The sequence below is a fragment of the Ambystoma mexicanum genome, chromosome 6q (assembly GCF_040938575.1).
Source record: "Ambystoma mexicanum isolate Mex_15411 chromosome 6q, UKY_AmexF1_1, whole genome shotgun sequence".
Lineage (NCBI taxonomy): Eukaryota > Metazoa > Chordata > Amphibia > Caudata > Ambystomatidae > Ambystoma > Ambystoma mexicanum.
In genome coordinates this window covers 73,739,810-73,883,988 of record NC_090937.1, presented here as the reverse complement: position 1 = coordinate 73,883,988, position 144,179 = coordinate 73,739,810, and positions in this window count along the sequence as shown.

Below are 144,179 nucleotides of genomic sequence, written 5' to 3'. Positions count from 1 at the left end.
AAACTGCGTCTAAATGCCTGCAGAACAAAAGATCAACTATTCAGAACACACGCCAAGGATACAGGTGACAATCTATGCAGAGTATGTAAGGGCGAAGTAGAAACTACCAAACATTTAATAATTGAATGTGCAGACCTTAAGAGCCAACGAACACTACACCTAGGGAAATACGCCCCGAGGAACTCAAATATGGAAGATTGGTGGTTTTATATCCTTGGAGGGAAAAACGTACCGCTGACCTGTCGAATAATTGACTATTTGGATGAAATCCTGAAAGACGATGTCAAAGGGGATGCTGAAAACAAAAGACAATGCTAAAGTCTGTGACAAGTGATTGCGTTTTGTATCTTGTGGTAAAATCTGTGAGAAGAGTTTTTTTTTTGTTTTAAAAAGTTTGTAAACCAAACTATAAAATCACAAAATAAAAAAAAAATAAAAAAAATAAGTGTCTAGTCAATAAAGTACATTTGGCTTTGCTCCAACTACGATCATATTCATTTTCGACAGGGCAAGAAGAGCAGGTGTTTGAACGCAGAAAGGTGTAATGTTCAGAAGAGTGACAGGGCTATATCAGCAATCAAGAACCCATTGGGCAGTGGTCGAAATGAGCAGGAGCGGTTGTGAGCAGTCCTCTTATGCTTAGTTTTTTCACTTTCACCATTTCTATACTTTTATTTTGAAAAGAAACTGCTCCAGAACACTTTCTTTCTAAGATAGAAAAATTGAGAGTAGGCAGCAAACGTAATCAATAATAAAGCGAGGGTCGCTTTGCCGTTTAGACTTTACTGGAACCTTTCGTTCTTGGACTTATGACAGCGTTGGATCAAACGTAGAAGACTTTAAACTTCTGCCACTGAGGGACCGATTCTTATGTTGGTGCAGTGAGCGTGCTCAGAGGCCCAGTCACCACGCTGATTCTCAGGTGGGCCTGGGCGTCATCACAGTGCACAACAGCGCACTGCCTGCAATCTGCCTGTTTCTATAGAGAACTGGTGGATTGCAAAATCTCTTTAGTACTTTTATAAAATAGTGAGGTCAAAGTTTATGAAAGTGCTGCCAAGATCACGGCAGCACACAAACCTTTGGGAGACTAGAGGGAAAATTTAACTTGACCACCTTAAAACAACCCTCTTTGAGACAAGAGACTAAAACTAAAACAATAATGTTTGAAAGGGTTCCTTGCTTCTCCAGAACCTTTTTCTTCTGGCTCAATCACGTATGTTGTTAATTAATTAAATTCCAACACACTCGTTCAAATTTTGTAGCAAAAATATCAATTTATTATTATTTTTAAAAAAAGCAAACTTTCCATAAAAATACCTTTGCCATCATTTCTAGGATCAATTTGCAAGCTCTATACTATTAGTTTAGATCATGCTATCCCAAAAATACATACACAACCCTCTATTGATTAGTACATTAATTCTCTATTAATCAAAGAGACAGGTTTTTCAATAAAAATCTATTGTAAAATATTGTCTATCTACACAGGGGAATCCATTATTCCCAACACTCTCTGTTCATCCGTACTTCTGTCACTCATACATACAATCATTCAGCAATCAACGCTACCCAACATGTTTCTTTCCTTTTGTTATTTGTCATGAATCAAGGAAATTCTTCAGGTTTTTTTATCTGTACTATCACAGTTTGTCATGTATTGACCGTAGTGTTCTTCTTGCACATAATGGATTTCTTGATGGATACTCTTATGCTCTATTCCCATCCATCTTGTGTCTGGGCCAGAATTTCAAGGGGGCCTCTCCTAGTTCTGGTTTCACAATCTATGGTCTATGTTCTTCATTATAGACATGTGAAGCTAATTTTCATGGTCCATCACACCTTTGCGTTTTTTTCTTTTTTACTCTGCCTTTATTAGATAGTTCTTATCACACAGAACCTCCTAGTCTAATTTCATCTCCGGGTTTGGGATTTTTCAGCCACCCCGATTTTGGTTTAGTCGCATGGATGGGTTCCTTTTCTTTAGCCAAATATTCTTGTATTCCTTTTTTGGGCTCAGAGCTAAGGATCAGTTCCCCAGTCTTCCTTACTGCCCCAACATGTGTTCTGAGGTTACTTTGTCACAAGCCTAATTGGGCTTCGAGCAGTCGTGGAATCAGGCACCACCTTGACCTGCGAGTTGACTTCGGTGTTGTCTTGCTCCTCTGTGCCTTCGTTCGGTTTCACTCTTACCAGAAGTGTGAGTTCACCTGCGGGGTACTTCACCACAGAACTCACATGCTGTGAGCTGAGGCCAGGCAGAAGGTGAAGAAAGCTGCAAAGGCCTTACAGCTCACAGCACAGGGTCCAATGAGCTTCCACTTCAGCTGCCTCTAAATCATTGTGTTCATGGTGAATGGGGAGCGGAGGGATTTTAGGGAGAAACAAGGGCTGTGCCTTTGGCCTGTGGAAATGAGGCTGAGGAGGTGCTTCTGCTTCCATAGGGAGATGTGGGTGAATTTTGTGACCCGCAGGCTAACAGCTTTCAGGAGGCCAACAAGGGAGAGACGAGTTTGATAGGAAATATGAGCTCAGGTAGGGGCAGCTAATCTTCTGCAAACCTCTTACCATTGCCATTGCCAAATGTGAGAAGAGCACCATTTCACGCTTTTTTCATTAGTGACGACTTTCCCACACGGCAGTTATTTCTGTGAAAACATCAACGCCCTTGCATCATTCATGCCACCCTTAACATCCCATAAAAATGAGCAATCTACTTCTTCTTCGTGAAACCTCCCCTGAAGTGTACTGCTTATTATATCCATGAAGGCAGATTTAATAAAAACGAGGAAAAAAAGGCACACTGTGACACTCCTCCATAACAGCGACACCAAAGTGGTGCTATACATTGGCACCACTTTTTTCCATTTGCTAAAATGGAGGAGTGCCACTGGAATCCGAATGTAAACTGCCTCATACCAAAAGTGCTGGTTGCTAGGTTGCTTTATCGCCCTTCCTAACAAATGGCACATATATTCCGAAAGTGATGCATTCTTTCTGACTTCGGAACAATGCGCCACCTTCAGAATAGGTGTTAAGTACCGAAACTGCCTCTAACGCTTTCTGCCGCTTTTTCGGTACTTAATACCTCCTTCAGGGCCCGATTCTCATCATGGCGCAGTGAGGGTGCTAGATAGCATGACTCACTGCGCCATTTCTTGACGACCAAGCACCACTGCTATTCTCATGAGGGCCAGTGCTTTCCCTGGAATCTGCCTGTTTCTAATGGAAACAGGCGGATTGCAGAATCTCGGCAGCATTTTCGTTAAATAACGAGGAAATCGTTATTTAACGAAAATGCTGCCAAGATGAAAACAAAAAAGCACTTGCTGTTTGGGTGTGCAGATCGTGACAGGTGGGTCCTGCACTGCATTTTTATTTATCTTTGTTTGCAGACGAGTGCATAGAACCATGGATGGCAGTATGCACTCTTCTGCAAACTAAGATGCAGTGCAGGACCCACCTGTCACCATCTGCACACCCAAACAGATGTGTGCTTCTTGTGGCACTACTCGTGTGCATGTGCTTCTTGTGGCACTCTTCCTGTACGACACCAATTTGGTACCGTACTTCGGCGCCAATTTCAGGCAGTTCCGAAATTGGAGGAGTGCCACAAGAATACCCATGCAAAAGGAGAGATAACGAAAGTGCCGGTTGCTAGGTCAGTTTTCAGCCCTTCCTAACAACCGGCATCCATATTCCGAAAGTGGCGCAATCAGTCCGACTTCGGAAGATTGCGCCACCTTCAGAATAGGTCGTAATTACCAAAAATGTCGTTAGCACTTTTTACAACATTTTCGGTAATTAACACCAACTTGAGAATCAGGCCCTCAGAATCGGGACATGCGTCGACACATGTAAAGAAGAGGCAGCAAGTTCACAAAACTGAGTCCCAATCTCTTTTGTATTTGTTGTTACACACCATGCGCTACATTTGTACTTATGTAATTGTCTGCGTGTTGGCATCTGTTGTCCATTTTTGGGTTTGTATAATACCTGAAATGAAGAGGTGATGAATGGCTGACTAAACACAGCATGATGTGCAGCCTTCTCTCTGTCCAATACATTTTCGTGACCTTGATATTATAAAACAAGTATTAGGCATTTGCCAGGCACAGCTATTAGATGTCCAGGTACTGGCATGGGTTTACACCTGCTATCATCAATGGCCAGTTAATACCACTACAGCAATGCCTGGCAAATGCCCTTTGCATGCCCACACAAAAGCCACAACTGTTGGCATTGCCAATGCTTGTTTTCCCTGGACTTGTCCTAGGAAGCACGTGTGGACTCAGACTGGAGGCATGGCCTACGGAAGAAAAAGAAAATGAAATGCGCTGGTGTGAGACATCACCAAAAGAGAACAATGTATCTCGGAGTGAGTCAAAGCCACTAGCCTTTAGCATGACAGAGGTAGGTAATAATAGTCACAGCTGAGAGCCAGTTACTGCGACATATTACTGCTGGATTGTACGGTCCGGCCACGTGTGTCCAGATTATATGCTTAGTGTAGCACCGGAGGGCAGCTGTGTGTTAATCAAAAGAATGATGTTTCTGCTATCATTGTTTTTACCAAATATCTACAGTTAATCCGCATTGTGCTCTAGTCAGCAGCTTGTGGGGATGCAGGGGTGCGAGGAGGGTGCTACAGCCAGCCATGAGGGTTGATTGTGTATGTGTGTATGACCGCCATTTCTCATGCACGCTGTCCTTAGCGCTTGAAGGAAACATTACTATTTACTGGAGCAGGAAATACTAGTCCCCTCTGTCCACTGAAATGTCAAACGTGTGAATCTGTTCATTTTTCTTGGATCTTCCATAGTTCATCTTTAAATCTTTGAGGCTGATGAAATTGAACTGTGATGAATCTGTTCATTTGTGAAACGTGTCTTTAATCACAATTAGTTTGCACTCTGGTTGGAGTGCAGTGTCGTGCGTACTTGTTAACGAGCTTCGCTGTCTAGGCCATTTCTTGTGCTGTGCTTGCCTGTCTTTTTCGTTGATCTCGTCCTACTACGGCGCTGCTCCCAGATCATTAACATGCAGGCACTAAGCAGAGACTGCCCCAGAATGACAGACACCGCCATGTTCCTTTTCCTGCAATGAGGGAAGGTGTGCTTGTTCTGTTCTCCTTAAGGTGAGTGTATTTTAGTTGGTACGCACAGCTGCCCCATTTGGTATGCCCTCGCTATAATCTCTGAAGTACTGAAGTATCCATTTACCTGGGGGGAGAGGGGTGCCTGCTGAAATCCCAGCCGTGAGCTCATCAGAGCGAGGAAAGAAAAAAACACACGCTGGAAAGCATGAATGAAAACATGCTCCTCGCTGCATATTTTCCCAGTCATAGAGTTTCTTCTTTTTTTAACTGAAAGGTGTCTGCTAAGGGTGATGTGTTACCCGCAGAGTGTATTGGTCACCACACATTATTTCAAGATGCCGAGGAATGCAGCTCACTAGGCCACACAAGAGTGCTAATGAGCAATTATCTTAATGTGGGCAATTGGGCACAGCTGAGTGGCTCTTTATACACAATCATGCAAACTGTCCATCATCCAGCATTCTGCCAGAATTCCTGGTTGTGAGAAGCCTGATTATTGCATGCAAAACGATCAAGCACACGATCGGACGCTAGGCTCCTTACTACGCGCTTATTCCTCAGAGAACAACCTCTTTGATATCAGCGTCCTCCTCACTTTTAGCAACCTCTCCAGCACACCACGAGGATGCTGGTACATCCTTCCAAGTCCTTTAGATGCTATTTGAGCATAACCAGCGGCCAGGATAGGCTGACCAGGCCCATCTTAAGCACTTTTGGGGCCCTGGGCAGAGACATCTTTGGGGCCCCCTCCACCAAACCAAAGGAATCAAGTGATCAAGAATATCTGCCCCTCCCTGACGCGATCACAACCCATAGGTTGATATGCTTCCTCACAGCATTAAAAATAAGCATGTTTACTCCCTTTAAGTCCCCTTACCCTCTTCATTCTTGTTCTAATCAGAATGATAAACAAGTACAATTTGAAGGCCAACATTATCAACCTACCAAGAGGTTACTTTTGTTCTAGCATAGATACAGGAGACTTTTTATCAATGGCATCCAGGACGGTATGCAGCCTGTAGTATTAATGCAGGACTGTATGTAAAAAGGTACATGTAACCCAGAGTAGACAGATAACTCACAGTTGCTGCCTCACAGAACGGAAACGTGCTCAAGCATGGATAGAGGAGAACAATTGGGAGGAAGGAGAAAGCTACACATACCATAGCATGGATAGTGGATGCAGAGTAGAAGCTACCAGGAAGGTGTCTATATCCAGACTGATATAAGTGGGACATGGTTTTCAAATAGTTTTAATATGATTGGCTATTTAGATCAAATAGAGATCAAAATAATAAGTGCCTGTGGTGTGCAATATATCAATGCTGACTATTATACTGGAAGCAACACTATAGCCAGTGACACCATGAGTGAGAGTGTTTTGAATATCATACCCTGAGAAAGAAATCATTCTGAAGGGCTGACAATTTTGAAAGGTTTAGGAACTGGCAATTTAGACAGGCTAGGCAATACATGATTAAATTAGATGCCCAGTATTACACACACTGGTTAAGCAGTGAATCTGGGATTTGTGCCAACTCTGCAATTTCTGCATTTGAATACTTTCACTACCAGTTCTTACCATGAACTAAAATAATCTCATTTTATAAAACTGACTTGGAAAGTACACCAATCACATTACCAAACAAGACCATTTTTTAAAACAAAATATTATAGAAGGGTGTAAAAGAAAGATTCTAGGGTCCTTCTTTCCATCATCAAGTGAAGTATATAAGTAACAGCATACCGGTGTGATTTAAGAGATTTAATCTGGGTTTGTCTTCTGTATTTTAAAACTTTACATACTTCGAAAACACTGGCTTGTGAAATTGTCATAGTAAACGTGCAGAAAAACCTTTGACTTTTACAAAAATACAAAGCGTTTTTTTTTGTGTCAAACGAGCAGACTTTAAAATATGCTTGCCCAAGTCCTGCACCATCTGGTCCGCTCCCTTCTCTCTACCACCCCTTCCACTCAAATGACCTACTAAGGAAGAAAGACCAAGTAATGGGCTAAATGATGCCACAAGCATGCGAGAAGGCAAACTTCACAGAAGACAGTACAGTAATGTACGAGGTATTAGAAGGTTTGACCAGAATCACTGTATTGTCTGCTGGCAAAGCCAGGATACAAGCATGAATGCTTTGGTTCCACATTTGGATACTTATTCATCTCTTGGACTAACAGTTTATGCTCATCATTGGAGGTGATTGCCTAGGTTTTACAACACCCCATCTGAACAAACCAATTTATATACCTTCACCATAAGGATGACATGTTTGTTCTTATTGCAAATGCTATCTGGTGCAGGTGCATTGCTGATAATACCACCTGTTGTGCTGCAAGACCAAGTTCATATGCAGGCAGGTTTATAAACATCAGACATAGGAAAGGCTCAGCCAGCCTTAGAGGAATATGCTATTCTAATCTTGAATAGGAACACATATCTCTGCAATGAGTGCTTAACACACTGAGCAAACCTCTGAACCATTGTGGCACACAATCAACCAATATGCATTTCGAATGTGGCTATTGCACATGATCAACATCATTCCCACAGGAAGGACAGAATGCTACAGGAGTTGTGCTGCAAGGAACACACAAACTATACATACCACAGTGTACCCAGAAAGCATTACATGGTGAATTGATCGAGGCAGAATGTACTTGCCAAAACAGACAGGCAATAGGTTTAGAGCCTCAGCACCGTGCCATAAAATATCATGATGTGTGCATTTAATTCTGGTGAACAAAGGAATCTTACTTCTTTAGATCAGGCAGCTTGTGGGGCCCCCTCCAAGGTGGGGGCCCTGGGCAAGTGCCTCTTTTGCCCTCCCATAAAAACGTCTCTGATGCTGACCCCCATTTTTCTACACTTTTGCCAAGAAAATGAATCATGCTTACGATTTGAAACAAGCTTTGTGTCCCTCCGCATATGTCGTTTTTCCCTAGCTGTTCTCTAATGTAATAGTTCCGGCTTAGAGCAGCACCTAAAAGTTCGATCTTTTGGTCACCACGTATGGCTCGCAACCAAGACACTTAAATGAAACAAGCCTTCCGGGCTTGCACTATTCACATAGGACAGGGGTGGAGTTGTAGTGTAGCAGCTAAACTGTCACATTTGTAAACAAGAAATCTCAGCTCTAACCACAGTTTTAACATTTAATCAGAAACTATGCGAGCGAAGGGCAAACCTCAGAGTATTCTGTGTATCTCAATCCCTCATCGGGAAAGCTAAGCCGACGCTGACTTTCACTTAGTTAAACTAACATTGCAAATAGGTGCCGGCAGCATGTTAAGAACATTAATCCACCATTGTGACATATTTGCAACATTAATAAATCAAAGTGAAAGTCGTCAGTGGCATCGGGAAAGTCAAGCCGCCGCTGTCTTTCTTTCACTTTGTTTAACTAACATTGCAAATAGGACCCGGCAGTGGGTTAACAGCATTAATATGCCGCCAGGACACATTTGCACCGTTAGTAAAACAAAGTGAAAGTCTTTGTCAGCGGTATTGGGAAAGCCAAGCCGCCACTGACATTACATTCATTTCACTGACATTGCAAAAAGGTGCCAGCGGCGGGTTAACTAAATGAATCTGCTGCAGCACATATTTCTGACGTTAGTAAAAAGAAATCCAATGTCTTGGTGGCTTAAAGCCACTAACACAAATAAAAAACAAAACTAACAATGCAAACAAAACACATAGCTTTCAGCTATGGCTTACCAGAAACAAAATGGCTTAGGTGGACAAACAAACACACACTGCATATCCAATGACAGCACTAACTGCACAGCCAATCAGGTGCTACATGCATCAAAAACACATAACCAATCCTCCACAAGTCACAAGATGTACATTTTCACAGCCATTTTAAACCCAAACGAAACTATTACAGTACCTTGTTAATTTTAATAGACAATACTGTAAAATGTGTAACATAACTTGAAAGCTGCAGTAACTATATTTAAAAGCATCAATCAACTCAAATTAATTAAAAATAACATCAACAGGTGGTGGCTGCCATTTTGGAAGTAAAAATGGCTTACAAATTCACCACACAGTATCAATTCAGCCAAAGAGTGCAAAAAGAGGTGTGTTGTGGGTGGAGATGGGTTGGAATGGGAGGAAAAACCTATAGATTTCACTTAGCAATGGGCGTTAAATGTGTGGGACACATAGCCAAACTACATAAATCCATGCTCATATGTCAACATGCATTGAAACGCTTTACAAACCTAGATTAAAAGCCCCTATTTCAAGCTCTCATATTAAAGCTCTTATTTTAATGAGAATCGTTTGTGCTTTATCGGTAGCACTTTCAGTGCCACCTAATAGTCAAAACTAAAAAGAAAAGGCAGTGCCTGGCTGGTAAAATTTTTGATCTGCAAAGGTTCAATTAGGAATGCCTTTATTTTCTGAACCAGCAAGCCATGCGTACTGATAACTCTAATGTGGTTTCTTTGGTCACAGACCATGTGGGCTAAATGTCCACCCATTCTGTATCTCTCAGGTGCTTTCTGAAAAGGGGAGTCATGCACATAATCCTAGTACCCCTCTCAATAAAAAATCCATGAAAAAATAATACAATGTTTCCACAGCATAGCAAATACTAATCAACATTAGGAAGTAAGTGTCAATTTACCAACTTTGCTTTCAGTCTGTGTTTATTGGCATAAGTACCGGAAGAGCTCAATCCCCTTGGGCCTTCCACTGCACAGCCGGAAAGTGCAGTGCACAGAGGACTGTTATTCTTTCTTTGCAGACCAGTTTACTCTAACAAAACATTCACACATCCAGTTTTGACAATACAGAAATGTAATAGTGAGTTGCAAGGAGCCGTCCCAGTGTGCAAATGCAGTTATGGACAGTAAAGGGCAGCAGTAGTGGAGTGTAGTACAGAACACATTGCACCGTTAAGTAGTCTGCTGAAAAGTTTAGAATAGGGCTTTGCGGTGTCAGACATAGAAACTGATGCCAGGTCATTGAACATTGCCATAGTGTTTATTGTTGCAAGGTGGTTCACAATGCATTTTACCATGCACCTTTTCACCCTCTTCATACTCCTCATAATGTTTATATGTCAGCCCTAGACATGCAAATTTCATACCAATGCTTTTGTCAGGTGACCCGCACATCTTTTTCAAATTAGCTAAATATTTTTGTCTACTGCGTCTATTAAAGGGGATTCACCGTACCCATTGATCCTTCTGTGTGTAAGATGGGAGCTAAAGCTGATTCACAGCCTTACTTGCCAATGATGTCAGATTGTAACATCAACTCCAGACTAACCGGAGTAAACGTGCAGTGAAAAATGCAGTACAATTGTACTGTTTTCGATCTGTGTTCTTGAAGATGTATGCTATGGTTTCACTGCTGCATTCTTGAATTGGATTGTATTACTCTATAATGCTCCATTGACAGGAGTGTACGCCAATGTAATAATCTTACAAACTTCTTCATCCTGAAGAGAAACTAGACACGGTTGTCCGCTGTCACCCATGTTATTCATCAGAGCAATGGAGCCTCTGGTTACCCTAAACAGATCTCCTGACTACGGAAAGCGTATAGGGTACTGGGGTACTGATCCTAAATTGGGGCTTCACGCTGATGACCTGCCATTTATTCCATTTGCTACTCATCGCTAGATTCCCTAATGACCATCAAATGTTTTCCTGCATTTCTGGACACAACATAAATTGATCAAAATTAGAAGTGCTACCTCTCTCAAGAACATATCAAAAACATCCCTTTTGAAATTGCAACTTAAAATGGTGCTGTCATTTGATGAAATAGAAATGTGCATGAATATGTGTGGGAGTCACTGATATAGTGCAAGTAAATTCAATTCATATCAATTGATGGTACAGATTAAGAACTACTATTAGTCCATATATGAAGATTCTCCACTCCCATCTCTGCTTCTTCTGGATTTCAGGATCTGCTTCCACTTGGACCAATTCCTTACTCTCAGCCAGATTCAAAATGTTAGCTTTTCTCCCTTTCATTCTTAAATTCAACCCTTCACCTGTAGAGTTTCTTTTGGATACTCACTTCCCCTTCCATTTCCATTACTTACATCCATCCTTTGGCCTCTCCTATTTGCTCTTTTGGCCTCCCTTTGTACTTCTATGCTGACAAAACACAAATCCTACAAGGAACAACATAGGTAAGGGTAGCGCACACCTTATTCCACAATACGTAATGAAAACAATGAGAGGACATAAGATGACTAAGGGGCAAAAAGAAGACAACAAACTAGTGGTTAACATTTCTAACCGGATATTGTCTGAACAGGAAATGCACCTACTTCATCTAGGATTATATTTTGTTCCAACCAACAATACCACTCTCTTTGATGAACATGAAAACATATCTAAATTAACAAGAAAGATGAGACTAAAGGTGTTTTTCGACTCAGTACTTCCGATAGAAGAAAGGTCAAGAACATTTGATTACTTGGAAATGAAATCAAAACGTAAATTTAATCCTAGTGTATAAAATTCCGCATTGGATTTATTTGAAAATCCCATGATTAAATATTTGAAATCTATAAAATACTTTGATATCAAAGCACACAACTTAAGACAAAGAACACGTTACTTAGACAACTATCCAATGACACATCCATAACAATGAAACCAGCAGACAAAGGAGGCGTGATTGTGATCATGGACACTGCTTTTTATAATGAAAGTTGGCTCACCCTTTTGAATGATAACGATACTTATTTAGTGGTAGATCAGGATCCAACACACACTCTTAAAATGATCATTGAATAAGTATTGCAGAAAGCTCTACACCATCTTTAAGGCCCATTGTGGCTGCTACTAACAGTATATTTGACCTCCTAGCCAGATATGTGGACAAATTACTCCAACCAATTGTACAGAAGACCACCACCTACCTACATGACACCACCTACTTCCTGTTACGCTCACCTAGTCTCTGCAGAGGCATGGGGGCACGATTGCAGCCCTCCCAGGGATGAAACTCCTCTTGTCTGTTCCTCCCTCTGCGGCTGTGTGGGGAACTGCATTAATGAGCAGTGAGGTTCCTGCGTGAATATTAGGGGGGGTCATATGAGTATGCAGCCTGTGGTCCCTGAACCCTTCTCCAGACCTCTTCTCCCTGGATGTGGCTTCCCTAGGGTTGGACTACTCTTGAGGCTCACCTGCTGAATGATGATGATGAGCTCTCCACCCTGCTGCTTCTGGCAGGGGCGCATGTTGAAGGGAACCGAGTTCCTTCACTGGTCCCTTGTCGTGGAAGTCCAGGCCACCTGCGACTAGTCCACCTCTCTTGTAGGTAAGTGTTTCAGTTGTTTCCACTTGCCCGCTTGTCTTCCGACTGTTGTAATTGTATTTGTAAAGTTTGTTCTCTGTCCTTTGTATGTAATGTCTCTTTTCTCTGCTCTCTCCCCTTGCAGGTAGTGTAGCGGTGCCGGCGGTAGCTGCAGTCGAAGAAGCAGAGCCGGCGGTACGGAGCAGTGGGGCTGAAATGATCCGACAGCTGGTAAGTAGCCTTTAATGGTGCCTTAGGGTGCGCGTTAGGTTTTGAATGTGGCGCGACCCTGGGTTGGGTGTTTTCAGAAGTTCTAACCTTGTCTTGTCTCCTTTTCTCATTTCAGGACTTCAGCTTCGTGGGACAGAGAGCGCAGGTGCTGCAGCGTCAATTTGGGATCTGCCAAGAAGATGGACCGTTGCCGTGAGATGCGAGCCAGTGTCCAGGTAAGGATGCTGTTGTTGCAGGATCACGAGGTAAGTAGCTGGTCCAGGTGGCAGTGAGTGTCGCGTTGCACGGAGGTGCAAAGTAACGCAAAGCATTTGCTTTAGGGGTTGGTGGGTTTATATAGTCTTGTTCCTGGCCACGCCCAGTAGCTCTGGGCTGCCTGCTGCCACGCCCTGCCACACCCGATGAGCCGGCACCTGAAGACCAGGCCTAGGGAGCCACACATGATGAGTCAGCACATGCGAATGTTCTCTGGAATAAAGGCTTTTAGCACCTGGAAAGTTCTTGTAAAATAAAAGCACTCCAGCACTGAAGTAAAATAAAAGCACTCCTGCACTGATATAAAGTGTACATTGAAGTAAAATAAACACACTCCTGCACCGAAATAAAGTGTTCCTGCTCACATCTCTATATGTGCCTGCCGCCAAAGGCACCAGGACTGAGTCCAGCCAGGGCTCCTGTGTTTATGAGTCCCAAAGGGACATAAGTGAGTCAAGTGACTCAATGCCTCTGTCACTAGATGGTGTGATTTTAGTGTTCTGGGGCCCGTGGCCATGACACTTCCTTAACATATTGGAGGAACCTACTGATTTTAGTCAAGAATGGACTTAATTCACTCTGGATGTAAAGAGTCTGTACACATCCATCCCACACATTGATGGTTTGGAATGGGCTCTCCTATGGGAAGACTTATTTCCATCTAAAAAAGTATTCACCCTAGAGTTGGCCAAGATCATTCTTCATAATAACTATTTTCTATCTACAAATATCGGGCACCTCAATGGGATCATCTATGGCCCCAGCCTACTGCAATCTATTCATGTATGAATTCGAGCGAGAACACATACTGGAACATCATATATGGAAAACCAAATTACACCTGTGGAAAAGATATATTTATAATATCTTTTGATCTGCATGGGTCCTAAAAATGAATTTGAAACATTTCTTGAATATCTTGATGCACAGCATCCACAGATAAAATGTACATTGGCAATCAGAACACCCAGCATTAACGTTTTAGACATACTCATAACACAGAGGGACAATAAGCTAATCACCTCCATCTATCAAAACCCTACTGATGTGAATAACACATTGTACTATACAAGCTACCATCCTGACCATCTGAGAAACAACCTCTCGTTGAGTCAGTACTTGACAATGCAGAGAATCACTTCGGAAGATCAGACCTATTATGCAAGCTTTGAGAATGTTTCTAAACAATTTAAAGACAGTGATTATCCTGACACAGTACTATAAAAAGCCAAAAGTATGTGTGCTGCCCAGACCAGAATGAACTTATTGACACCCAAAATATGGCACAAAGATCCATCTTTTGTACACTTAATGCACTTCTTCAAACAGAGCGGTCAAATCAACCACACGATGAAGAAAAACTGGAAGATAATGGGACTAGACCCTCGACTCTGCAAATTATTTCCCAAACCACCAATGACAGCTTATACTTATGGCAGGAATCTGGGAGACAACTTGATAAAGGTGGAAAAAGCGGATCATATTAAACAAACATTTACGGGTAAACCAAAATGTGGCACCTACCACTGTTTACATTGCAGTCATTGTGACAATATCCAAGAGGTGATCGCATAAGGCATCCCATAACTGGCCAAATAAGTGATCTCCAACAGTTCACCACCTGCGATTGCAAATTCCTAATAAATTATGTTATCAGTCCATGTGGTACATTTTATGTTGGTAAGACCACTCACAAAATTAAAGAAAGACTCACATACCACAAATCCAATATTAGGACACACAATCAGAAATCTCCAGTGGCCAAATATTTGACACAAATTTGACACTCGATAGCTCAGTTGATGTATGTAATATTGTAAATTCCTAAATATCCCACAAGAGGGGGTGACATGAATACTTTGTTAGCAAAAAGAGAAATGTTCTGGATTTACAAATTGGACTCAGTGGCCCCAATAGGACTCAATAAAGATTTTTCTCTGACACAGTTCCTTTGTGTTTTCCTTAAGATCAATGTACCATTGGTTTAATTGGTTTACTGTGTATTGACATGTTAACATGAGACTTAATCATGAATTTTCTGTACATTTCCAGAGGATTAGAAATTGGTTAACATTTAGCATGTGTTATACGGATTGAATTACTACTGAGGTATAAAGATCTTTTCTGCTGTTACAGCATACATAAGGAATTATGGACAATGTACACACCGGTTTACACTTTGTATCCGTATTCCAAACTGGATATTGTATAAATTATGTTGGACACGCAGAGTCACTGCCGAAAAATGATGGCTATAATTTAGGTATCACGGGCAATGTATGCAATGGTTTACACTTTGTAGCTGGTTTCCACACTGGATATTGTATTACTAATGTATAGGGCCCCTCCCCACCCCCACACACCTCCATCAGACATCCATGGATTCTCATACTCTGATCTATAGGCAGAGACAGGAAAAGACACAGGCCTGGGAGTATGTGTTAATCATCAGGAACAAAGAACGCACTCAAATGCATGTCTGCATCCAGCCTATCTTTATAGATGTTTCAAAATTACGCAACACTTTTATGCAAATTAGCACCTTCTAAAATCATAGCTTTTGATAGGCCAAGTTAGTCAAAGGGCAAACATCCCTTGATTACCATTGGATAACTTATCGCACATGCACAATAATTCCACATCTAGCATAACTGGCATCCACAGTTTTTCTCTGATGCACAAAAATAATATGCCTATTTTAGACTTGGCTGGACACAACTGTGAAAGTGCTCAAATCGTGCCAAGGACATTCCTTCATGAGTCAATGCCTGCACTGTATCTATTTCCTGAGATTATGCCAAGTTTTTTAAAAACTGTCTCCAAGTGCATCAGTCCCTCTTGCTTATCTGAAAACCCTTGGCATGGTTTATAGTTATGGAACCGTTTGCACTTGAGTATCCATTTTTAAATATATATGTATCTGACACTGTGCTTTCCTTCTTATCAGGGAGCTATATTCTGCATTTAATTAAGAATTTTCATTTTGTAAACACATTCTTCATAATATATCCTTGTGCACTTTTGGAGTGTGTGTAATATAAACACACCCTTCATTTCCCATGCCTCCTCAAACCAATTGTGTGCAGTGTCTAATGAACGTTTTACTTTTAATAAAGGCGATCTAATCGTGCTTTCTACAATGATGGACAGGAGAGTAAACTATTTGACCTACCTACCATTTTATCTATATTCAGTTGAAAGGGGGAAGTGTTGGCACGCCCTCTACAGTAATGTTTGACATGATGAGTTACTGCTGAAAGATGATTATGTAATTTATAATTTTGTGCATTACAAACATGAAATGATGTATTTACTGTACTTTGTCAGGTACATTTATATGAAAAATAAGACCTAATGTCTATCGACTTCAAGGCAGTGTTGGAGGTTAGATTGTTGACTACAGGCGACCAATTTATGCCTCATAGTCATGTACATCTTATTCTCACAGATGGGGATTTAAATATATTCACACTTCCAGTGAGCGATCTATACTTCTTAGTTTAAAGACAAGCTTACATTTAAATACATTCTGATGTCTGCTGTGCAGACACCACTATTCATGCAGATCTAGGGACATCCAGGCTCGCCCAGCATGTTTGTTTACACATGACATCATTACATCCATCTGGATGTTCTGGACGGCAGTACCCTCAAATTACGGACTGTGAGTCTAAACTCCCAGAGACTTGGAACCACCGGATGCTGTTCCGCGCGCACCCTGCTAGTAAGTACTGATACATAAAAGCACTTTCAACATTCAGAATCCGTATTTTCTATGCCGGTTATCCATTTAAGAGGGAAGCCATTAAACTCCTGCATTTCGCTTAACTTACAGAACACATGCTCAGAGAAGAAGCACTTTGGGCCCAAACAAGTTCTTTTCTCATGCGCTCCACTAGCACCCGTAAGGTGGGTAACATTACATCCTTTATTATATATTTTTTGGATGCTCATACAACATTTCTGATTACAGATGCCTTTGCAGCACTCTCCATAAGGACATTTTCCCATTTCTTACTCTCCCCACAGCTAGCTTCAGAGTGGTACACAGAGAATGACACTACCTCTGGGATCCGACACCAAATACTATTGGAGATCGAATTGCACCTCCAGTTGCCTTATTCGCCTAATAGGTATGCAAATAGACCTTTCGTTATAGTCTCAATATAGCATTATACTGTCTATAGATACTTAATGGTTCTTTATGAACAAGTGCATTTGTGTCTCATAGATTTAACGGGAATGAGGCACCGTGGATTTATGACCATTACAGTGATACTACTTGGTCCTAAACTTCTGTTTTCACACAACTTATGTATGTTCAATGCACGTTCATTCAATCAATATAGACTTAACAACTGTGACTATTAGACATTCTAGACAAATGCTATTTTTTTGTTAGATCTTTGTAATTCTGCTCACTAATCTGAATTTTGGTTGGTCCTTGAGACCTATTTGTACAGCATTGTTTGGGTATACAGGACTGCAAGTCTTGTCCTCGGCCTGAAGCCCAGGGAACGTATCTCTCCAGGACTAAAATCTCTGCACTGGCTCCCAGTGGCTTCGATGATTAAGTTCAAACCCTCTGCATTGTCCACTAGGCCCTATGGGGCCTAGGGCCTCAATACCTTCAACTTTCTCTTCCAAAATATCTTCCTTCTCGAGCTCTTCGCTCATCCGCCTCCAACTCCCTCTGTGTCAGTCGCTTCTCCAAGCAACAGGTTTGTGGTAGATCTCTTTCTTCGGCTGGGCCCTCCCTCTGGAACAGCCTCCCTGAAACTTGAGGAGAACCACCTCTGGTTCCGGAAGCACCACAAAACCTTCCTTTTTGCTTCTGTTACGCTCACCTGGTCTCTGCGGGGGTGTTGGGGCATGGTTGCAGCCCTCCCAGGAAGTAGATTCCCTCTGCCTACCTTCTTCCTCTACAAATTGGCTGTGGGCTACAGTGAATTGTAGCACTGCTCCTGCGTAGATATGAGAGGACATGAGTTTGCCAGCCTGCGATTGATTCCCCTCTCAACCGCTTCTTCCCATAGCGTGGTTTCCATGAGCATGCATTAACCCATTAAGGCTCACCTGCTGATTCTTAATGGCGAGCTCTCCGTCCTGCTACTTCTGGCAGGGGCGCTTTTATGATGAGGACCGAGTTCCTTCACAGGCCCTTCACACGTGGTTGTCCAGTCCAGCTGCAACTATTCCACACCTCTCTGGTAAGTGTATTTTAGTTTTCTCTTCTCTCCCCTTTCTTGGTACCCTTCGTTTGTCGTGAGGTATTTGTGTTGTTCTTTCCACAACCCGTTGTCCGCTCGTTATTAATGTCTATCTCTCCATTCTCCCAAATATATGTAATTGCGGCCCAGCAGAGCTACGGAGCACGAGGCGGCGCCAGAAGAGAAAGGGATGCCCCCATGGTGGTCCGTCAGCAGGTAAGTGGGTGTGTAAGGATGAGCACGAAAAATCGTGCAAGCGTGACCTTAAATTGAATGTTCGTTATGTCTAACCTTGTCATTCGCCCTTTTACATGGTCTGCCTTCGGAGATGAAGAATGCATCGTGCTACGGTGTCAAGAGCAGGAGTCCTGTGTTCTGGAGGATGAAGATGATGGAAGAATGGACGTCAGGTTTGACGAGTGAAGAATGCAGGTGAATGCTGGTTCTAGGGTGCAAGCGCGTAGGCAGGAGGCTGGATTCCCAAGGTAAGTCTGCTTTATCCCAGGTGGCGGAGAGCGTTACGCTGCGCGGGAATGCAGATTAACGCGAAGCACTGGCCTGTGGATGGGAGCGGCTTATATAGCCGAGTTCGTGAGGCCACGCCCATCAGGCTGGCTTGCCTGCCACACCTTGCCACTCCCTGAGTTAGCACGTGCACAGTAACTCAGGGAGGCCACACCTGAACAATGTGCACATGGAGCTGCTTCAGAAAAATGAAGTTCCAGAGTAAAAACATTTTTACACAAAATAAAGTGTTCCTGTTTACTGACTTTCATGAGCCTGGCGCCAAAGGTGTCAGGACTGTGTCTGCCCGGGCTCCCTGTGACTGTGACCCTTTGTCCTCTTCCCCTGATGGCACGATGTTAAGGTCCTTGGGACCATTGGACCAGTGACCATGACAGCTTCTGCTTTCTCTCCTCCTCTCCCCTGCTGAACTGTTTGCTGAAACTGAAGCTGCACTGGTTACCTGCCCACCCTCTGATCTCGGGCCCAGGTCCCCTCCCCTGCCAGTTGCACACCTGCACTGCCTCTCTGTCAACCCCTGCACTTGGGGACTGTTTTCTGTATCCCTTCAATCCCCTACCAGCACTTGACACCTGATGTCTGCACTTACCCCTGCACTTGCTAAGAGCGGGCCGCACTTTTATTTATTGCTGTTATATATTCTATTTATTTTTTATTGTCGATCCCATGCACTGCACTGTCCCCTTCCCCTTACCCCTTGCACTTTTCCCCTTCCCCCTTTCCGCGATCTCAATGACACCTGGCCTAGTACGATCGTTGTCTCTGTCTTCCCTCTGTTCCCCCTCCCTTGCTTCGTTGCCCCTTGAAACACTTGTGTATAGGCACGTTATAAATGCCATATCATATCATATATCATGTACCAGCGCTAAGGATGCTTACTTGACTTGCAATCAAAATTACCTTCAAAACAATGTGCATAACATACAGAGTATTCACAGCCAAGGAGCGAAATTCATACAAAAGAAAATCAGCATCTCCCAGCCGACTAGACACCTTCTTAGAACCAAAACCATACACAAGAAAAATACTTGGAGGATCAGCATTCTCTTGCTTAGTCACAAAACCTTGGAACACTCTCCCCATAAAAATACGAAATATGAAGGACCATCTAAAATTCAGTACACCTCCCAATACTTGGCTGTTCAGCTCTCAATGTGATGCAAATGAATGAACAACATCCATGCAGCATGAAATGAGCACAAAACTGAAAAGTATTTGGGAGTAGGCCAGACCTTAGTGGAGGGCAGAGGAAATAAGAGGCGTCTGACTGGGAAGAAGGTTGGTTTTGAGACCTGAAGGTACTCATCCCGACAAAGGCCCAAAGATGGAAATAGAGGAGGCAGAAGTGTGTTAACGTTACCTGACCACTGTAAGAGGGACTAAGGTGGAAACATGGGAGGGAGACTTGCCCCACTTAATCAAGCCACCAAGGGTGTGAAACACATCACACATAAAGGAATAGGGCTAAATGTGGAACCCAAGCCACCCACGAGCTGATCACAGGGCAGAAGGAACAAACCTTCGCTGGAGGAAATCATGGGGTGGTAATTCCCATACTCTAGATAGGCAATGTACTGCCACTAACCCAACCGTACTAATAAGTAACCCTTCTGCATACACCTCTCAAACTAAACACAACCATACCTCTACAGCACCACAAACCACACATACTTCACCAATTCACAACAATGAAACAAACCACACATAATCTCACTCAACACCACATGGCGGCCACCAACCAAAACTCACAACTGCAATCAGTGAACAGTGTAAGCTGAACTGAAGTTGTCCAATGCATATCACAGCTCTCATGCTCTCTTCCCGCTCAATCCTACTAATCCACCCCTCCATCCCCCTGTATTACAGATCTACCAGAGTGGACATTATTAACTCCCTTCTCGCTCCTGTCCAGTTCTCATTAACAACGGGCAGATTTTTCCATCAATGGAAGAGACTAGTAATGAACATCTCGGCAACCGATAGAAGAGGAAACAGCAGAGGAACAAAGCGAAGACATGACAGCCTTCTGCCAAATCTGCCAACACTAAATACAAATTAATAGGCACATAAAATAGTGCCTATGATATTAGTGAAGTAAACTGAGCCAAGAAAAAACACAAGAAAAGGAGGAAGAACACTTTGGATAATTGGTAGGTAACATCTTAGGTGAACACAGTCAGATATGGAGCTTGATATTTGTGCAGATGTAGAGAAGGAACCTCTTTCAACAAATTCCTTTGGCCTGGCTAGAGATCTACCTGTAACTGAGTAAATCGAGGTCAATGTTGAGGAATGGCCGAGAGTAGAAAAAACAGTGGAAATAGTGGAAAAAACAATCTAGCAAGAAGGAAAAGAAAATTGCAGTCTGTTTAAAATGACATATGTTTTTCTTGAAACAGACATAGCTCCTTTAAATCATTCTACTATTCTGAATATTCTGAGCATTTTACCGCAGCTGTGGGTAATCGCCCTCTCTGATATGGATGTTATGGAATTTATTCATACTCAAAGCATGTTGCAGATTTAATTATGAAATTTGGAACACATTTTCTTTTATGGTTTTATAATAGAAAGAACATATAGTCCAGAGATAAATTGGTGGTCTAATGCTAAAGTCCAAAAATCCATTAAGGTTATACGAGAGGCGTTTGGATGACATGTTTCCTTTAAAAATCAGGCTTGAGAGGATGAACCAATGAGGGGCAGTCCCTTGCAAGACTGGACTCCAAGAGCCATTGCAAGTAAGGATGGTGAAACAAACAGGATAACCAAGTCGAGCACCACATAGTATTTTATCTTGGAATAGAAGTGGAGACTCATACTTTACTCATAGAATTGAGGGTTATAACATTTAAAAAAACACAACCTGTCTCTACTGCAAGAGACCTGGTCACGGATAATATTCATATAGACAACGTCTCTGTAAATCAGTGTGGGGCATGGAAGGGGATGATAGAGCAGTCTTATAGTGGTTTGGTGATTGAGTAAATATACCATTAAACAATATATTCAAAGATTTAATAATGCATATCTACTATGTGGTGAAGTTGACTTGGGTATCACAAAGACAGGAAATAACATGTTGATTATCAATGTGTGTATGCCACCCAGGTGTGGGGTGGGGGAGAGATTGATTTGTTACTCCAACAAGTGAAACATATTATCTGTAGATGGATAGAGGAGCTGGGATACACACCTAGTACAATGGCTAATGATTTTAATTCTCATGATATTCATACCATGGATAGAATATTAGGATGTTATTGAGAAGAAAATTGCCCTATTTATTCCTCAAAAAGGGTTGGTGAGGAATTGAGCAGCAAATGGAGTGAGTTCATGTTCACACACAACTTGGTTAATGCTGGGAGCCTGTTGGAATAAATCAGCTAGCCCAACTTGTTGAAACACTCATTACATTAGCACCATAGGCTATTTCTTTTAGACAAAACTATAACTACTTGCCTAAACAAACAGGTCATGTTTAATAGCCTAAGTGACCACGATACTTTGTCCTTGGCTTTAGAACTAGCTAACAGAAAAAAAATGTCTCTTCTTAATGAATACGTCGAAAATTGTCAGTCACATCTTATAGCATGTGCGGATTAATCAAATACAGATTGCATTGTGCAAGTCAACCAGTCGCTTGCTCAATACTACAGAATTGGTAGACAATTTCAGACTGCCTGATATGATAATAAAAAGATAATTCTGTACGATACGATTAATGCAGCCAACAGAAAAACTCCTTGCAGAAAGATAAGAATGATTAAGAGAAATTAAATCCTCCCAAATCTTGTAAGGATGGTTGAGTTACGCAAATTGAGAGATTGCATTAGAAACTTGATGAAAAATAAAAAATCATCTATTCACTCAGCACGAATGAACAGAATGTATAAGGCTTTACAAGCAAGAGATGCCAAAACATTCTGCTTAATTTATAATAGTTACAATCAACTTGGAAATCTGATGACCATCAATATGATTGATGATGAGGCGTGGGCAGCGAATTTAAAACAGAAATGCTTCGGCAGTAAGTGCAATACCACGGTGACAGTGACTTACAATGTAACTGTGTCTGAGGCCCTACCTCAATCATACTTCAAAAAAGCTTCATCAGACAAGGGATCTGTACACACAGGAAGGTTTATTTTCAGTCAGCTGGAAGCCATACTGCAGCCACAGTTGGTCAGCCAAAAATGCGGGAACTACAGCATGTTTATTTGAAACACACGTTCTATAGCAAATACAGGATTGCACAATATTTATATGCAAATCTGGACCTTACTCTTAATACCTTTTTCATTGGTCCCTCTACAAAGGCGTAAAACTATCATTGACTCCCCATTGGACAAAACACTTCCTGCTTAGGATGACTGGCTGTTTCCCAAATTAGAAAATGGCAGCTCTGAACGCATGACTGCTTATTCAAATTAGCAAATCTAGGTAATTTTCCAAGTTTCACTTTGACCATGAAATAGGTTGCAATTCTGAGAATTATGCTTTGTGTTCCAGAACTTTGTAGCACATGATATTCAGGACATAGTTTAGACTGTCTGATTCCTAGTAGCTAATTTTCCCACCTTTTGTCAAGGCTTCTTAATACATTTTGTTCACAGTCATCGCCCTGCTTATCTACTTTTAAACCTTTATTTGTGAGGCAACTGTGGAGTTCATTTTAAAATGATAAATATCTAGTGATTGTGAATAACCTTCTTCATTTTTAAACACATTGTGACCGAATGTCTTATGTTATGCTTGTTTGTACAAAATGTAAACAGGCTTTTTATATCCTATGACATCCTAAATAAATCTGTGCAGTGTTTCCTATTTCCAATGTACTTTTACCTTAAATACGGCAACCTAATTTATCTAAACTGATCAGAATCCTGATTTCTACAATGTTGAACAGGAGAGTGAAGTATTGGCCCTAATTCCCATATTTGTCTGTCTATCATAAGGGGGAGTGTAAAAACCTCCTATACAAAACATTCAATGTTGAATACACTATTGAAGACATAGTAGATATGATTATAAAGTGTAACCCCTCCAGAGCTCAAGGTCTGGATGGTCTGGATAACTCAATCTTTAAAAATGATCTTTGCTGTTAGGCTCCAATACTTTGGCGGGTGTTCCAAAGAATCTACACCAACATGCAGATACCAGCATCATGGAAAATACCACAAATCACCCACATACACAAGAAAGGGAAAAGAATGGACCCAGATAATGACCGACTTCTGGCTATATGGCAAATTGTATGCCAATGTTTTACTTAAAGATTTAAGATTATGGGAAACAGGCAAACACATTGTATATCAATTTTAAACTGGGTTTAAACTTGATATGGAACGCTTCTGTCACAAGTCTCTCCCCTTCTCACCTGTTTCTCTTTACTTGCGACCTTCATGGAAGTGACTTCCTTCTTTCATACAGTTCGGGATTTATACAGGCCCGTGTGCAAGTCTTCGGATTCCAGCGTGAGGTTTGCAATGTCCTACGCTGGGTAGCGTTCAAACATCCAGGACCGGGAACCAGGAAGGGAACAGTGTCCTGACTCGGAGGTACGGAAAGCGTTGTAGGACCGAGTACAGAAAGGATCCAGGAAATGAAGCGCGGAAAGTAGGTAGGGCAGGGAAAGGGAACAAACGGGAAATATAATCAGGAAGATGGGAACAAGGACTCAAAAGAACACCGAGCGGACTCCGGCAACACACGTCTGACTACTCCAAGCAGTAGCATTGAGATGCGCAGAGCCGAAGGGGCATGGCTGTTTAGTAGGAAGTTGAACGTAACGCGCAAGGGCTGGTAAGCAGCGTTCGAAATTGACGGCCATGTTGGAAGGATCACGGAGTTCAGACCTCGATGCATCATGGACCACGAAGTCCAGAATGGACGTAATCAGCGGTTCATGACAGCTTCACAATGTTTTTTATCGAACAACAGCTTATTGAAATCAACAGGGCAAATAGAGATTCTAACCTCTATAATGCACTGGTTGAATTAACAGCTGCTCTTGACACTACACATCACAGAAATGTGTGGCATAAGCTTATTAAATGAAAAATTCCTACTGGTTTACTAAAGATGATCCAGTGTTTGTATTGGATACCTTAGTCCAAGTAAGGGTGGACACAGATGACGCTCTTGAATCCAATTAATACAAATAGATGTCTTAAACAGGGGTGTGTGCTCACTCTGGCACTGTTAACATATATCTGGCAGATCTAAATGAATCATTATGTTGGGCGCACAATTTCCCACCTAAACTTGGTTCACAGCCTATCCTATGGCTAAACTATGCTGACGACCTGGTGATTTGCGGCCTTGGCATCCTATTCCAAGGACATTTACTTTATAATTAACCAGGACAATACTAAAATAATGTCCTTTGAAAAGACCAATAGGGAAAGGGTTAGCTCTTGGTACATAGAAAATGAGAAAATAGAACAAGTTCCTAATTTCAAATATTTAGGGGTAACAATCTGCGATGGTAAACCTCTGCCAATCATACAACAAAATGTTACTAGTAGTGCCTTAAGTAAGTTTGTAGCAATAAAGCATTTTGTTAGGACACAGGGAGGCAACTCCTTTGAGGGAATGTTAAAGGTATATAAGGAGAGCATCCCTCAATGTATCCTCTATGGCCTGAAGTCATATACAGACTTAAAAACCCATTGGTTGAGTGTTATCGAAGGAAAATTGTGGTGTCCCACACTTTGTCTTGGACTGGGTGTTCATATGCAAGCAATTTGACTGAAAATAGACATTCCCTCACTAGAAATTTTGTTGGAAATCTGGAAACACATTCTGTATTTAAATATGATGTATGTTGAGGAAGACCCTATTATGTTGTTGTTTCACTGTCTAATCAAGACACATTGAAACAGTACCAAGCCACTATGCCTATTTGTACAGAGCGGGATCATTTTCATGCTATTATAGAATGGCAGTCTGAAAAAATGAGTATCTTGGGCTGCATGATCAAAGATCTCAAGAACAAAGCTTTTATATGGGAACCAATATTGAACATCTGTCGAGTAAAGTTATGTTAACTCAATATGCCCCGCAAGCATCAGATTACACTAGCCGCAAATATATTTAAGTGTGGTACCTTTACCGAGTTCATGCAGATTCATTAGGCTTCTCTGTTTAAATCAGCTCCCTTCACTGATGTCGATGGGTTCAAGGTCAGGCATCCCCATAGATAAGCACATTTGTAGGTTGTGCAATTTGACCTTGGAAACAACCGTTCTATATGGAAGTTATTTAAAAGGCTACAAAAATATGTTTCCTAAATAGATAACATTGTGTCTGATTCTTTCTCCTACTGTATAGCTGGTTCCTCAATGATATTATCTGCGGCTGTAAGTGATATATGGACAAAGGTAGTGATAATGAATATTGAGAGCAAAGATACAGCTTTATCCTGCCGGGGTAATGAAAGATCAAATCTCTAGTCTGAAAGGATTTACCTGAGGATATTTTATTTGTATACAAATTAATTTCATAGGGGTAATACTGTATTCGGATGCATGGATTTAGTTGAATTACTGTGATTTTTGGACGATATAGAATATTAATTATTGTTATAATAGTATTACTGTTATAGTAGTTGTTGCAATATTTGTTAGAAAGGTTTTTTTATTGAAACTCACTAAATAAAAAAAGACATGAAAAGCACATTCGGGTCCTGCATTGTTTTCTTGAGCAGAAGGTTTGTGAGACAGACATTGGAAAGGGCATCATCTTGCACAGAATACCATACAACAATAAAGGAAACTATCCAATAGCCTTCCTGAGTATGCAGGTTACTGAGATGCTCGAGACTAATGTGCTTTATCAAATACAGCTGCAGAGAGTGCATTTGGTCCAGATAATGCATTCCTTAACCAGAAACAGACCAAGAACTTTAGTGGTGATCCCAACAATCAGGCCAAATAGAACATAAAACTATCATTCGTATTAATATTGTTAGAGATTTTACAGCATATTGTAGGGGTGCATGCTCTGTGTAACATTCCCTCGTTTCTATATGATTTCACAATATTTTAATATTATTTTTAGTGTTTAATGTTATGAATTCTGGTTGTGCTTTTTCATTTTTTTGTACATTTTGTCTAAAGAAAAAAAACACGCTACAGTGTTTTTGTATTTTCCCAGCTCTTGGTTTGCTTTTATTAAAGCATCTATTAGATGCATAATTCTTAACCTTTTTACTGGGGCAAGGGCAAGACTGCTCACCTACGGTGCTGTCGTTATGAGTTGCCAGCATGTGGAGAGCCACATCCCTGTGAAACCTTCTGTAATTGCGAGTGCATCAGTGACGCAGGACTCAACACAGCAGTAAGGCGGCTAAAGCAGAATTATTACCTGATATTGACAGAGAGTGAGCGAGGGAGGAATAGAGCGAGGGAGACAGGGAGAGCAAGCAGAGAGAGATTGACAGAGATGTAGGTAAAGACACGGAGAGAAAGAGCGAGAATGACTGTAGAGAGAGGTGAGAAATTGCATAACAGAACATATGAAAGAGAGAATGATAAGGAGAGACGAGAATGAGAGAACAGGTGAAAGGAAGTGCAAGATGGCGGATGCATGAGGAAGATGGAAGTTAGGCACTGCAGGAAAACGTCCCCACGTCCCCAGCTTATCTCGTCATCACAATTGAAATCGAAACCATCCGCTTCCATTCAGCCCCTTCCACCTGTGGAAATGTCATTCGTGAAGCCTGCATGGAACCACAATCTATGGAGCTGTGGAAGGCAAAGGGGCAATGGTTAGGTAAGGAGGAAAGAGAACACAGCTGCTGCAGGTGCTAGAAAATAAAGAAACATGTAAGACTGCAACAGAGTCAACAACAATTGCTACTATGCCTGGACAAACGTCTCTAAAGCACACTCACAGCGAGCAGTCCGACACATCTTTCGGAGTAGATTTGACTCTACCACGATAACACAATGGTTTTTCATGGCAACTGATCCCTGATTAACTTGCTGTGGACTTCTATGCCTCCCACATTCAGTCATTGCCCAGTAAGGAGTTGTGGATTTCGTGATGAACAAGAGGCTTGTCGCGCTTGCACAAGGAATAATCAGAAACCTCTCCGGTCATTTGTTGAGAATATCTGAGTCTGTTTAGCCAATCAGTGGCCATGAATATCCATTTACCCCTCTGTTGAATCGGCATGTGACCCTCACAATCCAAGCGCACTTCATATTCCTTTGTGGGTTTTTTCTAGATAGCGAAGAGAGGAGTTGCACAGGCTCACACTTGGAGGGAGATTGGTGCATTTTGGACCCTTTGAGAAGTCAGATCATGAGTTTAGAGGTGTGCTATCTGTTTGTTGATGGTAATTTGAGCTTTTTCTTGGTGCTTAGTGTCTCAAGACGTTTTTTGTTCCCCTTTGTCTAAGGAGCGAATTTTCATAGGGGCGTAACATGATAGAAAGACGTAAAAGACCTGCATACGGCTTTTACTTCTTCCATTCATGTCATGCCCCATTTTTCATTCATTTGTATGATGGAGAGATAGGAACGGAACATAACTTACATTTCCGCCTCTCCCTTCTTCTCGGTCATACAAATACACCAAATCATTTGCACCGGCATGGATTTTCATACCAGTGCAAATTCGTTGGATCCCTATGGAGTCTACTGGCTTATTGCACCAACAAAATATAGGCAGACTCTATAGGAATCCATTGTAAAAGCTGCATGCCATGCATAGATAGCAGGCAGCGTTCCATACATTTTCACGGCGAAGTATAAAAAGGGCGGCATAGTGGCATGTGCGCTGCCTATCCGCACGCTGCCATGCAAATGAGGAATATTCAGCGGTGGGGATCTTTTCAAATGAAGGAGTTCCCTGCTGCCAAATACAGCGATACTCAAAAATGAACTCCTAGGTAGTCAGTGTATAGTGCCTTCTACTACGTTCCCTGTATTATATCAAAGATTTGCCTTTCCTCTTCTACCTCTCCCCTTTTGCGCCCATTTATGAACGTTAAAAAAGCAAAGTTTCACATACCTATTTGTATCCCTGAAAAAATACAAAAACGATTGGTTTCACTTTCTCCTCTTAGTTTTTATTGTGTACTGTTATGTACTGTTTTGTAGTGAGTAGCATTTTACTTTTAGCAATAGTTTCTAAGAGTAGGATTTTTGTTCCCTTGCTTGTTCACTTGGGTTGCTTGGCGTTGTGCTCTAGTTCTCTATAGTTATAAGGTGTAAACCTTTGGGTTAGCAGGCGGAGCACACGCACACAGGGTTCTCCGCATTGTCATATATGGCCATTGTAATGCATGTTGGCTGTAACCCTGGGGCCGGGGGAACAAAGGAGAAGAAGCCCGGGGACGAGGAGGAGGAGCTGCATTTCCCCTCATAGGAGAAGTGTGCCCCCATGAATGATGAGGACTCCTTTTGTGTGCCAGTGCATGGGCCTGGGACACACAGCACCGCCAATTCTCTGAGTCCGTGTACAGTCTGAGGCATTCAGGAAAGCCTCAGGAGTGAGAATGGAAGCAGGGCCATCTGAGGAGGATCCGGCGGTGAGAAGCCCAGTGGCAGGGGATACCCCAATAGAGGCAGGGGAGGAGCAGGAGGGCATGTTCATCATTTAGGAGTAGAGGGCGGCCTCCTCAAGAACTCTGAAGTAGATGTTACGAATGGATCCTGAATGGGGGTAAGGGGGCAAGTGGAGGAAATGGACTACAGCCAGCAAGGGAAGAGTGCTGTTGTGTTTGAGAGAGAGGCCTGTCAGAAGAAGGCTCAGGGGGAGGCCCAACCTGTGGCATAGAAGCAATTGGCACAGTGTATTTTAAGCATGCTAAGCCTGGCTGAAAAGGGAACTGATATTCTGGGCTACAGTAACCATTTCTTTCACAGGCTCACAATTGCTGATAACGTGTGTGGCCATGAGGTGAAGGAGATGTGCAAGGCAGGGGACATGCATTATCTTGACAATACATAATGGAGGACAGATGTTTCCTAAATTGTTTGCTGTAATAATGTCCAAATGCAAAGTTCAAGGCCTCATTCACTTTGCTTCCACCTCCTCAACTTTCTCCCAGATGTCAACTAAATGTGTGACGTATGCCACTTGAATGCACACGTTTTTCTGTTTCTGAACTGCACATACCTACTAACCCCTTGAATAAATCGGGACCCCTCTTGGTTTTTGGAGAATGGAAGGCCACCCAGTGTGCTGTGACAGCCATGTAGTCAATCTCTGACCACTCGTGTACATGTCCATGGTGAACTGGATTGATTGCCCTACTGACTGCTGTGAGTGCTGTCCTACTACCATCATTTGTGAACTTGTGACCAGTATTTGACTTTTCCCATAAAGTGCTGGAATCGACAGGTTTCTGCACATGATATGGGCAGGAGATCTGTTGCCAACATAACAGCCAGGTTAGCTTAGAGCAGGTTCTACCTGTTAGTGGGCCTGTGTGTTTTTTTGCCATGATCAAATGCTTCTATAACACTGCCCTAATGCAACAGGGATCACTGATGTGCACCACTGAGATACAGGTGGTCGGGCTTACTAACAAGCACTGAAACAGGTGAATTATACTCAGTAGTTGTCAAAAGCGACTGCGCACAGCTGCAGGGTGTGCTATTATTAATTCTACAGCATCAGTGTTGTCATTCTTTTTGGCCTCCTCAGTAATGATTTCCAACAACAATGTTTGATCCGGTCCCGAGTCTGATGGAATGTAACCTTTGTCTTGATCATTCATCTCTTCATCATTATTGCCTGATCCAGTAGAAGGGGATGATGGAGATCGCCTCGAAGTGTTCAAGTACTCCCTCTGTTGATTTTCCCTGATCTTTCGTAGATATGATTTTTCACACTTCCCCATTCCACCCCTGAGTTAGTGGGCAGAACTCAAAGTGGAAAATCCTCTATCAGTCTCAATTCACTGTCGTGGTGCAACACCTGCATATTTCTTAGACGGGTGCATGTAACCCTAAATTAGTTGTGATAGCGGTTGTAGAATGTGAGTTGGAAGATTCCCACAATTAACCTCATCTAATTCTGGCGTCCCCAATGCACACCCAAGTGCAGCTGCAGGAGTGAAAAGATCACTAGCTGCATGTGACCCTCTTTCTCTAGCTCATTCGCGTGCTGAGGTGTTATCCCAAATGTGTTTTGGTCTTTTGATTTTTAAGGGAGGTTGCTCATTTTGTGAACTATTTAAAAAGATATTTTTTATTTATTCACCACATCTTATTTTTGGGACATGATGGCCGTTTTGTTACACTAGCTGTGTGTGCCTTGCTGTATCAGGTTATATAGAGTCATGTTTCATCATGTCATTTCATATTATTGCCAAATGTCAAGCACTTTGAAGCAATCATAAGGTGGCAGGTTGCACTCCACAAACCCGCCAAAATAGAGAAATAATAAACAGGAACAGCACTCATTTTATGAGTATGGACTAAGATCACAAAGTTGCCCTCGATTAGCAGGACATGGTAACTGCGGCCCAGGTTGTGAAGGGGATACAAGGCTGGGTTATTAAGGTTACTTCCCAGGTCTCAGCCTCAGCCCAACAGGAATGCTAGAATCCCCCACCACTACAACCACTCCCATAAAGATCCTAGCAGCAGACCTCAAGAACTTCCCGGATGCATGGTCCAGGGTTGTGTTCCCAGAGGAGCCAGTGTTCAAATCCAAACTTCAGTTAAAGGTACCCAGATTGCCTACCAGCTTTCCAGCTCATGTCACGTGATTATTGATTTCAGAAGAATAGAATGATGGCTGGGTCATGGGTCACACCAGATCTCTGCATGCGTCCACAGATCGTCGATGTACTTCATAGGTTGAATTTACCTAACATTAGTAAATGTTTGTATTCTCTCACACACTAGCAATCTTCATGCACAGTAACTGCTTTGTAAGTAAATAGTAAAGGCCATTTCTTCTATCCATATTGTTTACTACTGTGAATTTCTTTAACATAATATCACTTCATATCTAACAACTATTTCTTACGAATTATGCATAAATAGAATTTGCAAATTATATTCTTTAAGTCCAGTATTTTAAACTCATGTCATATTGCGCTACTTTACTATACTTGTAGCGTTATGTCTCATCATAAAGGTAGGAGTATAAGCTCGAAAATTCTAATTGAGGTGAGCCAAAAAGCCAGAACCGAATAAATAAATAATGTCAGATACATAGCAACTTCAGACATCTGCAAATCCTCCTCTGTTCACTACCACTGACATTTAAATACAGAATGGAGAGAAACTGACAGGTTACCATCATTTAGACATTGCCATAAGAAGGTATGCAGCTTGCTGATGACAAAGGGCGCTGCCACATTATGTGTGCGGCAGAGCCGGGAAAAAAAGTTACAGTAAGGGAATTACCACGACTTTTCCCGCTCTGTCAAACTCCAAGTTTGGCCTTGGAGTGGAGGATTTCCCTCCAACATCATGCTGGAGGTGAATCCTCCTAATTTCCACCGAAAAACTGCAAAATTACTACCAGGGCCATTATCCCCAATGGAAATTTGACCAAAATCCCTAAGGAGTCCAATCGCTGCCTTCCACCGCTTGTAATCGGGCAGTAAATCCTCCCGACCAAGTGGCAGTTACGGTGACCCCGTTTGGTGGTCTTCCAGTGGATTTACCGTCGGGACATTGCCAAACTCGTAATTAGGGTTTTGTTTAGATTTTGAAATGGAAATGTGCCTACCCCATTCTATTGACCCAAACAGTAAAGTGTCTCATTCTTCTGCCACTCATTCCAGTCTCTGGGCCTCATTACGACCCAGGCGGTAAGGGGTTTACGGCAGCGTAAACAGCGCCGACCCTTACCGCCTGAGTACGAGGTCCCTTAGCGCCATGGCGGATTTAACACCTGCTTTTAGCAGGTGTTAAAATCCATGGCGCTAAGGGACCATGGAGTTAATTACGCCACCGTAATTTACGGTGGCGTAATTAACGCCTTCCCCACTCCCATTATGCCCTATGGGGCAAAAATGGGAATGGGGAAGGGTAAATGGGGATTGGGGACTTACCGCCCCGCCAAGGTCGGAATGGGGCGGTAAGTCCGCCAACCACCATGGCGTAAACATAGTTTACGCCATGGTGGTAAAGTCACGCCCCAGGCGGTAACTTACCGCCTGGATCGTAATGAGGCCCTCTATGTTAGTCTTTGAGACACAACCCAGAAGGCCATGGGCCTCATTACGACCCAGGCGGTAAGGAGTTAACGGCGCCGTAAAAGGTTGCAGCGCCGTTAACCCCTTACCGCCTAATTACGAGGTCCCTTTGCGGGTCCCTACCTTAACGGCTGGTCTTGACCAGCCGTTGAGGAATGGACCCGCAAAGGGACCTTGGAGGTAATTACGGTACCGCAATTTGCGTAATTACCGCCTTCCCCATTCCCATTATGCCCTATGGGGGCAAAGATGGGAATGGGGAAGGGCCAATGGTGAATGGGGAATTACCGCCTCGCCAACCTTGGAATGGGGCGGTAATACCGCCATCCACCATGGCGCAATCGTTAAAATACCGGCGTCAACCATGGCGCTAATAGCGCCATGGTTAAAGCCTGGGTCGTAATGAGCCCCTATGTGTTACAGTTACTAAAACCAAAGAAAGTTACAAAGTACCCCTCCAACCTTTGGGAAAGGGTCTGATACTGGGCCTTGGGAATTCATATTTGTTCAGACTCTATGGTGAACGTTCAATAGCCAGGCCTATAACCATTGGTAAAGCCAATTGATGAGACCTTTTATTTGTGTTAGTGTTTGCTTATGGGTGGTTCGGAGATTGATGGGTGATTTTGATCATGTGATTGAGGATAGTCTGGTGGATGTGCATGATTGGTATCCCATTGCTTTCTCAACAGTAATTACTTTGTGGTGATTTACTACAAAGTATTTACTTCGAAATTAAGTCGACAAACATGGAATTTGTAGGTAGGGGCAGTAATGAAGGGGAGGGGAAATGGGGGGACCCACCAAAATAAAAAATAAACATTTGAAGTAAAATTTCAAAGTCATTACTTCATAGTAAATTATCACAAAGTCATTACTGTCGATGAAATGACATGGAACAGCATGATTGTTTAGAGAGATGCGGGATTGTCAGTGTGTAAATTGTCTTGATTGGGTGAATCTATATTGTGCTGCATTTTACAGCATTGTTAGGCGTATGTACTTGCCACATAAGGTTGGTGGAGGGCCTGGAACAAACCACATAGCTGGTTTGTGGGGATGGAACAAGCTGAACAAGGTTGGTATGAGAGAATCAAGGTGTCAAACTTAACGTGGTTGGTGTAAGTGGGGTGGAGGGCACATGCCACAGGGAGTTGCTGTATGGGGATAGCATGGACTGGAGTGGGGGCCTACTGCTGTGGTGTTCAATTTTTCAGACCAATGGGGTAACAAACTACTCAATTTAACACAGGTCCCCTAGGGTAGCACATCAACAAAAAATGTCAATAGATGCTGAGTCACCAACAGTACAGAGGAGCATTTTACAACATTTGAATGATGCCTGTGCCCAAGAAGATTTCCTAGTATCAGATAGCGAAAGAATCTCCTCCAATGATTTTTATTTAAATAACTCTGACCCTATAGAAAGGCTAGTCTTACCCTAAATGTTAGTGTAGTTCTCTACTGTATAGGTGATGTGCCGCCTATCTAAAAAAACGGTCAGAAGAAGAAACTCGTCCTCACTAATTCTACAACAGTGTTTTAATCAAACTGCGATTCAACAGACCTATCTAAAGACGTAAAATAACATTTATCTAGAGAACTTTGAATTAACATTCTATATAGCGGGATAGGAAGGAAAATGTTTTCCTCCCTCTGTGCCCCCAGGAAAAGAAAGGAAAAACTATGTATTCAATTATAACACTGAAAAGGAACAAACTCTCTTAGAGTATCTCAGATACTATAAGGTATACCTATACTTATATTAAGTTAACCGGTTTCACTAACAGCCAAAGATTGGGTGGCCTTCTTCAGGACAATCTACAGCCCCAATAGGTGGAGCGTATTGTATCTTATTCATGGGTCTGTAATGCGGTTACTTTCGTAAAACGACATTTGTTTATTTTTAGGCATCCTTTCTCATTTTGTCTTATCTTTTTTCTGTATTATTCTTCAATTTCTTTACTCTTACTTCGACTCCCACTCCAGCCATCATAACTTTCTTCATTTGCTGGACAGGAAAACATGGCACCAATAAAGCAGAAGGAATCGTTTCCAGGTCGTCGAGTCGGAGGGGAGTTGAAAGAATCAGTGGCACCCCGATGGCCGTTACTATGATACCAACAACATTTGCTAACATTTCCTCTGTAAAACACTTTCCTGATGTTACCTCTTCAATATAGCAGCTATCCCACTATACAAAACCGTCATCATGGTGCCCACAATATCCGCGAGTAATGGCCACTTCAAAGCACACATACATGATGGATTGTGTCCAAGACATTTGCCAGCATGGCATGCAAAACTATTTTTCACGCTGCTTGTAAAAAAATGTATGCCAGAATCACCATGGTAAATACATTTGTTATGGCTATTTGGTTACACAGTATATGCTAGACATATATTCCTGGTCGCCATTACATCCACGCTCCTCTTCCTCATCCCAGGATTAAGATATGAAAGATCTCTGCCATCCCCACAGGAATTCCCAAAATACATGTATTGATGTATTCACCACGCGGCCCCCACTTATGAAAGAGGGCAATTAAACCCGTACTTCTTGTTTTTTTCTGCCCTTCTGACAGTGGATGTCTTGGTGGACCCACATATGCCTGAGCTGAGTCGGGTAGGCTGAGGATTTGGTCAAAAAAGTGGCATGGATTAGAGGCACCACAAATAACATCATGGAGAGCAGCTCTCCCTCAAACTACAGTGGGACAGAGCAGGGATTCAGGAAACAAATCCATGCAAGTCATCTTGTAGCTGTGTGCAGCACGCTGGAAGCGTCTACATGCCAATTCCAGGATCAGTCAATTCTGAATGGGTGGAGCCGCCAGGGCTCGGAGGTGCTGGTTTCTGCATCTCTTGACCCCAGATGAAGAGAAAGGGTAGCCGGGACCAGCCACACTTTTGAATATGAATAAGGGGTGAAGAAGGGGTGCGTGCGACGTACGTTGATTTGTTTTAAAGTAATGGAATGAAAACCTGGTTTGTCCCAAATGTAAGAAAACTGGGACAGGCGTTAAAAGGAGAGGGTCATGCACGAGCCAGCGTTGTTAGGATGCCGGTGGTGGTGGATAATCCTCGCCCTAAATTATTGCTTATGCAAAACGGGCAGATCCAACACCAAAACCAAGAATGTTGTGCACTTTTTTTCTTCATCAGACACTTCGGACTCTCTTCTGCTAAGAGAAAATGTACAAGGGAGGACAGAGCTGATTAGTTGAGCAATCTCATAAGAGAGACTCTTAGAGAGGAGAGAACAGACGGAAGGAGATCTAAAAAGCACAGAAGGAACCTTTCTTCCTTCTCCCTAATCTCTTCCTAGGTCTCTGTGGAAGCAACCCCAAGGGCAAGCTGCTTGATAGCAAAGCAGTAGTTAAAATCCTAGTCCATGTCACTGCCTGCATGACATTCAAGGTTCACGTTTAAGAGGACAGAGATTACACCTTGACATGGGCAGTTCTAGTCTGTGTCAGGCCCCTGACAGATCAGCCAGGAAATGTCTGAAGATCCAGTGTCTGATGGTGGTGACTGTGTTCATCACCCCATAGGCACGTCCTCACCTCCTCCCACTGTTGTCCCAACTTCATCAGATGTGCTGGCCTTTTTAATAAGACAGGCGAAGACCAATCTTAAGTGAGCTCTAAGCCCGACTTCAGTGGTGGCTGCTCCAGAGTCCCTGCTACAATGTTTCCAACTGGATACTCTGCTTCCCTATATTGTGACCACAGGTGCCAGCGCTTAAGGATGGGGGTGGACTTTCCAGACAACCAATACTTGCCAGGGTTGATGGTCACCTCCAAATACAGGGCACTGAGGCTATATTTAGAGATCTGTGGGTTCCGAAAGGAGATGCATGAACAGTTGGTCCTAGTTCGTATTTTAAACATAACCGTCATGTCCTTTATGAACAGAAAATGCGGTGCACGATCTAGGCACCTGGAGCTGATCAGCTGGAATATGAGCCTCTGGTATTTGGGGAAGAAAATCTTCTCTCGCTCAAGTCAGTTCACCTGAGAGTGTTGGAGAACTCTGTGGGGGACAGATCGACACAAAGCTTTGCTTCCTCTCAGACTGTCATCGGAGACCTTCATTACCGGTCCTAAGGCTTTTCCTGGATAATCATCTTTGCATAGCGGGAGAAGGCACTCCTGTGCCTCTTCTATTCGCAGAGAGGGGTAGAAGAGTCATTGGGATTTTGCCCTCTGTCTTCTTTTGTTGCAAGATGTTGTTTATGCCTTTCCCCTAGTCTCCCTGATACCCTGAGTGATTCAGAGGAACAGATACTGCAAGGCTAAGGAGCTCCTTGCCACTAACCGTGGACACAGAGGACTTGGTTCCCTCATCTGATGGAGTCGGCAGAGGCTCCTCAACTGATTCACCCACTAGTACCTCCCGCAGTTCTCTCTCATACACTCTCACTGAGAAAAAGTTGGCAATGAGTGCACTAAAGTTTGAGCAGGTGGAGCTAAGGAGACACAGATTGAATTGTCAGGTTTGCCTTTCTTTGCAAGCTTCGCGTCAGAGCTTGACTTTTTGCTCTTATAAGAACCACTGGAGGTCATGCGTGTCAGGGTGCAGGGGTCACATATTACTACACCTGGACTGTGGGATAGCAGAATGTTCCCTGTTTCTGCAGGATGGGTTTAAGTTTGGCCTACCCCACTCCTGTCCTCTGACCTAATGTGAAGGTTATCAGGGATCGCTGAAGGGAAGTGAGGTAATCCAAAGCTGGTATGTCTCAGCAAGAGTGAGGTGAGTCGGTGAGTGAGCATGATGTGAAGTGCTATGTGGCTGCGCTGTGCGTCAGTGAACAGAGTTATGGGTTGATTGTTTGAGTGAGCATTATGATGGAGTGCAATTGATGTTGGTGACTGTGGGTGTGCGTGAATGAGAGTGTGTGTTGTGCGAGGAGGACACTTGTCTGCCGCGTGAGACAGGTAGTGAGGTGGCACTTTGCTCCATCAGTGAGCAGGAGAGTGAGGTCACTCAACCAGCTCGAACCGGTGTGGCTTTGCGAGGACAGCAATCTGCAACTCTTATGAAGCCCCAATGACACACGATAGGTTGATGGTTGAGATGCAACCAAGAAGAGAGGGAGAATGAACGGCATTGCGGGCTGCACAGTGGTGATCATTAATGTACAACCCAATGCAGGTAATAGAACTAAAGGTTATAAACATACCTTTGCTATGGACGTCTTGCCATGTGGGGGTTAGAGCACCAGGAGGGCACTGCAATAGAATCCATCATGGCTCAGCTCCCGCTCTTGCTTTGGATTTGTCAAAAGAGTTAAAGGACCCCCCCCCTCCAGAAGCCCCTGGCATCCATTGACATGGTGTTCCTGAGATAGAAAACAGCCTTCGTGGTGGCCATTTCCTCAGCAAGAAGAAGGCTGAATGAGCCTGGGCCCAGCCTGTGCTCTCCTCCATAGTGTTTTCCCTGGGTAGTCATTCCTTTTTAAATGTTTTAATTTTTATTAAATTATATAGTTTATTTAAACTTTTCATTTATAGAAAATAGACCATAAAATAATCAGCAGTAAATTAAGTTCATTCCGTGTTACATCTTAATTGTGTCTCTGCTACAAATGTTGCCCACCGTCTTTTGGTAGAGAATGCGAATGCTTATCCATAATGTTATTCCAGTATTGAATGATCGTGATGATTAGAGCTTTATTTTTTCCCAAAATGATCTGTGCCCATCGTTCATTGGTGTCATAGGAGGTGTCTACTTGCGGTAGCATGTCTCCGAATAAGTTTCTTTTTTTCAGTCAAAGCCGTGCATTCCATTATAAGTTGGTACAAGGTTTCCAGTATTTGTGGTTGTTGGAAAAATTGACAGTAGTTCTGAGCTACCGGCAACTGCTTCGACTTCGTCAATACTTCCTGGGTGAGCAACAGATGCAGGCATAGATGTAAGAAGGCGTCTTGTATATGGCAAGCTGGAAACATGATTAGGTAAGGTAGTCAGGAAGTTGGTTCAGCGATCTTATATCTATCTTTCAATTTAATGCTAGTTGATATTGTGTTTTCAATTGCATCATTCTAATCCAGTCATTTGGTTGGATGCGCTTTTTTGCCTCTTGGGGTCTGAATTTTAGCATCTCCATGTTGATGTCTGCTTTCTACAGCAGTATCATTGCAGCATTTTTCCATTTATTTAGAGCAACATTATCAATGGAATTGTGCCAGAAGTGTAGTATGTCAATTGCAGGAATACAGTCGTCTATGACAGTTTTTTTTAATAGGTCCAAAAGCTTCCAGGTTACTATCGACTCCAATGATTGGATAGCCATCTCATAACAGATGCGTGACATAGGAAAAGATGGCGGCAGAGCTAGAATTGTCTGCCAGAAGACTCCTTCTATCTGTTGCCATATCTTTAGATCAATATTTAGCATGGTTTCGCTCCCATATAGTAAAATGGCGACAACCTTCTGTCTATAATAGGTTATGACTGGCTTCATGGAAAATTTATCGAATTTGTTATGCAGTGAAAGACCTTGCCATGCCAATGAAAGAGCCTTGGATTTTAGATGATCTGCCCAATCGTTTTCGACTGCTAAGTGATTAAGCCAAATTCCCAAATATTTCCCTGTTTTCACCAGATCCAATATTGTGCCATCCAGACGAAAAGGCTGCAATGTTTTCTTGCCTTTAGTTTGATGTGACTACATCATAATTTTGTATTTCTTTGTATTAATTAATAAGTCATTACTTTTCACGTAATCTTTCAAATTTTTTAAACTTCGCTGCAGGCCCATTTACGTTTTTGTCCAGAATTACTAAATCATCAGCATACATCAGCATATAACATGTGAGTAATGTTGCATTCACCTTTGTGGGGTTGGCAGACTAAAAGCGCTGGTTCTCTGCTATATCTGAAGTGTACAGATTAGAAAGAGTTGCTGCAAGGGGGCAGCCCTGTTTAAATCCGTTCCATGTCTGGATCTGAGAGGATAAGACACCATTGCACGACAGTCTTATTTTAATGGTTGTATTGGTATACCATTCTTTGATGGGCTCTAGTGTCTCAGAAGACATTCCCACTCGGTTAGTTTATCACATAATTTGGCTACGTTGACTGCATCAAAGGCTAAATGGAGGTCAATAAATGCTCCATAAATTGCCCTCTTTCACACATTACCATTATTCATTCTTGGAGCACTTTTGTTTGATTTTGTTATTAGTTGTTGGTGCTGCTATTGGTTGCTGTTCCTTGGAATTGTAGCCCTTCATTGTATGTCTTCTGATCTTTTCCTTCTGAATCATCATGCACACCTGATATAGATACCTCTTTGCCCACCACCCTCGTGCGCTCACGTTCATATACTTCTTTTTTAAAAATTTTTACTTGTTAATTTGTTTTTGATACAATGCACCTTTACAAATGTTTGCTACTTTAAAATGACAATGTAAACATTTCGTTTTTTTTTCTCTTAAGTATTCATAAAAATACTCATAAAACATAAACATCATCTTCTGCTAATACAAATTAAAATTAAATAAGGATACAAATCTCTTCCAACTTAAAACCATCATGAAATCACAGTTATATCATTTCATTGTTCCTAGAGACATTGTTCACTGGTATGTCAGATTACTGTTGTAAAATTTACCCAAATGAAAACTCCTGATGTTTTCAAACTGACTACAATATATAACCGGGTGTTTTAGCGACTCAGGAGTGTCTTTGTTACAACAGAATCTGCAACACACTCCTTCTCTAAGGTTACAAGCTTCGGTCCAGTACTTGGTTCTTTCTCTAGTGTGTATGAGATTTAATTTAAATCTCAAGAACACATTCCTTGCTTTCGGATAAGGAAAGATAAGTAAATATTGCAATCTTGGTGATTGCTTATGAAAAAAACAGTAGTGATCTTTATAAGATTTATATTTTGAATGAACCTCAATGATGTTGGCCCAGTCCATTTGGAAAAATTTCCTTTTTACCACATTCGGTCATTCGTATAATTCCTTATGGTCCATAGCTATTGTTTGAAGTAGCGCTTCCATCTTCTTAGTATATCGATGACTTGATAGTGGAGTTTGCTTCATAACCATACAACAGAAATCTTGGTACAATGAATTAGGAGGAGGATACAGCATTTTGCTATAATTTGTTAGCTTGCGCCACCAAAATTTAGAAGCAAGCAAATTTAGCCCAAGTTTGTGCATTATAATTGAATTGGGAAGTGATTTAGATAACCCCAACACGGCTTTCCATATTTTTCCTTGCAGCCTATTAAATATCGTTGTTATGTCCAATATGCACAGGTCTAAACCATACAATAAAATAGCTTCCACCTTTAGGGTGTAGAATTCAAACATAGGTTTGAGGGGAAACTTTGCATATTTGTAATACATGACTTTCATTTGCGATATGAGAGGAGTTGCTTTCTGGTTCAAAGTGCTCTTCCACATGTGCAGGGAGTTAGAGTTGCATAGGTTATAACCCAAATACCTAGTTTTTAGCACACGTTGGATAACCATATCATTCATTTTCCATGTGTATCTGCATAACTTTTTCCTATTAGCAAATACCATCATATTTGATTTATTAGCGTTAATGGCAAGATTGTTACTTTTTGCATACACTCAGGAGGATAGCTCAGTAGTCAACGTGCTCGCCTTGGAATCAAGACGATACAGAGCACCACAGATTCAATCCCTGGGTCCACGCTTAGAAACCTCTGGGTATTAAGCGCGTTATAAATAACCTATCATATCATATCACATCATATCATATGACATAGAACGCATTTAATTTGGTCTATAGACCTTATATAGTACAATCACACAAGATGATATTGTCTGCGAGAGCCAACCAATTGATTCGGGTGTCCCCCAATTTTACTGGAAAAACCACCAAATGTTCCCACAACTTATCTATGTCACATATGTAAAGATTAAACAAGATAGCTGCCAGTTGGCATCCTTGTTTGTCAACTATGTCAATAGCATCAGTGATCGTTCCATCTTGTTTAATACGCACCATATAAGACGTGTTGGAATATAAAAGTGCTATAAGCCCTACAATGTGACCAGGAACCCCATAGTTTAGTAGCTTATTCCATAACCGCTCCCTAATGACGCTGTCAAATGCAGCTGATAGGTCCAAAGATGCCATATAGACCGCTCCCGAGGTAGAGGTAAGAGAGGATTGTAATAGGTGTGCAAGAATCATAGCATTAAGTGTGGTTCCCATTGATTTAGGAAATCCAACCTGGTATTTGGATAACAGTTGTTTGCTATCAACAAACATCTCTAATTCCCTTAGCAATAGAGTAGCGAAAACCTTTGCTGGCACATCAATCAAGGATATCGGACGAAAATGTACTGGATTGTCAATAAGACCTTTTTGTAACTGGTTACAATTATAGCTGAGAGCCATGATTTCGGAATGATCTTAGTTTCAAAAATCGATTGAAATATAGGCTTGGTCACTTTTGCCCAGAACTGGGGATCAGCAGCCTTCAAGTATGAGAGTTTTTGAATTGCCCATATAACATCACTCAAAGCCCAGAGACATTTACTTCGGATCCTCTGGGTGAGGTCAGAGATGTTATAAGATTTGAACTTTATAGGTAACCTATATCTCTCCATTATATACTCAGTCCAGGTCTTGGCAGAAATTGCTGAGTGGAAAATAGGTTGGATCACTTTCCCCTGGGATCGTAAAATTCCCCAGATATCCTTGATTTTGCATTTGCATATAAGACTGATAAGCTTTTGGTTTTCTACTAAATGTTGGGAGCACTTAATCTCTTTGATAGTCTGTCTGCAACGTAATTGTATATGTTTTTTCATTATAGCATACTCCCTATGGTCTGCAGTAGAAGATTTAACCCCTCTAATGTCGCAGTTGCGTTTTCGTTTAATTTCCGCAATCTGAACACTTAATTTGCATTCACGGGATTTTACGTAATTTTTTTGTCCATTGGCTATGGCTGACAAGTGACATTTTATCACATCTGTGTTTAATTTAATAATCTTGTATTTATTCCACACCAATGCTGACATGGATTCATTGTGCCAGATATCACAATTTACCAGATATGCAAATTCCTGACATAGCTTCGGGTTCCATCTAACTGACTTTGTTGGTTTATCCATTTTAATTAGAGATAAATGACTAATATTCGTGTGACACTCCAGTGATACTTTCAACATTAAATTCAGCATCATATGATCACTACAAGCCATATTCTTTACATCAATAGCTATAGCTATTTTAAGTAGATGTTCCGAGACAACAAAGTAGTCAATCTTCAAGCTTGATTTACCTCTAAACCACGTATATTGTTTCTGGTCTGGAGCGTGAGAGATTATGTGCATATTCCAATTATATAGAAATTTCGACCAGAAGTAACCTTGTTCAATTGCAATGTATACACATTTCTTGCAGAGGGTGAGTTGGAAGAGCTGAAATCACAAAGAACAGAATTAAAGTCACCTCCCAAAATAACCTCATACTCAACATTCCTCACAGATAACGTCTGTAAAATGGCTTCTAGTTCATTCATGATGCTTAGACATGTGCCAACTCTTGGCTTACAATACAGATTAATCAATATTACCTTGATAGTACCAACTGTAATTTCAATCAGAAGTAGGGCATCAGAGGAATAGATCAGGTTCGCATTCATTTTACAAGCATTATTAACAAGCGTTAATAGGCCGCCAGACGGACGTCTCAACTCTCCCCTCGTTGCAGGATGATTAAAGGCAGTGAATCCATATATGTTCATAGGATTGACCGCCATTGTCTCATGTATCATTATTGTACTCGAATTGGGTTATAATAATTGTTTACACATTTCTGTAAGTTGGTAAAACCGCAGCAATTCCAGCTTACTATCGAAATTGGAGAGAGTTATGATTGACTTTGTGATGAATGTGAAGAGCCAGTTTCTTTCACTAACATTTCTAGTCCAGCCAAACCCTTAATCGCATTAACTACTGAAGTAAGCTGTGTGAGTAAGTTTTGTGTAATCAGTGTGTCAGCACTCGAATTCACTTCAGTAGTATTGGGACGTGGCATCTGCTGTTTCTGAAATTCTATAAATACGGTCACTTCATTCATTTCTCCAAAACCATACAATTCGTAACCCAACATCTCAAAGTTTTCACTTTGTTCCCATAACATTTTTGCAATTAAAGTGGATTGAACCTTGCACACCATTCTATGATTATTAGAAATGGAGAGTTTGATCCAATCAATATCATGGGAAATCAAATTGCTTACGGTGGTTATTTTTTGAAACATGCGCAAGAGGTACGACCAATTAATTCTGTCATTACCAAGTGTTTGTGAGTCGCTGCTCCAACCAATAACCAATTGAATTTCCTTCCTAGTCTCATCCCTGCCCTGTGGTTCACAATCATCTGATTGATTCTCATTCGTATCACCTACGGTACTCTGTTTCCCCCCAGCTTCTGAGCCAAATTGCTGTGGGTTGTATCCCAAACCGTCTGAAATTTGATTTTTTACACAATCAGTAGAAGACTCATTTATATCCCCTTTATTCGTTTTATCAGGCTGTCCAATAGGTACTTTGCCCAGAATACCTGGAGTGACAATAGTTAGGATCTTAGAATTACAATGCACTGATGGTGTGTTAGCACTTTTTAGGACAGCTTTCGTTTGGGGACCTTTGAGTGTGATTATTTCGTCACGGTCACCGTTACAACCATATCTCTTAAACGTTGTTTTATTTTTAGTAACCTGGTAGAACCCGTCTAAATTCATTTGTTTCATATTATTTGACAATGCCTTTTTTGGCAAGGAATTACAACTCGTTTTTTTTTATACTTGTAGATCTTCCACCACCTTATGAACAATATCAGGGCTGATCTTATGTTGTGAGTTGATACCGGCGTCTGTATTTGTTCAGGTGGAGATTCCACTTCAAGATGCACACGAGATTCAGCATCTAGCTGACTAAAGTCAAGAACATTTGTCTGTGGCATCTGTGTGTCTCTTACTTTACTTTTTTTTCTTTTTTTAGGGATGTGATCTTTTTTCCCTTCAATTTTATTTGGTGATATACTGTTAGTGCGTTTTTTATTTTTTCTTCAGGTTTTCTTGCTCTTTGGTGTAGTTTCTCTGCCTTTCTGGTCATAAAAATGTCCAACCATGATCTAATACAGCCTAATTTGCATTAGATACAGCTATCTCCTCATCCTTCTTTGTATTTTCTTGTTGATCTATAATTTCAACAAGGTCTGATGGACTATCTGGAGTGAGAGGAGCTGTCACACCACAAAGATCTTTTTTTCCACATTTTGGGGAACATCATTTGATGGTTTAGTTAACTTCATTTCATTTATCATCAGATTTTCTAAGATTTTCAATCTCTCATGGTGTGATTTAGCTAACTTGATGAGCTCGATCTTTTCAATCTCATCTTGAGAGGGGTAATATGTATCAGATGGTCTTTTCATTTGTTCAATCTTCTCACAAGAGCACACTGCTTTAGCAGAGGGCATCATGGTCTGTGTTGCTTGGGTTGTCATGATCCCAGAATAGTTCTTAGCAGTTGCATGGGGAGCAATATCAGTAGGCCTCTTTGGATTAAGTGAGGCCTGGAGAGATGCCATACCTTCATATGCAAACATGAACCCTTCTATTTTGTTAAGCTTTGCCACAATATCAGCCAAAGTGCCTTTCATTTCTTTTATTGCATAATGTGTATATGCATGACCCTTGTCCAGGAGCTTCAAAATACGTGTTATAACAGGAAAAGTGTGACAATATTGTTCATTAAGATCCAACATGGTTTCAGCAGTAAAACTTTTAGAAATATTACTTCTCCCTGATGGCTTTGAGGGATTATCTATGTTACCAGTATTGGAAGTACGTAAGGGATCAAATTCTTTGTATAAATTGTGATCCCATTCTTTTGGAATCTCTAAGAACGGAGGAGGATGAACAACAACATCTGCCACTATGGTCTTTCCTATCCCTAACTTAACATCCAGAGTTGTATTACAGCGTTTTTCACCTTCTTTTTGAGTGTTTAAGTGTACAAAATCTCTCTGTCTTCTTGGTGTAGAGACAGGCATAGATGGTCCTGGTGATAGGCATATACGCCTGTCTAATTCTGCCATAATCACTGGTGCCAACATTGAGACATCTGCAATCTCACCATTACCTAGATTTTTTCAACTGGTAAGGACGTCTCATGCAGATGATCATTACCATTATTCATCTCATTTTCCACACTCTGGTTAGTGCCATTTAGGTCACTTAAGAACAATACCTTTACCTCATTTTTAGTAGAAGTAGGGGAAGCTTGTAGTGAATGACATACAGCTTGTTCTTCAATATGTGCAACAGAGACATTGTATGGTAATTTCGATAACAATGGTATTATAGACGGTATAGTAAATGAGAGCTCTCTTATCATATGTTCATTATGCACATCTGAGAGCATATCATCAGGTTCAATAACATTTCTATTTTTGTTTTTTGTTGAACCATTGTTCTTTTTTTCCACAACTGCCGTCAAACGCTTACCATTTCTAAGGCTTGTTTCCATTTTGATTGATCCTATACCTACAGATGCTCCAGTTAGTACCTTGAAGAGTCTGAGTGTAACAGAAACTAGCCCAACCACTTTGTGTCAAAGTGTTCACATCACCAAGACGTGATTCTTATAAAGTGGTACAAAACAAGAATCAGGGTTCAAAGGCACTTGTCCCGCAGTCACCCTTATTCAGATAATACCTTTAAAGTTGAGAATATCCTGCCACCAGTCGGAGTTCAAAGGCACTATGCCCACAGTCACCCTCGTTCAGTTATTACCTTTAAAGTGTGAGAATATCATTAACCATATGCAGTAGTATTACTGGTGTCACGAAGGCTCCAAGGCTATTACGCCACGCAGTCACCTTCACACACCAAAAACCATGTGGTTGCACAGCTCAATCAATGCCTATTTCAATTGCTCATAAACCATATAGTCACAGTTGCCAGTTGGAGGCTCCAAGAGTATCCTTAAACCACATACAACAGGTTGCTAGGTGTCAAGAAGGTTGCAAGGCTATTACGCCACACTGTCACCTTCATACACCACAAACCATGTAATTGCACAAAGCAATTATTGCCTATTACAGATACTCGTAAATCACTTTATAACAATTGCCAAATTGGGGCTCCAAGGCAAAAAGGGCCTGCAGTCACCCTCAAAATTCAAGCAGGGTGTAGACGCGGCACATAGGTAAATAACTCCGTATTCAGGATCTCGTGATGGCTTCACGGCTTTTATAAAACGTGACAGCTTGAAATGCGTTAAACTTTGATGGTAATCAATATGCGGCTTTCATACACATAACTCGTGTAACAAATCAGGTCCCCCTACCATAGGGTAGCACACATAAATTGAGTTAAGATACTATTAAGCGCCACAAGTGAAATGATTGGAGTATCTGATAATGCAGTCACTCAAACAGTATTCTTAAGTTGCGCTCGTTGGTTTCAATTCAAGCGCAGATTTTATGTCATTGCACTCATCTAGAAATGGTGGTTGGTCAAGGTGCACACGCGGCAACAGTTAGCCGGACACACTTTTCTCCTAGGTTACCGCTGTGATGATAAGGATTATGAAGAGATGAGCACAATGATAGTTACTTGGCCCCTCGTGAGAACAAAACGTTGATCTATTGAATGTATCAGTCTTACCGTTCAAGAGCAGCGCACAAACAGTTCTCAGGATATGAACTGCAGACAGCGCTACTGCTCCACAAAACACAAACACGGAAACACACTGCGGGCACACCACGCAGTGCTCCACGCATGCGCGGTGTGTTTATAGAACTCGTAGTTGAAATACGTGGCAATAGAAGTAGGACTCTTCCATATGAAGGCAAAAAGCTAGTCCCATTGCTGTTGAACGGAGCTTTCACAAGACAGATCCTCCTGTCAGTAACACAGAAACACACTGCTGGCACAACGCGCAGCGCTCCATGCATGCACAGTGTGTTTATAGAACTAGTAGTTGAAATACGTGGCAATAGAAGTAGGACTCGTCCAGATGAAGGCAAAAAGCTAGTCCCATTGCTGTTGAACGGAGCTTCCACAAGACAGATCCTCCTCCCAGTAACACAGAAACACAATGCTGGCACACCGCCATCATATACTTCACTCTCTGCATAAGTGGGTGGCACCACGATCTAGAACCGCTGTCAGTGATTTGATCAACCTTTTGGTGGTAGCTCATAATCACTCTTCAGTTTCTCTAAAGTTCCATCACCACGTTTTTGCTTTTGCTGGTTGTTGCTTGGGTTGTTATTGAGTTCATCTGTACAATCGTCCTAATCAAATAGATTTCTATCAAACAATGGTTTTCTGCTTTTTTCTGTTCTTGTGTTGACCTTGAATAAAGCATTGTCTACGTTTTCCAATTTGACATATGACCTTGAGGCGGTCTTGCTGCTTTTCTTGGGCTTCTGGAATGATGTAAATGTTGGCTAAGATATAAAGTGCAGAGAACTGACCCTTAACTTGACACACCCCAAAGAACTAGGCCAATTATGAATTAGTTACGATATTTTACATAATTTGTGCACATTATAGGTCCACAAAAGCAGTGTCTAGTTATGAGGTCTCTTTATGCAGTTTGTCCCTAGAATTTGGATATCATTTCTCACATTTAGGAAATATCATTTTTGATTTCTGCTCTTTATTCGCTTTGTTAATCTTGTCAATTTTAAAAAAAACCTGTTTGCAGCAGTTGGTATTTGTAAGTGCTAATGACTATCTGAATTTTTTGGAATGTGTTCTTAATAAATTGTTTTTTTCATGAAGTGGTTGTGGACATTTTAATTTGCTTAGGGCAATTATTTTGGCTTATTATCGATTTCCTTTTCCCGCTCTCCCGCTCTCCTTCACCTTTTTAGTTTGGGCTATAAGCCATAACTATTGCATTGGAGTACAGCTAGGGAGACATGGCATATGAGGCGGGACATACAATTTGGAAGTGTTGTTTGGTTATTTGCCCACCCATTAACTGCCTATGGCCATGCTAATCCCTATGGCCTTTCCAACACAATTCTTGCCCCTAAACACCCCTAAATGGGAACTCTTTGAGCTCGCTTTAAACAGGCCTAACCATCAAACTTTGCACTCAAAGGCTCTCATTATGAGGTTTGCAGTAGGGCGGCGGTAGTACCGGCAGCCTACGAGCAACCGCAGCTCACTGTTTTCCGCCGCCTGATATCCCAGAAATACTTAGATATTACGGGCAGCGGCGGAACGGTAAGTTCCCATTCCCATGGAGTTCCACAGGACTCCAAAGGACTCCATGTGAATGGGAACACTGACACACTGCACCGTTAGTAATGGTGCCAGTGCATCAGTGAATTATCTGCCAATAGGGGCTTGAACTACCGGCAGGTCATGCCTGCAAGCTGCCGGTAGTTCACAGCCCCTACCCGCAGACTCGGAGTGGCCGGGTCCGGAAAAGGTGCCGGTAATCGTTGTTACCACTACCTTTGTCTGGACCGGGTCACTTGTAATGAGGGCCAACCTGCCTGTCCATTTTTTTCATAGCTGTCTTCTGAGAGTTAATGGGCCTCATTACGACCCAGCCGGTAAGGGGTTTACGGCAGCGTAAACAGCGCCGACCCTTACCGCCTGAGTACGAGGTCCCTTAGCGCCATGGATTTTAACACCTGCTAAAAGCAGGTGTTAAATCCGCCATGGCGCTAAGGGACCATGGAGTTAATTACGCCACCGTAATTTACGGTGGAGTAATTAACGCCTTCCCCACTCCCATTATGCCCTATGGGGCAAAAATGGGAATGGGGAAGGGTAAATGGGGATTGGGGATTTACCGCCCCGCCAAGGTCGGAATGGGGCGGTAAGTCCGCCAACCACCATGGCGTAAACGTAGTTTACGCCATGGTGGTAAAGTCACGGCCCAGGCGGTAACTTACCGCCTGGGTCGTAATGAGGCCCAATGACTTATTTGGAGCTGTCAACCTTGCTACTGATGTAAAATATAATGTCTTAACCAGGTCTGCCTTCAGACACTCAGTTTATAAGCTCGGTGCGTGTACTCCACTAAAGTCATATTAAAAACAACTATTGGCAAAGCCAACACTTTTGGCTTGTGTATAGGTATTAGCCATTTGCCAGGCACACCTTTTAGTCGCACCATTATGCACATGCTACCAGCAATGGCCAGTTAATACTAGTACGACAGTGCTTGGCAAGTGCCTTTGACATGCCCACACATAAGGCCAAACAACTGGCATTTCCAATACTTGTTTTATTAGCATTTCATATGGGCTAATTGCCATTGCTCCTTTTTTTTCCATTTTGCTCTCCTCATTTCACCCTTAATGTTCGGCTTCTCTTTTTCCTTTCCACCCACTTTAAAAAAAAAAAGAAATCGAACCCTAAACCTTTCCCTCCCAAACCATCATTTTTTCTTACTTGTGTAATGTCTTCCCTGGCTACACCTTCTCCTCTACCCCCGACCAATTAACTAGCCCCTCTACTCTACTCCATCCATTTATTTTAACCTACTAACGTTTGATTTCCCCCTTTTTTCATTCTTGAAATTATTCATGATTGTAATTCGTCATGCATGCAACTGGTCATTTATTTTACATCATCTCTAAATGTTCATAATAAGAATGATATATGTTGATGTGATACCATTAGAGAATGTAGGGTTTAAACATCGAAATTGTATTTGTAACTACTGCAAAATATGGATGTCTGGAAAGAAAATGCAAATAAGTCAATGATGTGTCCTTGTGGTGCTCATGTGAAATCGAATACAGAGCATTTTCTATGTTTCCCTAAACTCTACTCAGATATAAGAAGTGACGGCTAGTCCCTACCTTGCGATCAGGGAACTGCAGAATTGCAGAGAAGTAGGCGAGTGCAAATTGAATTCAGACAACCAAAATAAACTCTGTAAATTACCATTTATATAAAGATGCAATTAAAAAGAGAACGTTTATGTTAATTTTACCTTGGCTAAGGTAATTGTCTAACATGTGCCCAAACCACGGAGCTCTTTGGGCAATTAGATCATTTATACAGAATCCATTGTTTTGTAACTGGTCTCTATCACTAGTTTAGTTTAGTTTTGTTTATTTGCTTATATAGCACACCAAACCCTAGGGTATCTGGGCGCTTTTGCTTGACGAAACAGAGGTTGTCAGAACATGGAAATGCAGTTATCAGTACAGACAAGATAAAATAACAATACCACATGTACAATGAATGCGAGGTGCAGTCCCAACAAAGAATGCACCTGCACACATATAAAGGGCCTCATTACGAGATGGGTGGTAGCCATGGAGCTATTAGCTCCATGGCTGCCTCCCATACTGTGCCCATGTCCGGACTACGTTCAATAGTCTGACCCTGAAGGGACCGGTAAGTCCCCATTGAACAAACCATTCCCCATTCCCATTTGAGCCCCCATAGGGCTCAATGGGAATGGGGAGGGCGCTAATAACGGGCTCACGACTTGCAAGCCTGTTATTAGCGCCCTGGTCCCTTAGCGGGACCTGTAAGGGACGTGTGGTCTGAACACACGTTCCTTATGGTTCCCGCCAAGGGACCTTGGAATAGGGTGGTAAGGGATTAACAGCACCGGTCTCGTTACCGGTGCCCCGTATCCCTTACCACCCAGGTCGTGATGACCCCCAATGTCATGAAAGTGCAATAATAGGTATGGAAGACAGCTGTCCTTTGTTACAGATCAGGACGCATGTCTTCGGAAAACAGGGTGATATCTCCAAAGGCTTTCGACTAGTGTTACAGATATAGTCGTAAGTCCTATCAAGGCGGTTGTCTAAGCATCCATGAAGAAGTAATGGTGTATTAGCGGCAATAGTTAAGCTGAGAGAAGAGCCAAGATTGTACCTTGTTTCTGAAGGACAGGAAGGAGGGTTTGACTCTGAATACAGGGGGCAAAGAATCCCAAGTCTTGGCTGCCAGCACTGGGAAGCTAGATTTGATGGCTTTTTAGGGATGTTAAGGCAGAGAGAGTAGTTGGTTCTGGTGGGTCTAAAGGATTGTTTTCTAGAGAATTTGTCGACTAGGTATTTAGGGGCTAAATTTGCCAGGCACTTGTGGGTGATCATAAGTGTTCTGAAGGTGCTCCTGTCTTGTATAGGGAGCCAGTTGATGGCATGCCTGGCTTGTGAGACGTGATTCGAACAAGGGATGTTTAAGGCTGATCTCAGGGCGTTATTTTGCAACACTTGTAGCTTATTTAAGTTGCACTTGCTAGTGCCTAAGTGTAAAGTGTTGCAATAAGCCAATTTAATGAAAATCAGACCCTGACTAGATATGTACGTGAAGAGGTTCCCAAGTCTTTTAGTCCTGAAATGTTGCGATATTGCTATGTGAATGTGTAGGTCTATTGGGTGGCAAAAAGAGGTGTGTTTATTAATATTGAATGAATTGTTTTGCACTGTTTCTTTCTTCTTTGATTTTAATATCGTTTTATATTTAGTATGGTATGCCTGATGTTTGATGAATTGGATAAATAAACATGGCAGTGATTGATTGATATACGGGCATGTGCAGATTTACACGAAATGCAGAAATTAGGAGTTTCCACATAACTGACCACAAGGTCCAATCACTTTTTAATACCAATATTTTCCAGAATTGTAATGCCACCTAATGAATAATATGCATTTTAAATGTCCAAAGCTCCGTTAGTCCATCATTCCTCCATATAAAACATTGCGCATATAATCGCAAATTGGTTCTTGAAAATACCGAAGTGCTCAGAGACACAGAGGTTTCATCACAAGAACACATAGAAACTACGAGTGCACCCAGAGATAGAAGTGTAACACAAAAGTCGTGGAACTGTGACCCCCCGAGTGTTTTTAAGGTTGTTATCATGGGAAAACAAAATCACATGTTAAAGGATTTGGGGGGCTGTGGATAGGTGGCTACGGTCCTGATCATTCATGAATGTTTCGCACGGTACAAAGTGTCTTTTTGCACTGCTCCATGAATCAGGGTGTTGGTTAGCAGTGCAAAGTGACTTTGCACCAGTGAAAAGTCGCTTTGCACGGCGTTGTAAATTGTGTGGGATGAGAAAAAGAAGAAAGCCCTCCAGATTTCTTTTTCATGGATTTTCTTTTCTCTCTGGTCAGAACAGATTTCAGTTTGGAATGCAGACTTTTTGTTCTGCCTAGCGGCTCGTCTGTACCCCAAATTAAGTAATTAGCTCACAACGGATTTCAAGGCAAATAAAGAGTTTTGCTTGAAAATGGTGAAATGGAACAGTTTCAGAACTGTGAAAATGTTGCCAAAAATTAGAGGACCTATAAACAGTAAAAAAATGAAAGTAGCGGAATTGAGTTCTCGTTACTTCCCTCGAACTAACTTTGACCTCTGAGTACAACATTAACGATTGAAATTTGAGCTCAGCAGAGATTTTTGAAATCTCGTGCTATGTAAGGAATGCAAGCATCTGGCTTGTATACCATAGTGGCATAAAGTATATCTCAAAAGCAATATGGAAAGTCTGGAACATGGACTGAGACCTAAATAGTAACATTTAAGGCTCTTGTGACATGACACCTGAGATCGAATGCAGTTTCATTTAATATCGACCATGAAATTAAGCAAACGTAAATATTAAATAAATTACAACTAAGGCAAACGTCCCACACTGCTATTCAGATCAATGTGTGTCTGTAAAATGTCAACCTTTTTTTATCCCAACTTCTTTTCCCAAAGATGAGTTACTGTAGCATTATTGAGGGTAAACCACATCTGCCTGCGACTGCCCCTCTCATCCTGCACCCCACCCAAGCAAAGTCTTGGTGATGAGGAACAACCACTCTGCCAATGCCCCTTTTGTATACCTACCTTCACACCTGAAACCCTTGGGTAACCTTAATGCGACTGTTTACTGGGTGTTATGGGCCCATTCTTGCATCCAATTGCTATTGGGGATAACTCTCCCTCATTATCAATGTGCAAGGAAGGGCAAACGGGTAGATTATGCCTTTCGGAGTGAGGCAAAGGTAGGCACAGGCCGCGCTGATTCCTTTGCCATAATGCCGCTCTAAAATGAAGGTTAATGGTCTTTTGTTCTGTAATCAACAAGCTAGAGGCTAATTCCACTCTTATTAACTGTTCTGTGCTCTTAAATGTACAAGCGATTGCAACATTTGCTGGGTACAAGCAAGCCGATTGACTGCAGCATCTGGAACGAAGAAGCAACTTGAATCTAAGTCAACAGTTCTAAGAGGAGAGGCCATTGTACCAGAAACATAACGCACACATCACAGCTCATACATGTCTGATTGCAGCCAACACATAGCATGTGACAGCTTCTTTGATTGCTATGCAGCTCGGCCGCAACGCCTCCGCTGTGGTCCCGCTCAAGCACGATATCTTGAAGGCAATTCCCTTTCCTAGTGAGCTGAGACCATTCAGGTTAATAAGCTTTCTAGGGTGCTAGTGTTTTGGGTTGAAGGTCTAATCTGATAGGGAAATGAATCCGACAGCATATTAGACTCCTTGTTATCAGCTGTCTCTGGGTTGTCGAAAGAAATTAGTTTGATATTGTAACCTGTCTCCGTCTCTACAGGTCGCATTGAATGTCAGAAAACAAGAAATTGCATTTGGATGGCTTTTGCATGGAAGCTGCCACCAATGCCATGGTTCATTTTCCAAGGTTTATTAATACAATCATAACAAGTTGAATGACTTAGCCTGACGTTATTCCAAGGTTTGCCACCTCTGCCATCCATTCAATTGTCTAAGTGACATTGAAGTCATTCAAGACATGCTCTCACATATCTACTGCTTTACTTTGGCTGACAATAAGGAATTAGTTATCATTAACAATTGAAGCCCCATCTATTTTAACTCAAGTTTTGTGTTTTCGTTTTGTTCATTTTATTTTCTAACTTCTCAAACAGTCAATGTTACATGCTCTTAAAATGTACTGCAACTTTCTGAACTTCATTCAAAAAATTGCAGGGGCAGGAGCTGAATTGTTTTTTTTGGGAGGTGGAAATGGATCAATTTAAAAAGCACCATCCTACTGACAGCATTTTAATTAGGCTTCCATCAGATCCACTCGATGTCAATTAGAATATAAATTTGATCTCTAGAAACCCACTCTGTGCCCATTGCGAAGTGGAGGTTGGAAAATGTTTAAAGTGGTCAGGAATCAATGTGTTCGCTGTATTACCACGAGCAAGCAAGGACAGCGAGCAAGCCTGGACTAATTCTGGGGTGTTTGTTGGGTGCTCCAAGAGTAAAAACATAGGTCAAAATTATGGATTTTAGAGCACAAATTCCATAACAATAGTCTCTTCTTTAGGGGAAGACACTATTTTATTTATATGCATTCCAATAGATCCTGGATGACCAAGAGTACAAAGGATACACAATTCTCTTTGTGTGTAAAAAATTATAAATATTGACATATTCCAATCTAACACGTTAACTATATAATTCTTATAGATTTTTTAATGAATGAAATCCATCCATAACACAAGATTAAGCACATTTATTCAAGTGCAAGTGATTCCTGTAATCTTCAAACACTCAATAAATTGACACAGAACAGATAAAGAATACACACATTTATACAATTATCATAACCAAATATTTAGACAGGCTCAACAGATATAGACTTGTGTCAACAACACATGCAAGCTGATGGCACTCAAAGAACATTAGGAGGACTTTCTCAACAATATATGATGCTACAGCGTCCTTTTTCACACTGGCAGTGTTAAAAGAACTTTGAGGTTTCATTTAGGTTGTGCCTCTCCCCCTACACAGACACACATACATGCAGACAGAATGTATACACACACACACACACACACACACACACACACACACACACACACACAAACACACACACAGACACACACAGATACATCAATTCTGACAAGCAGTTACATAACACATTTCACATTTTACACTGATTAGTTTTCTTCCTGGTCTCTCTGCTCCACTCCTCTGCAGAACCTTATCTCTGTGTAGTCCAGGACTTTGTGTATACATAGGAAGCATGGAGGAAGTCGATTGGAAACGCATGGCCTTCCTAAAACATTCTAGAATCTGTCAGAGTCCTTAAAGGTCCCCATGTGAAATGGCCCACATGTCACACAATCGGTATGTGCAATGTCACACAAAGCACCCCCTTTCAGTTTTCTGACAGAGAACCTTCTGCATGACATGGACACCCTTGGTAAATGGGATGCCAGAGGAATTCTGCCTTACTGACAGTTACAAAAAGGCACCTGGCATCAGTTGTGCAATGAAGCTTCTTATTTCAGGTCCACCAATATGTATCATTATTCTTAAAAGGGGAAAGGTTGGCAATTATACCTCCTTCAGGAAAACCCTAAAATCCTTCTCTTCACTAAGTAACCTTTTAATTCTGCTAGCCTTTGGACAGAAGTGTGGCGAGGAAGAGAGCCTATCAACAAATACATTATTTTTCATAATGCATGCTTTATTAATACGCTTCTAGCATTCAGATATCAAGGTCGGCCTACTTAATTGTGTAAAACTTGATATCTGTGTTAATTACAACATAAACATTGCTACATAAAGTCTAGCATACATTCCTACAAATATTTCCAAGGTTGTAATCTGTATCACGAGTATGAAATATAGTTATCCACTCCATTTACACTGATAAAACATGATCCAACTAAACCATTTATATCTAATATCTGTAAAGATAATGTCAGAAATGTCCAAACACGCAGCACATTTATAATTGTCATTTCAAAAATAAACACTTGGGGCCCATATCTCTAAGCTTTATCCAGGTGGTATTTATGCCGGCAAAAGTCGTAACATATGAATGCAAAATGCATATGCAATTCACAAAACAAGCAGTGCCAAGAGAACATCCCTAGGTTTCTTCATAAATTACACCAAACATGTGTAGAGGAGCAGCTGCATGCCTCTTCAGGAAATCCAGCTCTCCTGTCTCCTGTATGTTGGAAGACTGAGATTGTGCCATGTTTGACACCAGCAGTTGTGACCATACCACGGCGAATATTCAAAAGACGATACCCACTGCTGAGAAAACCATATCAAATGTATTCCCGAAGAGATGATAATCTGAGGGATTAACTCCCTGAAGGAATATGATAACGAGTGAAAGAGCAGCTGGTGACATCATGAGAGACAAGCGTGACACCCTGAGAATACTGGCTGAAGAGAATGCATGGACCTTTTAGAAACTGATGATGAAGTTAAGAATCAAGTAAACTTTCATATGCAAAAAGAAGATTGGGCATGTGTGATGCACTGCAGAACATACAAGTCGTTCAATAACTGTACATAGGTAGCAACACAAGTAGACTAAGTCATTTATACATTATACATTATACATTTATACATTTATACATAGTGCATAGACTGCAGGCAGAGCCACCATTGTATAGAAGCTGGATATCTGTATCATGAATTTAGTAAGTCCAGACCCATGGAGAGGAAAGGCCAAGAATTGTATTGCAGCAAGAATTAGCTAAGATCGTGGATACGAGTGGCGAGGCTGTTTGGACTGGTGTCAAAGTTGAAGCAGCCAAACCCAGTTATCTATTCTCAAAGGCAGTAAATGTGAGAAGCTAAATTATCCCTTGTTAAGGTGCAAAGAAAAACACCATGTGTGGCAAGTTTTTTTCATTTAAAAAGTTTAAATTTTGCAAAAAGGTACCAAATCATGGTCTCCTGTCACGTGAGCCACGGATGGAAATAGAGTTGACCTTGGAGTCCTAGAACAGTGATAGTGCATGCTCGCACTCCTTTATTTTCCCAGAGACAAGAATACTTTGCAAGGCCAAGGCCAAGTTCAAAGACAATCTTCATGGCAGAAGGCATGGGTGATGAGAGATGGGCTAATTGGGTGGGGAGGTAAAATCAAGTCCACCTCCTGGCACCTGGGTATGAGCTTACATGCTGCTCAGTGAACTGAATGTTCCAGATCTGGCACGAGTGTGCCAACCAATTATAAAGGGCCGTATAATGAAGGGCCTTATAGTTTGAGAGCCAATGATATACTGTGTACTTAACAGTGTTGAAGATGACATGTTTTAGAGGTAGGCATAAATTGTCCACCTAACAGTAGATATCCTATCCCAATCTCACCCCGTATGGAAAATATACTTAGATGTTCCCCTTGTGCCTATCACAACCCTTCATAGTTTTTTTTCTTATTTGCCAAGTAGTATGACATCACCTATGATGAATTTTAGTATAGACATGTTTTTGTATGTGAAATTTAACTAGAGAACTCGAGCGAACGTCCATTGATGTCTGTTGTAACTACCTATTTTAGAGAATTAATAATAAAACAGCAAACTTTGCCATCTTCCTGAGTTGGTTTGATTATTTTGTGTCAGAGTTATTCTGCATCCCATCCATTGCATGCATGATACCCAAAGGGCTCTATGCTCATGTGGTAGCGGTGCAGATGGTCAAAAGATCAAAGTAGTTTGCCCCAGTTTTTTGGATGATCGAGTATCCTATGCCATTAGGCGGAAGGTCGCAGGGTTTCCTGTGGAGAGTGGCTGAATAGAAATAAACTTGCAGGAAGAACCGCGATGGATGGGAGGTGCCCCTTTGCCGAAATCCCTGCCTAGATTCCACAGCTGCTCTGTGGATGGAAGACGAAGTGGTCAATTAGAGGAGGAGTCGATACCGAAAGCCTCAAGTTGATTAACGAATGAATGGTGAGTAGACTAAGGGGAACAGCAAATTAATGGGATCAAGTTATGATAATGTTTGAGTAACAGGAAATATTGTGTGAAGAGAAGAATAGTGCCTAGAGTCCTAATTCAAGGGAGTTCAGAAGGAGATGTCTCAAACTCCAATGGGAGTAGAGTAAAATATATAACACGTGATCAGGTTCACATAAGGTGACGTCTCAAACCCTGTAAAGGGTGTAAGTAAAGGCAAAAGAGGAAAAGGGGATCACAGTGTTTATTAATGTGTGAAGTCGACTAGTCTGTATATTATTTGTTGAGTAGAAATATGGAAAAGCAATAGTAGTTGTGAAGTCATTGGAAAATGTTGAGAAGCTATAGTGACTACCCTAGCAAAGTGGTTGGTACCAAACCAAAGGTAGAGATAGCTAATTAAGAAATTAGAGGCTTGAGCAGTGATTGATGGTGCACATTCATATTTGTTGTTTTTAAGGCATTGGAAAAGTTTTGATTTACGCAAAGTATGCAAGTTATTTTATCAGTCTCGGAACTATTGACAGCCAATTGAGACTTGTCATTATGGGAGATACTCCTCTGATGCACCTATGCAAGACAGTGCCAAAGCACATGCCCAAGCTCAAACAGAATAGTGCGGAATGGGTGAAAGGCACAGCAGATAAAATGTTCATGCCGTGGCCACAAGGGGGATCACTGTCAAAAGCAGTATTGCAACACATGACCACATGCTTGCACGCTGCGCATATGGGGAAGACATAAGAGAAAAGATTAGCAAGTTTAGAGCTCTGGAAATTGTATCAAGAAGAGAGAAAAGATCCTCCACTTTAGGAGTGGATGCTTAGTCAGAGAAAGGAGGAAGCTGTTCAGCCCTCAGCTCCCCTTGCTTCGCTGAAGAAAAAGGCGCTAGTATGGAAGAATTAGGGTTTTACCCTTTAAAGGAGTTGAAAATGGCAACAGGGTATAGAAATCCTATATATGAACCCCCAACCTATATTAGCGCTTATAGTCCACAGCAGAGTAAAAGAAAAGAAGAGATCCATAAGATCGTACAAGTCAAAGAAGAAAAGAGTGAGCGATCAAATTTGTCGACAGAAATAGACAGGTAGATTAAGAGATGGAAATGAGAGAAAGATAAAGCTGACAAGGTAACGCTTGTGCAGAACGAATGGATGGGAGTACAGATATTACTCAAGTTAGATTGGAAAAGCATAGAAGGAAGATCAGGACGAGCAAGAAAGAAAGGACAAAGAACGAGAGAAGAGATTGAAAGAAGATGAGCAGAAAAGGAAGGGCAGGGAGTGATGAGAACAGCTATATCAGGAGGAGAAAAAGAATAAAGAAGAACAGGCAGAAGAACAAAGAAAGTATGACAATAGGCAGAGAGCAATAGAAGATAGGGATAGAAGAGAAAGAAAGAGAGAAGAGGAGGAAGCGCAAAGACTAAAGGACAAAAGAATACAGAGATGAAGGGGAAAAGAGGAGAGCATGGAAAGAGTAAGGAGAGAAGAACAAAGACGAGAGGAAAAAGAATTAGAAGGGAGGCGAGAAAGTAAAGAGAATTAGATGAAGAAATAGAATGAAGGAGGAGACAGCATGGTCCTGATAGCAGTTTTGTTCGAAGGGAACCAGTAGGGCCAAGTCCAGCAATATGATGGGATAGAACAGAAGAGTTTCTTCAAATAAAGAAAGCAACGCCAGGTGCATCTAGAGTAGCATTGGAAGAAGAAAACTTTGATGTGTAAAGCATCGAAGAAAGGATTGATAAGGTCTATCAAGATTTAAAGGAAGGTAGCAAGTATGGAAGTACAGGGAAGGGAGATTAATCCCTAGCATTTCAATCACAAAGCAAAGAAGAAAATGGCCCTCATTACAACTCTGGCGGTAGCCGTGCCGTTAAACATGGCACGGCTGCTGCCGGAGTTGCTTTTTTTCCAGCACCTGTGAATGGGCAAGCACCGGGTCATGCCGAGTTCGGCTGACCCGGTAATTGCCCATTTTTGGGTGCCGGAATCAAGAGCCTCCCCACCCATCCCCATTCGTCCCCATAGGGCTGAATGAGGATTGGGACATCAGATGCACCGGTACCATTAACAATGGTGCCGGTGCATCCAACGTGCTCTGCTTGCGGGTGCCGTTACACCCACCAGGAAAAACCTGGTGGGTGAAACGGTTCCCCCAAGCAGAGCCTGCATGCTTACCGGTACCGTACTTCCCGGACCACCATGCTCGTAATGAGGGCCAATGTGTTCAGTCATGGACACAGAACATTTTCTTTAAGCAGACTGAACTCAGACAAAGGTGAAGAAGATGATAGTCACACTAGTTGGGGACAAGAAGTATCAGATGAGGAAAGAGAGTCCATCCTCGAGGAAGGAGGAGGGAGCCCATGCTCAACTGAGGGAAGCCTGCAAATGGATAAAGAAGTAAGACTGTCCAATCTGGAACAACCTAAGGATAGGACACCCGATCCCATGCGATATCCAGAGCGTCCCCGAGGATGATTGTACAGTGAAAAAGGAGAATCAACGCCATATGTGAGCAGATTAAGGTCGCTACCGGCAAGGAGACAGAAAGGAGCAATTGTCCCTGCTATGGACAGAATAACAATGGGAAACAGCAGTGGGTTGTGGTTTGCGCAGTTTCCCTTATTGGAAAAAGGGGAAGCAAGACCACAGTATATTACATGGTCACAGATGGACAAGGATAATTTGAGGTGTAAGCCCCTGAGTTTGACTTCGGGTGCTGGGAAATTGATATACGAATAAGAAAAAATAACAGGAGGAAACACGCTGGCCATAGGGGACATAAAGAGTCTCCTGGCAGCTATTCTTGGGGAGAGAGCTGATGACATATGGAGGAGAAGAGGATATTCACATGTGACAGCACAAAACACAGTGCATGAGGAGCACCATTCAATAATTGTAGAGCAGATGTGTGGGAGGCTCTCACAGTACAGTATCCTGATACATCAGATATGGGTTTTTGATTGATTGATATTTTATTTCTATTGCACTCGTACACAAGTGTTTCAGAGCATGACAAGGCAAGGGAGGGGAACAGGGGAGAACAAAACAGCGATCTTATTAGGCCCAGTGACATTTAGAATGTGCAAGTACATGGGAGAGGGGGGAGGGGAAAAGTGCATGGAAGGGGGAGAGGTGGAAAGTGTGAAGCAGAGGAGAAACAGATAAATAACAATAAATAAATAATAAAGGCAACAAACAGAGGTAATGCAGCCAGCAATTTGCAAGTGCTAGGTTTAAGGCAGCAGACAGGGTAGGTCTGATAAGTGCAGGAAGAAAAAGGGGAGGCTGTATGGGTACAGATACAGACCCCAGTGCAAGGGGTGGCCCGGAGGCAGTGCGGGATGGTGGCAGGATGAGCAGGTACCTGGGCCCAAAAGACAGAGGGTGGCCAGGTGCACGGTGCCAAGAGAGAACAGATCAACAGGGGAAAGGGGGAGCGAAGGCAGAAGAAAAGAGGAAGGTCTTGAGCTGCTTTCGGAAACAGAGATGGTTCTTCTCAAGTTTTAGAGTGGCAGGGAGGCTGTTCCAGAGGGAGGCCCCAGCCGAAGACAGAGATCTACCCCCAGCTTGTTTCTTAGAAAAACGACTGACCCTGAGTGAGTTGGAGGTAGAGGAGCGAAGAGCTCGAGAGGGGAGGTATTTGCGAAGGGATAGCTGAAGGTATTTTGGACCCAGGCCCCAGAAAGCCTTGTGGAAAATGCAGAGGGTTTTGAATTTAATCCTTGAGATTTCAGAGCTGGAGAGATAGGATCCCAGGGCTTGAGGCCAAGGACAAGTCTTGCAGTCCTGTTCTGGATTAGTTGCAGAGGGCGGAGAGTAGAGACAGGTAGATTTAGATAGAGGCTGTTACAATAATCCAAGCTAGAGAAAACCAGAGCTTGGGATACCATGAGCTTCTTGGGGAAGGAGAGGAAAGGCAGAGTACCTCTGAGGAGGTGCAGTCGGAAATATGACTTTCTAGAGACCTCAGAGATGTGGGCGGAGAAGGAAAGGGTGGAGTCAAAGATGACCCCAAGGTTCTTAGCCTCGCAGGTGGTGGTAGGAGGATGGCCAAGGGAGGCCGGCCAGAGAGTGAGGGAAAAGGATGGTGAAGGTGTGCCGATAAGGAGGATCTCCGTCTTGCTGGCATTCATGGGTGCAATTATGACACGTAAGATGAAGGAAGATGAAGAGCCTATTGCTTACATTCAGGAGAAATGGCAACTTGAAACTCACAAGCTGTGGTAAAAAATGGTGGCATTATTTTACCACATTTTATTTCAGGGATTGCCTGAGCCAGTGCAGAGGCAGATATAAAAACAAGTGGGAATGGAAGCAAAACCATGGGCTGAGATACAAATGACGATAGTGCATCACTGTCGGTTGTTACAAGAGAAAATGGGAAGAAAGATGAGACTAGGAAAATTGAGGAAGCAAAGTTAGTTCAGAAAAAATTGTCAAAATTTGCCATAGGAGGGGTGGTATTGATAAGCGGAGAAGGATTGGGAATGCAGGAATTAATGCGTAAATTGCAGACGAATAATCAGCTCCCGATGGACCAAGGTAGATATGGGTTCATGCCACAAGGCAGAGGTATGGGCATTAGAGGACGAGGAGAAGCACTCCAAAATAATCAAGGTAGGTTTCAGAATACACAGAATGAGAATCAGAGTACGCAGGGAGGATTTAACCAAGGGGGACTTGTCAGACGAGCACCCCCAGTATGTTGGACTTGTGGATGACAGGGCACATGGCATGCGTATGTGGGAGCCCAGGTAATGTATAGAATGGCCAATTTTCAAGAAGGGGACAGTTTATCCTCCACCATACAGCACACAAACTAGGGAAGTGTCAGGAATCGGCCCGGGAGCCACAGGTGTCTAAATAGGCTAGCGCCGTTCCCGCCATCTCCGAGAAAACAGGTTCAGGCTACATTGCATCAGCGGTCACGATCCACTCAGTTACCAAGTATTAAAGGCTTAATCCACGGCCATAAGAACTTGGTATAACCTCGTCCTTCAGGGTTCTTGCATTGGCAGTTACCATGGAGATTAGGGCAGCGACGTCGACCCGCACCACGGCTGCCGCACGTTCAGGTCATGTGATCGCAACTTGATAAAACTCTATCCTGCAGTAAACTTGTTTCTTCTGATTTTGAATTTGGAGTCTGCTACGTGCCTTGCAAATATTCTTGTTTCCCTGTTCCTTGAACCCTTGTTTTCCTGTCTGGCTCTGCTACCTTGCACTCTGAGTACCTCTTGTCGGTGCAATTCCCCCTCGCCTTCTGCCTACCTGCTCCTGTCATCTTTCCAGCCTTCCCGCAGAACTAACCCCGTTCTGCCCCACTGCTAATTGTTGCCGAACCGGACCTCGCCCAGGATTTGCCTTTGTCTCACGTTTTTGTCTTCGGAACTTTTCTCAGCTACCGACCTGGATTGCCTTATGGATTGCCATTGCCTCTCAACTTGATCAACCTGGTTTATACTCACGCGTGGACTGCATAGGAATACCTCCTGCTTCTGGGATCCACCTGACCAGTGCTCCTCATCACGTGGTACCATCAGGGGCGGAGGTAGGAGCATCCTCGTTTCCTCAGGGCTTGTACTGCCGACCCTTAGGCGTACGCGTGCCGGCGGGAATAGTCCTATACCCCTGTACCTTGGCGGTCTTACTGGAGCATTGGTTGCCCTTGGAATTCTTGTTACCAGTCCCATGCTATTTCTGCTCCTTGTGACGTCGACATAAAAAGCATTACTGTTTTCAACTGGAATACGGTCAGACACGAGGGAGTCTGCTGCCACACACGTTTTGGGTCCATTCTTCCAAACAATTGATCCCTGGTGCTGGTTTATTTTGTATCCAGACACAGGGTTACATTGTAGGGTAGAATTCTTCGTCTACACTACGGGGGCAACCTAAGAAGGCAATCCTGACATAAGCAGAAGCCCCTTAAATCACCTTCATGGACCCAAACGATGCTCTGGCCCAGATTATGCAAATGCTTACTGATTTACGGGCGGATATGACGGCAGCTCATACCGCTACCCAACAGCGCATCAATGAGATACAGGCAGGAATGGTTTCTACCGCCCCTCCTGTAGTCGACCATATGGTCCCCTCAGGTTCAGGAATGGCTGGGTAAGGACAGGAATCAGGTCCTGTGTTTATGACAGCTCATTTCCCTCTAGCTCAACCAGAAAGGTTCACTGGAGACCCTCGAACTTATCGTACCTTTCCTGAATCAGCGTCGTCTGCATTTTTTATGTAGACCTTCCTCGTTTCCTGATTCTAAAACCAAGGCGGCTTTTCTCTTGTCCCATCTTGGTGGGACTGCAGCATCATGGGCTAACCCTTTACTTGAACAGGGTAGTCCATTGTTGTTCGACTGTGATGCTTTGATTGCGGCAATGAGTTGGGTATTTGATACCCGGTACAAGACCGAAGCCACGGATATTGAACTTTTGAAGCTACATCAGGGCGATTCCCTGTTTTTGGCATATTTGGCCGGGTTTAATCAACCCGTGGCTGAAACCGGGTGGCCTGAGGACAAGAAGGCCTCTATGTTCTATCATGGACTATCCGACTCCCTGAAAGATACCTTGTCTGCGGTACCTATTGTACCCACAACCTTTCCGGAACTCTTAGATATGGTTCTTCAGATCGACTCAAGGAGAGCCGAAAGGAAAGGAGAAAAAAGGGCTTCTACACCCTTGGCTATGTTACCTCCAGGTCTCGTTCAGGGGGGACCGGAACCAATGCAGATTGGGGCTATTTGGGGTCCTTTAACTCCTGAAGAAAGGGAGATCCGAAAGAAGAACAATCTTTGTTTCTATTGTGGTTCATCAGAACATCTGTTAAAAACCTGCACTAAGAAACCCAAGCGTCAGGGAAACGCCAAAGCCCAGCAGTAGAGGGAGTCACTCCGCCGAGCTCACCATTCCTTGACTCCATGACTAAGAGGTCATTCCTTGTTCCTACCCTTGCGCCCTCGCCTCGGACCAGGAATGGTTCATTGATGTGGTTTTGGATTCTGGAGCCACCGGTAATTATGTTGATGAGGCCTTCGCTAAAAAACTAGGCATCCCAGACTATGATATCTATGGATTTCATTGTAGAGTTACCTCCAATCGATGGCCACAATACCATCTGGGTTGTTGTTGATTATTTGACAAAGTCTGCCTTGTTTATACCCTGTTCGGGATTGCCTTCTGCCCCAGCCTTAGCTGAATTGTTCATTTCCCATGTGTTTCGACGTTTCGGTCTTCCTAGTATCATTGCCACAGATCGGGGGTCACAATTAACTTCACGTTTTTGGAGGGCTATCACAACGTCCTTGGGCATAGAAGGCAGGTATGCCAGCGCCCATCACCCTCAGACTGACGGGCAAACAGAGAGAATCAACGCAACTCTAGAACAATACCTCCGTTGTCTTCTGCTCCATTATCAGGGTTCTTGGACATCTTGTTTGGCCATGGCTGAATTTGCGTATAATAATTACTTGCATACTGCCACAGGGGTCACCCCGTTTTTTTCTCTTTATGGACATCATCCACGTACCTTGCCATTGCCTTTGTCTGCTGGATCCAGTAACCCGGATGCTAATTCCTGTGTCCAGTCAGTTACGGTTCTGCATACCCAAGTGAGACAACATCTGTTGGAGGCTCAAAGGCTTAGTAAACAGCGTGCGGATGTCCATCGTTCGGCATCTTCAGCTTACTCACCAGGTATGCAGGTCTGGTTATCCACACGGAATTTGCGCTTACCTGGTCGCAGTTCCCTCATGCCTCAGTTCTCTGGCCCTTTCACGGTCTCTGAAGTAATTAACCCGGTGGCTGTCCATTTACAGCTTCCCCCCACTTGGAAGATCCATCCTGTCTTCCACGTCTCGCTCCTGAAACCTGTTCAAGGGGGTTCACGGTTACTAGTCCCGAAACGTCCCCTGCCTGCTATTGGCTCGGACGAGTACGAGGTTCAGCAGATTATGGACACCAAGGTTCGTCGTGGTGTCCGCCTCTTCCTTATTAACTGGAAGGGTTATGGGCTGGAAGACCGGACTTGGGAGCCTTTGGAAAATATACACGCTCCGACCTGTTTGCGGGATTTTTGGGTTTCCCTTAGAGGGAGGCATTCTTTGAGGTGGGGTACTGTCAGGAATCGGCCCGGGAGCCGCAGGAGTCTAAATAGGCTAGCGCCGTCTCAGAGAAAACAGGGTCAGGCTACATTGCATCAGCGGTCACCTCGTATTAAAGGCTTAATCCACGGCCATAAGAACTTGGTACAACCTCGTCCTTCAGGGTTCTTGCATTGGCGGTTACCATGGAGATTAGGGCAGCGACGTCGACCCGCACCACGGCTGCCGCACGTTCAGGTCATGTGATCGCAACTTGATAAAACTCTAGCCTGCAGTAAACTCGTTGCTTCTGATTTTGAATTTGGAGTCTGCTACGTGCCTTGCGAATATTCTTGTTTCCCTGTTCCTTGAACCCTTGTTTTCCTGTCTGGCTCTGCTACCTTGCACTCTGAGTACCTCTTGTCAGTGCAATTCCCCCTCGCCTTCTGCCTACCTGCTCCTGTCATCTTTCCAGCCTTCCCGCAGAACTAACCCCGTTCTGCCCCACTGCTAATTGTTGCCGAACTGGACCTCGCCCAGGATTTGCCTTTGTCTCACGTTTTTGTATTCGGAACTTTTCTCAGCTACCGACCTAGATTGCCTTATGGATTGCCACTGCCTCTCAACTTGATCAACCAGGTTTATACTCACGCGTGGACTGCATAGGAATACCTCCTGCTTCTGGGATCCACCTGACCACTGCTCCTCATCAAGACTGCCGGTACACTACTCCTCTCCGTTCCCCGGTACGGACTAGAGACTGCCGTGGTACCATCAGGGGCGGAGGTAGGAGCATCCTCGTTTCGTCGGGGATTGTACTGCCGACCCTTAGGCGTACGCGTGCCGGCGGGAATAGTCCTACACCCCTGTACCTTGGCGGTCTTACTGGAGCATTGATTGCCCATGGAATTCTTGTTACCAGTCCCATGCTATTTCTGCTCCTTGTGACGTCGACATAAAAAGCATTACTGTTTTCAACTGGAATACGGTCGCACACGAGGGAGTCTGCTGCCACGCGCGTTTTGGGTCCATTCTTCCAAACAATTGATCCCTGGTGCTGGTTTATTTTATATCCAGACACAGGGTTACATTGTAGGGTAGAATTCTTCATCTACACTTCGAGGGCAACCTAAGAAGGCAATCCTGACAGGAAGACTTTGCCCAAGTTCACACAGTGTATCAGACACAAGCACCACAAGTGCAGCAGGTACAGCAGCAAGAGCCAGTGCAAATGAATCATCCACCCCAAGGGCAGTCACAACAAGCCCCCATACAGACACAGCAGTATGCAAACACAGGACAAGTTCTGACACCAGCATAGGAGGTGTCACTGTGGTAGGAGGAAATCCTTTCACAACAACGGGGATGAGCCTTTACCCATAGCAGGACAGCTCACAGGGTGACTTGATGTGCTCAGTACTATCTATGACACCAGACCCCCAAGAGGAACCAAGGGTCGATGTGATGATAGGAGGCAAATCCTTTTCTTTTCTGGTAGACGCTGGCGCTACTCATTCTTATATACGAGAGGGAAATGATCCATTGTTGGGAATTGCCATGAATGCTCAAGGGTTCTCTGGAGCTACGAGTTCAGTTACTTTTACTAATGAATTACCAGTCTCTATGGGAGAATGTGACATGTTTGTTCCTTTGTTGTATTCATGACAGACACTGGTTAACATTTTGGGAAGAGATTTGATGACAAAACTTAACATGACCATTTCATTCACTGATCAAGGAATAGTGTGCTCCACTCCAGGAATACATTATTTAAACATGGGCACATTTATATTGCAAGATTATCCACTAGATCCAGGGATTTTTTCTATATGGAGTGAGCATTCTATTGACATGGCTACCTGGCCTAGTGGGAAAAAGTGTGAGGATACCTGATGATTTTTTATTTAGACCACAAATACCTATGGACCAAGAGGGCGGACAGACTATCCCTATAGAATTTGAAGCAACCATAGTATGAAGGGAAAGTGCAATGCTCAAAGGAGTAGATGATGAGCGTAGAACATGGAGAACAGTAATAGCTCTCAAGGAAGGATACAGAATGACTGACATCACTGATGATGGCATGTTCAATGAGGACAAAACAGACAATGAGGTGGAGTTCTTTATGAGCCTGACATACTGGATAAAGATAGAAAAGAGGGAAGTCCCACACCGAATGGCAATAATGCGGCAACGGGCAGCATTTTTTCAGGAAGACTTCGGGAAGGTTCCAAGCGTCCTTTGGCCCACAGGCCTTTATGACATAGGTTTATTCAAGGGAATAGGGTAAGTTAAAATAAAGCTGAAGCCGGATTGATTTTACCTCTAGCAAGACAGTACCATATGTCTCGAGCAGCTGATGAGGGACTATTTCACACTATCTTGGCACTGATGAAACAAGGAATTCTGGTACCATCGGAATCGTCATGTAAAACTGCAGTGTATCCGATCAAAAAATCTAAAGGAGGGATATGAGACCGATTAACCAGATTGTAGAAGCAGAATTTCCTTTAGTTCCTAATCAAGCGACGGTACTATGCAATATCCCGGGGGAAGCTCAATATTTCACATTGATCAATTTGAAAAATGCATTTTTCTCGATCCCGTTGCACAAATATCCGCAAGACTTGATGTCCTTTACGTTCCTTCAAACTCGACTGAAACATACTTGTTTTCCACAGGGGTACTGTGAGTCCCCATCAATCTTTAATAGAGTCCTCCAGATGGATTTGCACAATATTGATCTTAAGAGTGCCATGATACAATACGAAGATGACATTTTAATTTGTAGCATCACAGAAAATGAGTGCGGACAAGATTCTATTCATTTGATGACTATTCTAGCAGACAAGGGATATAAAGTAGACAAAGAGAAGTTACACTACTACCAAGAAGAATTGTTATACATAGGGCAGTTGATTCTGCATGAAGGAAAGAAGGTGACACCTGAAAGAGCTGAGTCAATTATGAAAACCTCAAAGCCAAATACAGTGAACCGATGCACAGTCTCTGGAGTTATGCAACTGTGTTTGAGCCTGGCTGTTTGATTACAGTTCATACACAAGACCAGCTTTGAAAGCTTTAAAGAAAGCACAAGTGGATAAAGTAAAAATAGAATGGACTGAGGAGATGGAGGAAGGGTTTGAGGAGCTGAGAAAAGCAATTTGTACAGCCCCAGTTTTAGGAATTCCCAATTATGCTGAGGAATTGTATCTGTTTGTGCATTCAAATGACACAGTCATGACAGAAGTGCTTACAAAGAGAACCACACTGGGTTACAAGCTTTTAGCATTTACAGTGGGATTTTAGACCCTGTTATGAGAGGACACTTTCCTTGTAAACAGTCATTGGCAGCTGCCGTGTTCGCAATTGAGAAGACTACAAGTATTGTGTTGGGCTGCTCTATGACTCTCTTCATGGGGCATGCTATATTTGTCATCTTAGAGAAATCCAAAGGCACATTAACATCCCAAAGAGCAACATTATATGAGGTAATGATTTCTAATCTGATGAATAAGATTATAAAATGTAAAATAGTGAATCCTGCCACGTTTATAGCTAAGCCACTAAAAGAAGGCGAGCATGTGCAGGACGCTGCTAATTATATTTAATTTTATGATGACATAACAAGAGTAAAGGCGAATGCTTTGGCGGGACGGGAAATTCTCCTTATTAATGGTTTTTCGAACATTGATCAGACCAGTGGGGAAATTCATTCAGGCGCAGTGGTAGTGAGACATAGATTAAATGGAGAATTTGAAGTCGTAGCAAGTGCAAGACTACCATCTCACTTTTCAGCACAAGCAGCAGAATTTGTAGTGCTTATTGTCGCACTTGAGAAACACGAAGAGCAGGAAGTGACGGTGTACAGTGACTCCGCCTATGTGACGTCAACCGTTCATGCAGGATTAGTGCTTTGGAAAAAGAAGGACTACCTCTGTGTGGACGGCACTCCAGTGCAGGACACATCTTCATGGGACAGGCTTATTAAAGCACTACAACTCCCAGTGGCCATAGCAGTCGTTGAATGTGCAGCTCACACTAAGCGAACAGATTTTATATCTTGCTGGAACGAAGCTGCAGATGAAGAAGCCAAAAGGGTAGCATATTCTCCAAATATTTTGAGTTTTGATACTGAGAATGTTAAAGAGAAAGTAGTTACAACCATGTTGATGCAAGAAGGGATTAATTAAATTATTGATAATCCAAATAATGAAGATTCAAAGGAGTGCCCCACATGATGAGCAGGAATTATGGAAACAAAGGGGGTGTTCTTTAACCCCAACAAAAGCATTATGGCAACAATATAGCACTGGAAATCGGTGATGCCAGTAGCATTTTTAAAAGTTGTGCTTGAACAGCCACAATACCCCGCGCCTGTAACTAGGGAGAGTCTTGCTGCTACGATTGCTGAAGACTGGTTCATTTCGAATATGTTTGAGCACGTTGCACTATTTATGATCAACTGCATTGTGTGTCAAAAGTTTACTGCTGGGCATACACAGAGAAGAATTAGAGGCGTAATACCTCAACCTAATGGTCTGTTTCAGCATTTACATATCAACTATGTCGATATTCTGCAAGTATATAATGGATATAGTTATCTATTAGTAATGGTATGTCTGTTTTCTAGGTGGATCGAGGTGGGTCCGTGTACATACCCTGATGCCACTTGCACAGTAAAGTTTTCAGTGCCCAAAGTCTTTCTGAGATGGGGTGTGTGTGAAGTGCTGAGGTCTGACAATGGACCACATTTTGTTAATGAGCTATTTGAATAAATTGGGCTTCTATTGAATATTAAACACACATTGTCTTCTGCTTATCACCTTCAAGTGAACAGTTTATCTGAAAGACTCAATGGCCTCCTTAAAGAAAGGATTGCCAAGAATAAATTGACTTTGATGAAGGGATGGCTATTCATAGCCTTATTTGCCCTTCGGAATCAGCCAGGATCAGATCACCACCTCACCCCTCACGAGTTGGTGACATTGCAGCGAATGAGAACATCTCTTACACCTTTGTCTAGGGTTAGAATTATGCCCAGAGTGTAGCTAAAACTTAAAGTGATAAATTGCATGACTATTTGACAATGTATGAGCTCTAGTATCTTTCTCATTTCAGATCAGTTCAAGCGCCAGGGGGCTCTGTCTCAGAACACAGATCAAGACAATTCAACAACCAACCCAACTGAACTTCTATCAGCACCTAAGTTATATGTTAGTGATTCTGACCTGATCAAAAACTTTACTAGAAAGTGGCATTAACCATGTTTTAATGGCCCCTTTTGTGTTAAAAATGTAACCCCTTCAGCTGTAAAGATCCAAGGAAGACAAGCTTGGCTTCTGTTGGGTGACGTAAAAGTTTATAAAGGTGAGACTCCCGTCCCACTGCTGCCGATCCAGAAGCAAGACAAGAAAAATAATTTCAGCCTGTGCAGACTCTCATTTGCCACGTAGCATGACGTCACCTATGACACATTTGTTGTATATAAATGTGTTTTATGTGAAATTTACTGAGAGAAGTCGAGCGAACATCTGCTGATGTCCGTTGTAACTCTACCAAAGATGTAAGCACTAACCTGATCAATGTACCGAGAGAACTCGAACGAACGTCTGTTGATGTCTGTTGTAACTCTATCAAAGAGGTAACCACTGACCTGGTCTTCTTTGCAGAGAAGGTCTGAGGCACAAGCTAACAGCCCAAAAGTCCCTTGAGCGTTCAGAATGTACAGGTGTCTGGAGGAGCCTCCAGGATGCCAGCCAGGGAAAAACACCCTTGATGAACTGATGTTCATGCAGCAGTAGATGGTGAGTAAACAGGACCCCAACAGAGGTCAAGGCAGGAGGTCTTCTCAGAGAGAAGCAGAAGAATCCAGGAAGAGGAATGGCACCAGAGCGAAGGAAGAAGCAGAGTAAAGAGAAGGAGTGGGAAGGAACTCCTTAGAAAAGGTAAGAAAACTGGAGAGTAGCAATGTCGGAAAGGAGGGGAAGAGAGGACTGAGAGCAAACAGAGCGGCATGGGCTCCGAATTTCATAGGAAGGAAACAAGAAGGAAATAATTAAAAGAGCGTCAATGCTTAGAGATAAAGAAGTGACGCATCCGCTTTACTGTTCTGGGGCTCCTTATGAGTCGAGACTGCCTTCGGGTCTGCTGTCACTGCTGGTGTCTGCCGTCCGCCATCTTGCAGGAACCTACTGTGCACAGTTGACCTGACTGGAGGAGCTGTACGCCGCCATCTTGGGTGAATCAATGCATAGCACGAACAGTGTTTTTCCAACAATGACATAAGGACCAGGCAGAAAAGGGGTGTTTCCCAAAAAACTCCCTGTTTTAGACAATTGATAATAAAACACCAAACTTTGCATCTTCCTGAGTTGGTTCGATTATTTGGTGTCAGATTTATTCTGCATCCCATCCATTGCATGCACAATACCCAAAGGGCTCTACGCTCAAATGCATTCTTTACTATGGGATAGGAAGATTCTATCATAGGAGATTCGGTTGAATGCAAAACCATCTTATTATTTTGACCGAATTTTGAGGATAAAATATGTGGGGAGTGGGTAAGGGTAATAATTAAGGTAGAGGGGGAAGAAGAGGTCTCACCCAGCATATATTGATGTCCAAATTTAGTAAAAGAAAAACAAAATTGATGGTTTTGCATTCGACAAAATCTCCACAATCAAATCACATAGAACCCTTTACTATCATACCTGCAACAGTAGGGGGGGTAATGTATCAGGACAGGGTTATCGAAAAGCTGTTTACATTTTGCTGAAAACCTCCCAAATCATACTCTACATAAATATCTCCCAGCATTTGCCAATGAATGTCCTATGTTTATTTCTATTTTAAAAGGAATCTTGGAAGTGCTACTAATCAAGTGATTCCTAGCACCCAGATAAGCATATAGATCTAAGAAATAAGGGGAAGAGATGTAAGTCCCACAGACATTGATCAAAGAAGTATCGCTGTTCTGACAAATCTTGCCATGATTACCAACTTTCACTAGAGTTATCCTGGTGTAAGAGGTGCAAAATGTTTGGGAAAAATAACTATTGTCAAATTTGCAGTATGAGTGTAGGAAGCACAAAACTTTATGGCAAAGGGCCTAATAACAAGTCTAGCGGTAACCCTCAAAAGTGGCAGTAATGCAATTTGCGCCGCAAATACCAATCAGCCGGATCATGAGCCGCCGCAAATACTGCCGACTGTAAAATCAGCTGACGTTATTACAGCTGGTGCAATTACAGCTGGTGCAATTACAGCCAACGCCATCACAGCCAACGCTATTACAGCCGGTCACTCGAACCACAAACACAACTGCATCACAAGTCCATGTTCAGCAGTATTAGTGCTGAAAACCGGTGCTAATACTGCCAAAAACAGAGCACTGTTACCTCCAGCTTCTAGCTGGAGGTAAATGAACACAGGTGCCTGAAATGAAGCCACAGGTGATCCCAAGGGCTACATAAGGCACACTCCAACCCCAAACACTGTTTACAACACCATGCTGCCATTAGCCACTGTGAGCTAGGACTGGCAGCTTGTTCATGCTGCACCTGGAAGTAGAGAGCAGGAAATCCAGGCCAGCCCACAGGGAGCAAAGGAGGGTGTGGGGGAGGAGGAGGAGAGCCCAGGCAAGATGTGCACCGATCCCCAGGGTTAGGCCCTCACCCTGGACCCTCACCAACAGCCAGTTGGTCACCCTGTACCGCCTCAACAGGGAGACCATAACAGAGCTGCTTACCAGAATGCAGGCCAGCATAGAGAGCAGGATCAACATCCGGACAGCTGTGCCCCCACTGCTGAAGCTAGTGTCATTCCTACAATTTCTTAGAACTGGCACCTTCTGGCACTCAGTGGCCATGATGCATGGCATGGCACAGCCCACATTCTGTGCAGTGTTGGGCCAGGTGCTGGAAGCCCTCCTACGGCAAGTGCTATGCCACATCTCACTGCCTACCACCTCAGCTCAGGTCTCAGCCATGAAGGCACAATTCTATGCCGTGGGCCAAATGCCAAATGTGATTACTGCCCTGGACTGTACCCATGTTGTACTGGTGGCCCCCCAAACACATGAAGCAGTGTACCTTTACCACAAGCACTACCACTCCCTGAATGTGCAGTTGACCTGAAACCCCAACCTGTACATCACCCACTGATGTACCCGCTACCCTGGTTCCACCCACAATGCCAACGTCCTACGGAACAGCACAGTGCCAGGATGCATGGAGAGGCTGATATTCACATACAGTAGCAACTAAATATATCCAACATGACTACAGGTAGCACAAATGCAACATGCACTTACCAAATCAATGGTGACAAATGGCCACATTGTCTCACACAGAAACAACCCTGTCAGTATCACAGCCATGCACGCATGTGCGGAGAGCCCACAATGGCGAGCCGGTGGACCCAGATGCTCAGGGATGGCCCATGGAAAACCCAGCATGTCACATGCATAGTGGAAATACACTGCCACATAACAGCCACCATGTCAGCTGCACATGTCACCGACATACACCTCACATAACATATGCTGCAAGTGGACAGGATGCATGTGAAGCAGAAACCATGCATGACACAATTGACACAGTATACACAGACATAGATAGATTTGACACATGACATGAAAAGACAGCCCATCTGCATGCACAAGTAGTCCATTGCCCTGGAATTATGTAAGCCCAACCCCACACCTTATACCATGAATAATGCCTGTGCCTCCTCCATGCAGGTGATTCCTGATACCCACAGCTGCCCTGGGTAGTGATCCCTGTGCGCGATCCACAAACATCACAGGATAATGCCTACAACCATGCTCACATCAGGACCTCTGTGTGTATCAAGCGTACCTTGACTCTCCTGAAGGCACATATCCGCTGCCTCGACCATATCGGTGGAGCCCTGATGTACACTACAGAGAAAGTGGGTAAAATTGTGCTTGTGTGTGCCATGCTGCACAATATCTGCCTGAAGAGGAATGTCCCACTACCCCCTAATGTGGACATGCCACCCCCAGAGTATGTGGATACAGTGCCTGTGGCAGAGGCAAATGCAGGCATTGCCAGAGATTATGTGAAGGATGGGAGATTGGCCAGCCAGGCACTGATAAACAATTTCTTCTGACACTTATACATGGCACAAGCCATGCACGACTGACTGTGTGACACTCGCCTCTATCAGTTAACAGGGCAATGACACAATCAGGAATGTCCTCCCATTGATGAAGTTTAACAGTTTTCATGTAATGAAGTGCCTGAACTTTCCCCACTCCTGCCTCCCACCACCAACTTCCCAGCACACAATCCCCCATTCCTCCACCCCCCACCAACTCCCAGCATACAGTCCCCCCTCGTGCCTCCCCCGCCAACTCCCCAGCACACAATCCCCCTCTCGCCTCTCCCACTAACATTCCAACACACATTCCTCCCTCCCCCACCAACTCCCCAACACACAATTCAAACTCCCCAGTATCGCCACTCATGACAATTAGTGTCCCATACTCCTTCACAACCTTGACTTCTCCTCCACCTGTTGACCCCTGTTAATATTGGGTGGAGAAGGCGCAACGACTGTCGCCGTGGTGTGCCCTGCTTTGGCCCCTCTGTGGGTGTGGTTGAAGTAGATGAGAGGAAGCCTGTCCCCAGATTTTGCTGGCATTGCATCTTCATGCTCTGGTGGATGGCCTCATCCAGTCCAAAGATGCCTTCCGTCATTTCCCTGACCCATTGGGCGTACAGTGTCAGGGCAGTAGTGTTGGCTGTTGTCTCAGCCCTGTTCGGCACCATGGCATGCACAGCCCTTGGGTAGCCCCCTGGATGCTGTCCCTAATGGCCTGCAGGTGTGCAGAGTGCATGTGGCCAATCTCCTCCATGTCCCGCTATCTGTGCTCCATGAGAAGCAGCTGACCCTGAGGGAGTTGGAGACAGATGAGCGAAGGGCTCGGGAAGGAAGATATTTAGGAAGAGAGAGTTGAAGGTATTTAGGCCCCAGGCCCCAGAAGGCCTTGTGGACACTGCAGAGGGTTTCGAACTTAATCCTCACAGCCACTGGGAGCTAGTGTAGAGATTTCAGTCCTGGAGAGATACGGTCCCTGGGCTTCAGGCCAAGGACAAGTCTCGCAGTCCTGTTCTGGATGAGTTGCAGAGGGCGGAGAGTGGAGGCAGGCAGATTAAGATAGAGGCTGTTACAGTAGTCCAGCTTCGAGAGAACCAGGGCTCGGGAGACACTGAGCTTCTGGGGGAAGGAGAGGAAGGGAAGAATACCTCTGAGGAGGTGCAGCTAGTTGTGTGACTTCTTAGAGACGTCAGATATATGAGGAGAGAAGGAGAGTGTGGAGTCGAAGATGGGTACTCATGGAATACATAGGGAGGAAAACTGTTACCAATTTTATTCAGCACCCTGTGATCATGCTGTCTAACTTTCCCAGAGGTATGTAGACCCTCCCTGTAGGGGTCAGGGCATCTGGGTGAGGCCTGCAGCTCATTGCATACTGTTAATTTCAGCATAAGTAAAAACAGGAAGTCTGTGTTGGCACACAATAGAGAAACTGTAGATGGAGAAGCAAAGCGTATCAAAACCCATTTGGTAAGGCTCCCGCATTTAGGTAGTTCCAATTGGGCCATGTCTGTAGAAGAAACCGTGAATAGCCATTCAGTAGGTTCCCAGAGTTGAAGTAGAATAGATCTATTCAGGAATGGACTTCCATCTGTAGGCTGCATCTCTTCCAGCTTTACTGAATTTCCAGGCCTAATAGGGCTCATCACCCTATTACCAGTGGTTATACTATACGGGCCACATATCTTAGGTACTCTCCCCCTCTCTGTCATTCATGTACTTGAAACCCCTGCACCTTCCGATATCCCCCTCGGGTTATATGCGAATATGGCCCAGTGGTATCCATAAACAGGGTTTGGGATACCCCGTACCAGCCTATTGGGGGGGACCTGCACAGGTTTATTACCCTTAACTACCACAGGTACTTCCCTTGCACTTTCTTTCCCAGGGCCATGCTTAATAAACACTTGGGGGTTGTGTGGTAAAGGATCACTCTTAAGTATAGGCCACCGATCCAAGGGGCCCTTCAGTGTCACTGTACGTCATGTATCATCAGCCTGGAATCTGGTTACTTTATGTGCTTTGACAAACATTTCCCTACAGGAATCGCTGTCCAGCGTCTCCTGGGGTTTGGTACAGTTGGCACAGGAGGGCGGTTTAGAAGTTTTGTTCCCCGCCTCTGCCCTACTCTGGGCCATAGTAGATGGCTTAATTGGAGGTGGCAGAGAATATCCTGTCATTGATATTTCTGCACACAAAGTATCAAGTGCATCCTCCTCATTCCCAGCCGCAATATTAACTAAGTCTTGGGAATTCCAGGCCACCTCTCTTCCCTCAGGCGAATTGGTAATTGTAGTCACAGGCCCACCCACTTCCCAGTGAATACCTTGAGAGTGGAGAACAGGTGTCCTACCCATATGCATCTCAGGGGGGACATCAGTGGTGGCCCAGATAAGTGAACTAGTCTGGGAAAGGATAGATCTGAAGGTCTTATGCTCCACGTTTACATTTGTGCGGGTCACCATTTGCTGTATCTAAACACATTGATCAGCAGCAATTACTGAACAGAGGGACAGCATATTGTCCAATTGAGTTATCTCATTGATGTAGAGTATAAGCTTGCTGACTTTTCGAGTGGGGGCCCTGTCATTCCTTTGCCCCGCGGTCCCTGGAGCATAATTGGAAGCTTCCATCAACTCCATTTCCAAGATAAGGGCAACCAGATTAGGGTTTATGGACAGATTAGTCAAATAGTCATCCGTGTCCAAGTGGGCTTTACTGTAAGTATTCCCTTGTGGAATCCTACAAAGATTCAGTAGCGACCTGTTATTATCCAAGGACTGCATAGAGCATGACATTTGTGCCCGGGATTTGCCTTGCACACTCAATGTTCCCAATGGGTTCTTCATTGGGTCATTAGGTTCGGGGAACAAATTCCCTATGGTCTGGGTAGGGGATGTCGACGGAGCCAAAAGGACTCTGGCTGTTTGGGTGGAGGTATTACCTACACCAGTGAAAAATTCAGAAATTCTAGATTGAGAAGTAGTGAGGCTACCCCATTTGTCTCCCAATCTTTTACTCCTTTTTTGTTCTTGGCACATCTATGTGTGCTTTCCTTGCGAGAGTCGGGCTGCGAACACGTGTCCCTCTCACTAACATGTTGCTGCGTAGACTTTTCCTCCAGTCCATTTTAGGCTTCAGGCTTCCAACTTAAGCTGATATGATATGATATGGCACAGGTGCCACAGGTGAGCTATTTAGCAGCAGATAGAGGGCACACAGCGTAGGCCTAGCACACACTACTTAGGGTGTTTTAACACGTAGTGCTACAACCCACACTATGGAAGCGCACCACCCCAGAAGAAACAGTCCAGGTCGTAGATATAGCAGACTCACTCGATTTTGTAGCAAATCTAGCAGCCGGTGCTTTAATCTGTGGGACGCACTCTGTCTAAGTTTCCTGATGCCCATATAACTTGCAATCATATAGTAAGATTAGGTCAAGGGGGAGGGTCAAAGACCCGTTGGTCTGCAGTCACCTGCCCCCTTGATTAAATTACAGTTTTGAAGGGAAATATAGTAGCCAGCTATGGGAGGTGGTCTCACCTGGTGTAAGGTCGAAGAAAGGGCCCCTAGCCCGTGTATACCAGACTTCTCAGGCAGAAGGGGACATCAGTCTGAAGCGTGTCATCAGGTTCAGTAGGCAAGGCTAGCAAGGGGTCAGCCACGAACTGGCACCCGCACAGGGACACAGAGACACTCAGCCGCACTCCGCCAGTGGCCCCGCCTACTCAAAGAGGCTTTTATGGACAGTCTGCGATCTTGCTGTCACTGAAAACAGACTCCAGTCTGTAGTGCACATGTCTCCTTCTCCACCAAGACACTCAGGCGCACTCCGCCAGCCCCAGCTTATACCCCCAGCTACTACTTTGGATTCTGGCTACTTTGTTAATCCTTTGGTACCAGAATGATTACAAAAGTTCTGCCTTCTGTGTCCAGTTTGTGATTGGGCCAATTAAAAGACCCTTCAGAAGGAGTCCTAATTGATTGTTGGCCTATTTATACTCAAACAAGGCTCTCTGCCTTTTCAGGTGTGATCATTTGCCCTTGACTCGCCAGGACATTCTTGCAGCCAAGTAAAATTCGGTCAGTTTCTGCCATGACCCTGATCCAGATTTGAAAAACACAGCCTTCAAGGAACACTCTCTGCAGCTACATTGCTCTCCAGCCCAGGCCAGCCGAGCAAACTCCAGAGACAGCTACGCAGGACAGCCCCCTCCTTTCAGCCAGCCAACAGCCTCCCTCTCTCTCTCTCTCTCTCTCTCTCTCTCTCTCTCTCTCTCTCTCTTTCTCTCTCTCTCTCACCAGGAAGCTCCCCATAGAAAAAGGGCCCCTCCTTTCTCCCTCTTTTAAACCTCTCACTGAAAACCGCATCGTAGCCTAGGTCTCCATACATTTACTTTACCATTTTCCCAGCCTCTTCTGTGATGTCATATGTCACCTGTCGCACCACATGCCAGAACCTTCTAGCACCCATCCTGCCCCCTCTGATTCTCCTCATGTAATTTTGCAGCCCATGGCTTGAATGACCTTTAAACATATTTCTGCATCCCAATAATGTTGAATGTTATCATTTCTTCCTCTTTTCCTGCTCTGCACAACAAATGTTTATTCTCAAGGCCCATTGTCTATTATACTGCACGCTCTGCCTTGCGAAGACTGCTCTTTAACTTTCAATTTTGCATTACTTTCTGAAACTGGCAATGAACAGTGAAAGTGCACATGCTGCAATATTAGTACACTCAAAGCCTGTGGCCTAACAAATCTAGCCCACTAAATTTGCCCCTATACTTTGTTTTAGTAACCAATGTCACATCCCTTGTCCCCAATAACACATTTTAATATGCTGCACAAATGCTTTAGCTTAAAGCCCGCCAGCACATCCCACCTTTTCTGCAGAGGACACTGATCAAACATGTGGACTCTAAAGAAAAACTAACCTATAAGGCTAGAACTCATGTGCCCCATTAAAACGGATTTTCTTCTTTTTCATCACTGTTAACCCAGTTGAATTATTATGTAACCATGTGAAAAGGTGCTTTGCTTAAATTATCGAAGTGTAAACAATTGCAATATTTGTCACTGGTAACAATATTGACTTCGATAAAAGAAAAACAACTATGAAAATAGAGTTAAAGATAAAAAATTGTCTAAGAAAGATTTGGCATCAATTGGGATTTAATACATAATATAGAGAATCCATAAAGTAGTATCCTGTTCCCTAATATGAACGCAGTAACATCTTTGATCACAAGGCTCGATGCTAGCCCTGCTCGAATCAGACTTGCCCATTTTCCAGAAAGATCTGTGTCCATGTCACTAAGAACATTACAACCAAAACATTTGAATCGCACATTGCTATCTTGTCATCTGGTCTTCTCCTCTATGCCCACCAATCTTTTTCCACTTCATGGATCAATTTTCTTTTTCTTCATCCACAGGACTCTTCATCCTGGGGACTCCTTTATGGACACTGGGCTCCAAAGAACCTTTTTGGAGGATAATGGTTTAACGATTTCTAAAACAGAGGAAAGAGACAAACAGAGTAAGTACCAAATACCAATAACTTTATCCAAGGTTTTTTTTTCTTTTATCCTTTTAAACCTTTTACTGATACCTCAGCTATCCATTCACTCCCACAATCATACCAAACATACCTGCTTACCGTTTATGATGAATCCTTTAACTCTTAATCTTGTGACCATTGCGAACTGATTTACTTACTTAGTTCACGGTGTAGCCCTTCTTCAGATTTGATTATTACACCTTTCAGTCCTTATTGGTTCTACAGTTTGTTCCATTCTTTGCACCTCATGTTTCAGTTGGAACAGTTCTATTTGATTCACATGGACAAATTGTTCCATAGCCAGATCCCCTCCCTTAATCAGTATGTTATATACCACAGGCAAAACCTTGTCCACAGTTTTGAAGGGACCATGTCAGGATGCCATGAACATAGAATTCTTATTTTTCCTTTTTGTAAAATGTAATTTATATACCTGGTGACCTACTTCATGCTCTCTAACAGATGACTTATTGTCATAGCAAGATTTGTCTCCCTCAGCTTATCTTTCTAGGTTTCGCTGCTCAAAATTCAAATGCGTGTTGCAAATGCTTTCTCAACTCTTCCATATATTCGTGAATTGTGGATGCATTTACTAAAACTTGCACATTGTTCCTGCACAACAAATGTTGGGGAAGTAACATCTTCCTGCCCGTGATTAATCTTGTGTGGACTGAGATTTGTATATCTGGGTGGTGTTGCTCTAATGGCTATCAACACTAAAGGGTGTCATAAATCCAACTATACCCTTCATTCAGCCACATTTTCAGTATATCAATTAATGATCTGTTGCATATTTCCACCCCACCACTGGAGGATTACCAATATGAAATATGTAACTTTTGCTTTACCCCTGATCTTGGCACATCACATTCATTACTTCACTGGTAAAATGACCTCCAAGGTCTGACTTTATTCTCCGGGAAATCCAAACCTTGAAAATATGGGATTCACTAACAAGGTAGCCACGGTCTATTTATGCACTGCAATCAGTAGCAAGTATATATTCCAAGCATTTTGACATGAAACATGCAAAAGTTAGCATTTACTTGTTTCCCTGTGATAACCTTTGGACCGGGCCAATGAAATCAATTTGCAAATCTGGCCAGGGAAGTGTCAACCCTCTCGTCATTAACAGTGCTCTATGTGTTAGGGAGGCAGGCTGGAATTGCGCACATACCAAACACCCACCGGTATACAATTTCACATCGTGGGACATAGGCAGCCAATAAGCATATTCTATTAAAATGTCCAATGTTTTCTGTAAACCTCTAAAACCTGCTGTTATCGCATCATGGGCTTGAGGCAACATTAACCCCCAAAATGACACAGGGACCACCCATTGGATAGGACCTGAAATGGATTTTCTGACCACCAGTCCGTCTTGCAGCTGAAACTATTTTCATTCTTCATCATCACACTCAATTATTTCTCTGCTAATGGGTTCTTTTCTGCATCTGACACATGATTGTACAATATACCTACAATTGGGTCTTCCTTTTGTGCTTTAATCAAATCCTGATCAGAGGTGTCAAAGCTCCACTGACTACTGGTTGATTACTTATCCCTTGAAATTTGGAACATCACCACTTCTACTTGAATCTCACCAAGCAAATATCCAATGTAAAACAGTTCTTCCATTACTACTCCAATTTTGGCCAACTGTGCAGTTTTATCATTCCCTTCCTTATCCTATACTGGTGTTTTGGCGCTCCCTCTTAGTTTTCTCCAATTAATTTTCATCTCATTCTCTGAAACACGATTGTTGATGACCTGAATCAGCTTTCCATGCATGAGTGTTTTTTTGTTACAAGTGACCATCCCTCTCAGCTTCCATCCTGGTAAGTATTCCGCAAATCTCTTCTGGACATAGTCAGAATCAGTAAACAACACCATTTCTTTTATTTTGTTTTCTACTGCTGTGGAGATCGCTTCGTAAACTTCAGTCAACTCTGCTATCTGACTACTCCTGGGACCTTTCCTCATGCTCACTGATGGGATGCCTTCACCTTTGACCCATACATTCCAGATTCCTGCCATCAAATTCTTTTCAGGGTCATTACTCACATAGAATGCACATCCATTTGCATATAGAGTTGGGAGGTTTCTACATTTTTCTTCATCAAAGGCCTTGTGTGGTGATTGTTCAAATTCTATCAAATCTATCTCTAATTCTGTACAATCTGTAGTACCAACAAATGCACAGTCATCCAATTCTGATAACCACTTGTCTCAGGAGGATAGCTCAGCGGCAATGTGCTCGCCTTGGAAGCAAGACGACACAGAGCAACACAGGTTCGATCCCTGTGTCCACGCTTAGAAACCTATGGGTATGAAGTGCATTATAAATAACCTATCATATCATATCACTGGACTTCTTTTATTCTGCCCAAATCTCACTTCTACAGGAAACCCCTGTAATTCCAATGCCCATGATGTAATTCTTGATTGGGCTAAATTTCCTGATTTGAACCTCTTACTCTGTCAAAATTGCAATGGTTGATGATTAGTTTCAACAATCACCCGCTCTCCGTGAATAAAAGTGACAGAAATGTTGTAATGCCCAAAATGTCATCAATAGTACTTTTTCACATTCATTACCTTTGGTCTCCACTTGTGATAAGGCTTTTCTGGCATATGCAATGGTCTTGTGATTTAAATAATGCTTTTGATACAAGTCCACTGAAATGCTTAGGTCTGTTCTACCTATTTCTAGGAAGAAATCCTAATTCTTCCTCGGGTAGGCCAAACATGGGGCTGTTACTAAACAATCCTTCAACTTGGTTACTATCTCACGCTGTTCCTGTCTCAATTTCCACAGCACGCCCTGCTCTAGTGACATAGTCACTGTTGTGTGATTTATACACAGTCTTCAATACATTTTCTATTGTGACTTGTCATCCCTAACAAGTATTTCAAACCCTTCAGATTTGTGGAATTGTTCCAATTTTTAATGGCTTCTGCCTCTTTCTTCTGAGGGTTCAATACGTGGCCCGCACCTTCATGTCCCGTGAAATGTACCCTTTTTTATAGACCACTGCACCTCTGCAATGATATCATTGCCCCAGCTTTTTGCAACTGGCTGAGTACATGTGTTATTTCACTGAAATTGCTTTTTGTGTCCTCATTCTTGATCAAGATATCATCCACATAAACCACAGTTCTGCTCTCGGCTGCAAACAGAAGTGCCTTACATAGAAATATTCCAAACCCACTCCCATTATTGATAAAGACAAAGGGAGTTATTTGCCATGCTTACTGTTAAATCTAAAGTGGTAAAGACCTTTTGACCCTTGAATGTGTGCAAAGCCGTGGTCAATGAATGGAAGGGGCCACCTTGACATAGGTACCCTGTTATTCAGTTCTCTCAAGTGTGAGAAACCTGAAGGTTTCTCTCTAGCTAGTCCCCAGGGATTTGTCATCCAGGTGGCCATTTCCTGGGGTTGGACCAGTGAGGGAGGATCAACTGGATGGGTGGGTTCTCTGCGAGTGGGAGCGGGACACAGATGGGTGAGAGGCAGCATCCCCCTTCTTTCAACACCTTTTCCCCATCCTACCACATAGGACATTAAAAACCACTACCCCCCTTTTCCAGCATGAACACTTTTGCACGACACACTAAAGAACGGACTAACACCATAGCCGTTTACCGGATATGTCCCAATTAAGGGGTCAGGCAAAGTCAGGCAATTAATCAGAATCACACAAACCTGACGGCTCTTTCCCTTCCCCACATGGATGAAAGGTGGAGCCAGAAACAGTATGAGCGCGGCAAACAGCACGACAAGACAGCTAATTAGGGACAGCAGTTCAAGACAAGGACAAAGGCGGCAGGAATCAAGAGGGTGGCGAGGAGAGAAGTGACCTTGCCCTTTTCATGTCAAGTCCATGGAACCTTCGCAAGAATGGAAGGCTGAATGTCATCTCGTGCTGGAGAAGCCTGACACTGTACTGTGCTCCAAAGATCCCACCTTACCCCGTGCTCAAAACGTGGGGAAGGGAGACCCAAGCTGCTGCATCCTGACATATTATTTGAGAACAATTCTTTCTTTTCTTGTAAACTATCCTGCACCACTTTTTGTATTAGCTGTGAGGTTTTGCAATAGGTTTCTTAGTATAGGCCCTTTTATTTTGACACAACGCCACTAGGACGGCCTTATTTTTATTCGATGGTTGTCGCTTGCGCCAATCTTAGATTTAGGTTTAGTTTAGGTATTTTTCTACCCTGCAAAAATTGTTCAATAAACACCCTTGAACTGTGATCACTTGTGGCTGTCTTTACTGTTGCCACCATGAGTTCCTCACACAGGTCTGCACATAACGCCACTCCCCATTGGGTTTCAACATGCCTAGTATAGTCGTGTTTGAGGTACGGTTAATTGGTCTGGACTCTAAGTTTTTGATGATCTCTGCCAAAGATTCCAAAAACGGAAAGGGTAGCCTACATTGTCGCACAAAGACAGGTTCCTTACCATACACTTCTGGCAGTGTAGGAACATGCTGGTCAATATGCCCACAATCATATGCATTTCTAGTAAATACATCCTTGAATTCTAAAAATATTTACCTCAACTGGTCTTTTTCCAATTCATTCGTGCATGCATCTGCCACTTGTACATGTTCCTCTACCATTTTAGAAAATTATGGAAAATCATCCAGGGGGAATCTCTGACCTTTATTCTAATTGCGTGACAGTATCTCTTTGGATAGATGCTACTCTCAAGAATCTTGACATTTCCACCTCCACTTCAATTTGCTCTTTGTCTTCTGTCTCATATTCATCCACCTGGAATAGAATAAAATGATCCTGGTGATGAGAAATCACATCTTTTGGTTCATACGGATACACTGACTGAATTCTGAAGATCCCTTTTGGTTTGGAGTCTAAAGACTCAGCCAGTTCATGTTGTGAAGTGACATAGCTTTCATGAATATTCCCAATAACTGGGTAGATGAAATCTGCAGTGTAATATGATTTTTGCATTGTCATCCCTAATGGTGTACCTTCCTCCAAGCAAATCTCCTGACATCCTTTGTTATGCACTAGTATCCAGATGGGAGCATCCCCAACTACCACCGATGGTGTGAAGTCACACTCTAACCCCTGTTGTGTAATGGTTTCATTGATACACACAAATGTATCAGACTTAACCTTTTATCCCTTTCTGAATATCAATGATACTTGAAACTGTCTCGTGAATCCAGAAATTGACACATCTTTTTTTTTTACCTGAAGTTCAACTGCATACGGCATCATCTGTGCACAATGGTATGCTTGCATTCTATTTTCAAATTCGGCTGCTGCCCCACCCAGTCTGCACCAAACTTTTTGATTTAAACAATCTGAAACCATACTCATTCTGTGCATTATATCGTATCCCAGATAGAATTAGGCCCTAGTTCCACTTACAATCAATATATTGTGATGGATGCTTTTGGATCCTATTTTTATTTTCAACCTGTATACCCCCACAATTCTATGTCCCAAATCAGGACTGTCTAATCTGAATATTTTTTGACTTTTTATTTCAAAACTTGATATAATGTAAAACTTGATATAATAGGAACATAATATCTATGTTCACATTCTTCAAGTATATATAGGAAAAGTTAAATATTACTGATCTCAGGACTGATTTTCCTGAAGCCTGCCTGGCTCCTTGCTAAAAAGAAAGGGCCATGTGGAATGATACCTTACCCCACTTTTGAAAACTTTTAAACATCTCTGTTTATTGTTCTGCCCTGAGATTCCATTTGAAGCATTGCCATTGATTGGCCTCCCTGTATAGCAGGCCCTACTGAGTTCTCATCCTATTACTTACCTTCTTTTATTTTTACATTGTTTTGATTATTTTTAGTTAGATTTCTTTTGGAGCATGACTGCTCTGTGTTTTCATAAACATCTTTTCATGTGGTAGATTATCACCATGTTGTGTTTGGAACTCACCTTGCACTTGTACTTTATCTGTTAATTGCACCTCGTTGAACACCTGTGGCTCAAAGTATTCCTCTGGGGACTCACCTGCAAGTGACCTTTGAGGAGTTTCTATCTCTTTGGAAAATGAACATCATTAGCTGCATTAGGTAATGAAACCCCTTAACCTTTTTTAATATTCTTTCAAGTCATTTCATCCAGTTCTGTTTTATTTATTTCTGCTGTGTTCAGTGCACGATTAACCACATGATGACACATTTTCTCACTGCCTATTAACTGTTCATTCATGTCCTCCTCATCCTTTTCATGTGCAATATGTTTCTTTTAAACTGCCCTTTACCCTGCTGTTCTTTGGGTTCCTCTTGTGCATTTTTCTTTTTCATTTCCCTTGCTTCACACACATCAATTAAGTCAATTCTTCCTTTTAACTCTAAGATAAACCACACTTCTTTGCTGTGTGTGTTTGTATTTCCTATGTCATCACCATTTTGTTTCCCTAACTTTAAGTCACTGCTCAGCTCTGTGTATTTTAGCCAATGGTGAATCATGTGTGCCTCCGGTGTGGGATGTTTGCCTGAGTAGTCATTTGCTGGTTCCTTGAGAAACATCACTCTTATGCTCTTAATTCTGACTTGTCACCTGTTGCTGACTCTTTTGACCAGTGCACAGCCTTCCAATTTGATCAGACATCATTTTCACTTGTGCTTCTAGGCACCAACATCTTTCATGATCCCTTTAATCATCCATGTGTGCTGCTCTAGGCCTGTAATGGTTGGATTTAAATTGCCCTGCCCTGTTTTGGTTACCTTCAGGTGACTGAATTCTGTTACTGTTTCCCCAAAATCCCTTGAAAGAGGAGAAGGGTTACGTGGGGTTGTTCTCTTTCCATAATCTCCTTACACTGAGGCCTGAACAAAGGGGCAGGGGCTGTAGGACACATTATCTATTTCATTCGGTTGATACTGCACCCTTTGTTGATGCTCAATTCCAATTAACCTATCCATATATTTTGGCTGAACCTGATTACCTTTCCCATACATCATTGTAGCATGGTTAAATCAACTCTGTGCTCCCAATGCCTGGTACTGCCCAGTATGTGATTGTACTGGTGTATTAGCTGATCCTGCCATATGGTACCAAAATCATAGTTGTGGTGAGATGCCAAGATACCAGGGACTGATGTAGGTATCTCTTTGACTGGGATCTGTTTATTGCAATACTGGAATTTGTAATCGTGTCCTTCCTTGAGTTGCCACATTGTTCTGATTCATCATTGTTTCACTTTTTATTTGACCCATCTCCAGTGTCATATTTCTCACTGACCTAATTTCTGAAACTGCAATAAATGTTGTCTGTTTTCTTTTACGCTTTGACTCCTTGCACTTATTTTCATTGTGAGAAAAAAGCTTCCATATTTTCATGGCCTGGTCTAGAAACCAATGTATACTTTTTTCACTTGAGAATTTGTGGGTGAGCTGGGCTATCACCTCTTTGTGGAGGCAATGAAAAATGTGCTTTTGAACAAGACCGGACTAACATCACAATTCACATAAAACTTCATGAATTCACATTTTAATGTTTGAAGGAATTGTCTCAGTGATTTCTCTGGGCCTGCAGATAATGCATGGGCTGTACCTTTTTCCTGACTGGCTTTTAGGGTGAAAAGAATCTCCTCCCCTATTGTTTATAAGCATCCCATACTAAAATGTGTTGCTCATTGGGACTTTGCAGAAACCCAGTATGCACTGTGTCAATTGTTAAATGGAAGGTGCAGATATACTGTTCCTTTGGAATTTTTAATGTCTGGTAAAGTTGCATGACCACTTCTATATGTTCTTCTATTGATACATTTGAATCCTTTTTAAAAGGCTTCACTAATCCTTTAAGCAAGTAAAAAAAAAAAAATCTTGTGAACATATTACTGTGTTCTAACCATCGCCTCTCTGCCTTCAGTGCAGGAAGGCCTCTAATTCTCTTGCATGGCTCCCTCCCTTCCTCTATTATAATCTCTTCCCTCAGATATAGGAAGCAATCCTGTTCCTAGCAAGTGTTCCTTGCCTGGCCCAGTTCCCAGACTGTGGTTTGGCGCAAATCCACTAAGTGACATGTTCTGCAATGCACAATGCTGTAAATGCAAAACTTGTTTCCTTAAATCTGCGTTCTGCTACATTATTTCCCTGAGCTGTGTATGCAATATCTGAATTTCATCATGAAACAAATCAAATTTGAACTGTTCTTGTCTGAGTATTATGATAAAACCATTAATTTCTGTACCCTGTCCTTCTTAATCTGCAATTACTTTTAGACTTCTATCACCCTCTGACATAAAATGACTAATCTCCTTTTCCAAGCACTGTATTTCTCAAGACCACTGTATGTTGTCCATATCTGTTATGGCGAAATCCCAATTCATTCAAAATTAATTTTATTCACTTTTTAAATGGTCAATCTATTTCGAATCTTCCTACGCCTGCTTTCTCTTAACTACAGTTCAGATTCTAATATTTCACAATGCTGTGGGGTTGCCCTTAAATGTGACAATTGATCCATCAAGTCATCACTTCTAGCTTGCAACTCTTGAAGCTGAAGCTGCCTCTCACCTGACATACCTTCTAAATGAAACATCGTTTGACAACAATTCTGTCACTTCACTCTGACATTTCAGCGTCATTTGTCCATCATCCTTTATGAATTCTAGTACCCTGTGCAGGAGGAGCCAAAGTTTTGCACCAACCTGATGAGACTGTCTTTTTGAGATTTACCATCATTACAATCAAACAGTCTGGTCAGGCACGCATGTAATACTGTAACCTTTTCAAATAATTTTCCATGCTCCTCTCTTCCTATTTTAGCAGCCAGGTGCTCTCTCCACGCATTCCATGTATCGGAAGTCCATGTGCCCAGAGCAAAGAACTTGGCTTCTGCATACTCGCACAATCTTTTTCATTAATCTTGGATATGTCTCTCACTGCTTGCTTAAAGCATGGTGTGCCAACTTCAAAACCACTTAATCCACAGCACTATTGCCAAACATGATCCAACATGTGTCCAGCAAAGCACACTATTGGGAAATATGATGCTACCATGCCTGACTGATATGTAGTTGAAATATGTTTAGAAATCCTGACACTTCCCTTTCTTACACAGTTTTTATACAAGATCTTATTTAGGCATCTACAGATCGTGTACTGTGCATTTCATTCTAGATACGCATTTATCTCTGGATGAAACCCAATGGGAAGGCATCATGAAGCAAGACACAGACAACAGATTCAAAGTTCAAACAAAATCAATGCATTAACTTAAATGTTCAGAAAATTGAAATCCTAACATGCCCCATGCTAAGGTGGGATTTCCCTACCTAGAGAAACTAAGGAAAGTCTGAGTCAGTAAGTTTAACTTAAAGGTCTGTCTGTGTCCAAAACCTATCCTTGCACTGACAAATAAAGGTGAACAATGTATAGGGATGTCAGATAAAAGAAACAGTGTTCAAAGTAAAGTTCTGAGCTTCTTCCAGATCCCGGATTGCTTTCTAGCTCACCTTCCCCAAGTTCAAAACAGTTCCACAAAGTCTCGAGGTTCCCTTACCCAAAAAGACAATACAGTTCCAAAATGGTCTCAAAATTCTCTTCTCTTAAGGCCTCACCAAAATGTTTGAAGTTTCAGGTTTCCTTCCCCAAGACATTGGCTTGCTCTGCTTGTCAATGTGTAATTTATTTCAGTCTCTCAATATTCAAAACCAGTTCCGGGTTAACTTTACACTCCTTCTAGTTCTTGACAGTTCATACATATTGCTTTCTTCTGCTTCACTTTAGCAATCTCTTTTGTGTACTTGTATTTGCTCTGTGTATATTTCTTTGACTTTCACAGATAGGGTATTCCCGTTCAAGGCGCAGTTATTGGACCACATGGTCCACCCTTTACAGGTAAAGCAACCGGTTAACCTAGGCTTGCTTGCCCACACAGGTTCCTCTGCAACTGCCCCTGTGTTCAGGTTTACACTCACCTGGCTTTCCCTTTGCCTGTCTTTTGGCTTTGCCATAACGTGATTTCCTCTTTGCCAGTCTCTTGACTTTGCCACAATAAGTTCCTTCCCACAGTTTACTTCGAGGTGTTCTTTCCCTTCATCACACTTTGCTACAATACTCTCAAAACTCCTCAGCAATGTTGCATACTTACTTTAAATTGCAACTCATAAGATTCTTTCTTTGCTTTCAATATATTGTATTTGTTCTTTGCTTATAATAGGTGTTATGTGCATTTCCCACGAACTTGTCATCTGTTAATAGATTTCTCAAAAGCTTTCATATGCTTGTCAAAACCTTACTTTAATTTGATATTCAATAATTCAAAGTTTCTATTCAGACTTTCTTTTATCACAAACCTTCTGGAGTTGCTTTGGCTTCTATCAGCTTTTAGCCAATGGTTTCTCACAACGTGCATACACCTGCATGTGTTTTCTAGCATGTATTTCGTCTAACATCTCCCTTCTGATCCTTATCATGACTTTGACAGTTACTGTGTTTCAGCAAAATGCATTTCATATTTTTTGGTAATTTGTTACTTTTCTTTCCCTTCCATCATAATGGCACAAAAGTTGCTTTCACTTTCTTGGCATTCAAAAAGTCTCTCTGACTATTGTTAATTCACTTGGTATTCAAAATTGGTGCATTTGGAGCTCACACACGTTACTCGCTCACTTTGATATTCAGGGTTCAAAATATTCTCTCTTATGTAACTCAGTGTTCTCTCTTGCACTTATGCTTTATTCGATTTCTGGTCACTCAAAAAATATCAACAGTCTCTCTGTATGTTCCCTTCAAGTATTAGACTCTTAGCATAGAGCTCTGCCCCTTGTAGAGGACCCATTGTCTCCACTGGTGTCTGACAGGTTCACCAGTCTTTTCAGTGTCCCTTTGTTGGTACGCAACTTTCCTCTTAATGCGGCATCTGTTTCTCATTCACTTGGGAGATCCAGCCGCCTCTCCCACCTGTTACACGGCTTTGCATACACTTGCCAGCTTTCTCTCAGTGGGTGGAGCAGTGCTCTCTGGGCAGGTGAACGGCTGGACCCTACGAAGTGGTTGCTTCATTTCCGGTCCTCTCGCTTCCCTCTGTGTTCTGACCTGTCGGTTTGCTGCCTGCTCCCTTTCTCTGCACTACCTCGCCATGTGTTAGAGCCTCAAGGTCGCACATCGGTTCCCTTCAGGCTGCTCGCCACAGCTCCTGCTTCCCGCTAGCAGGTTTCTCCATCATTCCTTCTTGAACTACCTGCGCTCTTATACTCATGAGGATTGTTAAGTGGTCCCAGGTGTGGGTCATTAGGTTCAAGTGCTTGACCTTGATGATGTCCATTATTTGGACATGCTTGGCTTTTCCATGGGTAAACGTTTGTAGTCCTCTTCCTCTTCCTCGTCCCAATACCAGAGTGGTGTTTCGGGATTTTTACATGAAAAAAAGTGTGCCTCTTACTAGTGCACGAGTAAGGGATATTTGCAATTTTTGTATCCAAGACATTGTGGCCTAAAAAATCTAGCCCATTCAATTCATCCCATATACTACGTGTTAGTAATCAATGTCATCCCCTTGTTGTCCCCAATGCTAAATGTTAATATGCTGCACACATTCCTTAGCTCCCCTACAATGGTCACTTGAAAAAAAAAATTGGACAATCGTCCGTATGAACCAAATATAAAATAACATTCACTAATAGACAATCAAATATATGAGACATCATATAAGACATGTAAAGAACAGGAAGAGTTTAAAGCAGTTATAAATGCACCGGAGGGCTGTCATCAACAATATCCCGGTTGGAGAATTTCATCGTGCAAAGAGGAACTGTAGCTCGCAGGCAGCATATGAGCAGGAATGTGAACTGATAGAGCAAAGATCATCGCATTGCATTCATAAGGCTTTGCACAAAACCAATGTACTTACGAGAAATTCTATCTTAAACCATACTGGTGTACGACAAACACAGCCAACCCAAGAGGTTAACTTTATTACTAAGTATGTTCAGGATAACGATTGCCTTTACAGGCTGTTAAACAAACATTGGTATCTTTTAAAATTGAATCCCGATCTAAGCCAATATATTACCAGCAGACCCAAGCTCATTTTCACCAATAACAAGACCTGAAAACCAAACTCAGTCCCTCTTTTTTTGAACCTAAGCCCATTCAAAAAACAAATTTCAGCTCCCTCAAAAGTAGTCCCTCTGGTTTTCACAAGTGTGGAACATGTAATTTTTGTCGATATGCTCTGTCACCAACAACGAAATTCACATGCCATTACGGTCTGACAATGTATATTCGTGACTTTATTAACTGCAAATCAAAATACATTGTTTATGCTATCTTGTGTATGTTATAAGGTATATGTTGATAGCACGATACGGTAATTGCACATAAGGATACAAGAACATTTTTCGCTTTTGAACAGTCAAGATCCCAAGTTACCATTTGCGGTACCCTGGAAGACACAACATCAACTGGACAATAAAAATGACATCCGATTTGTGGGCTTATACAAGCACCTATTTACCCTAGAGGAGGCGATTGCCAGCTTCTTTTACGTCAACTTGAAGCACGTACAATCTGCAAACTCAGATGCATGACACTTGGTTTGAATAAAGAACATGAACTTAGCGTTTTCCTATGAGGGCCCAATCCACTTGTTGTTATAATTGATATTCTGTGATTTGTAACTAAAATGTTCTTTGGTGGGTTCTGGATCCTGGTGAAATGACCGCACATGCTAGTACTATGGCATGAATAAAAAAAACACATTGTGACAAGACTGTATGTAAAATATTACTCATATAGGACCTCAAACTATGATATTGAGTAGCTGTGAGAGGTTAATGGTCATGGTCTGCCATGCAGAAATACCTGTTTTTCTGTATAGCCCAATGTGAATGGATATACTTTCTTTGAAATTATGATTCATATTTTTTTTCCAAAAGCAATTAGCCTAATCTGTTTTACCAAAATTGTAATATGACCAGCATGAGTGCACTCTTCCAAGTAGAATTTACACATTTTAGAGAACAGGGTTTCTCATTCTTCGTCTCGTAGGCACATATCCATATATGGATGTTATATTATTAGCCATTATCTAAATTTGCTAGATTATTCAATAGTTTATACAAACTACATTAGCCCTCACTCAACAAATTCTAAAATGCAGAAAGGGACTTAAGGTCCTAGAACAACACACATCACGTCATATGACTAGCCCAAGTTACACGGTGGAATTTATCTAGCACTCAGTTCTTTTCTATTGCTCACGCTTTTCCTGATACAAAACGTACAATTCCCAGACAGTGTGTGTATATCTGTAACACCAATTTGTATGTCGTTGGAACACATATAATATAAGGTCATGTGATCGTTACTCGTCACTTGACTTGGTACTAAAATGCAGCAATCCGCACATTTCTTCACATTTAACTGATACGTTATGGGCATTCTCAGTGATCTAGTCTTTATCGTTTATATTGCTTGTGACTAGCGGTGACACAAATTCACCAATCTTTCCAGGAAGTTATTATACTAATGATGCCATGCTGCGTGTCATGTGACCTCTTTTTTGGGGTCACGTGACCCGGCACGGTATGTATTTACTAAGCAATAGACCCAAGTTTGCTAGGACTTGGCAGTAAGCGGAAACGCAAGATCTCTGTTACTACTAACTAGGTGGCGAAGCGACACGGCCGCAAGCGTAACCCCAGCGGCTTTACGATAATTCATTTCGAACATTGTTCAATCACATACGTATGTCAACTATATTGTGTTTGTTCTTGGGATCCAACAATGAGACAATGCTGTCATACTCTCTAAACGTAGGTACTTTGACGACTAGAGCAACACGTGGGAACCCAACTCTTTAATATTTACATATAAGATCATCAGAACATTTCGGGGATACGCATAATTTGGTGTCTTATACTTCTTAAGTCACGAGTAGAGGCGGTGCTATGGCATGGTCGCCAGTGGAATCCGAATGCTCACACAGCAACATATTTCGTGAATCTCACAATCATACATTGTACTTATAATTGGGGCTTTTAGCAAGTTTTTGTGACTTAATTTTAAGACAAACTTACCTGTATCATTCACATATAGGATCTCTGCAACGTGACATACTTTCGGGACGCAGATTTGATAACCAGACATAATAGAAGATTCACAAGCTCATGAACATTACATAGGATATTGTTAGAACATTTTTTGAGGTATAGCCTACATGATTATCAATCACAAAAATGAATCTCTGTGTCCCACATTATTACTCAAGGACTTATGCACCTTGCATTCTTCTTTCTTTCAGGAACAGACAATATAACGGGTCCATTTCCTTTGTGATCACAGTCTTACGACTCAGCACATTTATGTGGAAAGGTGACCAGAGACACCTGCTTGACTGTTTTTCTTGATTTCTTCTTTATGCACACCATAAGGGAAGCTAACTCACTCACATAATGCAAACTAGATGGTGGCTAACATGTTTTCTCGGAGCACCCCTAATAATGGATTCCTATGGGACTTCACGGAACACGCATGTTTGTAATCCATAATTTTATTTAACGCAGTTGTATCAAATAGACGTTTTAAAACTACAATGTTTGACAACGTAGAGTCATAACGTATAGGGTATTTCCTGCATTTGATACCATCATCTACCCCATTTGCAAATGAGCTTTTGTTAACAGCATTTCAAATGTCTTACAAGTGTGATCTAAACTGTTTGTCAGATATTGGCTTATTTATTTTTAAACATACCCTAACGTATCACCAACGGCAAGGAGGGTTATGGCATGACACCCACATGCCACTTCTATTAAGTAAATCGGATCTGACATCATTTTCAGTTCATTGTGGTTTGCTATATTGATTGGCATGGTAATGCAGCATGATACTCTGAGCACGATATATTAGTAGAACAAGAACATACCCAAGATGTTATCTGAGATTACTAATCTAGTTCTATCTTTTTTTCTTCCCCACCTTTCTTTTCATCATGTCTCTGTCTCGTTGTTTTCTCAATTTGCTCTTTGAACCTATTATAATTTAGCCCAAATGTATTGGTTCTGTTTTGAATATGTCTAATCCTTCCCTCTCCTTTTCATGCAATTTATTTGCCCATTTGTTTTTTGGCATGTGCAATGTGTTCTTGTATGGACATCAATTTAGTGGTTTTGGAACAAGCCGTGCCTTGAGAAAGACCCAAAGGGGTTGAAACACGTGTCGGTAAAGGTGACATAGGCAAAGATTGGCTAAGATTGTACCAATCAAAACAGACAATTGTGATTAAATACGGGATTGCAAACTGTTCAATTCGTTTTTCCCTTTAACTAAAACTTCAGTGAGAGTGCATCTTCCATGGAAAAACATTGTGTTTTGAATTTTTAGATTAGGCTGGGGTAACCTATTAGTTCCATCGGTTTGCGGCAGTCCTTTCTTTCGCATCTGTTTGAACGCTGATTCTCTTGCCCGAGCGCACACTTACCTGGTACCCCATACTCTTGTTTCCCTATAAATCCACGTGTAATCTGTGTTCCTCTCTGATATAAACATGAGCTGTCAGTGATAAAATGCTTATTAGATAATCTGATACTTCACTAAGGACCATAACAAGTTTACTGTATATTTATGGCTGTATATATATGCCAAATGAAAACTCGGTTAAAGGATCAGGCATTTCTAACAAAAGTAAAAGGGCTACCTCACTACGAAAAGCCACTTTTTCGAAATATTGAAACTAAATATTTCTTGTTCATCCCCTCTTATCAGGTAAAACAATGCAATGCATGTGTCAGTGCTACCAACTCATTTGTCCAACATTTGATCAAATATGTCTTATCTTTATCTAGGGGACCTGAGTGGCTAATTTAGGTATCTAACAGTAATAGCATAAGATGCGTGCTTATTAAAGACTGCTAGCATGAAATGTTCCTATCGCTCTAACCTGTTTCACGGGACTCCGGACACCCCCTCTAAGGGTTTGAATTCCCTAGACTTTCGTGTTACCAGTAATATAAGTTTAAAGAGTGTCGTGGAGCTAGCCAAAGCTATGTCTGAAGAAATATGAGAACTATCGGTAAGGACATTGTGTGCAGTCTTTCTGAAACCTTGCATTCACCGCTCTTATTTGGGATCTCTTTGAATTATTGGCAGGTAACAGCAATACATCGCAAACATTTTATGAATGTAGGATACCTTCTTTTTGTTTCAATGCTGCAAGTAGGAATGGAACATTCCTATTCCTTATTGTGGTGAAAAATCCTCAGATTACGAGAACAGAGATACCATATGACCGGAGGTACTATGTGTTCATATTTGGCAACAGTAATAAATAATTAAAATTAAAATCATGACATTTTCTCCAAGGTGCAATAGAATCAGGCAGCAACCCCCTATGCTGGAGACTGATGGCTAATGACAAGGATGCAGGATTACACCACAGAGGGTTTTAAGATAATAGACTTCTTGGTTAAAGTATTTGTTTAGCTACTCAAGAAGGGGGTGGTAGCCTGGTATTTCCCTTCTAGATTCCTCTGCCACGATGATGGGAGATATTTTACAGGAAAGGTTTCTGACATAGGATCAAGGAAAACAGGCATGTTAGCATACCTTGCTGGTCGACTATACCCTCCCCTCTGCCAAAGTGGGAGACCTCACATGGTACTTTGTGATATCTTTGCATTGGCTACCTAATTGCAATTGTCTTCTAACTGATACAATATGCAGTTTTCAAAGCCTCTCGATTGTGAGACAAACTTCACAGGTCCACATATCCTTCTAATTTTCACATGATTCAACAAGTGTTCAGGGACCATGGTGAACATTTCTGATGAATCTGAAGAACACAGCCTACAAGGCTAGGAATGTGGGTGTAGCCCATAGGGGTTCTCTAATGTACCATCTCAGGGGACGGCATCAGACTGCGTGCAGTGCTCCTGGGCTCCCAGCATCTCTAGGTACCCATCATCTAACCTTTCTGGAGTGACTGCATCACATGATGCACTATCAGACATTTCATCAGGAATATACGTTTGGGTGGATACTTCACAACCAGGATGTTGTGTGATGCAATTCAGCTGGGGAGGCCCTGCCAGTAGATATTGGAATTTGACACTGGTATATTCCAGATTTCCACCACACTTACAGACTGATTTGTTACATAATATTTTGTTAAATGGCAATTTTTTACAGGGCATGCTAGACAAGGACCACCAGATGACCAACACACATCACCACAGCAAATTGCATTACATGTATAAATCCAATGTTTGACTAGTGCTACATTTGGAGGTGGGCTACCAGCCTCGTATGAAATAACACAATGTTATTGATGGATCTGACCCTGCTATGCTCAGTGCCTCTTTCGAAGACAGTACTCCACCTTACTCTCCGACTTGTCACCACAATTGGTGGAATCTAGATATAAAGATAGTAACTTGTTAGTGACTTTTGTGCCAGTCACTTTAAATGTGCTGCAACATTTTAGGACAATGTTCTATTGTCATTCCACTTGTCAACAGCATTGAGTAATTGCTGCTGAAGGGTTGGAATCAGCTTGGAGTGACAAAACACAGATTTCACAACATTGCTATAGTTCAGGAGTGTGCCCTGCATTACCTTCACAATTCCCACTAGTATTGAGGGGTTAACAGATTTGTAAGTGGAATTGAAGGTCAGCTTGGTGCATTGTCACAGTGCCCTTATGATTTCTGTGCCAGCTGCTAACTAAAAGATGTCTTTTCAATATTTATCTTATGTTTACAGTGGTTCTTTTATTATGACGGAATGGCAGTGCCCTGCCCAACCCCACAACATAAATCCCACCCCACAATCTGGAGCAGGAAACAGGTTGGTTTAATCAGAATTTTTTTATTTTTATTAAGAATATTTTATGAAGAATAATTAATTGGCCAAAATAACTCGAGTCCCCTAACTCATAAAGTTGAATTCGGACTACAAAGAAAAAAAGATTACCACTACATCCTGCCTACTGTTATTTCACTAATGCATTTTATTTAAACACACTGAACATCAAGTTTGCTTTGCTTGTTCACACAACCATTCATACCTATATGGACAGATATGAATAAGGATGCTGTTTAATATATTTAGGTACTGCAGTTTTATAGTAAAGTCAGGATCATAACATTACATATCAATGTAAAATTACTTATAAAACATCTCATATTCTTAAACATTTTGCTCCACCACGTAAAATGATACATATCTAATACAAATAGTTGGATACTGTGAGTGGAATACTCTGAGTGAAAAGGTGTATTGGATAATGCTTGCATTGGAATAGGGAAGAGGTTATATTCGGAGCACAAAAATAGAGCATTTTTAAAATAATTTGTGTTGTTTTCAATTGGATGATTAATCAAAGGGACATTCAAATGCTGAACTGGATGTCCTTGACAGAGCCTCTCTCTACATTTACATATTTATGAAAACATTCTAGTTTTGGACACATCTTTAAGAGCTGTGACAGACCATTGAACCTTTTATTCCTTTTCCAAATCAGTGATATCACATAAATGAGTCACAGATTACAGAAGGCCTAGGAAATTAATTATGTATTTTATTTGGAGACAGAACTCACCCAAACCCATTCCTGAGATGCAATTTATAAAGGTTTTAATATTTTAAATGCACAATACGGTATGGCTTTACTTACATCCTGAGTAGTCACATTCAATATTGTGTACAGGAATCAGCCTCTGGGATTTATCAGAAGCCCATGGCCTGCATCTATGCCCATGCCTTTTTGAAATGTTAGTAGAGTTTATCTTGGCCAAATTGTGAGAGTCAGCAGATAGCAAGAAGAGTATCCAATTTTCCTTCTCCTATATCGTCATGCCTGTATATACTTTACTGGGTCCCTCATACCTGAGCATCCTATGACACTTCCTTTTTTATTTATTTATTTATTTATTTATTTATTTATTTATTTATGTATTTATCTTTTGAGCATTTATAAAGTGCCTATACAACTGAATGGTGTTTCCAGGTGCCACAAGGCACATTGGGGCGGGAGCAAAGGGAATACAATAACAGTGGCAAAAACTATGAAAATACAAGCGTGGTCCTACTATAATTATAATTGTTCTTTTAAAACATGCTTAATACTAATGAGTGGTTTCTAAGCACGTGATCGGGATTCAAACCTGTTTTGCACTGCAATGTCTTGCATCCAAAACAAAACGTGTTGCCCCTGAGCTATCCTTCCTCACTGAGGCATTATGGCATTCGGACATGCAAGTGCAGCAAAGAGAAGTGCAGGAGATAGGGAATGAGGGGTGGGAGGGAGCACGGTATGGAAAAGTGCTGGTGGGACCCCGGGAGGGAAGTGCAAGGGGAGCCAGGGTGGAGGCCAATGGCAAGTGCTAGGGCGGACGAATCCCACGGATGGGATGCACAGCCACCAAGCAGGAGACCCACAGGGGCAGTGCAGAGGGGGCAGAGGGTGCTGGTGTTGACTGGGTGGAGGGCCTGGTAACATGTAAGATTCATGAGGAACCAGGCCACTAGACTCAGCAGCAGTGAGGTGATTAGCAGGGAAGGGAAAGATGGAAAGCGATAGAGAAAAGCAGAGTTTTGAGAAGTCTCTGGAACTTAAGGAGGTCTGGCTCAAGTCTGGGGGTGGGGCAGGGAGGCTGTTCCAAAGAGAGGCGCCAGTCGAGGAGAGAGACCTGCCCCATACTCTGACAAGCAGAGAGTTGGAATTAGAGGAGAGGAGCAGTCTAGCAGGGAAGTACTTAGGGAGGGAAAGTTGGTCCCAGGCCCCGGAAAGCCTTGTGGATGATGCAGATGGTCTTGAATTTGATGCTTGCGACCACCAGGTGCCAGTGTAGAGATAGAAGGGTGGAATAGATACGGTCCCTGAGCTTGAGGCCAAGGATAAGTCTAGCATAGAAAGCGTCAGAGCTCTGGAGACATTGAGCTTCTGGGGAAAGGCGAGGAAAGGGATGATGCCTCTAAGGAGCTGAAGCTGAAAGTGGGCCTTCTTGGCAAGATGTGAGGGGTGAAGGAGAGAACGGAGTCCAAGATGACCCAAAGGTGTTTTGGCCTCAAAGGATGGTTAGGGTAGAGGGTCCAAGGAGGACAGCAAGAAGGTAGGCGGGAAATATGGCGCAGGGGTCACAATGAGAAGGATCTCTGTTTTACGAGCATTAAGGCAGAGATCGTTAGATGCATACCATGCCTTGATGGAGCTCAGAGAGTCAGGGATGAGAGAGGAGGAGGAGTAGGCAGAAGAGGGAAGTTTGAAGGAGAGCTGTGAGTCATTATCATAACACTGGAAGTGTGAAGAGAAGGAGGAGATGAGGTGAGCAAGAGGGGTGAGATAGATATTGAAGAGCCACGGTAATAGGATAGAGCACTGGGGGAACTTGCAGGTAGAGATTGAGGTGGTGGAGGAGAAACGGCACAGTTGCAGCTAGGAAGGGTGGTTATTGAGGAAAGAGGTCAACCAGTCTAGTGCCCGTCCATGATGCCAGGGTATCGGGGAGCTGTTTTATAAGGATAGAATGGTTGACCATGTAGTTGGAAAGAGCCAGTGGTGAAGGAGTGGTTACAGAAGTCGGCAAGAGCTGGGGCTGGAGAGATGTTGTCCTTAATGGTCCTAGAGGAGCTGGGGAGCAACTGTTTGAATGAGACCATCATAGAGCGGACAACTTTAGAGACCTCTTTGGGTGCTATGGGAAGGAGGGAAGACAGTATGAGGGGTCGAGGGAGAGAATCGAAGGGAGGCAGCGGAGTAGATGCGGGAGTGGTGATTGTGGTGGTGGAGAGTGAGGACAGGATGTCCTGAGTTTTAGACTTGAAATGGGAGGCCAAAGTGGTGCAGAGGGCCTAGGAAAGAAGGGCAGAGGTGGAGATTGCAGTTGGATTGGCGAGTTCCTTGCAGATTATGAAAGGTTCAGCTGTGTTGTTAGTGATGCAGGCTTCAATGTGGGCCCTCTTCTTGGAGTGAATGGAGAAACGATATTGCTTTTGGAGCAAGTGACATGCCAGTTTGTCGTAGGGTAAACCTGAGGTCAGCTACTCCCGTTCAGCAACTCTGCATTTACGTTTAGGGAAGGCTAGATCCTAGTCATACCAACTGTTGCACTTGGAGGCAGGCTTCAGGTTGCTCCTCGTGACGGGGTAAGGATGTCAAGGGTGTTAGATATGGAGAGGTCAAAGTTGGTGAGGGCAGAGTCAGAGGGGGAGTCAGATGCAGGAGTTGGAGGGGGGGTCAAGTGGAGGCAAAGGCAGTGACTGACACATGCTTCATCAGTCTTATGACTGCAAAGGCGGCTGGCAGTGCGGGAGGTGGCTCAGACAGAGGGCTGAGGGGCCCAAATGGGAGGAGAGGAGAGAATGGTCGGACCAGGAGAGCGGGGTGGGGACCATGTTAGTGATAGGGATGTCACAAGAGATAAAGGCATCCAGAGTGTGTCTGACTGAGTGGGTCGGACCGGAAGGAAGGATAGCAAGAGACAGGGAGTCACAGAGGTCATGGAACTTTGAAGCAGGTAATTCAGGAATGTTGAGGTTGATATTTAAGTCACCAAGTTGGAGGAGTTTGAAAGTAGCGGTCAATAGCGATCAGGTGAGGTCGTCCCATTCAGAGAAGTTGAATGGGATAGGGCCAAGGGGCCTATAGATGGTAGCGAGGGTGAGTGAGAGAGTATGTGAGACTCCCAACCTACAGACAAGGCATTCAAAAGAGGTAGAAGATTGAGTAGGTGTGAAAGAGGCAGGGACCCACTCAGGGAAAATTAGGGCCATTCCACCTCCTGACCGGTTGGGCCTGGGTTTGGAGAGGAGTTTGTAGCCCTCAGGAAGGAAAGTGTGAAGAGCAGTGATTGAGCTCGAATTGAACCACGTCTTGGTAAGGTCGAGGACTTCGAGGTCAAAGTCTTCAAGAAGTAGACAGATATCAGAGGAGTGTTTGACAGCAGAACAAGCATTCTGTCAAACGGTAATTATATAGTGCCTCCTTAGTATTTATATTGGCCTAAGCCCAATTGCTTTACATGGAAAACCGTGTTGCAAAGGTCTGATTTTTGGGTTAACTTTGCCGCCATTTTAAGATTCAGTCGCCATTTTGATTTCTACTCGTGTGTTCTTCATTCTAAAATGGTGGACTATGTTTTCAGCTTGCAACCAAGCCTCCTGATCTTTGGGTTCTGTTAATGTTAAGGCTGTCCAAGAGCCGACTGTTTAGACTGGGTAAAGAGACCTTGAGCTCTATATGAACTGCCATCTAAGTATTGTCTGCGCACACAATCCTCATTCTTGTATAAACATTGGGACAATATAAAGCAAACCTTGAGCGTGGACACAGGCCGAATGCAATTGTGTGGAGACAGCAAACCGTGGGTCATAAGGTGTATGACCCAGCACACACTCTTCTGGCAAGGTTAGATATATTGGAGCATTCCTGAGCATGTTTCCCATCCCCTTTCCCTTTGTTTTATGTATTAACAGGCGGAATTTTGAAAACTAAATTTATATGATTTTCATGCACCTATGCAGCCTGGTGATATCAGTTAGATACACACCCCAAGGTTTTCTTGCATGGCAGCAAACACCAGCATGGGAGTAATAAGGGGCTCATTTGAGATCTAGCCCCTCACTCTCTCTCCCTCTTCCTTGTCATTTGTCTATAGGAGCAAGAACACACATGAAGGAGCATTTAGCTTACCCACATAGGGAGTTGATACCTCTTGATTACAAGCAAAGTCCTGATGAAGATGACCTGAAGAAAACATGGTTATGAAACCGGTCGACCTCGATACAGTATGAGCGGGTCTCATACGTTTTTATGATTTGTGTACAGAACAACTGGTCACAGTCTTACAAAATTCAATTTGACCTGCGATTTATACCGGGTTACTAAACAGATTCTTACCTGTACATTTTTTTAGATGCTGGAAAAGGACCTTATAGTAAAGGTTCCTTTAATGTATTGTGTGTTATTAGTACAAATTGACAGACTTTTCTAGTGGCTGGCACCACATTGGCCAATAAAGTTTTCTTGCATACAATGTCGTGCAAATATAGCCCTAAAAAACTCTAAGCATCAGGCATTATCTAATGTAAAATGCCTATCTTTTCTCAAATAGTTGGGATTGATTTTTAATTGTATAACTTGCAATTGTATTAATAGGTAGAAGGCTACTTTTAGCAGTGTCCTTTTGGCTGTTATACAGTGGTGGAAGGTCCATTATTGGGATCAACACACTGAATCATAAGATAAATAAACAAGTATGATAACTATGTTTTGCTGCCTTATGTGATAGATCCTATTAGCCTTCCTATTGTTCCTCCATCACTAGTTATTGCTTTGTTTTCTAGTGTTGTTTCTCTACTTGTATCTCCACCTTTTCCGACTGTTATTGTTCCAGTAAGTTCATCTTTTGTTGTCAGTAGTAGTGTCCTCACTATTTATTGTACAGGATTTGTCTACTCTCTTTCTTTCCGAAGCGGTTTTAAGGGGCGAGCACTGAATCAAAAGGTTGTAAATTAGGACATGGTTTCCAAAGAGAAGAGGAAAAGATTTGAATGCATGGGCTAAGCAATGTATAGAGAAAAGAGAGAAATGGACTGTATTAGTGAAAAATCCTTATTCTAGACGGTATTCCCGATCAGGATGTCTTTATTGAGGGGATGGGGATACATTTAGTTGAAATGTGGAATAGATTGACAGATGCGGATGTCCCACAAGGGTTGAGGGATTTGAAACGTTTTAGGCTATTCAAGGGATTCTGAGGAGAAAGTACATGAGCATGGTTTTGAGTTAAGAAGGGAGTTACAATGGTTACAGAATGATGAAATAGATGGTGATAGTTTGGACACTTTTTATGCGCAGAACGGTACCTTCCTCCTTGTAAGTCAAAGAGTGAAGAAACGCAAATTTGCACAAGGGATGCGCTTAGATGGATTTTTGAATGTGTTGATGTCTCCCAGAGAAGTATGTGCTACGTATAGTTAGTATACTCCAGAAATGCATAGGTAAGTGTTACAGGTAATGATAGAATACCTGAAGGATGAGTGTATAAAAAAGAGATTTGTTGTCCCGCAGAATTGATGATTGTCTATAAGGGAGCTCTTTTGCACCCGATATTATTCCTACCACTTTTTAGCGCATGATCTGGTTTTTTCTTTCTTAAAGAAATGATCGGAGTTGCCTACTTCTCAGTTGCTTATGAGGGAGGGTCCTCCGACATTTCTTCTTAGAGTTGAGATTCATATAGTTAGAGGGATTGGAGGTGGGAATACATAGTTTCGAGGTCAGTCTATTCCACAGAATAATGAGCAGTTGAATTCTGTACACATGGACCAATGTGCATATTACAGACAAGGGGGTCAATAGAGAGCACAAGGTCCGATCCTTTAGTAGAGGTTGAATAATACCTATGGTGTCATCGGTAAATGACCCAGAGGCTGCCCTGGAGTAGGGTGTACTGGGGGGAGCCAGTTTGCAAAAAATTCTCAGTTCTTTTTGCGAAATAATCAGCAATCTAATGTAGATAGTAGAAATATCTTTAATAATGCTTCCACTGTCTATCTTTCTAAAGATCTTGTCTTTGACGACATATTGTTTCATTAAGGTGGCCCGAAGCAGGGTCTGGAACCGATGCCTATTCCCGTTAATCAAAGAGGTCTCTATGATGTGATGAAGGTGGGGAATAGGAAGCATCTATTTTTTCATAGATATGGGGCACAGAAGTTTTCCATTGATCATTCACGGGTTCCAGACATTCCACTGTGAGGGCAGAATAAAGTTTTTAGGATTTTCTGGTACGCCAATGGTTAGTTTGATTTCTTTTTTTTAGTACTGATTTCACTGTGTCCACTTGCGGATTACTGTTTGTTCCTTCTGACAAAGAACTGTGGAGAGAATTTTGTTGGGGTTCAATCTGTTGAAGGAATTAAATGCAGTAATTCATTGTTCTGCGGATGGAGTGCATTTGACAATTTCACCTCAGTAATTTTCTGCCTCATAGTTTCCGACTAGACCTTTAGCGGCAGAATTTAGTCAAGTTCCGACGCGTTTTTGGGCGGTTGGCGATAATGATGTTGGTACTTTACAGACTTGAAACTTGAAGTTAAGTTGTCACGAATTCCACAACATAAGATTTCAGTTGATGGTGAGCAATCTTTTGAAGTGTATAGTTTTCGATTTCATAGATCAGGGAGTGATTGAGCTAATTGCAGGAAGTTAGTGCAATAGCCTGATTTCACCGGAGTACAGGAAAGGGGATAATGCGATTCTATTCCGTTTCATTGTCGATTTACACGCTATCAATAAGATTGTTGCTCCACAATTTCCTATTGTGCCTGATGTAACGACGATACTGACAATGATTCCAGCTTCTTCTACTCCTTTTAGTATTATGGATTTTAAGAATGCCTTCTTTGGTATTCCCATTTACATGAATAGTAGATATTTGTTCGCGTTCACCCTAGGGGGACGCTCGTTTACATTCACCCGTGCACGTCAAGGGTACACGGAGAGTCCGAGTATTTATAGTAGGGCTTTGAAAGGGCAGTTCGAGACACTTCAGTTGCCTTCCGCATGTAAATTGTTGTAGTACATTGACAATCTTCTCTTATCTACAGACTCGGAAAGTGTTTGCAAAGAGGGTACCGTGTCATTGTGTATTAATCTAGTAGAACATAGACATAAAGCTTCATTTGATAACATTTTAGTACTGTTGACAGGAGGTCGCTTATTCAGGCTATCTCCTGTCGAAGGAGGGAAGAAGATTGACACACAAATAAAATAAGCATTTCTAGCATGTCTGTCCCAAATACACAGAAAGAAGTTAGAGCCTTGATAGGAATGGCTTCTTACTGTAGATAGTGGATCCAAAATAAAAATTTTAAAAAATCAATGTCGGCATTGACAAAGAAGGGCATTTCTTTGCCACCACCGTGGAAATTGGAACACCAGACAGCTTTTGATCTGCTTAAAAGTAAGAATAAATGTATGAAATATTCCTGTATTCGCCAATCTGCACTTTATCTCAATTGCTCCAGAGAATGGATAACTAGCAGATTTCGCTTTTAATCTCTTTGGACCAATCTGTGGCGTTCAACCTCGTCGACCACTCCATTCTGACAGACAAACTTAAGTCGGTAGCCAACTGCTCCAAGGCTGCCACAAAATGGCTGCTATCATTTCTATCAAATAGAGTCAGTAGGGTGTGTGCCAATTAAGCAAAGGCACCGGCCATTCAGGTGCTCTTTGGAGTTCCCCAAGGAGCTAGTTTATCTCCTTGCATTTATAATATATTCATGGCTCCTTTTTTTGCTCATCTTGCTCAAGAGGGTATTAATTTTTCTAATTATACCAATGACACACAATGTGTCATCCCTCTCATGAGTCAGCATGATCAGGACGAGAGTGAACTCAATCGCATATTCTCCATTATTGAACAATGGATGATGCTAAATAACCTCGCACTCAACTGTGGTAAAACCGAACTTATGGTGGTGGGATCTGAGGGCATTTTAGCCATACTCGACCCACTTTACAAGCACTTCCAGTTAGGGGATGATCAAATCCCCACCCTCCCCAAAGTAAAAATCCTGGGTGTGGTTCTGGATCAGTCGCTCAACATGAAGCCCTATGTAGCCAGTATAGTTTCATCCGCCACTTACTACATTAAACTGTTGGCATACCTGAGACTGCTCATCTCTCAACAGAATACTGAGTCTATCGCCCGAGCGATTGTAGGAGCCAAACTGGATTATTGCTGCAGTCTGCTAGCAGGCTCCAGCAAATCCACTATTAATCGTCTCCAGCTGGTCCAAAATGGTATGGTCAGAGTCGTAGCTGGACTCTCTTGTTGGGCCCATGTCTCTGAAGCACGCCGAGCCCTGCATTGCCTCCCTGTGGAGTCTCGGATATCCTTCAGACTTCTCGTTATCACCTTCAAATGTCTTAAGGGAACGATGTCCCCTTATTTACAAAGGTATATAAGAAAAAAGAACCTGCCTCAGAAACTTGCGTTCTAACAATCTTAACCTTCTTAACACGCCAAGATTTAAAACCAAAACAGAGCAATTGGGTGCCTTTCTGTTTGCGGTCCCGGCGCGCTGGAATCCCCTGCCCAGTCACCTGAGAAACTCCTCAGTCCTGAGTAATTTCAAAAAGAGTCTTAAAACATTTCTCTTTAATTAGCGCTAATCTGATATCCTTCTCTCTGGCAACTCTTTGACCTCAGGATACCCATTGTTTGTTCTTCGTTATGTTCGTCCTCTGTCCGCGTCCTCACACCCATGGGTCTATGGCTGCGCATTACAAATGTTATAAGTAAAGTAAAAGGAGGGGGTACATACCTACATTTAGCACACCCCACAAGGAAGAGGTGCACACTGAATATTTGAAACACTTCTGCATGGAAGGGGTTCACAAACAATTTTAGTAGCACTGCCACAGGCACGGAGGCTGCGACAAAGTGCCTTGCCTGGCACTGAGGTTCAGAGACGGGCTGACCAAGGGATCTGGGTACTGACATCAGCACAATGATGCAGGACCCAAGGGCACCTTTTGAGGATGCCCTGGTCTACCTAGCCTTAAACAGACACATGGCAGAGGCATGTAACATTGAACTAACAGCAAGCATTGCCTCTTTAAAAGACCAGAATAAAGGGAAATAATATGTGCAGCAGGGAGAACACAGAGCAACTACCATCAAACAGCATACCACACAAGGAGAAAACATCCAATTAAATGCTTAGAAGATTAAAGGTTGAGTTCCAGGCACGCAAACTCGTGGAGTGCACCATTTCGCTCCAATGAGGCGACAGCACGCAGTACCAAAACATGGGGGGCTCCGGCCTCATCGGCTCTGTTCGTGGAACTGTGTCATGAGGGGCAGGAGTCTGCAATGCATGGAGAACACCTCCCACTAATTCAAATCAACCAATCCCAAGCCACATGTAGCGCATCTAATAAATATTTAGGTGAAGTCCCAGGAAAGAGTTTTTGAGGAAAGGTGTGGACTTACAGGTCAAGAAAATGAGCTTATTGGATTCAAAAGGACATGAGAGGTGGAGGACGATTTGAAAGAAGCCAGAGGAGATGAGAGGGGTGGAGAAGAGAACAAAGGAGAGGGTATGGTGGGAGAGAGGAAGACAGCATAGGAGAGGATAGGAGAGGGGAGACGATGAGGTAATTAGTAGTGAAGATGAGGAGGTACTTGGAGGAGACCAGAGAAGATGTTCCGGATGAGAGAGGAGGAGGAGGGTTATAGCCAGAGATGTAATGACTGAGAGAAAGGGACAGCGGAACTGAATGAACATAAGGCAGGGTTGGTAGAACAGGAGCAGCAGTTGCATGATCAAGTGGAGGTGAAGAGGCATCTGAAGGTGAATGCGATACAAGGACTAGAGGGTGAGTTCTAAGAAAAGGAGGAAGTGATGAGAGAACAGGAGACAAGAAAGCAGATATGCACATGCAGTCACGGGTGGTGAGAACAAGAGGAGTGCTGAGAGAAGAACAGAAAACGATTAGACATCTAAAGGACAAGGTGGTGATGTGAAAACAAAATCAAAATATCAAGGCTAAGTACCCCAAAAGGAAATACACCGAACACGAGTTACAGAGGAACATACAAAGTACTTTATTTTATATTGAATCCAGTTACAAAAACAGAGCAAAATCAGATAGCTATCAGCCCTGAGTACAACACAACGAACTCTAGCATGGTTCAGTGTGTTCAGTGAGAGACGTTGTACATTAGAATGCATTCGCTTTTTATACACTTGGTGGGCACGATGTCCAGCCCCACTTCGGGTTAATATTCCACTTAATAAATCACTGATCTAGGGTTCGTGCCAAGTCGCGAACAACTGCATATAGCTGGTTTGCCTTTAATACATGTATCAACAAGCCTATGCAATAACTGTGTATTCTAAGATTTTCCATGCAAGCCTTCTCAAACATTAATACAATGTAGTTAAACAGATGTTCTACGCTCAGTATTTGAATACATTGTTTCAACATATACTCGTGGATTAGTTTCATTGCACGAGTAATCCTTTTACACACAGGTCAACGAAGGACAAGGTCTCAGTTCATGACCTCAACAAGTGGCCTGCAGGCAAGTTACATATTAGCTATGTACAGAGGTCAAGACGGCCATGTTGTATTCTGGAATGACATCGTCCATCATTTTAACTCACAGGGTGACTTTTACAAAGCGAATCCGAAAATGGCAGATTGACCTAAAATGGCGGCTTACATTGTTTTAAGGTCAGGACCTTGCACCACGGATTCTTTTGCAAGCGACTTTCGAGCAGCTTGGCGTAGGCCAATATTAATATATTTATTGCAATAGGAGGCATGATATAATTTCACTTTTGACAAACCCTCCTTTTGCCCTATGCCAAGTGCTAATACTACTTTGGATCTCCTTGCAAATAACTCCATGCATCATCGTCCATGCACCCTGAATCACTTTCGGAAATATCTATTGCCATTAGGTCATTTGCTAAAATATCTTTCAACACATATTCTTTGGAAGTTTTATCCGGGGCATACATTTTATGTCCTATCAAACCTATTGCTTGTGCGCAACATCCCCCTAGCATCAAACACATACCAGGTAGACACTGAATACAGCAACAAAGAAACAACAGGATTCCCAAAATAATAAGCAAGACCGAAAGTACCTTCCAACCCCAAGATCGCAAGAAGTCCCAGAACCAAGCGCTTAGATCCCAGTTCCCCTCGGGAACATGCACTCCGGAACTAAGGACGTGCAGATTCTGTATTGCCTTGAAGATAGTTGGGGAGGAATCTGGTACGAAAACACAGCAAGCGGACCCCACTAATTTACACACTCCACCATGCTCAGCTAGAATGACATCTAATGCCATTCGGTTTTTAAGTGCTACTAATCTTATCGCCTTTTGTTCTAATGTCATATTATAGAGTATATCGGTGGTCCAGTTGATGGTTCTCTCCAGTACTCTCGCTAGTTTTCTGATATCTTCTGAATTCGCTATCTGCCCCCAAAATGGCACAACTGATTAAGCTATATCTCCCAAGATTTGTGCTGGGGTATGTCCATTCTCGTCCCGCTGTGGACAGGCCTTCGAAACTTCTCTTGTACTAGCTATAAACACCCCAGGTAACAGGATCCCTAAATAACAGGTTCCCTGCCAATACCTGGGCAACCATGGGAATGCTACATTACCGCAGACAAAGTAGACAGGTTCGCCTACATACAAAGGTCTGTTTTCCCCAGTCAAATTTGCAACGTTGGCACAACCTGGAAAATTTCCCATCGACTGAGTTCCATTCCTCTGTATTCAAAAAGCGGACATGCACATGCAATCACGGGTGGTGCGAACAAGAGGAGTGCTGAGAGAACAACAGAAAACGATTAGACATCTAAAGGACGAGGTGGTCTTGTGAAAACAAAATCAAAATATCAAGGCTAAGTATCCCAAAAGGAAATACACCGAACACGGATTACAGAGGAACATACAAAGTACTTTATTTTATACTGAATCCAGTTACAAAAACAGAGCAAAATCAGATAGCTATCGGCCATCAGTACAACACAACGAACTCCAGAGTGGTTCAGTGTGTTCAGTGAGAGACGTTGTACATTAGAATGCATTCGCTTTTTATACACTTGGTGGGCACGATGTCCAGCCCCACTACGGGTTAATATTCCACTTAATACATCACCGATCTAGGGTTCGTGCCAAGTCGCGAACAACCGCATATAACTGGTTTGCCTTTAATACATGTATCAACAAGCCTATGCAATAACTGTGTATTCTAAGATTTTCCATGCAGGCCTTCTCAAACATTAATACAATGTAGTTAAACAGATGTTCTACGCTCAGTATTTGAATACATTGTTTCAACATATACTAGTGGATTAGTTTCATTGCACGAGTAATCCTTTTACACACAGGTCAACGAAGGACAAGGTCTCAGTTCATGACCTAAACAAGTGGCCTGCAGGCAAGTTACATATTAGCAATGTACAGAGGTCAAGACGGCCATGTTGTATTCTGGAATGACATTGTGCATCATTTTAACTCACAGGGTGACTTTTACAAAACAAATCCTAAAATGGCGGATTGACCTAAAATGGCGGCTTACATTGTTTTAAAGTCAGGACCTTGCACCACGGATTCTTTTGCAAGCGACTATCGAGCAGCTTGGAGTAGGCCAATATATTTATTGCAATAGGAGGCATGATATAATTACACATTTGGCAAACCCTCCTTTTGCCCTATGCCAAGTGCAAATACTGCTTTGGATCTCCTTACAAATAACTCCATGCATCATTGTTCATGCACCCTGAATCACTTTCGAAAATATCTATTGCCATTAGGTCATTTGCTAAAATATCTTTAAACACATATTCTTTGGAAGTTTTATCCGGGGCATACATTTTATGTCCTATTAAACCTATTGCTTGTGCGCAATTCGGTTTTTAAGTGCTACTAATCTTATCGCCTTTTGTTCTAATGTCATATTATAGAGTATATCTGTGGTCCAGTTGATGGTTCTCTCCAGTACTCTCGCTAGTTTTCTGATATCTTCTGAATTCGCTATCTGCCCCCAAAATGGCACAACTGATTTAGCTATATCTCCCAAGATTTGTGCTGGGGTATGTCCATTCTCGTCCCGCTGTGGACAGGCCTTCGAAACTTCTCTTATACTAGCTATAAACACCCCAGGTAACAGGATCCCTAAATAACAGGTTCCCTACCAATACCTGGGCAACCATGGCAATGCTACATTACCGCAGACAAAATAGACAGGTTCGCCTACATACAAAGGTCTGTTTTCCCCAGTCAAATTTGCAACGTTGGCACAACCTGGAAAATTTCCCATCGACTGAGTTCCATTCCTCTGTATGCAAAAAGAAACTGAATCGGGGCTATGGTTAACAGTGTAGGAAGGAGGCATGGCATCATTATTGCCTATTGGAGCCATCTTAAAGGAAATCAAAGATTGGAAAGGACGAGACAGTTTATCAGAAGGCCTAATAGGAGCAACATTCGGTTTACTCCTGTTTGCGAAAAGCAAGCATCCCAGGGGAGTCAAAACACGTTTCTCAAACCTATTCAAATTGGTGCCATCAAAGTTCCCTGAGATGCTATCATTCCACCGGCCAAAGAACAGAGCTCTAAGAGAAGCATAGCAAGCAGTTGTCAAGGGTAAAGGATGAATATACCAACCTAGCCCCTTATCCCCGTGTTGCGGTAAATGTGAGCAGACCCAACAGTTAGATTTATTAAAAATGGCATGCGTAGCATTCATGATAAGCAGTAGAGTGTTATTGTGGTACTTTTTTCTGTGCTGAGAATCCCTATGGGATAGAGTATGCAAATATACAACGGGAGTAGGAACAATAGGTGCACTTTCAGTAGGCAACAAAAGTTCTAAAGAATGAGTTTCCTCGAGGTACCACAATCCTAAGGCAGCGACTATTAAAAAACCAAATATCATTATAAAAATACAGCGATACATTTTCGGGGCCCAGGCATTTTGTCCGTTGTCCCGGTTGGTCACCCCCTTATTTACAAGTCCCATACGAGCGGTAGCGGTAGCAGGCATTGTAGTCTTCAAATGGCTACCCCAAAGTTTGTTGCTTGCGACCTCCCGGTCGAGTTACTTCTTAGTTCTTCCACAACCCTAGCCAACAGAATCCCCTTTCTCAAATTTGGGCAAGAAAAAACAAGCCCTCGATGAACCTTTTCTTCTTCAGATGCACAGCCGAACCGTGCCGTAAGTCCATCAGATGCACAGCAAAACCGTGCCGTAAGTCTATTTCCTCGGGCATAGATTGTACCTTACTTTTCCCGGTACTGATTGATCCAGAAACAATATGTCGTCACTTCCTGCTGGAAGCAATGTATCGGAAGCAAGTGAAGGTGCTGAATTCGAAATAGCAGTTTCCGGATGCAAACATTAGGAGAGTGTGCAGCTTCCCCAAGCCTTACGGGCTCAAAGAGATTCTCTGACACACTCTCAGTGCTACTTACTGCTTTGGGATCGTTGGTTGCAGTATCAGTGAGGGGTTCTGTTTCTTCTGTAACATGTGTCACAGGGTGAGGAAGTTTCTTGACGTGGGACACGTGGATCCAGTTATTTCTCCCAGCGACCCGCACTGGTGTCTGGGTGACCAACAGGACTTGGAATGGCCCACGCCAGCGAGGCGCGAGGCAAGAGGAGTGCTCGAAAGATTTGACAAGCACCCAGCTTCCAGGCCGTATGCTGTGGACTGGGTCCTCATATCGCACAGGTAAAGCTTCTCGTACCGGGTGATAAAACAAATACAGGTTTTTAGTCAACTGGCTACAATAATCTGAAAGTAATACATTATCAACATTTCTTAATGAGTTACATTTAGGAAGGTTCCAAATATTGGCAGGTCCCCCCATTACCACCTCGAATGGAGAGAGCCCAGTCTTAGTTTGAGGGGTTGTGCGCATGGATAACAACACGATCGGTAAGGCGTCCGGCCATTTTAGTTTGGTGCCGGCACACTTCTTAGCGAGCTTGTTCTTGATGATACCGTTGTGTCTTTCTACTAGTCCGGCACTCTGAGCATGTCAAATTGAGCATGTCTGAGCATGAGAAATGGAACTGCTTGTCAATTCGTAATGCCATACATATCTGCAGAATTACAGCAGCGACAAAATGTGGACCATTGTCCGACCAGATAACTCTTGGCAAACCGAACCGCGGGAAGTACTCTTTTAACATGGTTTTTGCAGTGGTCATGGCTGTAGCATCTTTGACAGGGAAAGCCTCAACCTATTTACTAAAAGCACAGATAACCACCAGTACATATTTCTTATTATCACATCGTTCCATTTCAATAAAGTCAAAGTTGATCACTTCAAAGGGGACAGAGGGTGTCCCAAAACTACCCCTTGGAGTTACTGTCCCCTTTCCCACATTGTGTTGTAGGCAAATCATGCTTTCCTGGATGTAGCGCTGGGCAATTTAACATTTTTTGTCATTTACCCAAACTTTCTCTAACATTCTTGTCATCTTCTGGGCACATACATGTGTAGGACCATGGGCCATGATGACCATCATCATGACATACTTGTCAGGGAGTAGCCATTTCCCTTCTACTATGTCCAGCCAACACCCGTCATTGTCAAGTTTCTCCAAGCCTTCAGCCCACCTTTTGGATTCTTCTAACGTGGCATCAGCTTGAATATCCCGTACAGACCCAACACCCTCATCCATTGCATAAGCATCTACAGACTCCCTTGAAACATACATCTCCGTAAGGAGATCGGTAGCAGTTTGCCTAGCTACCTGATCAGCGAAAGCATTTCCTTTCCCTATATCATCTGTAATCTTTCGATGTGCTGCACATTTCATAACTGCTAACTGAGTAGGGAGCGCAAGCGCTGAGAGTAGTGGTACTATTAGGGAGCCATGTTGAATTTTGGTTCCATGCAAGTTTAGGAACCCTCTCTCTGACCAAAGTCTCCCAAAGTTGTGAACCACCCCAAAGACATACTCACTATCAGTATATATATTTACTGCAAGCCCTTCGGAAAGTTCACAAGCTTGGGTCAATGCTACAATCTCTGAGTCCTGCGCAGAATTATGCGTGATTCTCTTAGTTTCCACAACTGTGCTCAATGTAGTGATCGCATAAGCAGCTGTGGATGTACCATCCGGAAGTTTGAAGCAGAAGCCGTCACAAAACAGCTTTCCTTGCGGATTATCCAAGGGAGTATCTTTTAAATCAATTCTACCCTTTGTCTCTTGTTCGGTCGTATACAAACAATCATGTGGCACTTCATTGCCGCAAGTAGTATCTTGCGGGAAAGGTAGGAGTTCAGCCGGATTAAGAACACAACACCTCTTAATTTGAATGTGAGGAGCAAACAAGATCAATTCATATCTTGTCAACCGTGCAGAAGGGAGGTGTTGCGTTTGAGTTCGGTTCAGTAGAACATCTACAGAGTGAGGCACCATCAGGTTTAGACCATGGCCTAGGACCATTCCCTCACTCTGTTTTACAGACGCTCGACAGCTCGCAAACATCTTGGCAAAGCGCATGCTACAAGATCAAGGGCGGAAGAAAAGTAACCACGCGGCCTATTCTTCCCTCCATGTTCCTGCGTTAATACAGCCAAAGCACATCCATCACATTCATGCACAAACAACACAAAGGCCTTTTCATAGTTTGGTGTGCCCAAAATGAGGCAGAGCATAATGCAGTCTTAAGCAAGTCAAACGATTGCTGGTGTATCGCGTTCCATGGCAATGGCGAAGAAATGCCCTTCTTTGTCAAAGCCAACATCGGTTTGATCACTAGTAAAAAATGAGGGATCCACAACCTACAGTAAGAAGCCATACCTATCAAGGCCCTAACTTCCTTCTGTGTATTTGGGACAGTCATGCCAGAAATGTGTTTTATTCTTTCAGGTGTCAATCTTCTTCCCTCCTTTGACAGGAGATAGCCTAAATAGGCGACCTCCTGACAACAATATTGAAATTTTTTAAACAAAGCTTTGTGACCATACTTAGCTAGATGGATAAGTAATAACACAGTGCCCTCCTTACAGGCACTCTCAGAGTCATCAGCTAGAAGCAAGTCATCAACGTACTGAAGCAAAGTACAAGTAGAGGGCAATTCAAGGGTATCAAGTTGTTCTTTCAAAGCCCTACTATAAATGCTAGTACTCTCTGTGTAACCTTGAGGTGCACGAGTAAATGTGAACGAGCATCCCCCTAAGGTGAACGCAAACAAATATCTACTATCCTTGTGTATAGGAATACTAAAGAAAGCATTCTTCTGGTCCACAACACTAAAGTAAGTAGCTGTAGCTGGAATCATGGTTAGGATTGTCGTTACATCAGGCACAATTGGAAATTGTGGTGCCACGACTTTATTAATGGCACGTAAATCAATTATGAAACGGAATGGAATTGCATTATCACCTTTCTTGTACATGGGTAAAATCGGACTGTTACACAAACTCCCTGAAATTTCTTCAATCACCCCGCGATGCACAAAATCGGAAACAATGCATTTCAAAGCTCGCTCGCCCTCAACTGAAATCTTATACTGAGGAATGCGTGGCAGCTCAATTCCATGTTACAAAACTATCTTGACAGGTTCAATCTGTAAAATACCGACGTCATTGTCGTCGACAGCCCACAAGCTCTCTGGTACATTAATGAATTCTGGAGGCAAAGGTCTAGTCAAGAATTGCGAGACAGAAAATTGCTGTGGTGAAATCGTCAAGCGTACTCCATCGAAGAACAATAAATCACTGCATTTAATTCTTTTAACAGATTCAACCCCAGCAAGTTCTCTGCGCAATCCGAAGTCAACAGAAATGGACAATGGTCCGTAAAGGGACCCAAAGAAATAGGTACCGGCAAAGAAACCGGACAAACAACTGGTGTACCAGAAAACCCTACAGAAACATTGGTTTGCCCTGACAGTGGAATGTTTGGAACCCATGAATGATTAATGGAACACTTCAGTTCTCCAGTGTCTATCAAAAACTGATGTTTCCTATTTCCCACCACCATTTCAACGTAGGGACCTTTCTGATTGACGGGAAAAGGTGTAGGTTCCAAACCCTGCTTCGGGCAATCCTAACGAAACAGAATATCATCGAAAGGAAGCTCTTCAGATAAATATGCAGCGGAAGGATGATCAAATATGTTCCTGGTGTCCACACTCGGAATCTGATTGTCCTGCGAGAAAGGTTGCTTAGGGTCCTGTGTAAACTGACCTCTACCAGGGTCCCCTACACCCGGGCGACGTGTGGATCGCATACCCATATTTCCAAATGTATTATTTGACCTTTGTTGAAGAACGGGGCATTGTGCTCACCAATGACCCTCTCAACGACAACAAGCGCAATGGATAATGTTCACAGGACCCAAGGGCACATTCCACTATGGGACATAATGACCTCTAACCTGAGAACTACCCCCTCTGGGGCCTCTAACAATTTGCTGCAATTGCACTTTAGTTTTCAGATCGCCTTTTCATTTTTCAACCCTATCTTTTTCATTATTGACACGGTTCTCGTAGTACTGAGCCATGTGCAGTACTTCTGATTGTGATTTTGCCTGCCAAGCGCTCTCAGAAGACATAATTTATGACTGGATGTCAGGCAGCAATCCACACACAAATATGTCCATGAACAACCTTTTCCCAGACTCTGTGCCTAGGTCTTGTCCACTGAAATCCAAGAATACCTGTTCGAACCGATTAAAGAACTCGGTAGTACCCTCAGACTTTCCTTGGACACAGGCCGTAAATTTGTCCCATGTAATTCTTTTTTCTGGAATTATAGTTTTTAATTTTGCAATAATTCTATCAGGCAAAGTTAGTATCACCTGAGGTGGTCTTTCACCAGCTGGCCTTTCTCCATCGAGTCTAGTTATATTCACCCATGTATCTCCCAACCCTGGTACGTCGTCAATAGTTCTAACTTGTTTACATAGATCTACGGGCAGGAGTACAGGGAATAACAAATCAATATTGCCTAAGGTGAATACTGAGGATTGCAAACCAGACTCTGTTTCTTTATAAAATCCTGTCAAATGTTTCCTAATATCAGGAATGGATTGTCTAATAGTGTTCACTTCCTGTCGTGAAAATGGGACGTGAACGAACTGTGATACATAATGTGCGGGAAAGTCCACAGCAGGTGTACCTGCTGCAACATTAGCAGGAATCTCAACGTTTGGGACAAATGTCGGCGGTACCTCTCTCATAGGCAACTGAGAAATAGGAGATTCTGAACGCTTACTAAACAACAGAGCTAAACCGAGCGCTAAAGCAGTCGAAGAAGTGTCAAGTGAAATAGCTCTCTTGCTAATACTCAATAAATCTGTGGGACAACTAATCTTTCTTTTTACACAATCATCCTGTAGGTACTCTATCATTACCTGTATCACTTTCCTCTGCATTTCTGGCGTATACTGACTATACGTGTCATATACTTCAACAGGAGTTATCAACATATCCGAAATCCATTTAAGTGCATCTTTTGTACAAATTTGTGCTTCCTCAGATATCGATTTACGACAAGGAAGGAACCGTTTCTGTACATACATATTTTCCTCCTCGTCATCCTCATTCTGTAACTTTTCTAACTCCTTTCTATACCCAAATAACATCTCGACATACTCATTTACCTTCTCCACAGTGTCTCTAGAAAGCGCTAGAGTATTTAGATCCCTTAGCCCTTGCGGGAGATCCGCATTATTTAATCTTCCCCACATTATACATAACTGAATCCCTAAACCTTCAATAAAAATATTTTTCTCAGGAAAATTATCAATATTATAAAGTGTGGCAAAAACACTAGCTTGATCATCCTTCTCCTTACAATGCTTAGCCCATGCAATTAACTCACGTTTCTTCTCCGGTGGTACAGTATTGCGAGTGACAACCTTTGACCCTGCACCTCGATCGATTACAAGCTGCTCAGGACCACTTGGAAGAGAGGGATCAGGCAAACTCGATGGAGGCACTGTAACTGGTGCGATAAAAAGAGGTGGGGGAGCTGGAGGAAGGGGAACATTAGGAGGAACAGGAACAAAAGGAACGATGGCAGGTAGAACAGGAATAACAGGTGGAAGAGGCAAGGCAGCAGGAAGAGAAACATACAGAGGTGGCGCAAAAGCACTAGGCCTTCGTTCATTTAATAATTTGTCAATAAACTCATCAGAAATATGAAGATCTTTAGAAGGATAGATTTTCTGAATACCGAGTGAGAAAACCCTATCCATATTTTTAGTCGCCTCAGACTGTTTGTCCTGATCATATAACAACGCTTTTTCAGCGTTCGTTTTATGACAGCGCGCATGTTTCTCTCTACTTTTAAGTTGTTGCAATGCTTCTTTTTTCCAATTCTGCAAAACATCAAATAATGCAGGTCTAGCCTTTTTCTTTAATAGAATTGACTCTAAATACTCAATACGAGGGATTTCAAAACTACCATTGATTGGCCACTGAAGTTCGGAGGCATGTCTGGTTTGTCTGTGCCAAATGTCATTAAATACTATACTTCCATTGCCATGCTTAAAGTACATAGTACATGCCGGCGACCCCTCCTGTGGTGCTGGACGGCTAAATTCCAAAGATTATCTATCACTGCGGAATAATGCCCTAAAGCAGGTAGACAATTTCCCAGGCAAATCTCAAATTCTTGGTGTTACCTGGTCAATAATTGTGTCTGCAGATACAATGCGCCAAATTCAAATTGTCAGGATTAAATTAAGAATCGGGTCACGACTCACCTGACCAAACCTAAGGAGGTCCGATCGGATTTCAAAGAATCTTACCTAACTAATCTTACCTCGTGTATGGTGATTTCGACAAATCTGCCCACCACGATAAGTGGACCCTCATCAAGATGCCGTCTCAGACCACACGCTTATCGTCCAAGGATCGGGTCGTGCAGCGCTGCTGAGGTGTCGCGTCTCGTTCAGTGGGGCCCCTTATGTCACACCATCCGATTCCAGTCTGATAGCGTGCGTCAACATTCAACAATCCGGCATCAATCTTGAGGGTCCCTATTTGGGCACCAACTGTGAAAACAAAATCAAAATATCGAGGCTAAGCACCACAAAAGGAAATACACCGAACACAGGTTACAAAGGAACATACAAAGTACTTTATTTTATACTGAATCCAGTTACAAAAACAGAGCAAAATCAGATAGCTATCGGCCCTCAGTACAACACAACGAACTCCAGCGTGGTTCAGTGTGTTCAGTGAGAGACGTTGTACATTAGAATGCATTCGCTTTTTATACACTTGGTGGGCACGATGTCCAGCCCCACTTCGGGTTAATATTCCACTTAATACATCACCGATCTAGGGTTTGTGCCAAGTCGTGAACAACCGCATATAACTGGTTTGTCTTTAATACATGTATCAACAAGCCTATGCAATAACTGTGTATTCTAAGATTTTCCATGCAGGCCTTCTCAAACATTAATACAATGTAGTTAAACAGATGTTCTACGCTCAGATTTTGAATACATTGTTTCAACATATGCTCGTGGATTACTTTCATTTCACGAGTAATCCTTTTACACACAGGTCAACGAAGGACAAGGTCTCAGTTCATGACCTCAACAAGTGGCCTGCAGGCAAGTTACATATCAGCTATGTACAGAGGTCAAGACGGCCATGTTGTATTCTGGAATGACATCGTCCACCATTTTAACTCACAGGGTGACTTTTACAAAGCGAATCCTAAAATGGCGGATTGACCTAAAATGGCGGCTTACATTGTTTTAAGGTCAGGACCTTGCACCACAGATTCTTTTGCAAGCGACTTTCGAGCAGCTTGGAGTAGGCCAATTGTTTATTGCAATAGGAGGCACTATATAATTTCACTTTTGACAGTGAAATGGCACGAGGAACACGAGTCGCGATATCAAGAGGTGGTAGTGAGGGAGCAGCAGTAGCCTTGATAAGTGGTGCTTAGAGAGCAAGGGAAATACGAGGAAGAGCTGGAGAGATGGAAATAGAGGACTGGCGAAGAAGTGGGGCAGTCCCACAGTGAGTAAAAACCAATGTAGAGGAGGAGGAGCTGAGGCCACGGGGAGAAGAAGTGCTAAGGAACCAGGAGGTGCAAAGGAAGTATGGAGCCATCAGGAGGAGGTCACAGGCACATTGGTGAAGCAATAGGAGTACAGGCACAGCTGGGGCAGTTTGAGGAAGAGCGAGAGGGTATCCCAGGTAACGCATGTGTTGGAACAGTGGGGTTAAGAGCAGGCATGAGCTTGTAGCGAGGCTACAATGACAGGACTTAAGTTAAGGGTGGTGAAGAATACAGTTGAGAAAATAAGGAGCAGTAGAGGGTCCCTAAAGAATGAGATCATTGCAGAGGGGTTAGCCTGATGGGGTATCTGCATGATAGCCTGATGGGGTATCTGTGTGCCTGGCAGAAAACCCCTGAGACAGAGTCAGAAGCCATCCATCCAATCCAATCAGCCAGCCAAAGACAATTGTGTAGCTATGGGGCTTTAGCTTGGCGACCTGCTGTTTCATTCCAATGGTCAGCTAGACCTGGGTGGTGGCAGCAAGAGGCACATGGAGCTGGATGAATGAGGAGAAAACAACGCTTAACAGACAGTTTGGAAGAAGTGCAGGGGATTGCCAGGAGGGGCCCTGGGCTTTTGCAACTGTTGAAACCGAAGTACTTCCATTCGAGTTTGGATTATGTTGGATCTTAAAATGGAAGAATTGCTTTAGGCTCCCAGTACTAGAATTCAAGGAGAGGTCATCATGTTATTTTGTTACTCCCATGGAAGAAACCTGAGAGAGTGATTAAGATATATATTATGTATGTACTTTACGTTACCCTTCATCACCCACTTTGTTGTTTTGTTCCTCTTATTTGTATTGAACCCAAAAATCAACATTAAAACGATACAACAATTTGTCTGGCTAAAGGTTAATCTGTGTCACCTTTGGAACAGGGTGCACTTCCAATTTTTGCTGCACTCCCTAAGGGAAAATTCAACACGCCCAATTTCACGGCACTTCAAAAGGAAAGACAAACACACCTAATTTCTGGAGGACTCCATCAGGGAAAGGGGTGCACAAACACTGTTTTGCCACATTCCCACTGAAAACAATTTTCACATCTCTCTCAGAACACATGATCCCAAATGGTGGAGGCAAATCTTCACTGCATCTCATTATGCCGAAGATGTCAAACAGTTGTGCCTCCTTTTCAGATTCAAGGTTGGAATACAACAATGCTGTTTGCCCGCACCGCCATATCAAGATCACTGCACTCATTGTTGCTCAGTACTAGCTCCTCAAACTGCCAACCTGGCATTTGCTACCAAAAATAAAGGTGTCCATAAACAATGTTTACTGAAACAAAAAAAATACAAATTCTGCAAAACAAACTGCAGCCCCAAAATGAACAGGTGTTACAAACCAAAAGTAAAAGTAGGTTTTCCGTAAACCCGAAACAATTCTCCCACATATGCACCCAAATTCAGCGGCTGATCCCACATTGATTTGCAGATACATTTTCACTACATTCTCCCAGACTTAGTAGAGGGAACAGTAGGAGGAGTTAGAAGGCAATGCATTTTGCAAACAGTGCTTTCAATATAACCAGATCTTTCTATTTATGAGCTTCAATCCTCTCGAAAAATACATCGCGCATTTCTAAACATAAAAAAGTCTGCTGATATGTGTTGCGTTATCCGACATACTGGGCTTGCATCAGCTTGACATCATAATTGCAGAGAAGATGCCGGACATTAAAGCACGCTTCATCGAATGCTTCAGACTCTGGATTATGAATTCATTATAATTTAGCTTTAGAAAAAAGTCTAGAGCCTTTTAACTTCCCATAATCTAAAGGTTTGCTTTGTAGTCTAACCGACCCTTGGAATCCTCCCAAAATTCAAGGAACACGCAGGCCCATGTAGGATTCTTTAAGTCTCACGAGGTTTCCGTTCCGATACTCTGCATGGAAACTTCAGCGAGAGGACATGCAACCTGATGGATTATGCGCGTCACCGGGCCCAACGGCGTGGTGAGTTGGGTCACTCACTGTGGATTGACTTCAGATGAGGCATGTGGCCGATACTCCTCCTGCTCCCAGGGATCAATCGTGAGAGGGAAAGGCTTTGTGTCAATGGAGTGATTTTGAGCATGGGAAGAAAAAAAAAACCTTTGTTGTGGGGAAAAAAGGATTGAAAGGAAGGAAATACAATCTCAACAAAAAATGCATCCATACTATTCCATCAAGAGATTTGCTTTGGGGATTTCCTCTGCGGGCAGACATGCTGATGAGGTGTGTGGGATTTACTGATGGTTCGTAGGCTAAATATAAGACTTACTGTGTCCATTATCTCATACAATTTGCTTTCACTATATCAGTACACAAGGCAGGATAACGATCACACAACGCATGTAGAATATCTTCACAAGTGGGAGGTTTATATATGTTCTTTCTCTTTGTATTCCTGAGCTTTATTCCCGCTTTCTTTATAAGACTTGTAATGAAAGTAGCTTTTCGATCTTTTTATGCAATTTAAAAATGTGCATTGTTCAACACTGTGTGATCCCTTTGGGTTCATGCTTCATCAAGCACGTTTTTAGTAAAATAACATAAATACAATATTTAAAAATAATGTAATTCAAATAAGGACATCTTTTAAACACGTGCGTGGTTCTCTTTTCTGAGTTGGAAAGAAGAAAACAACATGTTTAACGCCTATACAATTATTAGTGTTAGAGTTTGACTATTGCTGAACTTTATATATGCAGAGAATAAGGAAAGATGTTTTTATTTGTTGACATTGGCCTTTTAAATGATCATCATACGAATGTTGGTGAATGACCGATGGACGGAACGTTTTTGTTTGCGGATTTCTTTAAGACGCTTTGTCCTAAAATCCCCTTTACACTTTCTGACATTGGTCCAGAGGAAAGTTGGCAATAAAATATTCTAGTGCTCACCAGGAACATCATTTCACCAAAATGCCAGGGGAAGTGGAAGTGACATCACGTGACCCTTGACTTCCCCCAATTAAATCATAGGAAGAGATGTCATTTGACCCTGCTCTCACGTGACATCACAAGAAGTGGTGGCACACGACCTTACAGCGTGACCTCAAATGGTTGATGCAATGCACAACAAGGCATTTCAATTCATTGGTATACACAAGGCGATTTTGCACAGCGGCCACAATTGGTTCATGCAATTTGGGCGCATGAACATTTGAATTAATTGCGCTAAATGTTAAAAGCGCGGCTAGAGGTGCATGAAATAGGAACAATCACATTTTAAAGCAGCTGCGGGATGAAAAAGAATGAATCCCTTTTGTTGTAAATTCCGTGCAGCACGGCCACACGAGATGAATGAATGGATAAACAATAGTAGCGTTAAAAATGCAAATATTGACATTTCAAAGCAGATGCAGGTTGAAAAAGAATGGAACCCTTTCGTTTTAAATTCAGTGTGGCACGGCTGCCCAAGATGCATGAGTGAACAACCCATACGAGCATTAAAATACCTTGCGGTACAGCAAAACCTGCCGCATGAGGTGCATGAAGCAACAACAACATTTAAATACCTTCCACTACTCGTAAAAGCACAATTCATTAAACCGAGGGCTTCTGCCTCAGCTTCACCTGGTAGTCAATCCCTGCAAACAACTTCAACAATTATATGATATGATAGGCTATTTACTGATTAAACTGGGGAACCCCACCTTAATCACTCATAAGTGATCTCGCTACCTTATGGTGGGGAATGGATACACAATTTCTAAACAAAGGTAGATAAACCTATCAGCAATTAGGCCACAACATTTATATCTAAATTAATTCAAAATTTTATTAGAATACAAAAGATAAAAACACACAAAAATGGAAAAAATACAATGCATACGTAAAAAGACAAATAGTCTGCATGACAAAAAAACCTTCACAAAAGGCTTAGTAATATAATTAATTCAATTCACATGGAGAAATCTATTCCATATAATGATGTTATGATTTTCAATATCAAATTATTGTATTTAACTATGAGATTCTGAAAACAAATAGGCTGTCAACACTCGACATGTTTCATCCTCAACTTTGAATCAGGGACTTTCTTCAGGAGTAGTGTCACGTTATTAAAATTCACTCATAAAAAGATCAAAGATATCTTCATGAATGGAACTGTTATCTTGTGGACATTGGCGTAACTGCTGATAGAAGAAATTAAAAACATAAATTAGGACTAAGTACTTAATACTAGAATTCCTACGCCTTTTAATTCAGGTATGCACAGAAGAGTTAATTAATTACCTTTTCTTGCTTGTGGGTTCAGTTCTTGTATAAATGCCAAAAACCTCTATTAATCAGGAAATGGCTCATTTTCAGATGAATTAATCTTGACTCTGTCAATAAATATATCAATTAGAATGAAGAACTCCAGAATTCTGACTCACATGCTGAACAATGACACATACAGTGAATTAAGACCTCACTTTTATTACCTGCAAATGGTAAAACTTCCTTTTACAGGTTTCGTTCAAAATCCCATCAGGGAAACAGAGCTGTTCCAAAAATTCTCGAAACTCAGATGTTGGCCTGTTGGGAGAACCCACATGGTTAACCTGGCTGCTATCACCTTAGTTTTGCACACTCAGCAGTTATTAGAAAAAAGGGGGGTGGGTGTGGGACTGATAATACCCCTGATTCTAAAATTCTTACTACTTACCAAAAAGTGGTCAGTCGTGTTGATTAATTTTAAAGGTATTCCTTGTTCACTGGTTTGAAGGACTCTTTAAATTCTGTTTAATGTTAAATTCTGACTTTCCGAACATTGAGAGCACTTCTAGCCCTAATGATTCAGGAAAAACAAGAGGAAAAGAAACCAACACCGGTTCATTCTCTATGGGTCATCTTCCTAATTTAGGGTGTAAACATATATATTACGCCGCCTTCCTTATAGAGATGGCTCAGTCTGCTTACCTCTCGTAACGAAAAATCCGTAATTTCACTTTTGGTACAAGGGGAGACCAGTGATCATTCCTCTTATATATCCGTGGGAAGTAAAGCAAAAATGGGCTTCTGACTTCGTCTAGCAAAAGAGTAAAAAGCACACATTCACTCTTTTGCTTCACCCTGATGAAAAAACGGGTGTATGTATCTCGAACAGCATTCGAGCTCGATGTCCACGTACCTTTTGCTTTCACAAGGAAATAAATTCCATGATTTCCAGTGAACACGATAAAGCCCAGTTAGTCCATCTGAACTGGAAAAACACAAGTGTGTAGATTACGCGAGCAAAGAACGCCAATCTTCACTTTCTGGCCGTCAAAAGGAAACGTTCTATAAGTCCTCTTTCTATTTTTAGCCCATTGGGATGAGATGATAATCAACACAAACAAGGGACAGGATTTAACATCCCTTTGTAGTGTTTGTCGACTCGCCGTCCAAAGGACATATTCTATAACCCTTCTTACTAACTTTACTCGCCCATTGCGATGAGTTAATAGACACAAACAGGGTACTAGGTATCCCATCACATTGTTGTGTTTAAAGGCCACCCGCAATCGAAACATGCATTTCCAAAACACTTTTACTCACAGAATCCAATCATGAGGTACTGGTGCTCAATAAGCTTACCAATATGCTAAACACTGGATAGATCTTTATTGTGAATATTAACATCATGTCTGGTAATTCCTCCCAGTTGAGCAATAAACACTAAAGAACACTACAAATGGACTAAAATGGACAAACAGATAGTTCCTAACACTAAGTATACCCCAACTGCTCATCAAAACATCTTTTTACAATCCAAGAAATTATTTATCAAACCCAATATTAAAGGCCTAATGTTTCTAAAAAAGGCCATAGGTTTTGACTCCAATTTACCACTCTTGTCTATTGCCAAAATGCAGACTTTTCAACTTGTGCCATTCAATGGCTTCATTCAGTCCCTTATCACTTTTGGTGAGAAAAATTAATTTCTGCTCTTGCATCAAAAGGATTCTGTTTTTAACATTGTGGTTACTTCCTTGCACGGTCATCAACCCTGTCCATTTATAATCTCCACACCCATGACTCTTATCCACAAAATGTTTTACCATGGGTGCTAATAAGATCTTGTTTTTTATGCAACTTTTGTGTTCTATGATTCTTGTTTTCAACTTTCTGTTGGTTTTACCTATATACATAAGTGAACATAGACAAGTCATCAAATAGACACAAAAATCCGAATTACAGTTTGTAAAAACCTTTGTTGGCATGGTTTCTTTGTACCAATATTGATCTCCTTGGATTTGGAAGTCATCTTACATACAACACAATTTCCGCATGGGTGGTGACCTGTTACTGGTTCCAGACCCCACATTTCAGTAAGGCTAGTTGTATTGATTGATTTAGTGATTAGTCTACTTCGACTCACATAAGCATTTAGCAATAAACCATAAATCGACCATACCGTGTTGTATTCACACGTAAGCCCAGGGTTGGGGAGATGGCATCAATTGTGGACGAAAGTTACAAAGAAGAGAAAAAGAATAACAAACAAATAGTGACACCTAATTAGTATAGTGCTCCGAATTGTTGTATAATACCATTCTTTAAAAAAAAATGTTCTATATATATAGAAATATACCCTTAGTCATATTCCTGATTCTATGTAAAACACCCGGTGCAAAAGAAAAGCTCTTATATACCGCTTCAGTGATTCTAATTGAGGGGTACATTATTTATGGTTTATTGCTAAATGCTTATGCTACTCTCTATGTTGATATTTGTCATGATTTCTATGTTTGATGTAACCACCTTGGGAATATATAACACATGTTCATTTTGTATGTGCACAGCCTTGACAACGACCAGGGGTCAAAACACGTGTTAGAGGAACAGCCTTCTTTCTTGGGATTTAACCCATTATCCAGGGGCTTCAGCAGCAACCAGAAATGGTATAGCTAAAATGATGTTTTGTTACTCAAGATACAGTGAGCCAGCCATTTAGGGCGCAATATTGTTCAAGTATCCATATGGAATGGGATTTACGGAAAATGTGTGATATTTACCATTGACAAATATGTACTGGAAGACTTCACTTCAATTTCCATAATTGGACAGATATTAGATGGAATCAAGTTAGGCCTTGACAATGACCACGGGTCGAAACACGTGTCGGCTGCTTTTTATGAGAGAATAAAACACAACCCACCACAAAGTTGAATGTTTGAGACTTTTTGGATAAACTTTATACTTACTGACCAAAAGTTGGACTTTGAGTGCGAGACACTCTTCCGAACCTCTTTGAGCATTTCTTTACACAGGCTTGTGGGAAGCTTGAGAGAGTTGGTTGCTTTCTCGCTGCCAAATAACCTATTTAATATTTTGGAATTGTATAGGTAATTTTAGAGTGTTGACTAGTGCACTTCTGAGATCGAGCCCACAACCCAACACATATAAATGATGTGCCACCACCCAATGTAGCCAAGGTGAGCGATGTAGTATATTACATGGCCACACAAGGAGAACAAGTCCATGATAACTTAACAACCCATGCAGATCACCATTTCCCTTTTTTACTAGCACCAATTTAGTCAAGGTGAGCAGTGTAGTGCATTACGTGGCCACACAAGGAGCAATAGTCTGTGATAACTCACTATTATTGCCACTAGTATCAGGGTAGCGCAACCCAGGCAGATCACCATTTTCCTTTTTTATTAGCATGAATGTAGTCAAGGTGAGCAGTGTAGGGTATTACGTGGCAACACAAGGAGCAATAGTCTGTGATAACAGGACTGTAGCCATGTATCAATCTTTCGAGGCATGCACAATCGTGTGGCATGGTCCTGCCCACCTTGCAGGTGATTTGCACATGGATACCTTGCCTCCTATTACTTGAAGGATTTTTGATCTATTTTTTCTCTCCACCGAAGCGGGGTTTCGGCAGGCCTAGTTCTTTTTTCTGTTCCCCCATCACATTTTTCTTTTATCACAACATGGACTGGTGTGGCTGGTCTCTTTCTGCTTCCTTTTTTCCTATAATCTTCAAGTATTTCTCATTTTTGCCAAGTTCTATGTTTCTTCCTTCCGTCGTATCCCCTTCCTTATGTCTCTTTCCTTTTGTGTTCTCATCTGTTATGCTGGATACATTGTCATACTTTTTCCCAATAAGCTATGTTATTGTATTCAATTGGTACCATACTTTCTGCAATTTTGATATCACTTCTTCTCATCTATACCTTATGATTCATTAACTCTTCACCCCATACTCATGCCACTCAACATAGTTTCTTGGAGTATTAAAGGATTCTATTCTAAGATATATTCCTCTGAAGCTCCTCCCAGTAATACTTCTATTGATGATTGTTTAGGTGATTTACTCAGGAACTCCTATCCCCAGATAGACCTTGAATCACTTAATTTCCAATTACCCCTTCTGAAATACTTCAAGACATCAAACATTTTAAGAAAGGCAAAGCTCCTGGCCCTGATGGCTTCCCTACTGATTTCTATTCCCATTTTTCTAATCTGCTAATCCCTAAACTAAGTGATCTATTTTCTCACTTTATATCAGAAGGGAAAGCGCAAGGTTCTTTTCTTGAAGCCATGATTATTGTTTTTTCCAAAACCCAATAAAGACCCTGAACTCCCTCAAAGCTATCGTCCAATTTCCCTTATCAATACCGATTGTAAGATTTATGCAAAGTTTCTAGATAATAGACTCCCGCTCTTTCTTCCCAATCTCCTTAAACAGGATCATGCTGGATATATCAAAGGTAGATTCTCCTCCTCCAAAATTAGACTCTTTTTGGACGTCATAGATTTAATACACCAATCTAAAGAGCCCCATCCTGCAGTAGCCCTAGATGCCGAAAAGGATTTTGACAGAGTAGAGAGTGATTGAAAACCCTTAAATGGCATGGTTTTGGCTCCCCCTTTTTATCCTTGATAAGTGCACTTTACTCAATGCCCAAATCTGCAATTTTTGTTAATGGTCAATTATCTTAATTTTTCCCTTTGTCAAGAGGAACATGCCAAGGTTGCCCACTTTCTCCAATCCTTTTTATATTAGCAATTGAACCTTTTCAAGAGACCATTAGACAAAATGAAAATATTTTAGGAATCCAATATAAACACCTTCATATAAACAGCAACCTATGCAGATGATGTTCTTCTTTTCCTGAAAAACCCAGAACAAAGTGTGCCACACTTATTACAGGTCATCTCAAATTTCTCTAAAGCATCTGGATATAAACTTAATACTGATAAATCAGAAATCCTTCCCTTTAACATTTATTGTACACCACATAATACTCTATACTTAGGAATGAAATGGTGTCCCAAAGGCTTCAAATATCTTGGAGTTCATGTTTCTACTTCTGTTAGTAGCATACAGAAAAGAAATGCAGAAATCATACTATCCAGAATTAAAGAACTTGTAACCTCATGGTCACCCCTTTATCTCTGCTGGTGGGGCCAGTTAGAAAACATGAAGAGGATGATGTCCCCTATAATTCTATATCTCCTATATATGTTACCTATTCCCCTGCCCGCTCCATTTTCAAGTCCGTAGACTCCTGCCTGATTGGATTTTTATGGTGTAAAGGAAGGCGTAGAATCTCGCTTAGTAAATTTAAAGAAAAAACCTGCTCTATGGGTGGTGTCAACTTCCCAGATTTTAGAAAGTTTCACATAGCCTTTGTCACTAAGCAAGTACAGATGTGGTTTGTCCAAGAAGAATTAGAATGTGCACCCAAACGGGTACATTTAAAAAGATATATGGCTTCCCCAATTCCCCTATCAGATATTTACCTTATTAAAAGTAAGAATAAATGTATGAAATATTCCTGGATTCGCTAATCTGCACTTTATCTCAATTGCTCCAGAGAATGGATATCAAGCAGATTTCGCTTTTAATCTCTTTGGACCAATCTGTGGCGTTCAACCTCATCGACCACTCCATTCTGACAGACAAACTTAAGTCGGTAGCCAACTGCTCCCAGGCTGCCACCAAATGACTGCTCTCATTTCTATCAAATAGAGTCAGTAGGGTGTGTGCCAATTAAGCGAAGGCACCGGCCATTCAGGTGCTCTTTGGAGTTCCCCAAGGAGCTAGTCTATCTCCTTGCATTTATAATATATTCATGGCTCCTTTTTTTGCTCATCTTGCTCAAGAGGGTATTCTTTTTTCTAATTATGCCAATGACACACAATGTGTCATCCCTCTCATGGGTCAGCATGATCTGGACGAGAGTGAACTCAATCGCATATTCTCCATTATTGAACAATGGATGATGCTAAATAACCTCGCACTCAACTGCGGTAAGACCAAACTCATGGTGGTGGGATCTGAGGGCATTTTAGCCATACTCGACCCAGTTTACAAGCACTTCCAGTTAGGGGATGATCAAATCCCCACCCTCCCCAAAGTAAAAATCCTGGTTGTTGTTCTGGATCAGTCGCTCAACATGAAGCCCTATGTAGCCAGTATAGTTTCATTCGCAACTTACTACATTAAACTGTTGGCACACCTGAGACCGCTCATCTCTCAACAGAATGCTGAGTCTGTCGCCCGAACGATTGGAGGAGCCAAACTGGATTATTGCTGCAGTATGCTAGCAGGCTCCAGCAAATCCACTATTAATCGTCTCCAGGTGGTCCAAAATGGCACGGTCAGAGTCGTAGCTGGACTCTCTTATAGGGCCCATGTCTCTGAAGAACGTCTAGCCCTGCATTGGCTCCCTGTGGAGTCTCAGATATCCTTCAGACTTCTCGTTATCACCTTCAAATGTCTTAAGGGAACGATGCCCCCTTATTTACAAAGGTATATAAGAAAAAAAAAACCTGCCTCAGAAACCTGCGTTCTAACAATCTAAACCTTCTTAACCAGCCAAGATTTAAAACCAAAACAGCGCAATTGGGTGCCTTTCTGTTTGCGGCCCCGGCACGCTGGAATGCCCTGCCCAGTCACCTGAGAAACTCCTCAGTCCTGAGTAATTTCAAAAAGGGTCTTAAACCATTTCTCTTTAATTAGCACTAATATGATATCCTTCTCTCTGGCAGCTCTTTGACATCAGGATACACACTGTTTGTTCTTTGTTATGTTCGTCCTCTGTCCACACGCTCACACCCATGGGTCTATGGCTGCGCATTACAAATGTTATAAAGTAAAGTAAAGTAAAAGGAGGGGGTACATACCTACATTTAGCACACCCCACAAGGAAGGGGTGCACACTGAATATTTGACACACTTCTGCATGGAAGGGGTTCACAAACATTTTAGTAGCACTGCCACAGGCACGGAGGCTGCGACAAAGTGCCTTGCCTGGCACTGAGGTCCAGAGACAGGCTGACCAAGGGAGCTGGGTACTGACATCAGCTCAATGATGCAGGACCCAAGGGCACCTTTTGAGGATGCCCTGGTCTACCTAGCCTTAAACAGGGACATGGCAGAGGCATATAACATTGAATTAACAGCAAGCATTGCCTCTTTAAAAGACCAGAATAAAGAAAAATAATATGTGCAGCAGGGAGAACACAGAGCAACTACCATCAAACAGCATACCCCACAAGGAGAAAACATCCAATTAAATGCTTAGAAGATTACAGGTTGTGTTCCAGGCACGCAAACTCGTGAAGTGCATCGTTCTGCTCCAATCAGGCGACAGCACGCAGTACCAAAACACGGGGGGCTCCAGCCTCGTCGGCTCTGTTCGTGGAACTGTGTCATTAAGGGGCAGGAGTCTGCAATGCATGGAGAACACCTCTCACTAATTTTTTTTTTTTTTTTTGTTTTAATTGTATCACAATTTTTACAAAAAAAGAAGGAAGATCACTAATTCAAATCAACCAATCCCAAGCCACATGTAGCGCATCTAATAAATGTTTAGGTGAAGTCCCAGAAAAGAGTTTTTGAGAAAAGGTGTGGACTTACAGGTCAAGAAAATGAGCTTATTGGATTCCAAAGGACATGAGAGGTGGAGGACAATTTGAAAGAAGCCAGAGGAGATGAGAGGGGTGGAGAAGAGAACAAAGGAGAGGGTATGGTGGGAGAGAGGAAGACAGCATAGGAGAGGATAGGAGAGGGGAGGCGATGAGGTAATTAGTAGTGAAGATGAGGAGGTAACTTGGAGGAGAGCAGAGAAGATGTTCCGGATGAGAGAGGAGGAGGTGGGTTATAGCCAGAGATGTAATGACGGAGAGAAAGGGACAGCGGAACTGAAGGAACATAAGGCAGGGTTGGTAGAACAGGAGCAGCAGTTGCATGATGAAGTGGAGGTGAAGAGGCATCTGAAGGTGAATGCGATGCGAGGACTGGAGGGGGAGTAGTAGGTGATGCGAAAACAGGAGACGAGAAAGCGGATTTGCAAATGCAGTCACAGATAGTGAGAACAAGAGGAGTGCTGAGAGAAGAAGGGAAAACGATTAGACATCTAAAGGACGAGGTGGTGAAATGGCATGAGGAACACGAGTTGCGATATCAAGAGGCGGTAGTGAGGGAGCAGCAGTAGCCTTGGTAAGTGGTGCTTAGAGAACAAGAGAAATAAGAGGAAGAGCTGGAGAGATGGAAATAGAGGACTGAAGAGGAAGTGGGGCAGTCCGAGAGTGAGTGAAAACCAATGCAGGGGAGGAGGTGGTGAGGCCACGGGGAGAAGAGGTGCTAAGGAACCAGGAGGAGCAAAGGAAGTAGTGAGCCATCAGGAGGAGGTCACAGGGACATTGGTGAAGCAGTAGGAGTACAGGTACAGCTGGGGCAGTTTGAGGAACCGCGAGAAGGTATCCCAGGTATGCTAAAGCGCCTGTTGGAACAGTGGAGTTAAGAGCAGGCATGAGCTTGTAGCTAGGCTACAATGACAGGACTTAAGTTGAGGGTGGTGAAGAATACAGTAGAGAAAATAAGGAGCAGTAGAGGGTCCCTTAGGAATGAGATCATTGCAGAGGGGTTAGGCGGATAGCCTGATGGGGTACCTGGGTGCCTAGCAGAAAACCCCTGAGACAGAGTCAGAAGCCCTCCATCCAACCCACTCAACCAGCCATAAGTCCATTATGTAGCTATGGGGCTTTAGCTTGGTAACCGGCTGTTTCATTCCAATGGTCAGCTAGATCTGGGTAGTGGCAGCAAGAGGCCCATGGAGCTGGATGAATGAGGAGAAAACAACGCTTAACAGACAGTTTGGAAGAAGTGCAGGGGATTGCCAGGAGGGGCCCTGGGCTTTTGCGACTGTTGAAACCGAAGTACTTCTATTCGAGTTTAGATTATGTTGGATCTTAAAATGGAAGAATTGCTTTAGGCTCGCAGTACTAGAATTCAAGGAGAAGTCATCATGTTATTTTGTTACTCCCGTGGAAGAAACCTGAGAGAGTGATTAAGATATATATTATGTATGTACTTTACGTTACCCTTCATCACCCGCTTTATTGTTTTGTTCCTCTTATTTGTATTGAACCCAAAAATCAACATTAAAACGATACAACAATTTGTCTGGCTAAAAGTTAATCTGTGTCACCTTTGGAACAGGGTGCACTTCCAATTTTTGCTGCACTCCCTAAGGGAAAATTCAACACGCCTAATTTCACGGCACTTCAAAAGGAAAGACAAACACACCTCATTTCTGGAGGACTCCCTCAGGGAAAGGGGTGCACAAACACTGTTTTGCCACAATCCCACTGAAAACAATGTTCACATCTCTCTCAGAACACATGATCCCAAATGGTGGAGGCGAATCTTCACTGCATCTCATTATGCCGAAGATATCAAACAGTTGTGCCTCCTTTTCAGATTCAAGGTTGGAATACAACAATGCTGTTTGCCCGCACCGCCATATCAAGATCACTGCACTCATTGTTGCACAGTACAAGCTCCTCAAACTGCCAACCTGGCATTTGCTACCAAAAATAAAGGTGTCCATAAACAATGTTTACTGAAACAAAACAAATACAAATTCTGCAAAACAAACTGCAGTCCGAAAATAAACAGGTGTCACAACCCAAAAGTAAAAGTAGGTTTTCCGTACAAAAATAACAAAAGATTCACACAACACAACACATAAATCCTCCTCCGTGGCAACAAAACAAATTGCTTCCTATTCTCCATTGTAAACTCTGCTATTCCTCCTGCTGTGGTGTGGATCAGCCTTGACTCACCTTGACTCACCTTTCTGCAGGCAAACTCAACCTACAAAGGCTCCGGGAATGCGCTTGCTCCCTAAAGAGGCGTGTCTGCCTAACAACACCCCTAAATGCTAGCAAGAGCAGCAGAATCCCAAGTGAAAATCTCAATGTCGGCCAAAGACTCACACAAGCTCAGAATCTGGGCACAGCTGTGCCGATCTCACCCGAAACAATTCTCCCACATATGCACCCAAATTCAGCAGCTGACCCCACAGCGATTTGCAGATACATTTTCACTACATTCTCCCAGACTTAGTAGAGGGAACAGCAGGAGGAGTGAGAAGGCAATGCATTTAGCAAACAGTGATTTCAATATAACCAGATCTTTTATTTATGAGCTTCAATCCTCTCAAAAAATACATATCGCATTTCTAAACATAAACAAGTCTGCTGATATGTGTTGCGTTATCCGACATCCTGGGCTTGCATCAGCTTCACAACATAATTGCAGAGAAGATGCCGGACATTAAAGCACGCATCATCGAATGCTTCAGACTCTGGACTATGAATTCATTATAATTTAGCTTTAGAAAAAAGTCTAGAGCCTTTTAACTTCCCATAATCTAAAGGTTTGCTTTGTAGTCTAACCGACCCTTGGAATCCTCCCAAAATTCAAGGAACACGCAGGCCCATGTAGGATTCCTAAAGTCTCACGAGGTTTCCGTTCCGATACTCTGCACGGAAACTTCAGCGAGAGGACATGCAACCTGATGGATTATGCGCGTCACCGGGCCCAACGGCGTGGTGAGTTGGGTCACTCACTGTGGATTGACTTCAGATGAGGCATGTGGCCGATATTCCTCCTGCTCCCAGGGATCAATCATGAGATGGAAACGCATTGTGTCAATGGAGTGATTTTGAGCATGGGAAGAAAAAAAAAACCTTTGTTGTTGGGAAAAAAAGGATTGAAAGGAAGAAATACAATCTCAACAAAAAATGCATCCATACTATTCCATCAAGAGATTGGCTTTGGGGATTTCCTCTGCAGTCAGACGTGGGATTTACGGATGGTTCATAGGCTAAATATAAGACTTACTGTGTACATTATCTCATACAATTTGCTTTCACTATATCAGTACGCAAGGCATGATAACGATCACACAACGCATGTAGAATATCTTCACGAGTGGGAGGTTTATATATGTTCTTTCTGTTTGTATTCCTTAGCTTTATTCCCGCTTTCTTTATAAGAGTTGCAATGAAAGTAGTTTTTCGATCTTTTTATGCAATTTAAAAATGTGCATTGTTCAACACTGTGTGATCCCTTTGTGTTGATGCTTCATTAAGGACGTTTAATAAAATATATATAATATTTAAAAATAATGGCAAATGAAGGCACCTTTTAAACACGTGCATCTCTTTTCTGTGTTGGATAGAAGAAAACAACATGTTTAACGCCTGCAAAATTATTACTGTTAGAGTTTGACTATTGCTGAACTTTAGATATGCAGAGAATAAGGAAAGATGTTTGTTGACATTTGCCTTTTAAATGATCATCATACGAATGTTGGTGAATGACCGATGGACGGAACGTTTTTGTTTGCGGATTTCATTAAGACGCTTTGTCCTAAAATCCCCTTTACACTTTCTGACATTGGTCCAGAGGAAAGTTGGCAATAAAATATTCTAGTGCTCACCAGGAACATCATTTCACCAAAATGCCAGGGGAAGTGGAAGTGACATCACGTGACCCTTGACTTCCCCCAATTAAATCACAGGAAGAGATGTCATTTGACCCTGCTCTCACGTGACATCACAAGAAGTGGTGGCACACGACCTTACAGCGTGACCTCAAATGGTTGATGCAATGCACAACAAGGCATTTCAATTCATTGGTATACACAAGGCGATTTTGCACAGCGGCCACAATTGGTTCATGCAATTTGGGCGCATGAACATTTGAATTAATTGCGCTAAATGTTAAAAGCGCGGCTAGAGGTGCATGAAATAGGAACAATCACATTTTAAAGCAGCTGCGGGATGAAAAAGAATGAATCCCTTTTGTTGTAAATTCGGTGCAGCACGGCCACACGAGATGAATGAATGGATAAACAATAGTAGCGTTAAAAATGCAAACATTGACATTTCAAAGCAGATGCAGGATGAAAAAGAATGGAACCCTTTCGTTTTAAATTCAGTGTGCCACGGCTGCCCAAGATGCATGAGTGAACAACCCATACGAGCATTAAAATACCTTGCGGTACAGCAAAACCTGCCGCATGAGGTGCATGAAGCAACAACAACATTTAAATACCTTCCACTACTCGTAAAAGCACAATTCATTAAACCGAGGGCTTCTGCCTCAGCTTCACCTGGTAGTCAATCCCTGCAAACAACTTCAACAATTATATGATATGATAGGCTATTTACTGATTAAATTGGGGAAACCCACCTTAATCACTCATAAGTGATCTCTCTACCTTATGGTGGGGAGTGGATACACAATTTCTAAACAAAGGTAGATAAACCTATCAGCAATTAGGCCACAACATTTATATCTAAATTAATTCACGATTTTATTAGAATACAAAAGATAAAAACACACAAAAATTGAAAAAATACAATGCATACGTAAAAAGACAAATAGTCTGCATGACAAAAAAACCTTCACAAAAGGCTTAGTAATATAATTAATTCAATTCACATGGAGAAATCTATTCCATATAATGATGTTATGATTTTCAATATCAAATTATTGTATTTAACTATGAGATTCTGAAAACAAATAGGCTGTCAACTCTCGACATGTTTCACTCCTCAACTTTGAATCAGTGACTTTCTTCAGTAGTAGTGTCACGTTATTAAAAATCACTCATAAAAAGATCAAATATATCTTCATGAATGGAACTGTTATCTTGTGGACATTGGCGTAACTGCTGATAGAATAAATTAAAAACATAAATTAGGACTAAGTACTTAATACTAGAATTCCTACGCCTTTTAATTCAGGTATGCTCAGAAGAGTTAATTAATTACCTTTTCTTGCTTGTGGGTTCAGTTCTTGTATAAATGCCAAAAACCTCTATTAATCAGGAAATGGCTTGTTTTCAGATGAATTAATCTTGACTCTGTCAATAAATATATCAATTAGAATGAAGAACTCCAAAATTCTGACTCACATACTGAACAATGACACATACAGTGTATTAAGACCTCACTTTTATTACCTGCAAAGGGTAAAACTTCCTTTTACAGGTTTCGTTCAAAATCCCATCAGGGAAAAAGTGTTGTTCCAAAAATTCTCGAAACTCAGATGTTGGCCTGTTGGGAGAACCCACATGATTTACCTGGCTGCTATCACCTTAGTTTTGCACACTTAGCAGTTATTAGAAAAAAGGGGGGTGGGTGTGGGACTGATAATACCCCTGATTCTAAAAATAGTACTTCTTACCAAAAAGTGGTCAGTCATGTTGATTAATTTTAAAGGTATTCCTTGTTCACTGGTTTGAAGGACTCTTTAACCATTCACTTGTTAAATTCTGAGTTTCCGAACATCGAGAGCACTTCTAGCACTAATGATTCAGGAAAAACAAGAGGAAAAGAAACCAACACCAGTTCATTCTGTATGGGTCATCTTCCTAATTTAGGATGTAAACATATATATTACGCCGCCTTCCTTATAGAGATGGCTCAGTCTGCTTACCTCTCGTAAAGGAAAATCCGTAATTTCACTTTTGGTACAAGGGGAGACCGATGATCATTCCTCTCATATATCCGTGGGAAGTAAAGCAAAAATGGGCTTCTGACTTTGTCTAGCAAAAGAGTAAAAAGCACAAATTCACTCTTTTGCTTCACCCTGATGAAAAATGGGTGTATCTATCTCGAACAGCATTCGAGCTCGATGTCCACTTACCTTTTGCTTTCACAATGATATAAATTCCATAATTTCCAGTGAACACGATAAAGCCCAGTTAGTCCATCTGAACTGGAAAAACACAAGTGTGTAGATTACGCGAGCAAAGAACGCCAATCTTCACTTTCTGGCCGTCAAAAGGAAACGTTCTATAAGTCCTCTTTCTATTTTTAGCCCATTGGGATGTGATGATAATCAACACAAACAAGGGACAGGATTTAACATCCCTTTGTAGTGTTTGTCGACTCGCCGTCCAAAGGACATATTCTATAACCCTTCTTACTAACTTTACTCGCCCATTGCGATGAGTTAATAGACACAAACAGGGGACTAGGTATACCAACCCCTTGTTGTGTTTAAAGGCCACCCGCAATCGAAACATGCATTTCCAAAATACTTTTATTCCCAGAATCCAATCATGAGGTACTGGTACTCAATAAGCTTACCAATATGCTAACCACTGGATAGATCTTTATTGTGAATATTAACATCATGTCTGGTAATTCCTCCCAGTTGACCAATAAACACTAAAAAACACTAAAAATGGACTAAAATGGACAAACGGATAGTTCCTAACGCTAAGTATACCCCAACTGCTCATCAAAACATCTTTTTACAATCCAAGAAACTATTTATCAAACCCCATATTAAAGGCCTAATGTTTCTAAAAAGGCCATTGGTTTTGACTCCAATTTACCAATCTTGTCTATTGCCAAAATGCAGACTATTTCAATTTGTGCCCTTCAATGGCTTCATTCAGTCCCTTATCACTTTTGGTGAGAAAAATTAATTTCTGCTCTTGCATCAAAAGGATTCTGTTTTTAACATTGTGTTTACTTCCTTGCACGGTCATCAACACTGTGCATTTATAATCTCCACACCCATGACTCTTATCCACAAAATGTTTTACCATGGGTGCTAATAAGATCTTGTTTTTTATGCAACTTTTGTGTTCTATGATTCTTAGTTTCACCTTCCTGTTGGTTTTACCTATATACATAAGTGAACAGGGACAAGTCATTAAATAGACACAAAAATCCGAATTACAGTTTGTAAAAACCTTTGTTGGCATGGTTTCTTTGTACCAGTATTGATCTCCTTGGATTTGGAAGTCATTTTACATGCTACACAATTTCCGCGTGGGTGGTGACCTGTTACTGATTCCAGACCCCACATTTCAGTAAGGCTAGTTGTCTTGATTGGTTTAGTGATTAGTCTACTTCGACTCACATAAGCATTTAGCAATAAACCATAAATCGACCATACCGTGTTGTATTCACATGTCAGCCCAGGGTTGGGGAGATGGCATCAATTGTGGGCGAAAGTTACAAAGAAGAGAAAAAGAATAACAAACAAATAGTGACACCTAATTAGTATAGTGCTCCGAATTGTTGTATAATACCATTCTTTAAAAAAATGTTTTATATATATAGAAATATACCCTTAGTCATATTCCTGATACTATGTAAAACACCCGGTGCAAAAGAAAAGCTCCTATATACCCCTTCAGTGATTCTGATTGAGGTGTATATTATTCATGGTTTATTGCTAAATGCTTATGCTACTCTCTGACTTTGTTGATATTTGTTATGATTTCTATGTTTGATGTAACCACCTTGGGAATATATAACACATGTTCATTTTGTATGTGCACAGCCTTGACAACGACCAGGGGTCGAAACACGTGTCAGAGGAACAGCCTTTTTTCTTGGGATTTAATCCATTATCCACGGACTTCAGCAGCAACCAGAAATGGTATAGCTAAAATGATGTTTTGTTACTCAAGATACAGTGAGCCAGCCATTTAGGGCGCAATATTGTTCAAGTATCCATATGGAATGGGAATTATGGAAAATTTGTGATATTTACCATTGACAAATATGTACTGGAAGGCTCCACTTCAATTTCCATAATTGGACAGATATTAGGTGGAATCAAGTTAGGCCTTGACAATGACCACGGGTCGAAACACGTGTCGGCTGTTTTTTATGAGAGAATAAAACACAACCCACCACAAAGTTGAATGTTCGAGACTTTTTTGATAAATTTTATACTAACTGACCAAAAGTTGGACTTTGAGTGCGAGACAATCTCCCGAACCCCTTTATCTAAGCATTTCTTTACACAGGCTTTGCGGGAAGCTTGAAGGAGTTGGTTGCTTTCTCGCTGCCAAAGAACCTATTTAATATTTTGGAATTGTATAGGTAATTTTAGAGTGTTGACTAGTGCACTTCTGAGATCGAGCCCACAACCCAACACATATAAATGATGTGCCACCACCCAATGTAGCCAAGGTGAGCGATGTAGTATATTACATGGCCACACAAGGAGAACAAGTCCATGATAACTTAACAACCCATGCAGATCACCATTTCCCTTTTTTACTAGCACCAATTTAGTCAAGGTGAGCAGTGTAGTGCATTACGTGGCCACACAAGGAGCAATAGTCTGTGATAACTCACTATTATTGCCACTAGTATCAGGGTAGCGCAACCCAGGCAGATCACCATTTTCCTTTTTTATTAGCATGAATGTAGTCAAGGTGAGCAGTGTAGGGTATTACGTGGCAACACAAGGAGCAATAGTCTGTGATAACAGGACTGTAGCCATGTATCAATCTTTCGAGGCATGCACAATCGTGTGGCATGGTCCTGCCCACCTTGCAGGCGATTTGCACATGGATACCTTGCCTCCTATTACTTGAAGGATTTTTGAACTATTTTTTCTCTGCACCGGAGCGGGGTTTCGGCAGGCCTAGTTCTTTTTTCTGTTCCCCCATCACATTTTTCTTTTATCACAACATGGACTGGTGTGGCTGGTCTCTTTTTGCTTCCTTTTTTCCTATAATCTTCAAGTATTTCTCATTTTTGCCAAGTTCTATGTTTCTTCCTTCCGTCGTATCCCCTTCCTTATGTCTCTTTCCTTTTGTGTTCTCATCTGTTATGCTGGATACATTGTCATACTTTTTCCCAATAAGCTATGTTATTGTATTCAATTGGTACCATACTTTCTGCAATTATGATATCACTTCTTCTCATCTATACCTTATGATTCATTAACTCTTCACCCCATACTCATGCCACTCAACATAGTTTCTTGGAGTATTAAAGGATTCTATTCTAAGATATATTCCTCTGAAGCTCCTCCCAGTAATACTTCTATTGATGATTGTTTAGGTGATTTACTCAGGAACTCCTATCCCCAGATAGACCTTGAATCACTTAATTTCCAATTACCCCTTCTGAAATACTTCAAGACATCAAACATTTTAAGAAAGGCAAAGCTCCTGGCCCTGATGGCTTCCCTACTGATTTCTATTCCCATTTTTCTAATCTGCTAATCCCTAAACTAAGTGATCTCTTTTCTCACTTTATATCAGAAGGGAAAGCGCAAGGTTCTTTTCTTGAAGCCATGATTATTGTTTTTTCCAAAACCCAATAAAGACCCTGAACTCCCTCAAAGCTATCGTCCAATTTCCCTTATCAATACCGATTGTAAGATTTATGCAAAGTTTCTAGATAATAGACTCCCGCTCTTTCTTCCCAATCTCCTTAAACAGGATCATGCTGGATATATCAAAGGTAGAGTGTCCTCCTCCAAAATTAGACTCTTTTTGGACGTCATAGATTTAATACACCAATCTAAAGAGCCCCATCCTGCAGTAGCCCTAGATGCCGAAAAGGATTTTGACAGAGTAGAGTGTGATTTAAAACCCTTAAATGGCATGGTTTTGGCTCCCCCTTTTTATCCTTGATAAGTGCACTTTACTCATTGCCCAAATCTGCAATTTTTGTTAATGGTCAATTATCTTAATTTTTCCCTTTGTCAAGAGGAACATGCCAAGGTTGCCCACTTTCTCCAATCCTTTTTATCTTAGCAATTGAACCTTTTCAAGAGACCATTAGACAAAATGAAAATATTTTAGGAATCCAATATAAACACCTTCATATAAACAGCAACCTATGCAGATGATGTTCTTCTTTTCCTGAAAAACCCAGAACAAAGTGTGCCACACTTATTACAGGTCATCTCAAATTTCTCTAAAGCATCTGGATATAAACTTAATACTGATAAATCAGAAATCCTTCCCTTTAACATTTATTGTACACCACATAATACTCTATACTTAGGAATGAAATGGTGTCCCAAAGGCTTCAAATATCTTGGAGTTCATGTTTCTACTTCTGTTAGTAGCATACAGAAAAGAAATGCAGAAATCATACTATCCAGAATTAAAGAACTTGTAACCTCATGGTCACCCCTTTATCTCTGCTGGTGGGGCCAGTTAGAAACCATGAAGAGGATGATGTCCCCTATAATTCTATATCTCCTATATATGTTACCTATTCCCCTGCCCGCTCCATTTTCAAGTCCGTAGACTCCTGCCTGAT